Below are 144,179 nucleotides of genomic sequence, written 5' to 3' on the forward strand. Positions count from 1 at the left end.
AATAATTTATTGAAGTGAAATTCACATAGCATAAAATTAACAATTTTAAAATATACAATTCAGTGGCATTTAGTACCTTCACCATGTTGTGCAACCACCACCTCTATGTAGTTTCAAAACACTTCTGAACTTCAAAGTAAAACTCTATATCTATTAAGCAGTGTCTTATCTTCCCTCAGCCCCTGGCATTCACTCTTCTGCATTCTCTCTATGGATTTATCTATTCTGGATAGTTCATATACATGGAATCATACATTATGTGACTTTTTGTGTCTGGCCTTTTTCACTTGGCATGCTGCTTTTAAGGTTCATGTGGTAACCATATATTAGAATTTCATTCATTTTTATGGCCAAATAATATTCCATTGTGTGGTTATGCAACATTTTGTTTATCCTTTCATAAAATGATTGACCTTTGGGGTATTTCCAGTTTTTGGCTATTATGAATAATGTTACTTTGAACATGGGTTGTACATGTATTTATTTGATTATGTGTTTTCCATTATTTTGGTATATACCTAGGGGCGGAATTGCTGAATTATATGGTAATTCTAAGTTTAGCTTTTTGAGGAACTGCTGAATTGTTTTCCACAGCTGTATCATTTTGCATTCCCACTAACAATGTGAGAGGATTCCAATTTCTCCATATGCTTGTCAACACTTGTTATTTTCCTTTTTTAAAAACATAGCCTTCCTAGTGGATGTGAAGTGTTACTTTTATTGTGGTTTTGATTAACATTTCCCTAATGACTAATGATGCTGAGCATAGTTTCATGTGTTTATTGAACATTTTCAATGTAGGTTATTTCTGACATTAGAATATTTCTGAACTTTTACAGTTTCTTTGACATAGTAGAGAAGATAGAAAGATCAGAAGGTAAACAGGAATAAGAGAGCCAGTGTTATAAAATTATATTTGGCAGATGCCCCAAATGTCTTCCTGGCCTCAACCCTGAGAATGTCACATTTTCCGTAACACTGGAGAGTTCCTTTCTGATATCAGGTCTTACTGGCTTTGCATATTTGCTGATACAGTTAAATGAAATAGCAGGAATGTCATGAGAGTGGCAGACAGGAAATATGGAAGGCATATAGATGGGGCAAACTGACTATGAACACCATGTATCCATTAGGTAAAGAGAAGGTTGCAACCTGGATTTGACCTTTGTAGAGTAGATTGACCACATGCAGACAACTGACAAATATATTGGAAAAGTTTGTATTTTTTTCTTAACAAATTAACTAATGGAGAGGAAATCATCTTTCCCCCCAAAATTTCCTTTTGCTTTCTCAGACACATTCCATGTAAACTGAACAGACCATATTTTCCTTAGATATTTCTGATGCTTTTTATCTGAGCAATTCAGAGTTCTTTAATAAGTATGGTTATGATAATTTTACTTATGATTAGGATTGTCAAACTTCTGGGAAGTTGATATGATTTAGGCGATGTGGCAAAGTAGGATGAGCTTTGAGCTCAGTCAGGAGATCTGTGTTCCAGTTTCCAGTTCTGAAATAACTCATGCTGTAACCTTGGATAAATTACTTAACCTCTTGAAGCCCCAGTTTCCTCATTTGTAAATATATGAATGGTTGGACTCTAGATTATCCTTAAAGTTCATTACAGCTGTAAAATTCTACTGGAGAAGTTTGTGCATTATGCTAAATTTCAAAGGAAATGCAAACTCTTTCTTTGTTTGTGTATATAAGAATTAAAACTGTTGCCTCAGTTCAAACCTATGTCAACAGGATAAGTTAAAAAGGGGAAAAAATAAGGCCCAGGGACACAGACTTTCAAGTTTTGAAGCTATGCTCCTCTTTGTGTACTGGCTAAGTGCCTCGGTACTTTATACGTGAGATGATCTGTCCTCTGCCCTGAGGTTACTTAATCTACATTTTGCAATGTGTGTCATAGATGTTTGTTTATCAAACATCGTGTAACTGGCTCATGACAGGACATAGCACTATTTTCTAGTCAGTGGCTAAAGCATTTCTCATCTCCTGAACTTTTCCAGTCTTAAATTCCATCACTTTTGTGACCTCAAATGAGGATTCCTTGACTTTCACTTAGTCTGATGATATGTTTTACTTTCTGCAGGAAGATACTGGATTTTGAAACTTCCCCCTCCCTTTACTTGTAAGAAAAAGTTATACCAAAAGATTCACAGGGTGATTTTGCCCTGTCATCACAGGGGTATCCTTCTAACACAGGACCCAGGGAGCTCTGGGTCATCTCATTGCCAGGAGAGTACAACTAGCAACTTTAATCCTTGGCGAAGTCAAGAGCTTATGGTCTATCTGGGAAGGGTTATGTTACATTTAGATACAGTATAGCATGAGTGCGTTCCTAATCTTGGGATTAAAACATAAAGCCAATGGAAAGGGTGAAGCTGGTCATCTCAGATGAGAGAAGTTGACATGGTCTTTGTTTTAGTGTTTATTTCCAAGTTTAGAAATATTTGCACATTACAAACTGTAGTAGATAAGATAAAGGCTCTATTAAATTTATGACCAGAGAACTTTATTAGAAAACTGATCTGTTCTGCATTATCTTAAGACCCATTTTTGATTGATATATTTATTACCTCTTGGCTCTTTCTTCCTTACTTTTTCTCTTTCATCCTTTCTTTCTTCCTTCCTTCCTTCCTTCCTTTCTTTCTTTCTTTCTTTCTTTCTTTCTTTCTTTCTTTCTTTCTTTCTTTCTTTCTTTCTTTCTTTCTTTCTTTCTTTCTTTCTTTCTTTCCTTTCCTTCTTTCCTTCTTTCCTTCTTTCTTTCTTTCTTTCTTTCTTTCTTTCTTTCTTTCTTTCTTTCTTTCTTTCTTTCTTTCTTTCTTTCTTTCTTTCTTTCTTTCTCTCCTTTCTCTCTTTCCTCTTTCTTTCAATTTACAAGTGTTCATTGCATCAATCCTTTTTTTGGTTTCTGTATTTAGTCTTTCTCTCAGCCCCGGGTCAGCTTGTTTATTTCCCAAAAAGCATCAGCCTCTGTAAGATGCCAGGAAACAGGGTAGAGTATGGGGTGTGGGAGAGGGAAGTGTGACTGAAGCTGAAGGGACTTTTAAGGTTAGCATGTTCTTTCAATTAAGCTGTCACTCCCTTAACTTTTTTCCCCCAGTAGAATGTCAAAATATTGTACTTCTCCCCCCAAAAATCCCCCAAACTCAAATCCTATACAAAAGACACAACCTCTTTACCCTGAATCAAACACTATTTTGTGTTGGTGACTTATTTAAAGAATCATTATATTTAGTTTTATTTAACATTACCTTTGTGATTTCACAGCAGATCAGTACGAGCATTTGTTTTCTTCTTGTGGCCTATTTATAAATGGGTCTATTGCTACAAATTATTATTTTCAATTTCTTTTGAAAATCAGAGGAAAAGTGTTTTGGTGACATGAGTCAGTTACCATGAAATGTATCATTTGATTCAGTAAGTCTATACCTAGGAGTTATTATAAGAAAATAATTAGAGAGACACAAATTTGTTCAAGAATGTTCATAATGGCATCATTTATAGTACTGGAAAAACTTATGAGCCAGCCTAAATGTCCAGCAAACAACAGGTGACTAGTTAAATAAATTATGTAACATCTATATGCTAGAATATTATGCAGCCCTAAACAATGTTTTTAAAGAAGTTTTAGTAACATGGGGAGAGCTCATGTTAAATGTCAACTGAAAAAGCACACAAAATCCAATTTTGGAAGAAGTATGTAGCAGAAACTGATAAAAATACATCAAAATATTAACAGCGGTTCTCTCAGGGCAACAGAATTGTGGATTTAAAAAGCATTCTTTGTACATTTTTGGTGTTATTTTCCATGATGAATAGCTATTACTTTTATAGAAAAATATGAAAAGTTATCAAATATTTTAATGAAAGCAAATTAAACAAGATAGCATTATTTGCCTATCAGATTGGCAAGATTTTTATTAAAATTTTTTCCTTCCAGTTTTATTGAGATATAATTGACATACAGCACTATATACTTTTTTGGGGGGAGTGGAGGGAGAGGTAGTTAGATTTATTAACTTATTTATTTTTTAACTGTAGGTACTGGGGATGAACCCAGCACCTTGTGCTTGCTAAGCAGGCACTCTACCACTGAGCTAGACCTTACCCTCCACAAGATTTTTAAAGATTGATAATTTTCAATGTTTTCAAGAATAAAAGGAAAATGGTACTCTTACACACTGGATCTAGATTGCCATACCTAAATTTTGCCCAGTGGCAACAAAATCGGATTTGTTGAACTCTTTCATAATACCATTGAAATGAGCTTGCAAAAAGTTGAGGTTAGCCACCGACTCTGAAAGCTGCCTGTATAGACAGATTAGACATATATCACAGCTAAAAGTGACCCTCAAAATCTATGAGTTCACCTTCAAGGTATTTGCTTTAAAAGTCTTTTCATAGAAGGAGTTTTCCATGGGTCTAATATAGAAGTAGGATGTTCCAAAATGAGATGTGTTTATGTGATGATGAGATGGACCTGTGAAACGTTACTTATTCAGTCACATGTACATTTCCGCTAGAACCATAATAGTGTCTACCTTACATGCTCATTGGGAGGGTAAAATGAAATAACACTTGCTAAAGATTTTCCATTTGAATAACAATAACTTGGCCTGTACCAATATATTGTCCAAGTGAAGGAGACAGTTTTCTTACAGTATTTTAGTTTGAAGAATGATTGCTTTGAATGAATGTTGGAAGGTTTAAGCAGATGAATATTTAGGTGTAATGATGGGGTTTGTCCAATTCATAGAAGGCATTAGCAAAGGGTATATTTACAGGATTGAAAAGAGTAGGGGTTAGCTTGGAGGTTAGAGAGTGATTTAGTGAATGAAAGTGAAAGTGGTGGTTGTAGACCCCTTTGAAAGGAATTTGGCCCTTGGCTTTAAAGAAAGTTACTCAAAAGTAAGAGAATCCGGAGAAAGATTAGGTGTGGTGTAATGGAAGTTTTGGTTCTTGCTTCCTTTTTTCTCATCTGTAAAATGAGGAGGTCAAAGTTGGTAATTAATGGCCACCATTGTCTACATGCTTGCCATAAGCCAGGCATTTTATGAGCATGATTTCATTTAATCCTCCCTCAGAAGAGCCTTATGAATGAGATAACATTATTATCCCCAACTCACAGATGAGGAAGCTGAGGCACTGAAGACGTTATGTAACTTTGTCTAAGGTGGTCCAAGTCCAAAACCCATATACTTCCCCTCCTGCTGCTCTATCTCTGTGTGGCCTCTAAGCTCTAGTGGTCCATGATTCTGAGTAGAGGACATTAAATTTTTTTGTTACTTGATTTCTCTTTTAAGAATGGGTGATGAAATCAAATCTTCTTGTATGTGAAAAGGAAAGGAAAATAAAGAGAGATTTAAGGTGAGTTATGATATTGATGACCTTTCCCCCTAACATTACTGGGCTAGAATCAGTACAGAAAATTGGCCAAAATATTCAAAAAAATAACTTTCTTGCAGATTTGATGACTACTACCACCCATTTCATTTGCCTCTGGCCTTATGGATAATATGAATATTTTGTTCCTTTTTTTCCTTTGGGGGAAAGTTGCTAAAGCAGTTTGCAAGGATGCTGCGGAAGCTTTCATTTAGAGGGGATAGGAATTCGTTTTTAAAAAGACAAAGAATGAGTCAATGGGAGAACCTGAAGTCAAGACTCATTAAAATCCTGCTGGGATTTTGATTTGGACTGCACTGACTTTATAGATGAATTTGGGAAAAATCAAGTCTTCACTATCCTGTGTATTCCCATCCAGACACATTAGATGTCTTTCCATTTGTTTTCACTCTTCAATTAACTTAAAAGCCAGTGAAATGTACTGGAATGAAAAGAAATGGTTATTTGAAAAGATAAAACAACCATTTCTCAAAAAAATAACATTAAATCTAGCTACTATGTCTTTGACCAGTTTTGAAAGAAGTAGCTTAGGTTGTTTCAGACATGCTAGTGAAGACAATTATTTGACTTGGTTATTGGGTCTGAAAAAAAAATAAGATCTCATGAATGACAAAACATAACATCACCTGTTTATGCAAATATTATTATAAAGTCCTGCTGCTTGTAGTTGGACCAAGGAGGAAATTATTATTTTACAAACATGTGAATTATGTTTAACACGCAAAGCCTTATTACACAGTCAGTGAAGAACAGTTGTTTTCTGCCCTTCCATAAATAACTAATGCCAAAAGCAGCCTGGCTATCTGTTTCAGCTTCTTGTTACAGGAGAGTAAAATGGGCAAGATCTAAATATCAGTACCTGCTAACAGAGCTGTCCTGGTAAATTCCGCTTGCCTTCTGTTTAATTTCCACACTTTTAGTGCTTTTTATGTTGTATTTTTGAATCTATCAATTGCACTGTACATTTTCCTCTTTCCCATTTTCATAAGCTTATCTCTTCTGTTTCTACTTGGACTGGTAGTTCTGGGTGGGACTTATTACCTAGGAAGCCTGATGTAGTGGCAAGCCCACTGGTCTAGGAGCCACGAGAACTGTGGTAGGAAATCCAGGCTCTGCTACTAGTTAGTTGTACGACTAGACAAGTTGTGTAATCTGCATCTGTCTCTCCATCTGTAAAACAGGGATAATAACCCCCGTCTTCCTGACTAGTAAACAATAGTGCAAATGTTCTCCCTAAAATGCCAGACAGCTGGTTGGGGGAATGTTTTGCTCCTGGGTAGTAGTTCTGGAGGGTTTCTGACAAGAAATTAAACAAGGTTTGTTTTGGCCCTGAAAAAGTGAAAAAGGAGAAGCTAGAAATAGCATTGATACACTTGGTTTCCTTTTCAGAGATTTAGGTCTTCTTTCCTCATCATCCTGGTTATGGTTAACTGTGGAGGAAAAGGTGAGATATGGCAGATGATAAAGGTAGCCAGAACTTTCAGCATTAATGAATAGCAGAAGTGATAAAGATCTGGCAAATTCAAGTGGTTTTTTTGTCTGATAAATATCTCTGTATCTATATTTACATACATGCTTATGCATGGGTATGTATGTACACATATTCATACATACAAACAAAAACTAATAGCTTCAGGCTTTTTCCTTTATACTTTGTAAAGTTGGAGGAAAGTCAGTAACCTAGGACTGACTCAATGTTCAGAGGAAATTTCCTAATTGAAAAGGTCTAGGCTAAGTAACTGCTAGTAAAGGAAATTGACAAAAGTATTCTCATTACATGTTCTTTTTCATCTTGGTCTGATTTATGTGCTACACTGGGTCTGTACTGGGTCTGTGTTTGAATTCCACAATGAGACACTAAGTTTGTTGGGAGCAGGGATGATCATTTCTTTGATTTTGTTTGTATCAACCTTACTATACACAGCAGTGCTCTATACCCTATAGGTACCCAGTGAATTATATAGCTGATAAATGATTCCTTATTTTTGGTATTACAACAAAATGTCATAAAATAAACATGACAAACTTGTTGTTTGAATTCCTGAATTTTCTAGGTCAATCTCGATAAAGTTATATGACTGCCACAGAAATATTTATAGGTATATTATATATAAGTGGGTGGGCCTGTTGGAAATTGGATGAGCAATCCCACTTCAAAGAAGTAACATACAAAGCCTGTAGCTCTATGTTCCCCAGTTGTGGGCCTCCAACCACCTATAGTGTCACCTGAGAAGGTTATTAGACTCAATTTTCTCAGCTCCATTCAGATCCAAGGATCCATATTTTAACAAGCACCCCAGATGATACGGATACATACTAAAGTTTAAGAACGAGCCTAGCCTGTAATCTGAGATGGTCACACACACAGACACGTTGTTACCTCCAGTAATTCTATGAGAAAATGGAAAATAGCAAGTGAAATAACATGGCCATTTCTAGCAAGAAAAGGAAGGTAGGGGACTCCATTACGCATCGGGGAACTGGGAGAATATTGGTGCTTTCTCTCTTGGTGATATATTGCTGGCAGTTTGTCGTGGCTCATTTGCAGTTATGGTCTGTCCCTTTTGAAGTCCCGAGACGGTTCGTCAGCATTTTATTTTTAACAGCAATTTCTTGAAACTCTTGGGAACAGTGTTTGTAGGACTGGGCCAGTAAGATGTCACAGTGCTGTGGTGATTTTTCCTTATCAGTTGTGAGCTCTTTGGCTATTACACCGTCATGGAAATGCAAGGCATAAAGTGAAAACCCTGCATTCTTGTGATATTTCCTAAGGGGGGATGGCCCCTGGGGTCTTAACGCAAGGAGAGGCGAGATAAAGGGAAGAGAGGCGTTAGCTGGGGCTTGGAAGAGCAGGATGTCTTAGGCAAGGAACGTTAAGATCTCTCTCTAAAGAAAGAGCAGTGAAGTACGGATGATAAATATCTTGAAAGGGCAGCTGGAAGATGACCCGAGGGGAACTTTCATTCTGGGGTGGAGTCCTGCGAAGGGAGCACAGGTAGGGCGTGTGCCCGTTCCGCACCTCGCTGAAATCAGATAGGCGCCCGGACCGCCTGAAAACACGCTCCATCACTCAGCCTCGGGAACAGGAGCAGGACCCTTCGGCGAGCCTGCGGGGAGCCGTTACCCGCTCGGCTCCCCCACAGAGCCCCCCTTCGCCGTTAGCTGCCCGCTCAGCCCCTCCTTTTTGGCTGACGTCGGGGCGAGCGGAGGCGGGAGCGTGGGTGGGCCGAGCGGGCCGTCGCTCGCGATTCGGCCGGCTGTGCCACACCACCGCGCGCCCCCGCTCCGCCCGCCCCTCCGGGCTCGTCTTTTCCGGGCCCGCGCGGCACCGCGCCTCGCTCCGCCTCCGCCGGCCCTCCTGGTGCGCGCGCGCCGCTGCGGCTTTTTCTCCGGCCTCCGCGGCGCGCCCCTCCTCGTCCCAGCGCTAGCGGGCACGCGGCTCCTTTCCGCCAGCTTCTCGAGTGCCGAACGCCGGCCGGCTGCGAAGACTCCGTGGGCAGCGCCTCCGGTGAGTGACCCCCCCGCCCGCTAGGCTCCGGCCCCGGCATCCCTGCCCTGTCGCAGGGCTCCGGCCGCCCCACCGTCCCACACCTGAGCCTGGAGGAGGTTGAGGGGACGTTCCCGTCCCCGGAATCCGCTTGTTTTCTTCTTGAGCCCGGGCGATTTACGCGCCCACCATCCCCCAGGGCCGGGAAGAATCCCGAGGTCTTGATATCATCTCCTTTGCTGAGGTCTGGGGTCCTCGGGACACTGGCCTGCCCCTTCCTGCCGCTCACCGCCCTCTGAGGGCCAGAAGCATCTTCCCGATTGGGGTACTAGGCTTTACCGTGACCCTTTCCAAAGGAGCCCAATAAAAGGTCGCCAGACCTCCAAACGACCTTTAGGGCGCCCCTGGACCTCAACTCCATTTTGTCCCCTTCGAGTCACTCTATATCTGAGAGCTCGGGGCTCTAGCTCTCAAAGCATCCGCCCTTCGAATTTGAGAGATGCCCTAGCTTCCGATACCTTCTTAGCTTCCGTATCTTTACGTATGTTAGAAAACGGTTGGATTCTATAGGAAGCATGCCCTTAATTTTTCCTGTTCTACCTATCTACATCCCTGTCCTCCCTCGCTGCTATATATTTAGCATTAGCTCTATTCACTTCCTCTTCCTCTCATTCGAATACCCTACAGAAATAACTGTGGTTGATGTCTATAGCACAGAGAAAAATCGTGGATAATATGATTCATTGCCTAACCCCCATTAAGGGGTTACATATTTTAAATAAGACGTCATTTCTGCTCTTCACTCCAGTATCTCCTCCTCAAAGGCATTTTTTTTCACCCTCTTGAAATGACTTTGCTCTAATAGCTCTTTTCACCTTAAAAAAAATCGATCATCGCTCTAAGAAACAACCGGGAGATGCAGATTAAGGGCAAAATGGCATTTAAATGAATCTCTTTGAAAAAGTAAGCCGTCTGCTTTATGGGTTAATGATTTAATCAACGCCTCAGTTTCCTCATGTACAAAAATGAGGATGTTGAATGAAGGTTCCTTCTAGTGTTTTGATTCTAGGACCTCTAAATTCATGTTTAGTAACATGTTGCTGCATAACGGAGATTTAATCTGATGAAAGCCCGGTTTCCCGGTACTTGCCTGTCACTTTAGCTTTTTTATATTGCCTCCAACAGATAGTTTTATCTGTTCTTTAGACATAAGTGGAGATTCAATCACTGTACTGTCAATGAACATATCAATCAAGATTTTAATAGTGTAAGGCCTCTTCCTTGAATTGTAAAATAGCCCATCTTTTATGTAGAAGCCACTGAAGTGTAAGACATGTAAGACTCCTGTAAGAATTAACACTCTGTCTGCCATTTAGGTGGAGAGTGAAACATTAAACTGTTAGTATACTTGCACCATAAAGTACCTTATTGTTCTAATAGGAGAAGTAATTTGACACCTAAAAATCTACACAAGATGTAATGCAGCAATTGAAATCTTGATAAATTCAATCCCCCCCCTAAAAAAACCCCCTATTTTAAAAATAAGTGATTCAGGTGAAGATTTTTGTTTGACAGTTTTGGGTAGAGGTGAGATGGCTGGAGAAAGGAGAGGCTTGCCCAAGTTAGTGAGAAGAGAAATGATTGACTCTGGAGAGGCTCGGGTTCCAGCCCAGCGCTAGCTAATAGTCTAACCTTGAACAAGTCACTTTACCACTCTTCATTTTTGCGTCTGTAAAAGTGTCTTGATGTTGATGGAATGATCCTTAAGTCCTCCAATTTGAATTACATACATATATAGTTATATATGTGTATATATATGGCAATTTGCATTAAGGCTATGCCATAAATCCTTAGTTAAAATCAGCTAAGCTAAATCCTTAGTTGTTTAGAACATTTTTCTCCGTGTACTAGTTCCAATCTATATACGCATAATTCTTAATTCATCTTTATCAAATGAATTATTATATGTAGAAGCCTATACATTGAGAAGCACTTTACAAAAGTCAGTTATTGTTAACTTAGGCTTGCAAGTGAAATGTGTGAATACCACACTTTATTTCTTCTTATTTGTATATATATATATTTTTTTTTTTATTGAAGTATAGTCAGTTTACAATGTTGTGTCAATTTCTGGTGTACAGTACTTTAGTCATATATGATCATACATATATTCGTTTTCATATTCTTTTTCACCATAAGTTACTACAAGATATTGAATATAGTTCCCTGTGCTATACAGTATGAACTTGTTTATCTATTTTATATATTTCTTTTTAAACATTCAAGGCTTTTAAGAAATTGGTCCTGGAATATGTACATACTGCCTTGTACCTGTAATTGGCTAGGCACTTGAAAAGAATATGGAGGCATTCATTCATTCATTTGTTCGTTCATTCAACTTATCTCACTCCTCCATCTATCACTTATTTTGTGCCAGGCCACTAGGATATGATGGTTAAGAAAACAATCCTTACCCTGAAGGCTTTAGTTTTATAGTGTGGGATGGTGGTGATGGTTAAGGGTTGTGGAGAGACAGTATTATCAATTCTTATTAACAACAAGAATCAAATCAGGGACAGAGAAAATCGTGGGGAAGTTAAATCTCCACAGGGGAGGAGGAGGTGGTTTTATTAATTGTAGGCTGTAGACTCTCTTCTTGGCATTCCTTTTTTAATTCTTTCCTTGATGTTCTATTATTGAGACTTTAGCAAAAATAAAAGCTTTATTTTTTTCCACTCCTGCTATTGGCTGGTCTTATATACTCTTTTAACTATTTATTTTAAGATAGTTGTAGATTCTCATACAATTGTAAGAAATAATACCCTTTAATTTTCCCCAGTGGTAACATCTGGCATAGACTGTAGCATAATATCATAAGGAAATTGAAATAGATACAGTGCAGCCGCCTGATTCAGAGATCCACAGTTTTACATGCACTCATTTGCGTGTGTGTACTTAGTTCTATACAGTGTTATCACATGTGTAAATTTGTATAATCACCACCAGTCAAGATACAGAACAGTTCCATCACCCCAAAGATCACTAATGTTGCCCTTTTATAGCCACAGCCATCTCCCTCCCTCCCCGATCCCTGACAACCACTAATCTGTTTTCCTTGCTTATAATTTCATCATTTCAAGGACACAATATAAATGAAGTCATGCAATATGTAATCTTTTGAGATCAGCTTTTTTACTGCTCAGTGTTATTCCCTGGAGATTCATACAGGGAATGTATCTTGTAATGATAATTCCTTTTCATTCCTGAGTCGTATTCCATGGTGTGGATGTATTAGAACTTAATCATTCACCCACTGAAAGACATCAGGCTGTTTTCCATATTTTTTAAGTTTTGAGTAAAGCTTCTATTAATAATTGTGTACTGGTTTTTATATAAACAAATTTCCATTTCTCTGCGATAGATGCCCAAGAGAACAATTGCTCATTGTATGGTAATTGCATATTTAGTTTTATAAGGAACTGCTGAACTGTTTTCCAGCATGGTTGTGCCATTTTACATTCCCACCAGCAATGCACTAATAGTCCTCATTCTTGTCAGCACTTGGTGTTGTCGCTATTTTTTTATTTTAGCCATTCTGGTAGGTATGTATGTAGTGATATCTTGTCATAGTTTTAATTTGCATTTCCCTGATGGCTAATGATGTTGAACATCATTTCGTGTGCTTATCTGCCATCTCTGTATCCTCTTCAGTGAAATGTATGTTGTCTTTTGTCGATTTTCTAGTTGGATTTTTTTTTCACTGTTGATTTCTGAGCATTCTTTATATATTCTCAATACTAGTGCTTTGTTGGATACGTGGTTTGCAAATATATTCTCCCAGACTGGCATAGGGAAGTTTCATCCTCTTCACAGGGAAGTTTCACAGAACACTTTAATTTTGATGAAGTTTGGTTTACCAATTCTTCCTTTTATGAATCATACCTTTAGTGTCTAGGGATCTTATGTACTTTCATTGTTTAATTTTATTCCTTGCTGTTCTGTATAGCATCCAGTATTTCTGTAAGCAGTGTGAACATTTTTTTTCTTTGAACAATCTCAGAGCTTAGATGTTTTCTGAGAACAAGTGGTCTTAATGGCTTAGAGTGTGAATACATACTCATATGTGCTCTCCCCATATTAAAATGGCTGCCATCCTTTTGTGCCTTAAAAATATATTTCTGCCAAAAAAAATATTCCTGCCCTACCAGGCAATCAAGTGAAACATTACAATTAATATTTTAAAATTAAATAGACACGTCATATGCCAAGGAGATTTTTGGTTTCACTTTCTAAATTTAAAATATTTTGGCAAAACTGTGTAGTTTTTAATCAACATTTCTGGTAAGTAATCCAAAGAACAAGTTTGTGTTCTCATTTAAATGTACTTAGAAAGTCTACTTCTGCATTTTGTGTAGTGAAGTTGTGAATATAATGATGGATTTAGTAGGCTTTTTCTACTCAGAATAATGAGTAACAGACTGTTGAATTTGTCTGTCTAGATTGCATATTTTCCTTTTATAGTAGCTGCTTAATTTTCATCTTATCTTTTAAAATAAACATTAGTTTTAAGGTGACTTACAATGTTATACTTGGAAAAATATATGTGCTCATATTATGAGAAGAGCTTACAGGAAAAGCTTAGTGATTGATTTTGAGAGTATTCATTTCTGTAAGGTGGTAATGAAATGATTATTTGTCTCTTCAGTGTGACCATATTTGCTCAAATGCGTGTATAGCCAGGGTAGTGGGTTCCTATTTGAAAAAGATCAATCATTGGTATTAGGCAAGGGCCGATAAAATACTGCCAGTGGCCAAATCCTGCCCACCACCTGTTTTTGTAAATGAATTTCTGTTGGAATATAGCCACATTCATTCATTTATGTGTTGTCTGGCTGCATTCAGAATGCAGTATCAGAGTTGAAACAGAGAACTTAAGGCCCTGAAAACCAATTTACTCTCTGATCCTTTACACAGAAAGTATGCCCAGAGATAAAGCAACCTTATAAACTGTTGAGTCTCTGTGATATAAAGGAAATTTAACAAACTTTGCCTTGACTTTTAGTCCCTTTTAGGTATATTTCCATGAGAAGTTGTGGTTCTGAAGAATGTATTCATTTTCTTTACTAAGTCTACAAGGCACTGTGGTCTAGGAGCAGCATTAAGGAATGGATAGAAAGTCGGGAAGGTTGATTTTGTTGTTCTTGCTAAGTGTGGGCTATTTAAGTGTGAATGTAAATTTATAAGTAAGACAACGAGTGAGATTCAGAAAGAGGTCTATGCAGTCGCCATGTCCTTTGGAGATCCTGTTGTGAGCCAGAGTGATAATGGCAATGCCAGGTGTGGCAGCACTATTGCTTCTGCTCCCAAAACTACTGTGATCTCTAAAGACATGGCAGTTTGAGCCTATCAAGCTGAACTTAAGACCAATGGCTTATTATTTTGCTTGCACAGCTTTCTTTTGTAAGTTAGAAGTTGACACTTCAGTTCTTTTAAATGCCCTCCCTATGAGTGATGTTGAAAATGGAAATTGAGTTAGGACCATTGGCTGTACATTTGGAAAGAAATGGATCCCTGTCTCACATCATACACAAAAATAAATTAAGGATGTATTTAAAAAATCTAAGTATATATTTTAAAATCTTCTGTAAAACTGAAGACTCCATAATGAAATTAAAAAGGCATGTGATAGATTGGGGGAAAATAACTTCTACATATGCAGTGGAAGCTTTAATTGACTTCTACTTAACTGACTCACCATATTAAATGATGCTTTTTATTTCTTTTGTAAAATACACTGTGCACTGAACACTTGCTATCAGTAGGTTGGTCTCCAGTATGCTTGAGGACCCATCAGTAGAACAGATGTTTTTCTTACTGAACCTATATATGCTCATTGTTCTTATTTTTGTAAATATGTAATTTATTTTCATATTTTATTACTTGATACAATCTGAGTAGTGGAGAATTGAAGTTCTTTTTACTGAAGATTTATGGATGAAATGATATGATATCTGGGATTTGCTTCAAATTATATGCGGAGGTGGAGATGTGGCATGCATAGAGATGTAAAAGAAATAAAATTCACATATAGATAATTGTTGAAGCTGGGGGAATAGGGTCATTATAACAAAACAAATTGAATGTTTTGGAAAGAGTTGATGAAAGTAAGTTATAACTGTCCAGTTAGGTGTAAGACAATGATAAAATATTGATATAAAATAAATATAAAATTTACAGAGGTCTTCATTCATAGTTCGTTGCAAGTGTCTTTTAAGTCATGTGAAGTTCTACATTATCTAAGTATTTAGTGTAAATTTCTTTAAAATCAGTGGGCCTGGAGTTAAAGAAAGGTCTTGGCCTCTTGGCCCTATATTAAAAGTTTGATGAATGAGTGTACATTTACCACTGATAAAATGAAACGAAGATAAAATGAAGTGTTTGTCATGCACATTTTTTAATGATTGTTCACCTTACTTGACCTTTTCCATTAGTCAGTTAGCTGTTTCAAATACCATTAAATAAAATGCTTCTACTATATGATATCTATCATATATAAAGAGCTTCTAGAGATCAATAAGAAAAAGGCATCTATTAGAAAAAGTAGCAGAGGGTTGTGAATTGACTTTTCCCAGAAAAAGAAAGAAAAAAATGAATAAAAAAGAAAAGATGCTCAAATTCACTCTAGTAATTAGGGAAATGAAAACCATTTCTCACCAAATACAATGGCAAAAACTATACTATCCACCTGTAGAAAGAAATGGGCACTGTCAGGTACTGTTAATGAGAGTGCAGATTGTGGAGCTTTTTGATAAAGAATACCAAAATCCTCTCATCTAAAAATGTGCATCTATTTTGACCCAGCAATTCTGTAGGAAACTGTTCTAGGGAAATATCTGCACATTTGTATAGAGATACATACAACATTTCACTGTGTTGTAACTGGTCATGACTGTGAAAACTTGGCAGCAACCTAAATGTCCATCAGAAGGGGACTGTTTTAAATAATAACATGCTGCTCTATGGAACAACATGGGGCTATTAAAGGAAATAAACTCCTCAGACCTGTATAAAATGATGTAAGAATTCCAAAGTATGTTGTTAAAGGCAGGAGGGGCAGGGGAGGGAGTTATAGAACAGTCCATATACCGTTGACTCCACATATTTAAAAAAATAAAACCTTACCACGTGTATAGATTATACAAAATAGTTCCATTGATGCATACCACGAATAGTTATCTCTACAGGAAAAGGGAGTGGTGTTAGAGGAAGGCAGTATAGGGATACTTTTACTTTTTACCCTATACAGTTCTATAAGGCATTTTAAGTTATGATTATTATTTTGATAGTAATTATTCAGATTCATCATATGCAACATTTACACACTGGAGGATACTTACAATGTGATTCCTTCATTGTGCATTATCCAGTGACACTGTGCTAGAAATGCAGTGCCTTGTACTTAGCACTCAGGTTATTATTATTTTTTTAAATAATTGTCTCCCTTTGTTAAAGTACTATTTGTATTTTCTAAATTTTCTACACTGAAAATATAAGTATAAAAAAGAATGAAAGTATCATAATCCCATACCCAGAGAGATCTCTTGTCAACTTTTTGGTACATATGCTTGTGGACACGTTTGTGTACACACATGTATGGACGCTTGCACGCACACGTTTACATGCATATGCACAAGTACAAACATATGTATCTTCTTTCTACAAAAAAATGAGTTCTTACTGTTCGTACCGATTTGTAACTTGCTTCCTTTAACTTAACTCTGTACTGTGAACATCTTTCATGATCAGTAGCTCTGAATAAATGAAAAAGATGTCTTAGTGGGAAAAAGGACAACACTGTGTCATGTAAATGTAGTGTTCTAGTTAAAATAACTGGTTTCTAGGACAAACTATAACCTCAAAACACAGTCATGGTCACCAAAAGTAAATAAGCAAGGAATTTATAAATTCTCAATGTTAAGCTAGTTTAGTTCTGTTTTGAATTTAACTATGCACATGTCTTTAAAGTTGTAGTTACTAGTAGTGATGCATAAATGCAATATATTAAACTGTCATTAGGAATTTTTTGGGCAGAGTTTGGTTTTAATGAAGATTTGAAAGCTGAGCTTGAACAGTTATTTTGGTTCAAAGACTGACTAATTTTTGGTAAATATGTGGGTGCAGTTATGTTCTTTCACAACTTAGAAAAGTAAAGAAAATCTAGGTCTGTGTAACAGCATGCATCTTTATCTATGGTATCTCAGCCTGTAGTATATAAAATTGATCATTGGGGTAACTTGTTTGAGGACCAAGTTTGATTTGGGTAAGTCTGTATATATTCTGCTGGAATGTCATCTAGAAGCACTGAGTAAGCACATCTACTGAAGGCTGGTTATAACCACTTCTGGATTTATGCTGTGGGGCTTAGAGGTGAAAATATCTTACTTTACAATGAATTCAATAGAGTAACAAAAAAAGATTCTACCTTGTAGACAGTGGTGTTAATGTAACGGCCTATCGTAGCTCTCATATTTTTGTTACAGCGAATGGAACAGCATCTCTGTTCTCCAAGGCTGTGCATCTTGCGCATTTTGGCCTTTTTGGAATTGATTTTGCAGCAAGAGGATTTTTCTTTCTTAGGTGCTGTCAAGTTAGCAGATTTAATGGCAGAGTCAGGATGGATGTTTCCTATTTCTAACTTGATTAATGACAAGGGCGTGTGAGATTAGACTACTAACAGAGGAATTGAAAACATTTATGGTGGACTCTAGGAATTTAAGACAGTGGAAGACATGGTGAAATGCCTGTTTTCTCTTAAGATTTCTGTTTATTACCTTAATATGTGCCTAAAGCATTTCAATACTATAAAAATGTAATGATAGAGTTTCGAAGGATCACTTCCTGGGGGTACCCGAGTGATGAGTGATCGAAGAAAGCCTGGAGAAATGGGCAGAACTGCTCCCACTTAGATGGGATCATTATTCTCAGAATATGTTAGTCATTTCTGCTTCTCAAATGAACTGAAAGCTGAAAACTTCCCACAGACAGGAAACAGGAACTTGGTTGAATGAGCTTAAAGTTCAGTCTTGGCTTTGGAAACAGAAGAGGACAATCAGCAGCAGTATCTCATGGGATGAATCCAAGTAAAAGGTGCTTTGTTCCACATGACCACTGAAGATAGTAAGTTGAGAAGTAGCTTAAAAAAGTAGTTGAAAAATCATAACTTGACTGAGGGGTAGAACTGGGGAACTAGCTATAAACAATTGTCAGATGAATGTGTTTCAGACAAACAGAGCAAAAAAGAGGAAAGCAGGCCAGGGATAATGGTATTCTTATATTTGGAATGACAGAAACCTTCAGGATTTGGTCAATTGCAGGGTCGTCTAGGATGGTTTAAAGCCTTTGGGAAAAGATTGGGATTCCCTCTGTGCCCAGGCATTTCCTTACGGGAGTAGGTTAACATTTGTGTGAAGCAAGTGGTTTCCATACCTTGAAAACTACAAAAGGCAGCGTTCAGGCTCACTGTCGGTGAATTATAGCAACCTGCAGATGGAAAGTTGTGTTGTGTTTATTTCCCTAAATAGAAAGAAATGTCAGCATTACCATATTCATTCAAATATATTGCATATTACACATTTTTAAGCAAAATGACTGAACTTGTAAGGATGTTATGCAACTCAAATTTTCCACCAGAAAGTTTTGGATTCCTTTGCTTAGATTTTTAGTGTCAAGTATAAAGGCCATGATTTTTATGTGAAAGCAGGTTTTAAATTCGTACACATATTTACATTAATTTTAATACTCTCTTGATCACCAAGAGATTGTCGAGTGTTAAAATATTGGTAGGGGAGTAGCTTTCTTTAGGAAGTACCCTCCCCCCCCCCGCAAGAAATGATATCTTTACAAGTAGTTTTAGAAGAGACAACCGCAGAATGGAAACATCCCTGGTGAGTCTCCGCCTCCTTTTTCATTCCTATTTTAAAATGGGAGTTCCCCAACCTCATTTGTACAGCATTTTTTTTTTTAGGACTGGGTTGGTAGAACTGAATGAGGGATTATTCTCGACCCCAGAAGTACAAAGTATTCAGTGGGGTTCAAAAGACACTTGCACCAGCCCTGCGGGCTGACTTAAATCCTAGCTCTGTAAGGTCCCTCTGGAGCTGCTATAAGCATAAGGGTTCTGCAAAGGTGGCACCTCTGTCTCTTGGGACAATATTCCAGTGCTCAGATAGCTTCCCAATCTTATCTCCCCGGTACCCTGCATTTAAGCCATTGTTCTTTGGTTACATGAAATGTCTCTGTGAAGTGATTGGCCTATGATTGCAGTGATGTACATTTGGTGAAATGGGAGAGTTGTTCTTAACGTTCAGACAGCTGATCTTTTTATCAGAAAAAAAAAACCTAACGTAAAAGATTGAAGTTTTTTTAACCCTTTGGGGAGAAAGTGCTTGCTTGCAATCTTGTTTCTAATTGTCTTCAGCTGAGGAAGACTGTTGGCCACCTCCCTGCCTGCCTTTGATTTAAGGGCCATGCTGCTTAGGTCATGTTGCCACAGGAAAGAGGAGGTGGATGCTGTACTATGGCATAAGCAAAGGAGAAGGAGGTGGCAGTGAATATGTGGTGTATAGCCAGAGTGAACCGTGAATTTTGAAAACCAGGAAACTCAACTCCAGTTTGTAGTTTAGAGACATATTTTAAAAACAAGTTGTAGCTCATTGGGTCTCTAAGCTAAGAGTATATTTAGAAGCCCTTCAGTGTTTAATTTGATGATATCACAGTCTCCAGCAGAAATCTGCAGAATTTAGTCAAAACTCTATTTGTCTTTTTCAAAGGTGGTATTGTTGTTATAAAACACATAATATGTTATTTTATGACTTTGATGAGACGCAAGCAACTCATTTTAAGCAGCTAATTTGGGTTGAAAGAATTACTTTTCAACCTAGAGTTGATTTCTTTAATTTTGCATCCTTCCTAGCTAATGTGACACTAAGGTCATTTTATTTGCCTGGTCTCTTCTAGATGTCATAACGTTTTGTTGTGAGATCATGAGAAAATGTTTCTTCTGCTTTGAGAGGAGTAATTAGGAATTTGTTTAGGATGGAAAATCAGTTCTTAGATTTGCTGCCTCTGCTGCTGACCTCTACCTCTCGTGTGAAAGAAAATCAATGATATTTCAAAGTCACACAGCTACATATTTGGGTTGCATAAAATTGTTCTGTGGAATGATCTAAACTTTTAGAATTTGTGTTGAGCTTGGTACTTGGCCAGGTCTGGGGCCATGGGCCATGTCCTGCTATTGCTGGATGTTTTTTTAAAAAATTTTTTCTTGCTTTTACCGGCACTGCCCCACTGCCGATGAAAGATCAGGATGTTGCCTGGGTTTGGCACCAAGCACTGAACCTCAATGCGTTTCTCTTCTACTTTCAGGCATAGCAGCCCTGGGAACCATAAAATGTGCTTGAAGCATTTTGATAATACCTTTTCTTATTCATTAAACAGCTGACCTGTCACTGTCGCTTAACTAGCAGACCTCAAGATGTATGGTTAACAGAGAACGTTTGTTTCGAAACCTCGTCTGCGTTGACCTTAGTTTTGCTTTTGAAGAAGAGTAAGCAGCAGATTGCCTCATGTAGTCCATGAGAAAACAAACCACCTTCTTACCTTTTACTGCTGCTCACATTGGTTACAGATGCTTCACGGAAGCTTGAATTATAACATAATTTAAAGATGATATATTTTCGCTGAAATACAGAAAAAACTGCAAAGGGCTGCTTTAAAGGCAAATTACTTTGTAGAAGCAGCAGAAATTAAATGTTTTAGGGACAAATAGGAAATATTTACTAGTAGGAAATATCAACACTTGAAATTGTAGCAAATTTCTCGGCTGACGTTTATATGGGGACACATAACTCCCCTTCCTTAAACACAGTGTTTCACTGAGATGGGAAAAAGACTTTTGCTCTGCTTGGGAGTTTTTAGTATACTGGTGCTTCTCTTTAAACCCCTTTTTGAAATTCTTGCTTTGGATCTCATCTTATGTAAAAGTGCCCCCTTTTTGGGAAGCATTTTCAATCCTCAAGTCATGAAACCTCCAAACCTCCTTTGGGTATGTTCTGCAGCAGAACTAACCTATTCCAAATTTTACATTTACTGGAGTAGTATTATAACCAGAAGTTTATAACCTGTTTGGAACAGCTGGATAGTAGTCTGTAGATAAAATTGATCAAGACCTTTTGATTTTCTGTTTGCATTTTTTAGCTCTGCATTTTCCTTTCTTTTATTCCTTTTCAGAACCTCACTTTCATCCCTTGGCTTTGTGTAATTTTCCTTGCCCCAATATTTAAAGGAAGTTTGGGGGAAAAAATCCATTTTTGGGCAAGTCAGCTGGTACTTAAGCAGTAACAGGTATAACTGGATAATCCCAGAGGGTAGCTATTATTATTAGCTTTTTAAAAAGTATATAATCATCTGGTTGGGTTATTATTATAGGGTCGAGGGTTGACTCATGGGTGACCCTCCTCTCCTTTTGTACACATATGTCTGCTCTCTGTGTTAGTCTCATGTTAACTCACAGTATTAGCTATTGAACAGTGCATTCCACAAGGACAGGGCATAGTAAATGCTCACTGAATAGTCCTTGAACAGATGCATGTGCATGTGTCTGTAGTTGCCTAGGATTTGGGAAACTAGATTTTTAAAAATATTACAAAGGAAAAGGGCTGTTGCTTGCCATACTTATTTTTAATTCCTTCCCTCAAATGCTGTTATGACGGTTAGTCTTCAACAATGATGATTACAAAACCAAAGAAAATACAGACTTAACCATTTGTATCCTACTTCAGTGAGTCTGTACCCAACAGGGTAACATCACTTTCATATTATGAAAGTCTCTGAATATGTCATTAAGCCTTTACAACTTTCAGTTGTCATTCTATAAGGCATAGTGACTTTCTATCAAGGAAGTTTTATTCTAACATATTCTCGTTTAAATGTAGGGATCTCTTAACCAAATGGATTTTTTCTTCTAGATTTAAAAAATGTGATCTTAATATATGGCTTTAAAAAATGTTTCATTTAAGAATAATTTTAGATTTACAGCGAATTTGCAAAGATAGTTCAGAGGTCATATATATCTTTCCTTAGATCACCCTAATGTTAATAACATATTACATAACATGGCATTGGTGCAGTACTCTTAACTAAACTCTAGAATTTACTTGGATTTACCTAGTTTTTCTATAAGTCTTTTTTCCCCTGTTCCAGGATCCAAAATGGTTATATATGTTTATTTTAGAAAACACATATAGATAAAAAGTCAAAGCAAAGTACAGGCAAGCCCCCTACCGAGAGACAACTATTGAGATTTTTAGTATCTATCCTTGCATATTTTTTCCATGGATAATATAAATCCAATCCCCCAAAACTGTTTGGATTCCCCTAAAAAAAATGTGTTCTATATACTGCTTTGTAATTTGTTTTTTTTTAACATTTGATATAGCATTTACTTTGTTTTTGGTGAACATCTTCCCGTGTCTGCTATTTTTAGTGTAGTTTAATCTATTCCCTATCCTTAGATATTTTATTGTTTCCATTTTTTTTGCGCAGTTAATTCTTCATGATTCAAGGCCACACTGTGCTTGTTTCTCAAACCTTCCCCCCACAGCAAACCTGAGAAATGCAACACTCTTATCAGTAACAATGGCTCATTAAGCCATGATTCTAAATATGTGTATTGGGTTGAATCATTGGGAATTGCTGGGGCTTTTTTGGTATGTAACTGATTTTGACTATTGGTAATTTTATATGATTCAACCTAGTAGTTTGAAAAATCTAGGGTATTCTGATTCCTTTCCTCCCTTCTCACTCTACTGAGAATCTCTGCGTTTATAATGGTGAGCTGGCTCTGAAACATTTTGGCCAGGCAAAAATATTGACAAACTACCTTCCAGGTGTCTCTGATAAACACAGCATCCTGAAGACCTATGCCTGTGTTGATGACACATGCAGAGAACTTGAACTCCAGTGTTGAAAATGGACTTCTGAGCATTTTACCTAAGCTCTGTAAGATACAGCCTGATTGATGGCTGTGTTGGCTGGGTCCATTATCTGTATTGGATAGCCAGGGGCACTAGTGCCACCTAGTGGTACGTTGTAGACAAGCAGCTGATGTTGCTTTACCTCTGCTTTCACTTTTTTTCTTTCCTTCATGTTCCTCCACGTGGTCTCACCTTCCTTTTCTTCTCCCCACTTATTCCAGTGGTACTAATGGATTTCATTTAACCCAGCTGATAATAATCAGAGAGATGAACTAACCATGTAATTTTGCTGCAATATCCTTATTTAAGTAAAGGTTTGGGAATATGAGACATGAAATAAATGTAAACATACTGAACAGACTATTTGCTCTGTGTATGAAGTCATAATTCTTACCGAAAATGGGCATCAAATTTGTCCTCTGCCAGAATATGGCACTTCTTGTATTTAATTTCAAGATTCTCAGTATATAAGAGGAAACATCCCTAAAGATCTCAGTGGTGAAGAGGCATCAATTTCTGCCTAGAGTGAAAGATTTAACTTGTAAATCATTCTTTGGTTTCCTTTCTCTTTAGTATGACTTGTTACTTCACTCAAGAACTATTTAGTAAGCACCTACTGTGTGCTTGTACTGGGCTAGGTCCTAGGGATTATAGCTGTGATCGGGACAGACATGACCTCTGTCTGTAAGGAGCTTACAGCCCAGTAGAGCACCAGAAACTTGAAACTTGAACAAGTTTAGGTGCTGTGCTACATGGGAGCTTGGAGAGCAAATAGCAGAGGCACCTCACATAATGTGGGGAGGTCAGGGAAGGCTTTTTAGAAGTGTCATTTAAACTAAGACCTAAAGAAAGCCAGGAAAAGAGAGAAGAGAATGTTCTTGGCAGATGAAAAAACATGTGCTAGAGGCAGAGGTGAGAGATTAAGTGTGGTGCTTTTGAGAACCTAAGTGAAGTTTATGATGGCTGGAGCTGTGAGATCAACTCATTTAAGCTTCACAACAGTCCTGAGAGGTAGCAGTAGCATTCCCTCCATTTTAGAGATGCGGCAAATGAGGCAAGTTAAATAACTTGCCCGTGGTTGCCCAACCCTAGTAAGTGGCATCGCCAGGAACTGGACCCAGGCCGTCTGGCTCCAGCATATTTGCTCACAACTACCATAATAGTCTCCCCTTCTGCAGGGCACTGTGTTATACCCAAGTGTCTTTGGCCCCCTCCCCCACCCCACCCCCTTAGCCTTCGGTGGAGCATAGCACCTTATTCTGTCAATCTGCGATCTTTTTTTTTTTTCCCTGAGGGGCCAAGTTAAACAAAATCTTTCTTGGTAAATTGAACTTTAGGCTGTGCTAGGCACAGACTCTTCCAAGAACGGGAGCTTATAAATATGTGAAAAATTCCTTAAGCTTACAGCATCTGGGTTAGCCTGGAAACTCTCCGGTTTGCTTTAGTCTTCTATCATTGACTGGAAATCAAATACCTCATTTGATATGCAGCTCTACAGTTGCTATTTTCCAGAAAATCCATGTTTTCCAGAAAAATCATAGATGGGAAGTTATAATTGGTTGTATTTTAAAAATGAGCATAAGATATATATCCCCTGCAGGGCTAAAATTTTTGTTTGCTTACTAAAGTTCATTTGGCAATATCCTTTTCTCTGACTTAAGTTAAAGGGTAAACACAACTTCTTAAATAGGACTATAGCCTTTTAAAGTCATATAAAGGAGAAAACCTATCAATGGAGATATTTTCTTGTAGTGGATCTGATTTATCATTTATGTATTTAAAATACAAGTGTGTGTTTTGCAAGATGAGGAATTAACTTCAGTTTCATTTTAGGAGATGAATTTTAGAAGTCGGATGATAAATATTCAGTTGTACATAAACTATTTAAGATTGTTGTAAGTTGATATTGTTGAAACTCTTGGAATAGTCGTGTGTGTGTGTGTGTGTGTTTAACAGCACAAAACTGGTTCTTTCATTTACTTGCCCATTTGTATATGACTGTGGATTCAATCAGGAGTTAGTACTTGGAAGTGTTTTGCCATGTTCTCTGTGGGACCAGAGTTAGGGTTATTACTCGAGTCATCACTAGGAATGTTTTTACAAAAAGAAAAAACCAAACCAAAGAAGATCGGGGAGGGGGACTCTGATAAGAATTACTCTGGGACAACGTGTGTAAACCAGGGGACAGACATTGGCAAGGTGGGAAACGTGATCACCTTTGTTTTAACCAAATCACACAGGGATCAAATTTGTGAGCTTAGTTTCAGAAGCACTGGCTCAACCGAATTGAGTTAACCAGCAGCCACAGATAGCTTTCCCTTTACGTTGGAGTAGAAACATCAATTTTCAAGTAAATGTATTATTGTATATTGCAGTGGAATTGCATGTGAAGCAGCTGTGTTCTTTTTATAAATTTTGGTATTGTGACCTCGGTGCTGTTAGGCCCTGTCGAGGTTATTACAGGACACATTCAGAGCTGTGTGGGCCTGACAGGAAGTGAGGTTACTTACTGATACTTTACTTTTGCCTGAAACATTTTGAAATGAAAACTTTGAGGGACAGAGGTGAGTCAGCCTTTTCTGCCTCCTACTTCTTTTTGAAGTCAGCTAGTACGCATTTGTAACATGATATCACAGTTGACTGGAATGTCTGAAGCAAGACAGTCTTAGGTAAGGCGATATTCTCTTAAGTTCTGTGTAGTTAGTTGGTCCCGGAGTTCAGGTTGTAAACAAGTGGGTACTGATGGAGAGCTAGCTTCTGAAACCCCCTCCCTTCATCATCTCTCTCATCACCCGGGTGGAAAGCAAAGAAGTGATACATATTTGGTGGCTTTTGCTCGTGGTACCTTTTCCGGGGCAGGGGCAGGCCTCATTTCCTTCTAAGGGGCTGATTCTGATTAACAAAAAACATTTTCCTCATGAGACAGAGGAGTTTGAGTATTACTATTCTCGTACCTATTAAATCTTAGGCCAGTATCATCTGGCATTTGAGTCCCTGTTTGTTTTAATAGGGTAAGTGAGTGGAACTCTGGACTTTAAAGAAATTATAGGGCGGGAGTGGGAAGAGATAGACTGGGATTTCAAAATTGTAGAATAGATAAACAAGATTATACTGTATAGCACAGGGAAATATATGCAAGATCTTATGTTAGCTCACAGAGAAAAAAATGTGACAATGAATATATAAGTGAAAAATTGTGCTCTGCACTGGAATTTGACACAACATTGTAAAATATAAATCAATAAAAAATGTTAAAAAATAAAATAAAAGGTTAAAAAAAAGAAATTATATTTCCATCTGTTTTTCTGGCATGATTTTCTGGCTTTTTGATATTGGCTGTTCACTTGCTAGTAGTAGTGAATTTTTGTCACATTTTGACATAGGGGACCGCAGGGATGCTTAGCTTAAAGAAACATTTAATGTTGTAGTTATAGGAAGAAAAAGAAAGTTTGTTTTATTTCACTTCATAGGTTATATTACATGAGTGAAAAGAAGTTATTTTACTTTGATTCTAGTTTACAAACAGAAGTGTCTAATCTTCTTTCTGTAGTGTAGTTGAAGTCAACTTTGGGCTCCTTTTCCTAGTTACCCCTTGGCTATGTGAGTAGGGCCAAATGCCTTATGGGTCATAGTCGTCACTTACCAACACACACACACACACACACACACACACACACACACACATAGACACACACTAGCATTAATTGAAAGACAGGTGCTGTATTTTCTACTTATTTATTAAGTGACAAAAGTAGTATATTTACTGAAGAAGTTTCAGAAAATGTAGCAAAAAATAGCAGGACAAAACTAAAAATCACCTATAATTCTACAACCCAGAGATGAACATTCCCGCTTGTAGCCTGCATATATATGTTTAAGTTTCACCTTAAACCAGTTTTACTTCATATTATCTTGAACGTTTTTTCCTGTCCTTAAATATCTTTGACAATGCTGCATTTGATGACTGTGTAGTATTCAGTCATAAACCTACATCGTTATTTTACCAGTCTCCTTTTGGGCATTTGAGGTTATTCCTAGTTTTTCTGTTATCTATATCACAGTGGCGACTCTAGTCTACATTTTTGTGTGTGTCCATCTCTGACTTTTTCCTTTGGATATTCCTAGAAGAAGAGAGTGAAATTCCTAGGTCATGGGGTGTGTATGACTTACAGCCTCTTGATGCCTATTGCCAAATTGCTTTCTATAAAGCTTGGACCAATTTACACTTCTGTCAACAGGCTATAAAGTGCCCTTTTGTATACATTTGGCAACACTGAATAATTTCATTATTCTTATTTGGCATTACTCTCGATGAAACCCCAGTACATTGCTGTCTGTTTTAGTAAATAAAAATTATTCCTGGCAGAAATGACAATGGGCATGTAATATTATAAACAGTAGTACTGCAAGGAACTGGTGGCCCCAGATACTTTGAGAATCATCAAAACAGGCTGTATTTTAGCTCTGAGTCTGTGTTTCTAAAAAATGTATTTTTCCTTTCTCAAGTAATTTATCACTCTCATCTTTGATGTAGGAGAAAGTGCTAATGTTTTTCTCCTAAAATTATTGCTCCACAAGTGATTATTCATTATGTTAGTGCTTTCTGTGCCTGTATTTATTGACTCATGTCCTGAAAAACAAAATGTTACTTTTGGCAAAAAATGCCCAACTTTGCTCAATTGGAAAGTTTTGATTGTTACACAGCAGTACTTTCTGGTCAAGATCTCTTAAAGTAACACATACTTCTTTCAAATATTGTTCAGGTCCTTAGCATTTTAATGAAAGCCTTGTATCAACACACTTCTTGAGTAAACTTGAAAAGAAAAGATTTGGCAAGTCCAGTGTTTGATGTTATGCAATTTATTCGTCTTAAAAGTTTCTATTTTTTTATTTTTATTTAAAAAAGTTTTTAAAATCAGTATCATAAAATTGTTGGTCCTGAGTCAAGAATTACCAATGTGACGGCAATTTTCATTTGTTAGAACTTTTTCTCCCCAGTGAAACTGTCTTAGGTGGACCTTACAAGTAGGATTTATGGATGTTTGTGGCTTTACAAGTTTTTTACTTAAATGCAGTTGGTATATTGAGAGCTTTTCAAAGAACGTGCCTTTCCGTCTTGATACTGTTGTAAATTTTATTGTAGGTAACCAGAGGGATGAATCTTTCTACTTTTTTGTTATTTTCTAATATTCTTGCATTCATCTTAAGAGTAAAGCTAATTGATACTGATTAGAAAGAAATTCTTCATTTTGCTGTATAGGGAAGCACACAGGATGCTTTCCTAATGTTTTGGAAAGTAGACCCTATTTTAGCTCCTATGGTCATTTGGAGAGGAAGGGGAGAACACTTCCTTTTCAGAGACTAGTTCATTACTCTCATTTTGAAGCCTATTTCAGCTCTGAAAGTCTATAACTTTGTACATAAGGGGTGGAATTTATATGTGTGTAGTTTATCTTCTTTTCCCAGTACTGTACTGTCTGGGTTAGGTACTTGTCATTTTTATACACACACATGATTTACATATGTATGTGATATGTAAATTGTGTGTGTGTGTGTGTGTGTATAACCATACTAACGATAAAACTAAATGTGTGTGTATATATATTAATATATATGTATTATATATCACCATACTAATGTGTGTTTATATGTATAAATGTACTAATATATGTATGTAACATATGAATGTGTGTATACATGTGTGTGTGTATATAAAACCATACTAATGGTAAAACTAAATGTGTGTGCATATATAATTTACCATACTAATTATATAAAGAGAAGTTATGTAACAAAATGGGTGATAACAGAATTCTTAGCTAGAGTTGAAGTATTCCCCTTAGCATTCAAACTAGACCATGTCTTTGAGTTTGGGTAACGACAATGGGTGAAGCATAAATAAACATTGCTTCAAAACTGAGAAAGTGAAACAAAGAAATTACTGCAGAATATTGTAGATTTAACTATGTAAAAAGTATTCATTGTTGTCATAGATGTGTAATTTATATGTTCTTCCAGAACTAAAAAGAATAATTTCTGAGTTAGGAGTAAAGTGAAGGCTTTTCTGCTTGGCTAAAATTGATTATCAGCATTCTAAATATGATGGTAGGTTTTTTTGTTGTTGTTGTTGTTACAAGTACTTTCCTAAAATATCTGCTGAAGATGATAATTAAAAAAAAATCCTAGCTTAAAAATAGTTACAAGTGAAGTGAAAGCTGATATTAATTGTGAAGAAAAAATAATGACTGAAACCAGCTATATTCTCTGACAACTGTTAGTTTATTTCTCTTATCCATTCCAACAAATATTTGAAGCCAGAGTGGATACAAAGTTAAGACACAATCCTTGCCCTATATGAGCCTACTGTTTAGATAAGTGATTAAGATAAATTCATAAACAATACAAGGAAGTATAATACAAGTTTAGAGCTATTAGAGAAGAGCTGTAGAAGTTCAAATGAAGGCTAGAAATTTTTACTTGCGATATTAGTGAAGGTATCTTAGAAAAGGTGGCTTTTAAGCAGAATTCTGGGTAGAAAGAAGGACATGAATAAAGTTTCTGAAGCAAGAGAACTTCAGAGAATGTGGCTATGACACTTTTTTTTTAAGGTAATAAGTGGTTTCTTTCGGTTGGAAGACAAATAAGGTAAATTTTTTCCTTTAAGTTAATAAATTATTTTATAATAAAATATTTAATGCTGCTGATGGGAGTATAAGTAGGTATAGCCTTTCTAGACAGTAATTTTGTAGTATATATCAAGAACCTCCTTTCCCATCTCACCCTCCCACACACACCCGTAAAAGATCTATCTTTGGCTTGGTAATCACACTTTTAGGAACTATGAGGGAATAATTTTTATAGTCTTGAAGTGGAAAAATGACCCAGAAGCCACAAAAGAAGCTATTGATACATTTTATTACCTGAAAATTAAAAAACCCATATTTAGCCTAAAGAACTCAAATCAAAGAGAAAAATACTGGTAAAGATATTTGTAATATGAGAGACAAAGGTCTTATTTCCTTAATATACAAAGGGCTCTTCTGAATCACTAAGAAGAAAATGATCAGGTGAAAAAATGGGCAAAGGACTTGAGCAAGTCACTCATAAAAGAAATTCAGATATAGTGAAATTTTTATATGTTCATTGAAAAATACCAAAACAGAGTAGTTTTTTTGTACCTATCAAACAGTTCAATCCAGTACAGGGACTGTGGTAGGGAAATGGGCACATTAGTATAGTCCGGTGGGAATGTGAAATGGTATATTCTTTTTTTAGAGGGCATTAAAATTTTGTTTTGGAAATAAACTCAAGACTTTTCCAAAAGAGTTGTAAAACTAGAATACCATTTCCATGGGCTTTTTACCTAGCTCCCCCTAATGTTAACATCCTACATAATGTACAATACAATCATCAAAACTAAGACATTAATGTTGATACAGAACTATTAACTAAATTAGGCACGTTATTTAAATTTTATCAGTGTTTCTGCTAACATCTTTTTTTTCCTATTCCAGGATCCAATCCAGGATCCCACATTACATTTAAGTGTCATGTCTCCTTAGTCTCCTTCCAATCCATGACAGTTCCTCAGTCTTTGTCTTTTATGACCTTGATAACTGTGAAGAATACTAGTCGGTTACCTTGTATTATATTCCTAACTGGGGCTTATCTAATGTTTTTTCAATTAGGTTGAGATTATGCAATTTGAGAAAGAATACTACAGAGGCCACCTTGTGTCTTTCTCAGTGCATAGCGTCAGGGGGTACGTGATGTCCACATGCCCTATTACTGGTCATGGTAACCTTGAACACCTGGTTAAGGTGCTCAACTGTGTTTCTTCACAGCAAAGTTACAATTTTTCTTTTTACGATTTATAAATATTAATACTCATTCTATGTTATATTTTATTAATACAAATTTGGGGGAGATACTTTGAGACCATGTATATATCTGGTTTCAACTTTACATTTTCACTCACCAATGTTAGCATCCACTGATGGATTTTTGCCTGCAGCAATTATTACTGTGGTATTCTGATGGAGATTTGCTATTTCCTATATTCCTTCCACATTTATTAATTAGAATTCCTCTGTAAGGAAGATTTGTGCCTTCTCTCTCACTTATTCATTCAATCATTTACTTGTGTTAGTATGGACTCATGGATATTTATTTTATTCTTTGGAATATAATCTAATACTGCTGTTATTTATTTCGCTTAAGTTGCTCCAGCTTTGACCATTGGAAACTCTTTTGGGTTGGCCCCTGTGTCTTTTAAACATTTCTTCTTTGTTTTCTCCTCCCCTCCCCTCCCCCATCCTCCCCTCCTTCTTCCTCTTCCTCCCCCTCCTCCTCTTCTCCTTCTTCTTCTTCTTCCCCCTTTTCCATCCTCTTCCTCTTCCTTTTTCTCCTCCTCCTCTTCTCCTTCTCCTCCTTCTCATTCTTCTCCTTCCTCCTCCTCCTCCTCCTCTTCTTCTTCTTCCTCTTCCTCTCCTCCTCCTCCTCCTCCTACCCCCCCTCCTCCTGCACTTTCTGGCACCAGAAGATATCAGGCCCAACTTGCATTTTTCCTGCCCTGGCTGTGGGACCAGCTACTTCAAAGAGCTCTGGTTCTTTTTACTGGAGACGGGTAATTGGAAACACAAGATCTGGGTGCTGGATATGATCATTGCTATTGTGTCTCTGCTTCTAGACCTGGAGGACAATTTTAATAGACTAAAACCTAAAATGGTCATTCGCTTTTGACCCAGCAGTTCTGCTAGAAGTATATCCTATAGAAAAACTGGCATAAATATATTGTTAGGGTTTTCACTGGTGTATTTCTAATGATGAGAAATTAGAAAATCCAGAATGTCCATAAATAAGGATGATTGGTTGGACTTAATTTTGATATGGTCATACAATGGAATATCATGGATCTGTGTGTTCTGGCATGGAAGGACATGTAAGAGTCTTTTTTTTTTTCCCAAAAAAAGTTGCAAACCTGTGTCGGTAGTTTGATTCAATTTTTTAAAATTGAGTATGTGTATGTATTAGAGTATGCTTAGAAAAAAAAATCCCCAAGGGTAAATGCCAAACCATTAAAAGCTGTTATTTCTAGGGGATTGCATAAAAATGATCCTCTCACTTTGTATTTTATATTTTGTAATGTTTGAATTTTTAAAGCAGCTTTATTAAGATATCATGAATGTTTTCTAAGTACTTTTTGGTTATCTAACTTTTCCGTGAAGCAACATTCTAGTCTATGACTGATCTGTGGCTGGTCTAGGACTAGACTAGAGTCTTGAATTATCTCCATACTCTTTAAACTATACGCAACAGATTTTGGGTAGTTTTACTTAGGGTATAATATTTCTTTAATATGTTTTAATGTTTTCAAATCAAGTGATCTATAATCTTAGGAACATTTTGAGCTCCTGGACCATTCATATTCTAGCATGGCAGTTTTCATCCACTAGTACTTGCCAGTATATAAGTTATATATATATATTTATCTAAAATAAGAGCTGTGAAAATCCATTGCTTAGGGAACTGTTTTGTAAGGGACTTTCCAGAATTTACTTTTAGATTTGGACACAACGTGCTTAGGGCTTTGTTAACATTTTCCACTCTTTCCCAAATGTTCTCTTTTAAACTTTTTAAGATTGGTCCTTGAGACATTAAGGCTGGAGGAAGATTCATCATGCCTGAAACATTTCCAACTGATGTTATCACATTTGTAGGATTGACTTTACTTCTAGAAGAATGTTTCTAAAATATTGGTCAATAAACTAACTATTTGTGGAGAGGGCAGAAACTAAATACATTAATGGTTTGTTTTGAAGTTTGTCTCAAAACATGAGGTTGAACAACGCTGCCTTATATTTGTATTGCCTTTTCCTTAATGACTCTCTTGTTAGCTGCAGGGACACTGTTATGCTGGTATTTAGTAAGGCTTTCTCAGTACTGCTTCATGCCCTAACTGAAAGATGATAAACTTTAGATGCTGTATTACCTCTTTTTTCATGCTACCAGGTGATTTTTAAGTGTAAACAAATCATGTTATATGCTTCAATCAGTTTAAAAATTTGCTACGCTAAGGATTTCGAACTTCCTTTATGTTGCAAAAACTTGCATATCCGTAAAAGTGAAAAGTATGACTAAAATTTGCATTATAATTTTACCCAGATCATCCCTATTCCCGATCAGTCTGTAAATAGAAACTGCATGATGATAATCTGCTTAGTTCTTTTATATGAAATTATTTCTTCAATTTATTTTAATAGAATGACTTTAAGAGGAGGCTGCTATTTCATAGGGAGGAGGCTAGGAGAGAGGCAAGTGCAGGGTCAGTTTTCCTGTTGAGTAGCAAAACTTAATTAGGCTAGGTTAGAAAATATGATTTGGTTCCCTTTTATCTACTGGGCAGCCCTTGCTTGCTTTCTTTTTTATGATGGAAGAAATGTCCTTTAAAGTTATAGGTGCTGAGAAAAACCACATCTGTCCTTTGCATGAAAGAGCATCTGACCTAGAAGAAAATATAGGCAAAACATTATCTGACATACATCTCAAAAATGCTCTCCTAGGGCAGTCTACGCAAGCAATAGAAATAAAAGCAAGAATAAACAAACAAACAAAAAAAGCATCTGAGAGTTGAGCTGTCCTGCCCAATTAATTGAGGGCTGTGAGACTAGAAATTAGCAGGAGGTTGATGCTGGGGCTCTCATCCACCTGAGAGAGTTCTCTTACGCTTCTGATTATCCTCTCCAGCTTCTTCCTCCATAGTACCAAGGACCAAGTGTTAAGTGTTAAGTATCCTTTGCAGATATTCACTGATGGAACTTTTTTTTTTTCAAATTAAGCAGATACTGGATAGTTTTGTCTCCCCCCCTCACCACCACCTATAAGTCTTTAAATGATTTTATAGAAGGTTGGTTTTTGTTGTTTGTTAGTTATTTGAATTAATCTTTGGGGAAATGCAGGCACTTGTATAAGAAATATAAAGTTTTTCTTCTCCAGTATTCTCTTTTTGAGCTCTTTGGACTTTATTTTAATATGTACATACCAAGGTTTCCCCTCTTTTTTATCCATTCATCCCTTGGCAGACACTTAGGTTGTCTCTATGTCTTGGCTATTGTGAATAATGCTTTAATAAACTTGGGGGTGCATCAACAAGGTCCTTGATACCCTGTTTTCATTTCCTTTGCATATATAAGCAGAAGTGGGATTGCTGGATCATATGATAGTTGTATTTTTAGTTTTTTGAGGAATCTCCATACTGTTTTCCATAGTGGATGCATCACTTTCCATTCCTACCAACAATGCACAAGGCTTCCCTTTCCCCACATCCTCACCAACACTTGTTACCTCTTATCTTTTTGATGACAGCCATTTGAACAGGTGTGAGATGATATCTCACTATGGTTTTGATTTGCATTTCCCTGATGATTAGTGATTTTGAGCACCTTTCCATGTACATTTTTGGCCTTCCGTATGTCTTCTTTGGGAAAATGTCTATTCAGTTCTCTGCCTATTTTTCAATCTCGCTGTTTTCCTATAGAGTTTTGACTAGTGTTTCTTAGTGCCACGCTCAGTTACTTTTGAGAGATCCTAATAGCACTACTTCTCGTCCTTTCTTAATTTCCCTTTAGTACCTGGCTCATCATAAGCTAAGGTGCACGGGGAGGGTGAAACAACACTTCAGGTTTCTTTTTCAAAGCAATATTCTCTCATTTCACTGAACTCATAAATGTTGTCTCTTATTGCAGATTGAAATCACAAAAGATATACGGGTTCTTCTTAAGAGAAAAAGAGGAAATCTGTAAGTATTTGTCTTTTAAAAATTCTAAATTTGTAATTTTGTCAGCTTTTGGAGAAAATTAAGTGACCAAACTATCAGGCATCTCAACTCCTTCTATTGGAAAACCCTTGCTGATATTTATGTTTGTGTTAAAAACGCAATATTTGGAAAAATAAACTAGGAAGACTTTTTGCTCTCTGCAACTTCTAAAATGTATGCCATCTATCACTCATTTATGAAAGCATAAGTGATAACTACAATCTAAATAAATTTTTTTTCCTTTTGAGTCTTACCAAAAAATGGAGCCACAGATTAGAGTTCCATATCTGACTACTAAGGCGTAGAGGCCGTGTGTCTTTGGTGAGCTGTTTAGCTTCCCTTTGCCTCCATTTCCTCATCCGTAAAATGAGCTTTATAGTGAATGTCCAGTGAATGGTTCATTATTATTGATAAAGTTGAATCTCTAGTAGTGTATACTTTCTCCAGTAAACTCAAGCTTATTCTGGTTACTATTTCTCAAACTGACTTAAATATATTTCTGATTTTGGAAAATTTAAGTACTAGCACTGTCTTTCACTAAGACATCTACTCTAGACCGTAATACAGGGTAAAAGACATACAACAGAGCACCTAAACTTAGAATTATAGTGTTTGAGCCTTGGACTTTGAAAATTACCTGGTCTGGGGGTTCCTGAACATTGGCTTTTAGACCAGTGCCCTAGTCAGTGAGGAGACAACAGGACATGAGATTTTTAAAGCTGAGCTTTTTCCATTGAAAGGATTGCTTCTTTTTATAAGATACAGCCTTCTAACTTTGGAGAGTTAGACACATTCTGTATTTTCTGAAATGATGGTGATAGTAAATAATTAGTTTTGTTTTTTTTGTCTTTATGTCCTTACCTGACAAAGAATTGGCAGTTGTGTCACTCTCCTCAACTGTCTTTCTTTGTTTTTAAAACTGTTACTGATCTGTGATATCTTAAAATCTGAATCCAACTTTCTCATCTTACAGATGAAGAAACAAATGAGAGGTTAGTAATCTGTTCCAGGTTGTACAGCTCAGCAAGCTGCTGAGCCAGGACCAAAATCCTGTATACAATGCTGCTGCTCTTGCATTTCTGGTCTTCTGATAATTGCTTTCATTATAATATGTTATGAAATTGAAGCAAAAGGTCTAGTAGTTCTTATGTACTAATAACTATTTTTGAATTCCAAGTATAAAGAAATTCCAAAGACATTGTTCTTGTACAGCTAAGTGCTAAAGTCTACTGATTAGCCTGCATTAGGAAAATCTTAAACATGACCAAAGATTTTCATCAACAGAGCGGAATTAGCTGTCTCTGATTTCAGCTACACAGGCAGCATGCTATCCTATGGCTGAAAAGGAGGTAAGAGATAATAAGGTTAGCATTTGGGAAATGCTAGCCTATGGTGCAGTTGTGAGGGCTGTAGTATTCAGGCTTCTATAGTTAACTTATTTATTCACTGAGAGGTTGTTCTCATTCTTATTCTCTCTCTCTGTCTCTCACATACATACACACTTATACACAAACACAAACACATACACACCGTCTATACACATAGATAAACATTTATGGGAATTGGCCTGCAGCCCATCTAGATGTAAAAGAGAAAAGCCTACAAAGGTGAAGCCTACAAAGGTGAAGGTTAGGAGGTGCCAGAAGCATTAGCAAGGACATCTGGCCAGTTGTGTTCAAGAGTTTACAGGCACTCTGGGGACTCCTCTTCACTTGGCATAGCTTTGCCTTGGCGGTCCCAGAATACACTTCAAAACAGAAATACCTAGTTGCCTTATCTCCCTTGCCTCGCCCATGGTTGTGAAGCATGCATGGGCCAGAAAAAATGAACGTGAAGAGAGGACAGAATGGAAAGTACTCCCCATCCCTAACATGGAGATGTCAACTCTAGGAGTGCTTTCCCCTGGCTTCCTGTATTTGATTTCGTGTGGCTTCCTTCTTTAATTAAAAACTCTTTGATTTCTCAAATGTCAGGCACACCCAGAATGAACTGTTATGAACAAAAATCCATTCTGAATTGTCTGCTGTCTTTGGAGCATCTGTTCCCTTCTCTTCTTTACTATTGCTGATATTTAAGAGTTGACTGAGTAGCTGTAAGATTTCAAGCTTCAAAAGATTTATCAGTCTTTGAATTCTTTTATTAATCTGACTTATAAGGTATATTTAATACAGAAGAACAGGGTGAGGTGTTTGTTTTTTTTTCCCTACCGTGATACAATTTCACATTGTGGTGGCCAGATGGCTGCACTGTGGTGATTTATTTGACCATTTTGTAAGAAATGGTTTAAAACTACATTGTTGCATAGCTTTTTACCAGTATGAAGTACTGGGAAACAGCATTAGTAGAGAACTAACCTATTCACCTGGCTTCTCCTTTAGCAAATGCAGAGGGTAGGTCATGTGCCCCCAAGAAAGTATAGTTGCAAAATTCTCCCTGTAGCCCAAAGATATTCCTGTGGGAAGTATCATTACTGGTTACAGATTTTTTTTTTTAGCAGCAGGCTTTGTCTACAGGGACCTTTAACAGCAGCTGTAGAACACTGGAATTGCGGTTGTACTGTCTGCTCCCCTTCTACAGCACTGGACCCATTCTGTTTCTCCCCAAACACATAACTCCTCGAGCCTAGTTTTTCTCCCCTTTTCATGATGCCTGACAAAGTTGGATTGTAAGATCACGCTTTGCCAGTAGGTGCCACTTCTAGCACAATTTATCTTCAAAATTTCTTACATGTTAAGTTTTGGACTAAATTATATACAACCCACTCCTGACTTCAGAAAGTGACATAGATAAAAATCAAGTGTGTTGTGACCATTTAAAATGAAGGCTAGGTATGTAATCTTACACAGTGTGTATGAAGTATGTAGGCAGCAACAATGGCTCCTAAACCTCATTTCAACACTAGATCTCATCATTTCAACACATATAGACAGGATACCAATTATATTATCCTATGACCTAGAAAAAGCCTTATCTGATGCATGCTAGGGATGTTCTTAAGGCATTATGGGAGGGAGTACGTGCTAGAGCATGAGAGTATCTTCAACATGGCTGCTGAGGTGCTTTCTTTGCTGGGGAAAGCTGGGAAGAAGCTCATAGGATGGCGACTTCAGGAGTTAACACCTCTCCAGGTGATGAACTAAATAGGTTTGGTTAATCTAGTTAGAGACACACTCAAAGATCAGTCAGAGTTGTGAGACTCTCCTAGGCAAAATAGCTAGGTACAGGTGCAGCATGGTGGTATAGAACATCTGTATATTCACCCTATGGGTTTGTTTTTAGTTTGCTTTTTTTTTTCAGTTTTCAAATATATTTATTATAATTACTGTATACAGGTTTAAAGTTTGACTGTATAAGCTATTTCATATTGATTGGGTTGGTTTACCAACTTTGAGTCAGATGAGACTTACAAGGGGCAGATGGATGTATATTGCACATGATTATTCAGTCTTGCAGACTGAGAGCAAAAGATCCTACTAGCTTAGCTACTCTTGATGCTTTTTATTTTCTTAAAATACTAACATTTAAAAAGATTTAATATTAAAATATAAAATTAATTATATTGTAGTATAGCTCCTATAAAGTTTGATTTCATTAATCAAATGCAACCTTTTTTAAAAAAAATGTATATGAGCTTTCTCCTATTTAAAATACTTTGGAGATTTTAATAGTGTGTGAAAGAAAATAGAATTTTTAAAAAAGTACTCCACCCCTTTACAAAAGTCTTGATGATGCAATATGCATGTAGGAATATGATCTTTTAAAGTGTAACAGGTATGCTTATCTGCTTAATCTCTTGGATGTTTTATAATTGTTTTCTGATTTAATGTTAAGTGCATATGGCTTATCCTTTTCAGAAGGCAAATTATCTCTTTATTTGGTATTTAAATTACCTTTAAATAATGTATGATTTGAAAATGTGATTTCTTAATGTAGCACTGACATAGTTAATTATTGATTATCAAATTGATCTTTTTTACATTTTCATAAGGTATTATATCAAGGACAGATGAAGTTAATTTGTCCTTATACGTGTATCAACCTGGTAGATGCATTGATCCTTGCTTGGTTTAGTCTGTTTTCTAAAACTTTTGAGAAAAAGTCTTGGCATTAATTGACTTCAGTTTATTAGTTTTTCTCTTTAATTCTTAAATTGGTGTTGTTTCACATGCTTCTGGGGGAGATGATTTCTTCTTTTAAATTCAGACTTTAATCAATATATAGTGTGTGTTTACTTTGTGTACTAGAGCTTAATATATCACTAATGCTTCTTGTGTTTAACCTAACTATCTCAGAGCGTTTGAAGTAACTGGAATGAAATACTTCACATTAAACTTGACCTCAGAACAACAAAAAATAAAATTGCATCTGATTTCTCACTTAAACTTCTAAGACTTTAGACACCTAAAGGGCTTTTTATCCCTATAAAAATGCCTTAGGCTGTGGGACAGATTAGTGCTTAAAGTTGTTACCAGAATTTTTTCACTCACAAAGTTTATCACTCTCATCCATTTAGATTATGCCAGTATGATGAAGGTCACAGATAATATAGCTAGAAGCATGGACTTAAAATCAGATAGGCCTGGGTCAGAATCCCTATTTAGCTTTGTTACCTTGGGCAAAGTATCTGTCTGAGACTGTTACATCATCAGTTACATCATTAGGGTATTACCTCAGGAAACCTCAAAGGGGTTTCCTGAAGGGTTAAATGAGACAATGTATCTAGAGGACTGAGCACAGTGCCTAGCCTGTAGTCAATGCTCAATAAGTGGTTGTTAACCTGATTCCCACATGGAATGCTAAGCATCAGCAGGAACTATCAGCTATCCCCTGACTGCAGCTGATGGCCTGCCCTTTTCCAGCTGAAATACAAATGCATCAGTTGACTTCAAGGATATGCAGCTCAGAGTTCATGTCCTGCTGATGGTGGGACAGCAGTATTCCTTGTCATACATGGCAGGACAGCATACCTTTGTGAAAGGCATCCGTGAAAAAGCACAGAGTACAAATTATGTCTGCCTCCTGCTTTTAAAACACCAGGCTCTTCCCTCTGTGCAACAGGCAGTTTTTCCAGTTTCATATTTTCTATCAAGCAACTAAAAACATGTTCAAATGTAATTACCAGGGATTTGATGAGTATGCTGTTTCCTAGAGTGTTGGGATGGACAAATGACTTTTTAAAGAAAGATGACTAAGTTTGGTTGTCTTCGGGCTATTGCACTTACGTTCATTTTTACTTTACGGTTTTAGAGCAATTCTATGTCCATTCTTATATCAGTCAAAACATTTATCAGACAGCTAACACACGGAGGTACTGTTGTAGGAGAATTCAGCAGCAAACAGTAAACTCTGCCTTGTGGAGCTGATGTTCTAACGGGGACATCAATAATAAACGTGAAAAATAAAGCATATGACACACTAGTGATAAGTGCAAAGGAGGAAAATAAAGCGAGAAAGGAATTGGAGGTCTTGGGGTTCAGTTTTAGAGCTGCTGGAGAAGGCATCACTGAGGTGAGCTTTGAGTAAAGACAAAAAGGAAAGGAGAGAATAGGCTATGCAGGTGTCTCGGAAGAGCACTCCAGGCAGAGAGAATTGCATGTGCAAAGGCCCAGAGGCAGGATCATGCTTGGTGTGTTCCCCAAACAGTAAGGAACAAGTGGGACTGTAGCAGAAGGGAGGAGCCAGGGGAAAGTGTGGGAGATGAAGTCGGAAAGGTGAGATGGGGAACAGAGCCCATCTCACAGGTCAGAGTAAGGACTATTCTTCCAAGTGAGTCAAAGGCAGATTCTTTGACAGATTTTGAGCAGAGGAGTGGCATGATCTAACTTATATTTTAACTGGAACAACTCTGGTGGCTAAGTTTAGAATTTACTAGAAAGGTGGACACAGGGAGATCAGATTGGCTATTGCATTTATCCAGATGAGAGGGGATAGTGGCTTGAAGGTGAAAAGTAATGGAATCTGATCTTTATTTTGTAAGTAGAGTTGATAGGACTTGCTGAGGAATTGGGTGTGGAATGTGTGAGAAAGAGAGAGGAGGGAAAATGAATTTGATTGAAGGTTTTTGGTCAAAGTAATGGGCACTATGGAGACAGGCAGGACTGGGTGGGATAGGTTTGTGGAAGGATGATCAAGGCTCAGTTTTGAACATACGTATTTGACTGTGAGTACATAACTGATATCTAATGGATCTGTTGAGGACTCAATTGGATCTACAAACGTGGTATTTAAGGGAGACTTCCAGGCTAAGGGGAGAGATTTGGGGAATTATCACCACATATGTGCTGTTTAAAGCGATGAGACTAAATGATACCACCATGGGAGTGAGGATAGAGAAAGAAAAGTTTCAAGGACTGAGCACTATAGCATTTAGAGGTCAGGGAGATGAGGAAGAAGCAGCAAAGAAGACAAGGAATGGCTAGGGAAGTCAGAAGAAAACATGAAGAATGGGGTCTCCTGGAAGCCAAGTGAAGAACTTTCCAGCAGGAAAAGAGGGGTCAGCTGGGTTAAATGCTGGTGTGGGTCAATGGGGATGAGGACTGAGCTTTACCTGACCTTGGGATCTGCCAACATGGAAGTCATCAGTGACCTTGATCAGAGCAATTTTGTGGAGTGATAGGGGAAAAGCCCGAGTGTGATGGGTTCATGAAAAGATAGAGATCTGGGTTACAATGCGCAGGCAGCTCTTTTAGGGAGTCCTACAGAGAAGGAGAAGAAACGAGGCTGTAGTTGGAGAAGAAGGTACAAGAGAGGGAATGGTTTTGAAGACGAAATAAACAATAGACTGTGAGGATGCTGATGGACCGACTCAGTCGAGCCAGAAAAATGAATGAGGCAGGAGAGAGGGAAGAATCAGTGGAGTGGCACCACCAGGTCTTGTCTAGAAAGGGTGTCATGCACAGTGAAGGGGTCAGCATTCCCTGGGAGCATCACTAGTCCATCTCTAGTCACAGGAGAGAAAAGAGCATGTGGCCACAGATGTGAGTAGATGCGGAGACACTGGTGGGAGTCTGTGGAAGCTCTCTTCAGAATGTTGCGGTTTTCTCAGCCAGATGATAAGCTAGGTCAGCAGCTGAGAATGAGGATGGTGGAGGGATGAGTCTTGGTGATCTGAAGAGAGAGAACAAAATGTGACGTGCAGGAGAGCAAGCCTGTGAATGGCCAAGTGCAATGCAATGCGGTTTCTGGGCCCCATTGAGGGCCCACTTGAGTGAGGGACCATGGACCTAAAGGGTGATGTTCAGCACAGTCGGATGTTTCTCCAGCCAAATTCAGCTACGTGGGGACAGGTGCTGATTAGGTGGAGAACTGGATTTCACCAGGTTGTGGTTTAGCCAGTAAGTACAACAAAGTAGGAGAGACGATGAGGGTTGAAAGTGTATTCCAGGGACCGAATATTAACCACCCTGTAATTGAAGCTGGATAAGATGAAGGATTCTGCTGGCAGTGCCGTGAAGGAGATAACACAAGCAGTATTCCTGTTTTACATTTGATGCCACTGATACAGAGCTTTTAGGTGAAAGGCCATATATCTTGTTCAAGTCAAACTTAACAGCAGACATTGAGGTTAGAAGCTAGATCTCCTAACTTCATTTAGTTCGCTCACCACCCAGGATATTAGACTTTCTCTTCCTTAGAGAACAATTCATTTCCCCTAGCAGGGTGTTTCATCTTGAGTTGCCAAATCATCACTCGCCCATGTCTTTTGTGCTGTAGAGGCATTCTAGTAATCCTGACTAAGAAATAATTCCATTTTCCCGTTGACATAGATGATGAAAGAGGAATGGCACTTTACACAGAAAGCTGGAAAGAGTCTGCTACACTAATTGCTGTCTTCAGATACATCCTGCACTTCTGCCCCTACCCATTCACTCTCTTGACAGGACTGTCTTCATTTCCCAATTATTGTCCTCTCCTTCTGAAAATATACTCATCCTTCACACCACACCGACCCCCAATACTCTGTTTTTTGTGCAACCTTTCTGAATGGTTCTACTTCCTAATCTCTTCTTTTCCCCCAAACTTGATGCAGTCTCACCCTTCTTTTGAATACCTTTAGCATTTTATTCTTGCTTCTCTGATGAGATTTACCATCTTCTACCTTATATATACCTGTGGACTCATTTCCCTGCCCCCACCATACTTATGAACCCATGTGTACCTGCACACGTGCATATAAAGGATTGAGAGCAGCTGTTACTTATTTTTGTTCTAAATGCTCAAAACTTACACATAGTAGGTGTTCAAATCTTTTTTTGAAACAAATTTGTCAATAGACTAAGTGTAACCCTGGAAAATCTTTGACGAGGAAGGATTTTTAGATGACAGGCAAAAGTGGGCAGAGGCTGGCTGGGGACTTGAAAAAGCACCAGACTTGGGGACAGGCCTTGGTTACAATCTGCACTGTCACTCATTCACTGCTCTTTGAGATGAAGGATCAGACAATACCAGTGGCTCAAATATTCAGCTGAAATGGAGATTCCAGGGAGTCCCTTCATGGACTGTCACAGCCTCCCCCACCAAAGCAACTCTGCTTTTGGCTTTTATCTGTACTTGTGTTTTCATGCCCATATAAGGTTTTATTCAGATGAATGACCCATGCCCTTCTCAGCACCATCAGAGAGAATTAGAGAAGCCTCTGGACTGGATCTCTCTTTACCTGAATATTCTTAGAGTCTTGCATACTCTGTGTGTGTGCACCTCTGTAGTATGAGGAATCAGAGGATGTTTCCCTACCTACAAGGCTTAAGGCAAATATGTATAAAAGATTAAGTGTATATAACAACATGAATGTCCAAAAAACATACAGTGCAGTTTAAATCCAACTAGATGATAAGCCCTTCAAAAGCTGTCTTCTACTTACTTTTATATATCTTCAGACCCCATTCTGACAATGTCTCAAGCGAAGGTGAGGTGGTACTCCACCCTTGGGACATTTTTTCAATGTGAAGACTTTTGTTTGTCTTCTAGTATGGTCCCTGAGAATTTACGTATTGAAATAAATATTATTTTATTTTGAATTAGTTTCCTTTTGGTATTTCTTTATATTAGCAGTAAGGAATTATTTCCAAAACTGTGTGTGTAGGTAGAATGTCATCTGTGATTGTCCTTTAAGGTTTACAGAAGAGCATTATAAGGTATTTGTTATAAGAAAGAGATGTTGGGTTTGATAGGGTTGAGAACTACTGGTCTGTGCTCTATACTTAGGTGCTTAGAGGTTTAAAAATGATGGTATAATCAAGGATCAGCATGAGTGGTAGACATTGCAAGTGATGTGGGAAATTAGAAAAAGGAAAGATTGTTGTGGATTTGGATAGTCATGAAACGTATGATGGAGGAGAGGATTGTTAGAGGGGATCTTGCATATTGCGGATTAGGTACTATGATGAAAACTGACATACGTTATCTTGAAAAAAATGAATGACAAAATTTGTTAGAGCGAGAAAGCAATTTCTAGGTATAATAAATCATAAAATTTAAAGTCGGAAGGACTCCAGGAAATCACCTAGGTCAGAAATTCTTAGTTTAGGGGTGGAACACCTTTGGTGTTCAGGGATGGGTTCCAGGGAGCTCACAAATCCCCTGAATGTGTGTGTACCATTTTACATAGCTATCTGAGGGGAGCTGGGTTCATAGTTCTCATTGGATTTGCAAAGGGGCCCATCAGCTCTAGGAAGTTAAGGGCTACTGATCTAGTCAGATCTTAAGCTCAGACAGATGGTTTTGCTTAAGGTTACATAGCCAGTTAGTGACAGAGATAGGGTCTGAAACCCAGGTCTTTTCATATGTGATTTCTTACTCATTTCACCACACTCAATGGAAGGACATGAACAAAAACCAGAGGCGGGATTAAGCTACCATTTCACAGTCAGTGTAAAAACAAACAACTATCTTGGGGTCAGTAGTCTGTCAATTTCCACAAGAGTTGCAGAAGGTTGGATTCCAATTTGTCTCCTCAAAGTGAACTAGTAATTTAATTTTTATAGTTGAAATATACTGCCACTCAACAAAATACCTTTTGCAGCTGAAGGCAGGCTCCCTAAGAGAGGTTATTAGCCTTGAGGCTGTTTCTGCAGCTCCTTTCCGATTGGCACTGCTTTTCTGACTCGTGGTGGCCTCCAGTTTCCTTCCAAATCAAATCAAAATGACTCTGACTGATTTGTCAGATCCTGTGCTGCCATAGCCCATTCAGCCAGTGAGTGCTCTGTGCCCCAGTCAGGCAAGTGTCCTTACTACTGACACTCTCTACTCTCTCAAAGTCTTCTCATTCCTACCTCTATATCTTTCTTCATGTGGTTCCCTAGCCTGGAATGACCTCCATTCTTTCTCCTTTGTTTCCAGATCCCTGGCATAAGGTCCAGCTTAGGTCTAATCTCCACAAAGCCTCCCCTAGTTACTGTTGACCATTTTGCACTTGCTCAGAACTCATACCACATTTCTTGCTTGCACTGCACACCACAGCACTTATGTATTTCCGCAGGCTTTTCACCAGGAAGGCTTCAGTGGTCACCTTGGGAGTGGGGTTCCAGAAGTCCAGGGTGGGACTCTGGGCACCCGCCAGTCCCTGCTCCAGCCAGAGCAATTCTACTTTAGGGTTTATATATGGCAGGTCTACACAAGTGTTTATTTGAAGAAATGGTTTAGCTGCTCCTCTCTCCTGCAAAAAAGTTTGAAAAACACTGGATCTACCTTGTGTGCTGATGGCCTCTCAAGTGTTAACTCATAATGGGCAAGGGCCAAGACTTACACTACTTGGGACTTAGTACTACTCCTCCCAGGCAACTAGTGCAATTTTGAGCACAAAGTGGACACATAGGAAATGATTTTCTGATTGTGTTGCTCCAATTTGGGGGATAGTGAATAACATTACTGGGGAATTTACCTTAATGAAGAGCTCACAATAATATTTCTGGGTTGATCTTTGAGAAATAAACCTAAATTGGTGGAATTTTTTTCCTCTTTTGGATACAAAACCAAATCCTATTTAAAGCTGTCTGGTTTACATACACATATTTAAGAGAAACCTCATAATTGGCATTCTCTACTCTCCCAAAGTTTAGGCAAACTTAAATATCATATGCATGCACTCATATAAGCATTATAGTGTTACTTGACTGACTTCTAGAACAATGTGCAGATTACCAGTATACTTAAAAACCTACAAAAATTAAATTCAGGAGTTTATGTCAATAATAATTTAAATGGAAAATGCCAGTCTTTCAAACCAGTTATTTCCGCTTTCTTGTATCAAATCAATTATATAAACTAATAAAAACCTGAGTATTTAAATCAATGGTGCTATCAACTTGTTAATACTCTCTTGTTTTGTTTTTGTTTTGTTTTTTTTTTCCTGCTCTCTGCCTGGTTCATTGTCTTCACCTGCAGGTGTACTTTATTGTCGGCTTCCAAAGATTACTAACTCTTATCTTTATCATTAAAATTGAACTGCCTTGACTATTCTGCTACTCTTACTGCTGCTTCCATTATTGCCTTCTTCAGCAAAATCAGGCTTTCCGAAGCCAAAGAATAACAAGAAATAAAACACCATTTTAGAAGCCTTGCCACTATGAAACTTAAGCAGAATGTGCTCACCATTATTTTGCTGCCTATCCACTTGTTAATAACAATATACAGTGCCCTTATATTTGTTCCATGGTATTTTCTTACCAATGCCAAGAAGAAAAACGCTATGGCAAAGAGAATAAAAGCTAAGCCCACTTCAGACAAACCTGGAAGTCCATACCGCTCTGTCACTCACTTCGACTCGCTAGCTGTCATAGACATCCCTGGAGCAGACACCCTGGATAAATTATTCGATCATGCCGTAGCCAAGTTTGGGAAGAAGGACAGCCTTGGGACCAGGGAAATCCTAAGTGAAGAAAATGAAATGCAGCCAAATGGAAAGGTTTTTAAGAAGGTAAAGCATTTTTGTACTTTCTATTTTTTTTAAAAGGGGAAGGTACATTTTACTTTATGATGAATCAAGTGCATTTAAAACAGGCTGACATTCCATTACAATGCTGTATAAGTAATTCTCAGAAGATGCTCAGAGCTTCCATGTCTTCATTTCAGGGCATTTTTAGAGTTCTACACTTCGAATAGTATTTTAATGGCTTGTTTGAATACATATACTAACGTTACAGAATGTCTCACTTTAACAGTTAATTCTTGGAAATTATAAATGGATGAGCTATCTTGATGTGAACCGCAGAGTGAATAACTTTGGTAGTGGACTCACTGCATTGGGACTAAAACCAAAGAGCACTATTGCCATTTTCTGCGAGACCAGGGCTGAATGGATGATTGCAGCACAGACCTGCTTTAAGAACAACTTTCCTCGTAAGTGTTTTTGGAGGGGGAGAGAGCAGGTTTTGCTTATGTGTGAAATTGTCCTGACATCCTCTTGTTTTCAAAGCAAGTGTTCTTTAGCTGTTTTTCTGCATAAATTATGTCCACAAAACAGGATGTAATATAGTTAAAAGATATCTGATAGCTCCTGTTAAAGACAGTAACTTCTAAGAGCTAATATGGGAATTGCTAGCTTAATGGATAGACTTTAGAATTTTACTTTTCAATTGGAAATGAATTATACCTGAAATATTTGGGGCTTAGAGGTAGTTTTTAAGGAATGACACACAAAATTATGATTAAAACAAACAAAATCATTGCTTAGGATGATTCTAGTTCATAGCTTCACCTCAAGATCTCTTATTTGACTTATTCCATTTTACATGTGAAATAAACACATAACAACTTGAACTGGCATTAGATATGTTGGACAGAAGGTAAGATTGGGTTTATTTCTAATTTGTAAGCATTTGTTTTGGGCATTGTGCAAGAAATTATTTTTAAAAATTAAATGCCCAGAACAATGCCTGACCACATACCAAGCTATCAATTATGTGCTGAATGAAATAGAGCGCTGTAGGCCTAGTGTAGGAATCAAGAGTTTGCATTTCAAACAAACAAACATGGATAATATGAAAATGATCCCCAATAGACCCATTCATCCGACTTCTATAATCTACAGCTTAGGAGAAGTGGCCCTTCTTAACCATGTTCCTGGTTTGGTTACCAGCCTAGAGCTGAATTTCCAAGTCTGATCTAAATTTAGCAGATGTCCTTTGATTCTGACTGATCCTGGTGTCAGGGCATGTTTTCTTTGTCTGGTAGCTCCTAAAGAGTCGATCTCCTTGGCCCCTCCAGTTAAGGCTTGGAGGTCAGCAATCAGCTCTGACATTGGATCCACTGAAAGAGCTTCCTGGAAAGACTGAAGGACTGAGAACATGACTCATGGCTGATCTTCTGACTTGAGATCCTCAAAATTTGAGGATTCTCAAGGACTTATCCATTCTTTGGTGCTATGACCAATGAAAGTGTGTGTCACAGGAGAGCCCTAGCTGGGCTAGCTCTGACATGAATTAGGGGTTCAGCTGGAACCTACTGGCCTTCAGAATCTTAATTGACTGATTTTTGACCAGTTGTAGCACTTCCAGTATTTCTGGGTTTCTTTATGTTTAGAAAGTTAGCATCCTGAGAATTTTTAAGGAAAATTTGGAAGTTTGAGGCAAGGTTGAAGGATAATGGGTGACTGTGAGACCAAATTAGATTATAAAATGTCTTTGCATCTGTGAGTGTATCCATCATTAAAGGTTGACTTAAATAATATATCTAATAAATATTTATCATTTAACTTTTGTGTTTATTTTTTTATATGTAGTTGTGACTTTGTATGCCACACTTGGCAAAGAAGCTGTAGTTCATGGATTAAATGAATCTGAGGCTACCTATCTGATTACTAGTGTTGAACTTCTGGAAAGTAAACTTAAGGTAAATATGAAATTTTCTTTTAATTCATAGTAGTGTTTGACAGCATAGGAAAGTGTTCAGTACTTGAGTTTACTGCAGGCTCATATTTAATAATTGAATTTTCTTTCTGCTCAATAGACTGCATTGTTAGATATCACCTGTGTTAAACATATCATTTATGTGGACAATAAGCCTGTCAATAAAGCAGAATACCCTGAAGGATTTGAGATTCACAGCATGCAATCAGTAGAAGAGTTGGGATCCAAGCCAGAAAACTGTAAGTAAAGCAGTTAAAACAAATTTATTAATCCATTCAAGGCTTGTTACTCCAGTAGGTTAGGAAAAGAGGTAATGCAAGTAAAAACTGTAAAGTTCTCTGATTAAAAAAAAAGTTTTGTGTAACTCAATAAAAAATAACATTTAAAGTCTTAAAAAAACTATCAAGACCATATATGATTGAGGTTTTCTCTCCCTTTCTCCTCAAAAAGGTAACCGCTGTTTGAAAATGTACTAAATAGTTGAGAGGCAGTTAATAGTTCAGACTTCTGGCAGTTGCTGCCAAACTTTTCTTTTTCACAAAAACCTGCTATAACCTTCTAATCTGGACCTCACATAAGGAAAAGATCTGAGGCCTTCCATTCAGTAAACTTTCTTTTTTTTTTTAAATGCATAATGCTATTGATTTTAATCCTGTTAGTCATGGCTGCACAGCTGTTTGCCATGACAATACTTGAATTTGTTCTACCATTGATGTCATAGCTGGTATTTCATTTAAAACAAGTTAAATGTGTCTTTTAGCAAAATGTCAGTTTGTCATCAGGATAGAGGGTTGAGAAAATGAAATACTCCATTTAGATGTTTTTATTTCTCATGTTTAATGAGAAGATCGCAATACTCTAATAGATGAGGAACCTAAGTCTTTCGTAACAGGCAGTAAGTTTATGCCTGCCCTTTGCCATGGAGAAAGCTATTATCTTTATTGTACTGAACAGCGACAGCGAGCATGCTTGCCCTTTGCCAGAGACACTTTCTCTGTCTTCCAAGGCTGTTCACTGTGCAAGCATCCTTGGGAAGATAGTCCAGAACAAAGTCAGTGGCTCTGATCACAAGATGTGCAGAAACTCAAGAGACCCATGGAGAACTGTCTCTCCACACCAGGTTGACCCTGCAAGATTGGGGTAAACTTGGCTGGGAAGTCCTGATCTTTAGGGATCTGTTGCCAATACTGCTGATTCACCAAAAGATTCGCCAAACTATGGGGTATATTTATCCTCATAATTTTGTGTGAGCAATAGCATGATAGACCACATATCCCATCTAGTTCCACTCATCTCTCTGGTTAATAAGACACATTTTTTGTGATACTATACCTGAGTAGACAGTTGTTACGATGATGGCAAGAAGTGAAGTATCACATTGTATACTTAGCCTGAGAAGAGCATAACATATTTACTGCTGCTGCTTCCATTAGTCATCAGAAGAAGGGTGCAGTTCCTTTGTGCTTGTTTTATAAAGTACAACGGTAGCTATCTTTAAGGAGCATTAGCATTATCCAATTTAAGTATAACTTTATCTTTGGTTATTTCAGTGGTAAATCACACTGTTTGAAATTGTTATTTTAACTTGTATATAAAAATGTAATTCATTTTTCAAACTGATTTTTTTAAGTTTACTTCATAGAGCAGGTTTAGTTTCACAGCAAAAGTGAGGGGAAGGTATAGAGATTTCCCATATACCTCCTGCCCCTACAATGCACAGCCTCCCCTGTTACCAACTTTCCCCATCAGAGTGGTCTGTTTGTTACAATTGATGACTCTACATTGACTTGTCATTATCATTGCAAACCCATAGTTTACATTAGGGATCCCTCTTGGTGTTGTACATCCTGTGGGTCTGGACAAACGTATAATGGCATATATTATGGTTATAGTATCATACAGAATGTAAACTGATTTTTTTTAAAATCCAATAACCTTATTAAACTTTTTACTTAATTCTGATAACATAGTTGTGGATTCTTGGCATTTTGGTGTGTTCTGGGAAGGAAAAGACGTTGCTAGGTTAGCATGATACTCTATCTTGAAAGTGAAGGCCCCAATGTGCTGTTTAAAACTTAGCATGTTAGAATTTTAGAGTTGATGTCACCTTAAAGGTCAAATGAAAAACAACAACAACAACAAAGGAACACAAGGAAGCTTAGGGAGTTGATAGGTATGTCTATTCCCCTGATTGTGGTAGTGGTATCACGGATGTTTGTCTATGGTCAATCATCAAATTGTACACATTAATATATTAAGTTCTTTATATATCAATTATACCTCAGTAAAGCTATTTTTTTAAAAAAAAGTAAGAACAATTTAGATACACATTATCTCTTGTAAGTAGCAAAGCAGCACTGTTGTTCATCCAACCCAGATTAGATAAATTAACAGCTAGAAGCAAATTTATGTCACATTAAAATTTAAAATATTGATGTATACAGGGTTTGTTTAGAGTGTGCATGTAGGCACTTAATAAATGGGAAATTGCAATTTTACCCAACTTTTTGTTTAGTATTGTAGAATGACAAAAAATGTCTGTCTTGTAATAGTAATTCTCTTTATGAATAGGCTGGAAGGCACTTTCAGGGAACATTGACAGTTTTTCTAATGCTTTTTCCCTGTGACTATTCTAACTATATTTATTGAAATGTAATTTGTTACCTGTTTAAACTACAAATTTTAAGCTTGTATGTTATGTCTTTTTAAGTTTAGTTTTCCAGCAGTTCACTTTTATTGTATTTTACAAATGCATCCATCCATAAATTATTAGAGGGAAAAAGGTCCTCTTTGAAAAGCATAACTCTAGCACATAGGTTGACAAATTACAGCCTGCATCTATTTGTCTAAATAAAGGTGGATTGGAACACAGCCACATGTGTTTGTTTAACAGCTGTCTATGGTTCCTTTCACTCTACAACAGCAGAGATGGGTAGTTTTGGCAGAGACCATATGGCCCTTAAAGTCTCAAATATTTTACTATCTGGTCCTTTGCAAAAGAAAGCCTGCTGATCCTTGCTTAAGATGGCTGACTCTAATCTGTTGGGAAGACCTCTTTATTTCCCTCCCCCAATCATTCAGTAGGCAGATACAGCACTGGGGCTCAGGACCCTTAAGATGATTCCGCGTTCCTACCTGAGGACAGAGGGCTAGAAGAAATGAAGTTTGGTACTGTTTAGATATTACCTTTGGTAGGGAACGAAGGGCATGTAAACCCCTCCATACAGTCTCTGTCTCTTGGTGTCCTAAAGTTCCTGTCTGATTTGGATGATAAGTATGATCTGACCCTGATAGGGGAACAAGCTCTAAATCTGGAAGACCCAAATGAACCCCCAAGCCAGACACACATAGCAAGTATTCTAACTATAGGTGTGGGGGGGATGGTATGTATGTCTGTAGCAGAGAAACGATCTTCTATAATTTTTATCTAAATGCACTTCCAATACAAAAAATGATTTACTGCATAAATTTCAAGAAGCAACAATCAAAAGCGTAGAAAAGATAGGTTTGGTTTGCTGTCCTTTGGATTTTACTTGGTACTTGGAATCTAATCTTAAAAATAATATGTTAAACGTATCAGGACTGTATGTGAGTGTCAACCTGTGGAGCTTTTTATACATCCCGGACATACAGAATCAGAATTTTCAGGACTAGGGTCCAAAGATAATATTTTGTTTAAGTTCACAGGTGATTCTTATGCTCACTAGTGGTCAAAAACCATAATCTAGTCCAATCGTCCCATTTTAGAGATGAGAGAACTGAGACCTGAGAAAGTAACACACAATACTCTATCTTTTTGATTCTCAAAAGTCCTAGAAATCTTTCCACAACACTGTCCTGTGAACAATACTGTGGAGAGGAATGAGTAGACAGGGATTAGGCTAAACATCCAGAAAATGGGCCAAATTAAGTTTAGGTTCTCATTGAAGGTAACCAGAATTTGATAACCATTTTTGTGTTGATTATCAATCGAGAGTATTTGTTGTAAATAGTTTCTGATTACGCCAAACTCTAAACAAACTTATCTTCCTTTAGCAATTTAACTTTTAAACTAAGGAAAATGTGCTTTTTCATTCATTTAGTGAGCATTCCTCCAAATAGACCCACTCCTTCGGACATGGCTATCGTCATGTATACCAGTGGTTCTACTGGCCGACCTAAGGGGGTGATGATGCATCATAGCAATTTGATAGCTGGAATGACAGGCCAATGTGAGAGGATTCCTGGACTGGGGTAAGAGAGAATTAGTCAACTTTCTTCTTAGAAATCAGAGCTCATGTTTAGCATTCTCTAAACTCAATCTGTATTAAAATGATGAGGTTATTGACGTTTCTAATATGCAGTGTCTTTTTAAGAATGGCTAAAATGTTTTTCTCATTTTGTTTTAGACCAAAGGACACATACATTGGCTACCTGCCTTTGGCTCATGTACTAGAATTGACAGCAGAGATATCTTGCTTCACCTATGGCTGTAGGATTGGATATTCTTCTCCACTTACACTCTCTGACCAGGTGACAAGCTTTTCAGTATAATGGCATGATCATACTAAGTCACAGTGTTTGACTGAGAACATACTACTAAAACATGAGATATTTTAATTCAGCTGAAACTTTCACCTTGACTTCAAAAATAGTTCCCGTGAACACTATGCAGCTATAGTAAATAACCTTGTAGACTTGTTAGCATTGCTTTATCTACTTATTTTTGAATTATTTTGAGACTAATAATTACTTTCGTCTTATTTTTCTCTATTAGGTTTTATATTTTGGAGAGCTGGGATAAAGAATATAAATACATTGAGCCTTTTTGACATATTATCCATGAACAGTGGTGGGTTCTGGGGGAGATGCAGTGGTTGGACTTTGGCCCATTTTGGCTCTGAGTTTTCTCTAGAGCTGTGCTATCCAATACAGTAGCTACTAGCCCTGCATTGAGATACAGATTAATTAAAATTAGATTAGAAAAATTTAATTTCTCAGTTGTTCTAGCCACGTTTCAAGTTCTCAATAGTTTCGTGTGACTAGTGGCTGCCATATTGGACAGCGCAGACATTTCCATCATCGTGGAAAGTTCTGTTGGACAGCACTACAGCATGTCCAAAGGCAGCCTTCAGCTTTCTACCCTGAGTCACGGTTCTCCCTTTCTCCCTGTTGTTCATAGCGGGAAGCCCAACAATGGGTCAGGCTAACTCATGTATTTTAACCTCATTTGAAATCACACATTGAGCACCTGCTGTCCACAGTTCTGTTTAATTTCTTCTTTGAAATAGTTGATATAGAAAAGCTTCAATCAGACATTGGTGGAAAAAAGAGCTTCTATGGGAGCTGTGGGGTTCAGGATGTTGAAGGATAGACTGAGTATAGGTAGGAATGACTTGGCTTTCTGTGTGGCTTCTGCTACTTCCATCACTGGAAGCCCAGCTGTTAATTTTTCAGAACTCCAGGCAGTGTTGCCTTTTAATTGGGAGTCCCAATGGAGCATGCGTTTGCTAAGAAGATGTGCCCTTGGTGCTCACAGTTAGAAATTATAATACTTTTTATTTTTTGGTAGAAATACCATTTTTGGAAAAGATTGGTAAGTTATATAATATTAAGGCAAAAAATTTAAATAAATTGTGGGGAGATTAAGAGTCCAACCATCATTTTTTACTTGTTTTGTTTTTTGGATATATAACTTAAAGTGCATAAATTATAAGTGTACTGCTTGATTAAATGTAATAGGCACATACATACAGACCTCTGGATCATCAACCTCTAGATCAAGAACAAAAAGAACATTTTTAGCAACTCAGAATGTTCCTCCTAGTTATTAGACCCCCACCTCCGAGGATAATCCAACCACTTTTTAAGGGGCTTTTCTAGGAGAAAATGTTCTGTGTTCTTAGCAACTACCTACTTTGTACTTTAAGGAACACAACCTCTTTAAAAGATGGAGAGCTGCTGTGTTTAACCATACCACTCAGCTAAAAGTTCACATTTAAAACCCACTAGAATAGTAATGGAGAGAGTATGTAAACTATCAAGTAAGCTAGTAAACAGGACTTAATTCAGCAAGGTCAAAATAGATCTATGAGTAAGACTGGGGTTTGCATTGTAAAACAAAAGTTTTACAAAAACCTGTGATTATGTTTTGATGCATTGTAGTGGGTTTCTCTTATGTTCAGAGATATTTTCCAATGAGATCAAGCACGTTCAGGGTGGCATGGCCGTAGACAGGGAGACATTTTCAAAATGTGAAAAATATTTCCATAAGCTTTGAGTAAGACTTTTTTTTCCTGTTGGGAAAAGTCAGAAGCCGGAGACTAGCAATCCTTGTTTTCACTGCTTTTCTGAAAACAATAGCCTCAGTGTGGTGAAGGGGGGCAGCTGGAGTCTGTTGCTGGTCTGACTTCATTCTTGCTGTCTCTTAGGCCAAGCAGTACATTAGAGGCTTGTTAAGAAAATGTCAGGGGCATTCACACCTACCTTGTTAATGAACTTTATAATAAAATGTCTCAGTCTGACTAGGAATCTAAAACCCAGGAACCTCCCTCAGGTAGGAAATCAGAAAAAGGTGAGAGAACAGGCAGACTGTATTAGAAGCCGGCAGATGGTAGTTATATTGTCATAACTAGGGTTACTGTGATTATAAGGCAGGAGCACTGATAGCATTAATAAGACTAATTTACAAAAGCAAGGAAGGGCTCCTTGTGGCCACTGCTACCCTGGAACCATTCCCTATAGCAGAAACTGGTCAGCGGCATGTGGAGGGCAGCTCTGTCTTGAAGGACACCAGAGCCTGCCTTTCTCTCTACAGAGCAGCCCCTATGTGTGTCGTATGCATGTGCCCATGCTTGCGCCTACATAAAACACAAGGAGTTTTTATTTCCTGTATCCATCTTAAAGAAGAGTAGGATCAAAGCAGTTAGGTTCTACCAGCAGAACCTTCTATATGGCAAAGCTGGTGATACTGGTGGATCACACTGCTTCTTAAGAGCTGAGTTTGTTCTTGCCCGTGTTAACCATGGCTATCACGTGATAACATCTAAACTTACAGACTAATGAACTGCATTATAGCAGATTCTGATTTTTACCTACCTTTTTCAGTGGGTGACTTTATCAGTTTTTCTACCTACTCATCTGATATTTGAAATCCCAAATAGTATTTATGTGTATAAGAAAGAAAAAGAAAGAAGAAATATACACACATTTACGTATATATGTGCATATCCCCAGAAAATCACTGGCAATGTCTTCAGTATTCTATGAACCAAAATGTTATCAAATTAGTATTCCCATATGATATTAATTGATGTTCATAGTGATGACTTTGAGTTGTGGCTTTGCCTTTCGGCTAATCAAAGGAAGTTAAAATTATCTTCAGTTTTGTTTTAGTGTTTGATCTACCTTTGTTGAGTCTTTTTGGGTGGGGTTTCTTTTGGAAAATGGATGGTCTGTGCTATGTTTGACGATATGTTATTAATAAGAACGCCCAGTTTAACAAAATATCCCATTCTCCTTTATTCTGGATCAGAATTTCTCCTCTAAGGAAGGCTGAAATATGCTAGAAGAAATAATCCACAGGTTAAAGCACTGATACACTCACACCTCAGGTGTAGGTTCTGATAATTGGAACAGATAATTCACACAGCAGATCAAATTCCATGTGTATATGTCTGTCTGCACTCTTGTTCATACTTGAATTATAACCTTTTTTTGCTAAGGCTGGTTTCCCTAATCCTATGTACTTTGTCTTTACTGTAGTCCAGCAAAATTAAAAAGGGAAGCAAAGGAGACTGCACTGTACTGAAGCCCACACTCATGGCAGCTGTCCCGGTGAGTATAGAATGGCAATGTCAATTCTTTACCTGCACTTGGACTTTTAAAAAAGTAATGCTCTCAGGTGTATTTGTTTACATTTTAAAATAGTTTTGCCTTGTGGAAATTAGGTAAAATGTGTCCTTTAAAATCTTAGATAAGTGGTGGGGAAAGATGAAATGGCAAACTTCTGTGATGTATGCCTGTTAAGGTTTGCTGAGACTTGAAAATTAGGTGATGAAACTGACCTAGCTCAAATTACCTAGTCAAAGAATTGATCATATTTTAAAGGTAGAATACACTCTAAAGATCATCTTGTTTAATCACTTCATTTAAAAAATGAGGCAGCCTAGGCCATCCTAGAGAACTGGGACAGTGTATCCAAGGTTACAGAGCTGGCCTAGAACCCAAGCCTCCTGATACTTATGGTGACTAAGAAAGACTGAGAAAATAATCATTTGAGAGAGCTCCTAAAGAAAAAAAAAAGCTGAATTCTAGGTATTCAAAATCCTTATGTGAAATACTGCTTTTTACAAAAATAAGATATTACATTTTATAGTCTTATAATGATAAATTGTGAAATATTTAACACAGTGCTTCCAACTTGTATAATCAAATATATTCTAGCATCTATAGGCTTTGGAAACTCCAGTGGTAGTATTGATATTGTTTATATTACAGACTTGAAATCTTACTCCAATATCTTTCAAAGAATTATTTTTTGCACATGAAAAGTCTGAGATTAGATAATGAAGTGTTCAGTCAAAGTTTTTCCAAGAATTACAGATGAAAGATAATTTTTAAAGCTTCTAATTATAAAATTACCAAATAACCAAAGAATTAGAACAGATCAGAACAGTGTTTGCCTTTTTATTTAGGGGTGCTGTAGAATTTAGCAAGTTTACAAATGGAAAGGATAGGCTTCTGATTAAAAACATACGAAATGATGCTAATAATAGGTAGCATAGTACTTAACTATGCTCCAGACACTGTAGTAAGTGCTTTAGATGGATTATCTCACTTAATCCTACCTAAAACTCTGCTACGTAGGTCCTGTTATCCCCATTTTAAAACGAAAAAAAGAAACTTGCCTAAGGTCACAGAGCCCAGAGGTGGTGATTAAAGCTTGAACTCTATCAGTCTGATCCCAGAGTCTTCTTAACCACTATGGCTGTCCGTTAAGGACTGTTTTTTATCTTTTGTTTTGGGAAACAATACGTTAGCTTTATTACCCAGAAGTCCCTAGGAAACCATATCAGAGAACATAATTAGGGAGGGGAAGCAGCCAAGGAGTCTAGGAAGTAATGTCTGAATTTAGGCCCAAAAGAGAAACAGGAGTTAGCTGATACACTATGTATCCTTTAATTACCCCATTGTTCATTATTCCTTACTTTGTGTCTAGGGAGGGTAACCTCTGTGGGTGAATTACCAGGAGGAAGTGCTTGCCTTCTCATTTCCGGTTGGGCTTAGCCACTTGTTAGTACTCATGCGAGATCAGAGGGCAGGGAGAGAGAGAAGTCTGCATGCTTATTGCCTTTGCTTCTTCCCTGCTGGGCTGTGATTTTTGTCAGTTGCTGTCAGGCGCTCATTGGACAGTCTCTTTCCCATTGGCTCTAACCTGGTCTTTCCTGTGGCTACCACCCTTCACCAGGTCCAACAATGTTTCTCTCCTCTTACTTCTTCAGGCCTAGGGACAGTAAACGATCTCTCATGTTGCTAGTCCACTGATGCTTCACCAAACCTTACTGGCCCCCTTAGCTCCTCCCAATCCTCTATAAATAGACCTTTTAAAAATATTTTTATTGAGAATTGGTTTTGATAGATTCTATTTTCTAAGTTTGTTTCTTTCCTGAGTCAGAATAAAAGATTCATGTAGTATTGCAATAGTCACGTAGTCAGTGTGAGAATTCAATGTAAATCACTACTTACAAACAGGGAGTCAACTGAACATCATGTAAAATTAGGTTGCTGTAAAGGGTTGACTAAATGTGCTAACAATAAATCCTGCCAACTTGTTGCAGCTTCGTTGTGTTCCTTACTCAGTGAGGCCTTTCTGTGCCTCAGATTAGTATCTAGTATCAGGGATGGTTCTCACACATCTGTCTCACACCCATATGCTTTTTTTCTGCCCAACATCCCATATACTTTTTCTTAAACTATACCTGATTTATTGGTAGGCATCCACATGATGCAATTTACTTACTTCCCTTAGGAGGTGATTCTTTTCAGTTTAAAATATATTTGGCATACAATATTATGTTTGTTCCAGGTTTGCTACATAGTGATTTGATATTTGCATACCATATACCTTCTTAAGAGGGATAATTATGGGATGTTAAAGTCTCTTTAGGGAACCTTTGGGATTTCTCAATCACAGGTATAGATAAAGATTTCAGTTACACAGTAGTGATTCTTTTTGTGGAAATGGAGAAAACAACATTGTACCGTGCTTGAATGCTGTGCCCCCCAGCTTTGTTGACATATAATTGACATACAGCATTGTGTCAGTTTAAGGTATACAATGTGATAATTATACACACACACACACACACACACACACACACATATCAGAATGGTTACCACAATGTTAACATACTTATCACCTCACAGAGTTACCGTTTGTGTGTTTATGATAAGAACAGTTTAAGATCTATTCTTTTAACAAATTTCAAGTCTTGTTAACTATTTTTACAGTCTTATTAACTATAGTCACCATGCTATACATTAGATCTCTAGACTTATTCATCTTTAACTGGAAGTTTGTATCCTTTGAACAATATCCTCCCATTTCCCCCTTCCCCCTACATCCTGGAAACTACCAGTCTACTCTCTGTTGCTATGAGTTCAGCTTTTTTGATTCCACATGTAATTGAAACCATACAGTATTTGTCTTTTCCTGTCTGAGTTATTTCACTTAGCAAAATGCAAGGGATTTATGAATAGGTGTGCTTTAAGCAACAATTATTGTTAATTTTTGCTAAGTAATGCCAAGAAAACATCATTTAATGATAGAGTATGTTTGTTTGTTTTTAGTTTGTTTGGTTTTTTGTTTTGCATGTATTAGCTTGGGAGTTAGTATATCCCAAATGTAGTCCTACTTCTAATTTTCCAGGGAGCTGTGAGCAAGAATCCTATTTTCTTTTGTTATTTTAGCTTCTCTTAAAATGGAATACAAATGTCTAAATTATAGGGACATAGGAATTTTAAGAAACTGTAAAGCTCTTAGCTATGCTGTAAGAGTCCCAAGATAGTGGTAATAAAGAAAAAAATTAGCATTAGATTTTACATAGTTGAGTGTTTTGGTGCTATATGAGAATAACTGAATATATTTGAAAGACAAGAATTTTTTATAAATACTAGACAATGCAAGGCAGCAGAGGAATATCTTCTAGGCCAAGGCACAAGATAAAATCCCAGAAGAAATAAGTGATGAGGAGATAGGCAATTTATCTGAGAAAGAGTTTAAAGTAATGATGACGAAGATGTTCAGAGAACTCAAAAGGAGTGTAGATGTACAGAGCGATGTTTTTAGCAAAGAGTTAGAAAACATAAAGAATACCCAAACAGAATTGAAGAATAAAATCACTGAAATGAATATAACACACTAGAATGAACCAAGAATAGACTAAATGAGGCAGAAGAATGGATCAATGAGCTAGAAGACAGATTAGTGGAAATCACTACTACAGAACAGAAAAAGAAAAAAAAAGAATGAAAAAAATGAGAGTAGTTTTAAGAGCACTCTGGGACAACATGAATTGCACTAATATTCGCATTATAGGGGTCCCAGAAAGAGAAGAGAGAGAGAAAGGACCTGAGAAAATTTTTGGAGAGATAATCACTGAAAACTTCCCCAACTTGGGAAAGGAAACAGTCACCCAAGTCCAGGAAGCACAGAGTTCCACACAGGATCAACACAAAGAGGAACACACCAAGGCACGTAGTCATCAAATTGACAAAAATTAAAGATAAGGAGAAAATTTTAAAATTAGCAAGAGAAAAGCAACAAATAACATACAAGGGAACTCCCATGAGGTTATCAGCTGATTTTTCAGCAGAAACTCTACAGGCCAGAAGGGAGTGGCAAGATATATTTAAAGTGATGAAAGGGGAAAACCTATAACCAAGAATACTCTATGCAGCAAGGCTCTTGTTCAGATTTGAGGGAGAAATCAAAAGCTTCCCAGATAAACAAAAACTAAAAGATTTCAGCACCACCAAACCAGCTTTACAACAAATGTTTAAAGAACTTCTCTAGTCATCAAAACATAAGAAAAGAGAACAAAAAGAAGAAAGAGAAAAAAAAAAGACCTACAAAAGATTGCTTTAGCAGTTCAGGGTCTTTTATGATTCCATATAAATTTTGGAATTGTTTGTTCTAGTTCTGTGAAAAATATTGTGAGTATTTTGACAGGGGTTGCATTGGATCAGATTGCATTGGGTAGTATGGCCATTTTGATAATGTTGCTTCTTCCAATCCAAGAGCACAAGATACCTTTCCATTTCTTTGTATCATCTTCAATTTCCTTCGTCAGTGTTTTATAGTTTTCAGAGTATAGGTAACCTCCTTGGTTAAGTTTATTTCTAGGTGTTTTGTTGTTTTTGATGCCATGGAAATGTTTATGCCAGTTATAAAATTCTAGTTTTTAAAGTGGAAAAAAAAAGTGAATGAAGGGCCACAGATGGCAAAATATCCTCTTTTCTTATGGGTGAGTTGTATTCCATTGCATATATATGCTACATCTTCTTTATCCATTCATCTATTGATGTGCACTTAGGATGCTTCCATACCTTGGCAATTATAAATAATGTTGATGTTAATAGTAGGGTGTATGTATCTTTTTGAATTGATGTTTCTGTTTTTCTTAGATATATGCCCAGGAATGGAAGTACTGGGCCATATGGTGGTTCTGTTTTTAGGTTTTTGAGAAACCTCCATATTGTTTTTCATAGTGGCTGCACCAATTTACATTCCCACCAACAGTGTACAAGGATTCCCTTTTCTCCACATCCTTGCCAACATTTATTTGTGTTCTTTTTGATGATGGCCATTCTAACAGATGTGAGATGATATCTGATTGTGATTTGGACTTGCATTTCCCTGATATTAGTGATGTTGAGCAACTTTTCATGTTCCTATTGGTCACCTGCATTTCCTCTTTTGGAAAAACATCTGTTCAGTTCTTCTATCCATATTTTAAATGGGTTGTTTGTTTGTTTGCTTTTTAACTGAAGTACAGTTGATTTAAAATGTTGTATTAGTTTCTGGTGTACAGCATGGATGGACTTGGAGGGCATTATGCTAAGTGAAATAAGTCAGACAGAGAAAGACTAAATACTGAAGATATCACTTACATATGGAATCTAAAAAAAATAACAAACTAGTGAATATGACAGAAAAGAAACAGACTCACAGATGTAGAGAAGGAACTAGTGGTTACCAGTGGGGAGAGAGAAGGGGGAGGGGCAAGATGAAGGTGGAGGATTAAGAGGTGCAAACGATTTGGTATAAAATAAGCTACAAGGATGTATTGTACAACATGGGGAATATAGCCAATATTTTATGACAACTATAAATGGAGTATAACCTTGAAAATTTGCGAATCACTATATTGTATACCTGGAACATGTAATATTGTACATTAACTATACTTCAATTTAAAAAATATGATATTGTAAAATAAATATGTAAATAAAGTAAAAATGGTTAAAAAAAGAATTTTTAAAAAATTATCTTTATGTGACAGGTGAATGAATTATTTACACTCTATAACATTTAAATCTTTTAAGACAAACTTACTGTTATAGAACTGAAGAAACCCTATACTTGTCCTTCATATTTTGAAACAGTGAACAAGTCAGTGAAATTAATTATATAACTATTTCTATTACCTAAGATATTGTAAATAAGGTATTTTCAACTAAAGACTGTCTCAGTGTTGATGCAGTTCTTTTCCAATTATGGAATATGTTGCTTACCTTTTAGGAAATCATGGATAGAATTTATAAGAATGTTATGAGCAAAGTCCAAGAGATGAATTATATTCAGAAAACTCTGTTCAAGATAGGATATGATTACAAGTTGGAACAAATCAAGAAGGGATATGATGCACCACTTTGCAATCTGTAAGTATATCTCACAGACTGTTAGTTTGAGCCTTTAAATCTTTTCGTGTTTTTACATCTAGAAGATGAATAAGTAAATGGTAAGTTAATTTAGTTTGAGCATCACCACCATGGTCATGAGGTTGAATTTCTCTTTTATTCATTTCTAAGTCTCATTGCTTATACAGCTAGCAGAGGACTCTGAACTCTGATCTTGGCCATTTAACAAATTTTAATAATTGAGTACATATTTAAGATTAATTATAAAATTTGGCCTTAGGAAGGAAAACAGGAATAGACTTTTGTATCAAGACATTTGAGTTTAAAAAGTGCCATTTCTAACTAAAAAAAATGTGATTTTCAAGACTTATTCTGCATGAAATTTCCTGATTTATTCATAAAATAGTGTATTAAGTATATGAATGCAACAGTTATTTTAAATGTGGTGCTAAGGAGTCAAGGTGGGGAAATATTTTTCATTGGAAGGGAAATAAGATAGATGACTAAATGCCCCAAAGATAACTATAGTTTTACCCTTTGACATCATCATTTTCTTTCATTTCCTGACACTGCACATTTCTTTTGCATTTTAAAGAGTTTTTCTGGCATTTTTTCAAGGTGTTACTAGTTGTTGGGGGGCATTTCTCATTATCATCGTGGTTCTGAAATTTAGATGTTAGACCAAAGTTGAGAAATCTTTTCCAGAATGTACAAATTAGTGTGTCACCAAGATTAATCTATGCATGTATTAAAGTCATTGATTCCCCCTTTTATCAAGGATACTGTTTAAGAAGGTGAAGGCTCTGCTAGGAGGGAATGTTCGTATGATGCTGTCTGGTGGAGCCCCCCTATCCCCACAGACACACCGATTCATGAATGTCTGCTTCTGCTGCCCAATTGGTCAGGGTTATGGGTTGACAGAATCCTGTGGTGCTGGGACAGTTACTGAAGGTAAGCATTTTTAACATGGCGAATAATTCTCTATTAATCGCTACTAGTAAAGCCAATTTGCATTGTCTTTGGGAACCACGGTGACTTTATACCTTTTAAGTAATGTCAGATTCAGTGCAAATCTACATAGTTTGAGTTTTAGGAAATTTTAGCTGAATCATGTGTACCCTTTATTTGAAGCCTCATAAGTATTTCTGCTACATTGTTAGTCCTCAAAGCTCTGTCTCTGTGGTCTTTTAATCTTCTCCCTCTAAATGATCACTTCCTTGGAGAACAGCACTCTTGGAATAAGGTAGCACTTTTGTGCTCCCTCGTGAATCTATGTTCCTACCTTGACTTCTTGTTTGCTTTCTCTTCTGTTGTTTTCAATAGCCTATAGCAGGGTTTCTCAACTTTGGCACTATTGAAATTTTCAGCCAGATAATTCTGTAACATGTTTAGCCATTAGATAGCATCTAAATTACGTGACAGTGAAATTTATCTCCAGACATTGCTAAATATCCCCTAAAGGGCAAATTACCCCAGGTTGTGAAACAATGGGGTACAGTAATTTCTTTTATTAACTCAGTTTCACTTTAAACTCATTGTGGCAAAAGTAAATGCCATTATCCAAAACCATCTCTCCACTGCCAAATTGCTTGTGTTGTTACCATCCTAGCTTTGAAGTCCTCTGATTGTTTATTTTGGATATCTTTAACTTTCATCAGATCTTCCCATTTCTTTACTGGATTTCTTCCTCCCCTGCATGTCACCTTTGGCATCCAGCCTTTTATTATTTCACACTGCCCTGAGATGATAGCCTTTCAACTGACATGTCTGCCTCTATTATATCACTTCTGATTAATCCTGTCTTCTGTTAGACACATCCACCTCAAACACTGCTTCCTACCTGGTGAACCTGACTTTCAAGGCATCTTGAAGCAGGCACTGTTGTCCCTATTCATCATTATTTCCCATTATCTCCCATGTATGAACACACCTGGCTCTTGTCTCGAGACAAGCCCATCTTCTCACTCTCTCTTGTATTTTCTGTTCCTTTCTCTTGGAATGACCTTTTTGCTGTCTGATCATGGCCATCTTCTCATGTACAACTCTTCAATGAAGTCTTTCCCACCTATTTCATTTTACATTGATCTTTCTAGTCTCTAAGGTACTGTTGTGCTCACCATCAATACCCTGCAGTTTAGTGTTTAAATGTGTTCAAAATTATTTCATATGCTTTTCTCCCCAGGTAGTTTGTAAACTCATTGAGGGCTTACCTTTAATATGTTTTCCTCACAATGTTTAATATAATGCTAGGTATAAAATAGGTTGTCCATAAATACTTGATTATTGCTAGCAATAATCACAAATTACAAAAGGACACCACCCTCCTCCTCCTCATCATGTTTAATAATAACTGCCGACATTTATTTGAACACTTTGTTCTTGCCAGAAGTGTTGAGCCTTGTCCACGCATCATCTCATTTAATTCCCACGGCATATCCCTACGTGAAATGGGTTCCGATATTATCCCCATTTAGATAGATGAGGAAGTGGAGGCTCAGAGAAATTAAGTAACTTGTCCAAGATACACATCCAGTCAATGAGCTGCAGAGGAGGAATTCCAATGAAAATTTGTCCTACCAGAATCTTGGGTAGATAATGGTGATGCCAACTCTCTTCCTTTAACAGAGATTTATGTTCGTAATTATCTGAAATATAGCCATGAGAAGCAAAAATGGCGTAATGACATTGGGATCAATTGCACTGTTAAAATGAAGCTGAAATATTGAAAAATGGTCATACTGCAATCCTCTCACTGTGGCCTCTTCTTTTGTCATCTTTCAGAATCTGACTCTAGCTGCAGTATTCCTGTTATCTCATTGGTATGAATTTGAAATGTGTTACCCTAACTAACGTTTGTTGCTTTTTCTCTTATAGTTACTGACTATACTACTGGCAGAGTTGGAGCCCCTCTTATTTGCTGTGAAATTAAGCTAAAAGACTGGCAGGAAGGTAAACATTTTATGACAAGCTCTAGTGTTTCTAGATATGCTGAAAACTACCATGAGCCTCTAGACTTTTATTTTTTTTAAGTGTTAGGTTGTCTGCAGTAGCAAGTGAGTCTTTGCTGTTGCTTGCTCCCTGTGCTTTCTTTTTCCTCAGTAACATCTTTAGATTCTGAACTTAGGGATACTTGATAGTGAAGAAGAAAAATTCTCAGTAGGGCATTCCCTGGGTTTGGAGAAGGATGGATTTCCTATCCTTTGAAGCTCAACTTTGCTAGTAAGGAGGTTTGGGCTGGGAAATGAAATCCCAGATTTTCAGGGGATAGAGTGACTAATAATACACACACACACACACACACACACACAGTCCAATTTCCTAGCTCTTGACCCCAACAAACATTTTTAAGGTTGAGAATCAATTGTTCGGCTCTTTGTATAGTTTAATTTTTATAAGTAACTATAATACGTGAGCCACTTAGACGAAACCTGTGCTTTACAGACATTGATAATAATTCTTTTAGTAAATCAGCTGAAGGTAAAAGTAAACCAGTCTTCCCATGATGAAATTGTGAAAAATACTAAACATATTCGTTAACTGCAAAACAAGTAATTAATAGCCTAGCCATGTCAGATAAAGGAAGAGTAATTAAAAAGCCTAAGATTTTATTTTATTTTTAAATTTAATATCTTTAACATATAACATTGTATAAATTTAAGGTATACATTTTAATTTGATACATTTATGTATTGTAATATGATTGCTGCCTTAGTAATATTTAGCATCTCTATTACATAATTGCCTTTTCTTTTTAGTGGATGGGATAATTAAGTTTTAGCCTCTAAGCAAGTTTGATAAACATAGTACAATATGTTGTCTTTAAAAAAAAAAGCTTAAGATTTTGAAAGAAAATATTTACCTTGGGATGGAGCCATAGACTGAAACTTTTAAGGACCAGTTACCTTGTAGGACATATCCTTTAAGCTGTTCAAACCCAAGAAAATGAACAGGCTTTATCTGACATAGATGTGAAGTTTTGAAAAGTATTTCTCCTATGTCACTTTTTTATTCTGTGCATTATTGTTGGTGCTCTATGAGGAAATAACCATTCCTTTTGAAATACTACATTGAAAAGCCAACTTCATTCCCAAATGTTTTACACGTGAGAATAAGTCCTTCTCCTTTCTCCCATGGTAATTCCTATCCAATTTTAAAATGAAAATCTGAAAAATTATAGGGAGTATATGTCTGCATGTATTGGGCATCAGCATCAAAATTGTTTTATTAAGTTTGTTATTTATTAAGCATTGAAATCAGAGAAACAAGGTATATCATAAAACATGATAAGGAGAATTTTGCCCTTGATTTTTATTTTCTCATTTTCAGGTACTGTGTTTTAATGTCAGTTTTGGGGAGTTTTGGGGACCATATTTGGAGTTTTCCTTGCTATGAAAGAACCTTTGCTTTATATAATAAGAATGATCTTAATGTTTGGCACACAGTAGGTTTTGTCATATTGAAATGTTGAATAGCTTTACATTTATAAGAGTAGCTAACAGCTGAAAGGAACTCTGCTTTTAATTCTTTAATGACATAAAATGTAACCGATGTCTCCATTTATGAACTCATATTTTTTGCATATTTTCCTTAAAGTAAGCTTAATTCAGTAATAAACACATAATGGATATGATCAAATTTTTAGTAGTTATTGTCAATTATTTCAGTGCTTCTACTTTTAAAGCTATGAGTGGTCATATATAAGGGGAAGTAAAATTTGATCAGCAGAAAAATATTAGCAAAGGAGCTTTAAGAATTAATGCAAGTAAATCTTGTTTTATAGTGATAACTAATTTGCTTTTATGACTTCCAGGCGGTTATACAATTCATGACAAGCCAAACCCCAGAGGTGAAATCGTAATCGGTGGACAGAATATCTCCATGGGATATTTTAAAAACGAAGAGAAAACGGCTGAGGATTATTCTGTGGATGAAAATGGCCAAAGGTGGTTTTGCACTGGTGATATTGGAGAATTCCATCCTGATGGGTGTTTACAGATTATAGGTCAGTGGATTCTATTTTTGTGCTTTTCTTTAGCTTTTGCAACTTTAACATATATGAAAGGCAATATTGGTCAAGTCATGAATAGGGTTGATGATTCCACTGGTTTAACTTTTAGATAAGTTATTGAAATTTTGTCTGTGCTTTTCCATCTGTAAAGTAGGGACAACAATCCCATGGGTTTTGTTAGGATTAAATTAGTTGATAGATATTAAATGTTTAGAGCAGGGCAATCTCTGCACTTTAGTAAGTGGTAGCAGAAGCAGCGTTTGGCAGGGGGAAGGATAGACAGGGTAATGAGAAAACAAAAATTGCTCATAAATTTTTCTGTTTGTTTTGTTTTTGTCAACTACATGTGGTTCTGTATAACCATCTACTATAACATCCCCTATTCTAGGCCGCCTTCTCCATTTACCTCGCCACCCAAGAGGCATTGTGGACATGTTATTTGCCCTAGTGGTCATTTATATGGCTCTAACTAGCCTGGACTCTTAGAAAATTATAATGTCAGTCCTCAACATTAATCTGTTCTTCTGAGAATGCCAGTTGCTTTGGCACTGCTCTTATTGAGCCTACTGAAACAGACTTTTAAGTTCAAAGCTACTCCAAAATAGCCCTTACACTGTTTGCTTTAGTCAGACAAAGTTAAAAATTTGACTGCCTGATAAGGGCCACTCTGATGGGTCCTATTCAAGTTCTTTTTGAGCCATAAAATTTACTGTCATATCTCTAGTGGCCCATTTAAATCTGTCTCTGGACCCATATGTGACCTAAATATAGTTAGTGATTTCCTGGGAAAATTGATTCTTTGCCTAGAAGTTTGATCTGCCAGAGAACTTCCCAAGAAACATGGTTCAATTTAGACCCAATAACCTCCCCCCTCCCCTTTTTTTCACCCTTGATCCTTAATTGTACTGCAAGCAAAACTTGGCTCTGTTGGCATGTAAAGTCGGATCCCGGCCTAGGGGTAGGCAAGTCAGCACTCACACAAAGTATATAAGGCAACCTGATGATTATCCAAGCTGTGCCATCCTGTGCCAGCACGTTATTAGAGCACTGTCATTTTAACAAGATAGTGTCAAATCTAGCAAATAGGGAATTAACACTTATTGGCTGTCTTCCATATGCTGGACATTGTGCTACATGCCTGTATGAGGAAGGCATCATTATCCCTGATAAAATTGAGGGTTGGAGAGGTCAGCTGACGTGCCCAGGATCACATAGCTAGCAATGGACAGAACTACTATTCAGATCTAATGCTCCAAGGTCTTCGTTCCTTCTATTAAGTTCATTGTAGTATTAAAGATTATAATAAGATATTAAAGCTTTTGGTGTAGGATGTAACATTTTAGCCACTACTTCTTTAACTGGGCATTTTCTTTTTAACTGATGTGTATGGGCAAGCAGTATACATAACAGGATTTTAGAAGTGTCTTTCTAAATAAAGATTAAGGCAATGAGATTGAAAGAAAATCAGGACTGCACATACCTTAATAAACGTACTATGGATAACTTAACATGTTTCATGGTTTACAGATCGTAAGAAAGATCTGGTGAAATTACAAGCAGGAGAATATGTATCTCTTGGGAAAGTAGAAGCTGCACTGAAGAACTGTCCACTTATTGATAACATCTGTGCTTTTGCCAAAAGGTAATTTTAAAGTTGCATTTGTGTTTCATATACTTACAGTAAAAGAATAATTGGGAAAAATTGATATAAGGGAAACCCCAAACTTTCAGAGTTGAGGAATGTTACACATTTATGAAAGGTATTGAATTCAACAGCTTAAAGATCATTTGAGATAATCCAGGCATTTTAACTATTTATTAGACCACCTACTGTATCTTGCTAAATACTTAGCTATGCCATAGCAGTCATATAATTTAACATCCATGACAACTGAAACTTAGCATAAGTAATTGTCCCAAGAAGGTAACACAGCTAGTAAAAGTTATCTAAATCAATAACTTGATTGAACCATTTTCTTTTTTTAATATGTTAATACGGTTTATTTTTCTGGGCTTTATTACTCCCTTAAAATGTTTAATTGTAAAAACCACAAAACCTAAATTTACCATTTTAACCACTGCTAAGTGTACAGTTCACCAGTGTTAAGTATATTCAAATTGCTGTGCAGCCAATCTCTAGAATTTTTCATCTTGCAAAAGTGAAACTCTATATCCATTAAGCAACTCCCCATTTCCCCTTCCCTGCAGCCCCTGGCCACCACCATTCTATTTTCTGTTTCCATGAATTTGACTACTCAGAATCATACAGTTTTGGGGGTTTTTTTTGGTGACTGGCTTAATTCACATAGCAAAATGTTCCTCAGGGTTTATGTACATTGTAGCATGTGTCAAAAATTCCTTCCTTTTCAAGGCTGAAAAAATATCCCATTGTAATTATAGGCCACATTTTGTTTATTCATTCATCCGTCTATGGACAACTTGGCTTGCTTCCACCTCTTGACTATTGTGAATGATACCACTATTAACATGGATATTCAAATATCAGTTCAAGATCCTGCTTTCAGTTCTTTTGGATATATACCCAGATGTGGGATTGCTGGATCATATGGTAGTTCTATTTTTATTTTTTGAGGATCTGCCATACTCTTTTCCATAGTGGTAGCACTGTTTTCTTAATTCCCATCAACAGCTGTACAAGGGTTTTAATTTCTCCATATCCTCACCAACACTTGTTTCTATTTTTTGATAGTAGTCACTGTAATGGGTTTGAGGGGATATCTTGCCGCTAATGATTAGTGATGCTGAGCATCTTTTCATCTGCCTGTTGGCCAGTGGTATATCATCTCTGAAGAAATGTCTAGTCAAGTCTTTTGCCCATTAAAATATTTTTCTCTTATTTCAATTATACAATACAATGTTATCAACTATAGTCACCCTGTTGTACATTAGATCCTCAGACCCTATTTATCTTATAGCTGAAAATTGGTATCCTTTTGTCAACCTCTCCCTATTTTCCTCACCTTCAGCCCCTGGCAACCACTTTCATACTCTGTTTCTAAGAGTCTGACTTTTTTTTTTTAAAGTTTCCGTATTTAAGGAATACCATGCAGTATTTGCCTTTCTCTGTCTGGTTTATTTCACTTAGCACGATGCCCTCCAGGTTCATCCATGTTGTTGGAAAGGGCAAAATTTCATTTTTCTCATGGCTGAGTAATATTCCATTGTACACATACACTACATTTTCCTTATGCATTCATCCACGATGGGCACTTGGTTGTTTCTATATCTTGGCTATTATTGACTAATGCTGCAGTGAACATGGGAATGCATATATCTCTTTGATACCTTGTTTTCATTTCCTTTGGATTTATACCAAGAAGTTGGATTGCTGGATCACATGGTAGTTCTGTTTTTAATTTTTTGAGGAGCATCCATATTGTTTTCCATAGTGTCTGCACCAATTTCCATTCCTGCCAAAAGTGCACAAGGGTTCTCTCTTTTTTTTAACATCCTCATCAACACTTGTTATTTGTCTTCTTGATAATAGCCACTTTAACAGGTGTGAAGTTATATCTCATTGTTTTGATTTGCATTTCTCTGATGATTAGTGATATTGAGTACCTTTGCATGTACCTGTTGGCCATCTGTATGTCTTCTTTGGAGAAATGTCTTTTCAGTTCCCCTGCCTATATTTTAACTGATTTTGTGTTATCGTTTTTGCTATTGAGTTGTATAAGTTCTTTAGATATTTTGGATATTAACCCCTTATCAGATATGATTTTCAAATATTTTTTCCCATTCTATAGGTTGCCTTTTCATTTTGTTGATGACTTCCTTTACTGTGCAGGTCTTTAGCTTTATATACTCATACTTGTTTATTTTTGATTTTGTTGCTTTTGCTTTAGGTGTCAAATTCAAAAAATCATTGCCATGACCTATGTCAAGGAGCTTCCCCCTATGTTTTCTTCTAGGAGTTTTATGATTTCAGGTCTTTGCCCATTTTTTAATGGGGTTATTTTGTTGTTGTTGTTGATATTGAGTTGTAGGAGTTCTTAATACATTCTAGATATTAACACCTTATTAGATATATGATTTGCAAATATTTTGTCCAATTCAATAGATTGCCTTTTTATATTCTGTTGTGTCCTTTGATACACAGAAATTATTTTTTATTTTTGTTGTATTATTCATCTGTTTTTTTCTTTTGTTGCCTGTACTTTTGGTGTAATATCTAAAAAAGCATTGCCAAATTCAGTGTTGTGAATCTTTTCCTGTATGTTTTCTTTTAGGTGTTTCTTCTTTTTTTTTTTTTTTTAAATAATTTTAGCTCTTACATGTTTAGGTCTTTTGGTCTATTTTGAGTTAATTTTTCTATGTGCTGAAAGGTAAGGGTCCAACTTCATTCCTTTGTATGTGGACATCCAGTTCTCTCAATACTGTTTGTTGAAGAGACTGTCCTTTCCCCACTGAGTGGTCATGGCACCCTTGTTGAAGATCATCTAACCATATATGCAAGGGTTTATGTCTGGATTCTATTCTATTCCATTGGTCTATCTATATGTCTGTCTTTATGGTAGTATTATGGGTTTTATTACTTCTTAATGAAACTATAACAAATAAAAGAAATATATATTGGGGATTATTTATTGAATCATTTACGAGTAATTGTTCTTAATGTTTTAATTACTATTTTGTTTTATTTTCTAATTTTCTAGTGACCAATCCTATGTGATAAGTTTTGTGGTTCCTAATCAGCAAAGATTGACACTTTTGGCACAACAGAAAGGAGTGGAAGGAACTTGGGTTGATATCTGCAATAACCCTGCCATGGAAGCTGAAATACTGAAAGAAATTAGAGAAGCTGCAAATACCAGTAAGTAAGAAATTGCTTGTCTGTTGAAGTCCCTAAAAGTCATTTAGTGATGTCCTATGCATTAGGCTTTTCAAGATGTCTAACCTGTTGCTTTGCCTCCTGAAAAATGAAAATATCATATTTTCTAATTATAGGTTACATGTATTATTAGTATATTTGATTTGTTTTAATAATCAAATAAATTTAAATTCTGCCTCTTAAATATGTATAATGAGTTTCCATGTTGAAAGGATCTTTAAATGTCATATAGTAGAATAACCTAACTAATTCTTTATTGCATGTCACAGCATCCCTGCTAGGTGCTCATCTCCCCTGTGTTTGGAATGGTCCATCTTTGTTCTGATAGCTCATAATAATGTGCCCTGGTATGGATCTCTTATCATTTGCTATTGTGCATACGTACTTGATGTGGGCTCTTTCTGTCTAGAGGTCTTTGCCCTTCAGTTCTGGGAAATATCCATTAACCTTTTTTTGTTTGCTTGCTTTTCTTTCATAGTTTTTCCCCTTCAAGTTCTGTGTTCATGTTTTTATCTGGGACTATTTTTGTATGGCTGTTGGACCTTCTAATCTCATCCTCTAATTTTATTATCTTATTTTCTCTTTTGTATTCTATCTTGTCCTTTTTGTTTCATATTCTGGCAGAGTCTCTCAACTTTATATTTGCTTCCTTCTATTGAATTTCCAATTTCCAATGTCAGAATTTTAATTTGCAAGACCTCTTTCCTGCTTTCTTAGTGTCCTTTTAATAGTATCCTGTTGCTCTTTCATGGGTGCAGTTAATGTGTTGTCTCTTATTCCTCTGAGGTTGTTAAAGGGATCCCTTTTATGAAGTTTTCTTCTCTGTTACTATCTCTGCTTCCTCCAAGTTCCACTTTCTGCTTGCTTTGGTCATAGCCTCGCATGTATCTGCTGATCCATGTCTGTCCATTCATATGTGAGAATAAGGTACTGAAAAGCTGTTTGGAAAGCTTACTGGGCTTCACTGAGAAGTTATTCAAATGTTATTGTCTTATGTCATTCCATTTCTCCAAAGAAGATTTCTCTAGTCTCTTATCTGGGGGCCAGTATTCTGGTAGCCAAAGAAAGGACATTTAAAAGGGGCTGGAGGTGGGATGGGTAGGTCTTACTCTCACTGAATCCTTGTTTTCAGCTTTACTCCCTGCCTCTATTGTACCTAGTGTCTTTGAGTCCAGAATCTCTCTAGTTCACTTTTCCCAAAAGGTAAACCTGTCTCAAGCCTGGTTGAGGAGGAGCAGGATGAGGGAGAACTATCCTCTGGACAGGCTGGGGGCCAGCCTTCCTATTTTCAGAGTTCCCCTCATCTCTGCCCTCCACCCCTTGTCTTCTGGCTCAGGAGATCGGTTTGCCTCTTGTCGGCGTCCTTCTCTCTTGGCTCCCAGTCAGTTACTGCCAGTCCGTTTGTTTGCCTTTGGTCTTCTAAGATTTTGTTGATTCCTCTCATCCAGTGTTCTCTTTCTCTTGTTTTGTTATTTGCTTTTTTCTTATGGATAATACCTTTTTAATTTTAAAAATTATTTTCAACCATTCAAATTATTTTGCAGAGGAGCAGAGATCAACTGTGTACTCTTCATGTTTAATTGGATGCTTTTAACCTAGTTTTAACCTGTTGCTTTTCCTCCTAAAAAATGAAAATACCATTTTTTGGGATTATAGGTATATATGTTAGTTATATTATAAAATATTGGACAATCCAGAAAATTTAAAAGAGGAAGTAAAAACCACTTGATGGTAGTTACCTTTGGGTGGTGACATTACATTCTAGTGTGTATACTTAACCTGTCAACATCATCGACGTTTTTCTAAGTCAAGTCGATACAGAATTGCATGGTAATTTTTTTAGTTATTATTACAATTTGCACAATCATTTTTAATAGTCATCCAGTATAGGAGTGTCCATTTAAGTCCTTGTTCTTAGACTTTCTTCCTTCCACTGTAAACAATAGAATATGTATCTTTTATACACATTTATTTTCTTATATAATTATTTTCTTAGTATGGATCCTTAGAAATTGAATTTCTTAGTCAAAGAAAATGTGTGTTTTAAAGGCTTTTCCCTCTTATGTTGCCAAGTAACTCCTTTTCCCGGAAAAACTGGGCTAGTTTATATTCCTATCAGAGATTCATGAACACACCTATTTCCCTAATTAAGCTACTATTACTGATTTTTAAATTAACTGCTTAGATTGCATTTTGGTTAAAAAATATAGTTTGTAACATTTGTTAGCAAGTTGAAGTTGAAAAACTGTTTTCCCCAAGGAGAAGATTCTTATAGTTAACCCTGGACACTGTAAAGTTTTAAATAACAGTTGCCTATTTACATAACTGGAAAAGTAAGTTACTTTTTAAAGACAGCTTAATGTTTTTTTCTTAAAGTTGGTTTCATTAATTAGAATATTATTGGTATATCACACTTTCTATATTAATGTTGCCAGGCTACCAAAATTTTCGTTGATACGAACCCTGATGTTTTTCTTTGAATGTTGTATTTTACAAAGTATTTCAGCCAATAGGCTGTTATTCTTAGTCACTCTCTGAAATGTACTAATGGAGTAGAATGTGACTTGACTAATTTGTCTTTCATAGTTAACTCTGTAAAAGCAATAATTGGGAAAGTCAGGCTGGATCACAATCAGGTGGAAAATGGAATAAAATTCTAGGACCTGCTAGGCCCACATAGCTTTCCTGTGCTTGGATTGAGGCATGAAATTGAACAATTCATGATCTGGATAATGAACACTAATCATGAGCTAAATCTGTATAACTCATAAGCTTGTCTGTGCTATAGGATTAATTTTGCCAACCTTTTGGTTCAGTTTATAATTTCAGAGACTTAGGCGAAAAAGTATAAAATAGTTTTGATTGTATTCAGCTAAATCCATCTGAAATCATACGTCGTTCACAGCAGGCCTCTTCATGTTTTAAACATAAGTACAAGGTAGAGATAGTAGCATAAGAATGCAAAATAATTGACATTTGCAGGTCACATTTCATAATGTTCTAGGCAATTCTGATAAAATGCCATGTGTAAGATCATTTTTGGTTTTTTCTTCCCCTAATCTTTTTCACTTGTTGGCAGTTTAGCCTGTTTATCAGAAGCTATGTAATTGCCCGTTGCTCTCTAGAGCTTGTGGTGCTAGATAATGATTGAGAGTTCTCAAAATTATGACACCTCAAATGCAGTCTTTTTTAAAATAAATATGCTTAATTTGTGTGCAATTGAAATGATGTGCCAGCTTTGTCCCAATGTTGTCAGTGTTTCTGGAATAGGACCTATATAAGCAGGGAAAGTAATATGAAGTAAAAGGTTTTGGAGCCAGGTCAATGTTTGAGAATTTAACTGTTTCCTTGAGATCCAAATATGATGTTGGGAGCAGATGGATTATTTCAGGCACCTCTGTGTAGCTGAACTGTGCTCTATCATCAGAGTAGGTATGGTTAATTTGAACACATTCTAAGTTCCTTTACTACCTGTTCAGATATGACTTTTAGGAAGTTGGTTCTAAGTCATTTGAAAGATTATTTTTCACACGCAGCTTTCTATTTTTCTCTCATTTTAATGAGAACTTCACTAATTCAATGAAGCTTTCATAAAACTCAGACTAGGATTAGAACAGAAACTTCCATGAATTTGAGTTCTTTGTGCTTGTCACTGAAACAAAGTTGTTTCTGAAGTTACCTACACTGTTTAGCAGTAGTTTTCAAGCATGCAGGTGTCTGCTGCTTTGAAATTGCTATTTTAAATAATTGCATATAAAATAAAGCTCATCTGTAGACTAACATTACTATCAATGAGCCTTCAGAGATTTAAGGCTGACTTCGTATTAATAATAAGTAACTTGATGGAATATAACTTACTGAATTTAAAATGATTGAATACTGTATTGATTCCTTCTATGTCCGTATTTCTACCATTTTCTTATATCTTCCAACATGTGTTGAGTTGTCTAATTCAAGTACAGTATATACTGGATCAATTCTTATATCATTTAAAATAATGAAATTCACAACCCCCCTTTTGATTCTTATTTGAATTATAATAAAGCTTCTGAAGAACAGTTATCTGGAGGCTAATTTTCTGTAGCGTAAGTTAATAAATATGTACGTTTATTGAGGGCTCAATATATCCTATGGATGGCAGTGAACAGAACAAAGCCCCTGCTTCCATGGCACTTACGTTCTAGTACATGGGGCAAATGTATAATATATTGGGTGGTGAGAAGTATTTTGAAGAAAACGTAGCATAAGAGCATGCAGAGAGACACAGGGACTTCTATTTTGTTAGGAGTGGCTAGCAAAGTCCTCCCTGAGGAGGCGGTATTTGGGCAGACACCTGGACGAAGTAAGGAAATGAGCCATGCAGCTGCAAGGGGGAAGACCATCCCAAGCAGAGGGGGCACCAAATAGAAAGACAGAAATACTCTGAAGAGGAGGGTGTCTACATATACACTAGGAAAAAAAACTGCCTAGACCAAAACCACCCAACCAAAACAATTGCTGTGTACTTTGAGAAATATAAAATGAACTTGTCAAGTGGTGGTATCAGTAATGAACTAGAACATGCCATTAAGTCAGTGTGTCTCGTCACCTGCATCATCTAGGTAAATCTGGCAAAATTCAGGTTTTATTCACTGTTTCTCTCTCTCCCACTCTCCCCCACTTCCCCAACCCTCCTTGCTCTTCCCCCTCTTTTCCCCTCTCTCGCCCTCTCTCCTACCCACCCCTCCCTTCTCATTTCAGTGAAATTGGAGCGATTTGAAATTCCAATCAAGGTGCGCTTAAGCCCCGAGCCCTGGACCCCTGAAACTGGCTTGGTCACTGATGCTTTCAAACTGAAAAGGAAGGAACTGAAGAACCATTACCTCAAAGACATTGAGCGAATGTATGGGGGCAAATAAAACACTGCTCTCTTATTTACAGTCGTGCAGGAGGTGGCCTGATGGTTTTTCAGTTCTAGAGATTTAAGCCTTGTTGAGCTGTTAGAATGTAAAGTGTATCATTCTAAAGACATGGTAATAAAAACAAAAACCAAAAGTGATTAAAATAGTTGTTGAGTCTACTTTAACTTAGTTTTGCATAGTTCTAGTGAAGCCGAAATTGAAAAGTTATTTCCCTGTAGCTGTGTTATTAATTTTAGAGCAAAATTTCTGTTTTCAAAAATTAGCCTAAGAAGTACTTGTTTTGTTAAAGAAAAATATTTAATGTTGAACAAAATAAATTGGAGTTGGAGTAGAATGTAGTTTGAAGAAATTTGCAACTTCCAATGTCTGTTGTCTTCCTAGTTCAGAAGATGCTTAAATATTAAGCATGACAAAAAAATACATATTAACACTACTCAAAGCAGAAGTGCTACAGGGCTTTAAAATTCTCTTCCAACCATTTATTTTGAATCATAATGGAATATACAGAATGAAATAATACCTTGGAAACCATTTTAAGATTCATAATTGTTTTGTAGGTTAGACATAGAATCATTGTAATATTGTGAATAATTACAGTGCCTGAAGTAAGAATATAAATGCACCAAAAAAAATCTAGTAATGTATTTAAAATGAAATTGAACTGCTTTTTTGAAACTTGGAGGTCTGAAATCAGTAACTGTAATTATTGGAATGACTTAAGAGTAAAAGTACGTCTTTAAAAATGCTGAAAATTGCCTTTCTATGTTTGTTCAAAATACAACTGAAACCAAGAGTTAAAATGATAGAAAATTAATCCAATTTTAATAAGAAGCATTTTCTCTTTTAGAAAAGGGGATGAAATCATGAGTATTTAGAATTACCACCCTTGTACAGCACTGAACCTGGGAAAGGATTAGACTCTGAATTTATCTTTGATAACAGGGATTGATTTTAAAGTGTATTAAAGTACACTTGTAATTTAAGATCTGTTTGCTGTTGCTGATCTGATTCTTGGTCAGTAATTTATATTTCAGAAAGCCTTTTATTTTGCTTTAATTTTAGCAAAGCGGGTTATGATAAATGACTTCCCCAATATCTTGTGTGGAATATATGAATGAATTAATTAACTTGGATGAGTTTTGGGAAGTTAAAGGGAAAAACACACTGTTACGACTTTTTTTCCTGTTTGTAACAAGAGTTTAGAAACTGGAAATGCTGGATTTGGGAGAAGGGAAGTTACTCTATAAGGGACTGATACTTGTGCAGTAACTTGGCATGTAGGCTTTTTTTATTTGAATCTTTAAAATCTGGGATTATATATATCCCTGATGGATAGTCACACTTGAACCATAGTTACTGTAAAAAGCAAAAATTCTTAATACTGTTATTCTTTGCACTTTTTTCTTAATCATTTTATATATATACATACATATATATATATATATATATACACCTATATATATATATATATATATATATATGTTGCTTACATTGCTTTGTACAGATGTGGGCCACCACCGCAACAAAACACATTCTTTTTACTCTAGAATATTTATAAAGAAAATATTTAAATGTTATGTATATGGTGGTAAAAAGGAAAAAATCATCTGGTGTTATTATAAGCAAGGATGAAGGTTTTTTGTAAAGAATGTTCAGTGTTCTGCAATGTAAAAGTTGAAGCAGGTTCTCCCTGAAGTTACGTGTATGTGATTGTTCCCATTCTTCCCAACTTGCCTTCGGAGAATGAAAAACCATTCTTACCAAGTAGACTACTATTCAGCTCCTACTGTTCCTGGCCCACTGTTGATCCTTTACGGATGATGTCCTTAAACCTTTTCCATAGGTGACTTTCTCCCCCTTTTGGAATGGTGATTTTAAATGTGTGAGTGCATGCATACTCAGATATTTGCACCCTCACCCACTCCCATCTCCCCAAAGCTAGAACACTGCCAACTAATCTGTTGTAGAGGTCCTTTAGAAACGTGATTAACACTTAAGTTTGGGTGCTGCTATTTGTTTGCAAAAATCCAAATATTATCAAGGGACCAGGGAGATGCCACTACCCCGATTTTTCATCAAAAGATATACATGTTTCTGTAAACAGATCTTTCCATATTCATAGTGACTTTTCAAGTATTTGAGCCTAAAGATTTTGATCCTACATTTTTATACCTGTTTAAATCGTTCACTGTTACTATTACACATCAGCCATAAATACAGTTGTACTTAAAAATTCTGTACACTTAGGTACATTTCTAAGTCAAACACTTGTGACTTTTGTTTTAATTATATGAAAATATCTTGCCTCCTTGATATTTGTATTAATTCTTTTTTTTTCCCGGAGTGGAGGTATAATTGTATCACTTTTTGGAACTGAGAAACAGATGAATGATTCAGAAAGTCGGACGTTAAGGAGAATAATGTTTCTTTGGTCATAAAGGCTTTCCTGATTGCATGTGACAAGTGTTTCTGGAGTAACAAATGAGAAAAGATTGTGTGGTATTTGAGATTTGGAGAGAAGTATTTTAATTTCAAATGTAGTTACAAATGAAAATGTATTCATATTTGTACTTTCTGTTAAAATGCACGATTGCAGGATTGTTACTTAGATTTTTGTGTTTATTCTTGATGAAAAGCTTTGTTTTTTCTTGTTTTTAAGTTTGCACTCGAATCTTAAGAAATAAATCCACCCATGTTATCATACCAATTTGTGCTTAATTATGTGCCGAGATAAAATCTGCAAGGTCGAAGAATTTTAGCCAAACTTTTAAACACATATTTCAAAAGTACTCATCTTTAGGTTTATGGAATTGCATTAAGCAGTTAACCTGGTTTGTATAAATCCCATCCATTAGTTTGGAGGATTTGAACCCAAAGCTGTTACTTACATACAGTTAGTAGAGTAGAACCCCTTTGTAGAGAGCACTGATACTGTGGGACAAAACATAGTTGTGTTGTGTGGATTATTAATATGTGCTAATAAGTGATAACTGTTACCTTTGGGCTAATTAAAATTTAGGGAGAAATTAATTTATCTGAGTTATACAAAGGTGTATGTAAAATAGTGTTTGAGCTCTGGAACCATTGCCTCAATTTATTTCCTGGCTTTGTCACTCACTAGCTGTGTGACTCCGGACACATTCATTAACATCCCTCTGCTGCCTTTTCTCCTTCCGGAAAAATGAGGTTGATTAATAATAGGATCTACTTCATAGGATGGTTGCGAGGGTAAAAATGAGTTAATCCATGTGAAGTGTTTAAAACATAGTAAGCATATGTTAGCTATTATCATCATCATTATTCATGGCAACATTCATCAGTCAGGTTGTTTAACATATTGGCTAGCACACTCAGGGCCTTAAAGGATTGCTGTCCCTGAAGACTTCGTGGAAAGAGTTCTGGATTTAGAGGTGAGAAGACCTGGACTCATTCTATCACTAGTTTTTGTAGCCATGGACAACTCTCATAATATCTCCTTAGCTTTAGTTTCTTCTTCCTGTGAAAGGAAGGAAGGAAGGAAAGAAGGAAGGAAGGAAAGAAAGAAAAGACTGGGCTTCAAAAAAGATGCTCTTTGCAAAAACGGAAAGATGAATGACAGAAGAGATAGGGAATACTAATTGTCTGTAAGGTCCATCATATCTGGCTTTCATATTGTGCGTTTGCTGTCTCAAGGTGGTTTTTTGCTTGTTTTTTAATGATGCCCTCCATCTCAAGTTTCCTATAGGGATATGAGACTGTGAATGATGTTCAGTATAAGGAGCTACTGTCACTCTAATGTTCTCTCTCTCTCTCTCTTTTTAAAAATCAAGATTGTGCACACATAATTTAAAGCAGAGCTTTCAACTTTTTTTTAAAAACAATGATCCATAATGCTATGCATACACACTTAAGTGTATATGAAATGATATTTTATGACAAGGTTTATGTGAAAAAATACTCGTGCCCACTGACTTTCTATTTCATGTATTTAAATGCTGAAGTTGGAAATGTTCGGTATCTGTGCTCTCCATTACACTGCCAGTAGCCATGTGGGGCCATTGAGCATTTGAGATGTGGTTAGTGTGACTGAGGAACTGAATTTTTAATTTCATCTCCATGTTGGACAGCATGGTTCTAGAGAGTTTGCAAGCCACGATTTGGAAAGCACAGGTTGAAAGTCAGCTATCCTACAAAGTCCATGAAAGACAGCTGCCCCCTGCCCTCATCTTCCTGCCTCCTCTACCACAGTGGACATAACTGTCGGCTTCCCTGGCCTTCTCCTGTTTGTGTGGGATCAGTTTTTCTTTTGCTTTGGTAGATTAGCTATTTCCTTTGACACTTGAAAACCTGAGAGATTCTGAGAAAATGAGACGTAGAACCAAGTTGCTTCTTGGAAGACACACCTAAGGGTATCAAGAATCAGAAATGAGCTCTCGTGGTGGGACTACTTGCAAGTACTAAACATCAACTGTACCCAATTCATAGTTTAACCTTGGGGTTGTGAGAAATCAATCCAACAAAAAGAGTCAAGAGACTCCTGGGGACACAGGGAAAGGGAAAAGAAGAGAATATGTTGACCCATCCATGTGACTGACTTTTGGAGCAGAATTACGAGGATTCTTTTGAACTCAGGTCTTTATTCTTGTGCCCAGCTTTTGGCAACTCATGGAGTTATAAGAAGCTCAGAATCAGACATACGTATATGCATGTGTGTGTGTACACACACACACACACACACAGATATTACAGACATGTCCACATATATTTTCTTCTTTATGGACAACAGCTCTACCTTAGCTGTATCTTTGACATTCCTTAGGAATAGGGCACTCCAATACCTACATTTAATTTGGGATGATGAGTTGTATGCATCAAAGTAGCAAGGTAGTTCCCCAAGGGTGACAGGGAGAGGGACAGAGCTAGAGAGGAAAATAAGGATGCCTCCCTGTCTAGTGACTGTTTGAATCATAAATGTGAGTGAGCAATGCAGAGAGATGAGTTAAAATTTGTCAAATTTGATCCCCAGCCTTTCTCAAGGTTGCATCATTTCTAGTTAGTTCTGCATTTCATTAGCCATCAGGATTCATGACGGTGAGAGAATTAACCTTTCTCCGGGAGTCCAAGTGAAGGAAAGGATGTGGACCCTTCTGTTTCATTTCATCAGGAGTCTTTGTTTTCTCTGTAAGACGCCCCTTGGGCTCTCTTTGCTTGTGAATTCTTCCCCTTTGCTTATGATATAAACAGTCATTCTCTCGATCCCATGTCCTGGGGTTGTGGGATATCTTGGTTGGCCTTTAGTTGTGCTCAGAGAAGAAAAACTCCCAAGTGTCCTGGAGCGGTGGGTATTCAGCATCCAGTTTCCAGGAGGAAGGCTGGATGACTTTATTCTCTTACAGCTTTGGGATTTTCTCTCTGAAGTTTTTAAAGATGGGTTGGGCACTGGACTTTCCTTAGATAGCAAAGCCATTTTTATTTTCAGGCCTTCCTGAGTTCCAATAAGATTTGTTTTGTCTTGAAACATGACACTTAAAAAGTACTTCTGAGCCCTCTCTTGTTTAGTATTGCTAGGTGCTTTAGGAGAGACAAAAATGATCTTGTGCTGTCAGCACACAGCATCAGACTCGGGGTGAATTAGAAGCTGAACTGTGAGTTGAAGACTCGAAGTATGTAGGAATTTGGGAAAAGACTGAGATCCTTTTAGGCTTCAGTTGCCTGGGGAGACTTCCTTGGAGCTTGCAGTCTGAGCCTAACACTGAAGAGGCAAGAGTGACCCTGACCAACTTCTAGCTAATAACAAAGAATGCGTATTAATCGGCAGCAGCATCCCTTCCGTGCCCATCAACTCTCAAGGGCAAAGTGGGGTGAGAGCAACAGGAATATCACGGGTCATGGTTTGAGATTCTCGACTAGAGATCTCCCAGAGATTCCAGGTGGGCCTGAGATACTGATGCCCTCTGCCCTTGGGGTGGCCAGAGCTCCCTGGCAGGCTGCTTTCTTATCCATTATCCAAGGGGGTCGTATATGTTATCTATGTCTGCTATATGATGAAAACAATTGGAAAGCTCTGTTCTAGAGATACCTTCCTCTGGGAAGGCACTGCTAACTCATAGCCACACTGCTTTGTTTTCATCTCTGTAGTTCCAGGCAGACTGTCAGCTCTGGGAAGGTAGACAGGCTGTCTGTCTTGTTCACTGCTCTATCTCTCATGCCTGCCACTGTGTCTGGCACGTAGTACATCCTCAGCAAATATTTCTTGCAAGTCAAAACCACAACAAGCTATTAGCTCACAACTGTCAGAGTGGCTATTATCCAAAAGACAAGAACTAACAAGTGTCAGCAAGGATGTGGAGAAAAGGGAACATTTGTGTACTGTGGGTAGGAATGTAAATTGGTGCAGCCACTGTGGAAAACAGTATGGAGGTTCTCAAAAAACAGAACTACCATATGATCCAGTAATGAAGAAAATGAAAACACTAACTTGAAAGGATACATACATCCCCATGTTCACTGCAGCATTGTTTACGATACCCAAGATACTGAAACAACATTGATGGGTGAATAAATAAAATGTGATATATATATATGTATATACATATATATATATAATATATATATAATGTAGAATGGAATCTTATTCAGCCATTAAAAAAAGGAATCTTGCCACATGCAACAACATGGATGGACTTTGAAACCATTATGCTAAATGAAATAAGTCAGACAAAGACAAATACTGCATGATCTCACTTATATATGAAATCTAAAAAAAAGCTCGTAGATACAGAAAACATTGGTGTTTGTTGCGGGATGTGTAGGAGAAATGGGTGCAGGGGAGTCAAAGTACAAACTTCCAGTTATAAAATAAACAAGTCCTGGGGATGCAATGTACAGCATGGTGACTATAGTTAATAAGACTGTATTGCATACTTGTAAATTACTGAGGGAGTAGATCTTAAAAGTTCCGATAAGAAAAAAAATGTGTAAGTATGTATAGTGATGGATGTTACCTAGACTTATTGTGATGATCATTTCACAATGTATACAAATATCAAAGCATTACGTTGTCCTATAACTAATTAATGCTATATGTCAATTATACCTCAATTAAAAAAAGAAAATATTTCATGAAGGAATGAATGAATGATAAAGTCTAGACCTTGAAGGATGAGTAAAATTCAGATAACATGGAAGAGTTAAGGGTTTGCAAGGAAAAACAATATGAATTGAGTCAGTTGTGGTCATGGTGTGTGGCAGGCACAATTTGAAAGGCAGATGAGGGGCCCAGAACTGTTTATTTGAAGCAATGGGAAATTAGCAGGCTCCATCATGCCTAGTGAACATGGTATTGGATGAATAAAGAGCCACTGAAGCATTATTGCCCCCAAAACAAAGTCAAAATTAAAACAAATACGTGGTAGTTGACACAACTGGTCTTGATTTTTCTCTTAGCATCTAATTTCAAGTCAAGCTTTGCCTACCCACTGTGGGAACCAATTTCTCACTTGGACTGAGTCCTGATTCCAATAATTCCTAAATGTTCCCACATCGTCTTCCAGCTGAGAGGCCCTCACTGAAACCTCTGGCACCCCTGACGCAAGGATGCTGTGCCAGTCCTCAGGATGCAGGGGTGAAGAGAGGTGAACTCTGTGGTTTCCCTTACCCATATGTTGCAGATATTACTTTCCATGTGGAGAAAGGGTCCGAGTGGCTATTTCCTATTCAAAACATCTCAAGTGTCACATCCTCAGAGATGTCTGCTCTGAGTTCTCTGAGGTTGAGTTAAATGCCCCTCTTCTGGGCCCCCACAGCACCGTATACTCATTGTTAATCGTAAAATAACCACCGCTGACATCATCGGACATTTAATATGTTCAAGGCATCATGCTGAGTGCTTTCCAAGCATTATCTTATTCAACCCTTGCCACAAAATCCTTTAGTGAGCGCTTTTATTATTATCTCCATTTTACAGAAGAGGAAACAGGTGCACAGAGAAGTTAAGTGACTGGTCAAGGTAACACAGCTGGTAGGTGGCCAAGCAAGAATGAAAATGGAAGTTGGTCTCAGGCTGGAGCTGCTGCTCTAAGCACCATGCTCTACAATTTGCCTCTAATATGGCCTTTACCACACGGTGTTGTAATGGTTTGACTACTCCCCGCCCCCTATAGTGTCAGCTCCATCACTGCAGGAAGCAAGTCTCATCTGGATCCCCTGCTCCTAAGGCCAGGCCGGCACAGAAATGGGCAATACACCGTTTGAACTGAAAGACATTCTGAATGAAGAAAAATAAAAACCCCAGGCTTCCACCAGATGGCGCTGTGGGAGTCCAAGCGAAAAGTGCCCTCTGGCCTCTTTCATTCTCACTCACTCCTTTCCCACAGAATACCCTTAGTCTCCACATTGTTTTCTTTCCCTTTCCAGAGAAGACTAAGTGGGCGGGAGAAACATTTTTTAAGATAATGTTTAGGCATGAATTGGCTTCAGTTTGACAATTTATGACCTTATGTTTTGGCTCCAAAGGGAAAGTTGTCCTTCCTCCACCCTCCTAGATTCATGGACTTCTTTCAAAAATCTGAAAGTGGTTTTCAGACTCTTGTCATTGTTAGAAAAGCTAGAAATAAAGTCCAAATTGCCCAAAGCATTAAAGGAGGCTGTGTCTCCACTGGAGTGGAAAGGCTACTGGGAGACTTGGATTCTGATGGCTCTGCTATTAACTACTGGGGGACTTCAGGCAAGTCCCTTCTCCTCTCTGGACCTCTGTATACTCAGCTGACTAACAAGGGGATTAGATGAATGAAGGCAGTAGCTCTTTATTTTTTCTGCTAGCATCTGGACAAAGGACATTACACAGCAGCATGATTGCTTAGTGGTAATCGATTATGAAATCTGTTCAAGTCTCGCCTTGGCTACCTACAAGCTAGGTGACTTTGGGCAAGCTAACCTCTCTGGGCCTAAGTTTCCTCACCTGTATAAAGGTAATGATATTGTATGTAACTCACAGGGGTTTTATAATGATTGAGTTAATGCATATGAAGTGCTTAACACAGTGCTCGGCACACATAAGCTTTCAGTAAAAGCTATTATCACATAGAGTTGACTCTCACATTTTAGCTACCTCATCTAGAGTTTGGATATACATTTAGTAGTCAGCGAAATGTTGGGGGGGGCTTTAAATAATAAGCCACAGTCAGGCTTGGCCCTATTATAAGAGTAAATGCATGCCATGGTTACAAGACAAAGCTAAGTATGTGATTGAAGCAGAGAGCTGCAAAAGTAATCACAAAATTTTGGAATCCTCAGACATTACTGATGGTAGTGTAAAAAATATACAACTGCTTTGGGGAGAAAGTCTGGCAGTTTGTTACAAAACTAAGCTGCATCTTCCCTATGACCCTGCATTTCCACTCCTAGGGATTTACCCAAGGAAAAGGAAAACACATGTCCACAAAAGGACTTGTGTGAGAACATTCATAGCAACTTTACTTCTAATAGATAGAAACTGGAAACAACCCAAGTGTTCATCAGTAGGAGAATGGATAATGAATAGATAATCGATAAACACTCATACTGTCACACAATGGAGCACTACTCAGCGATAAAAAGGGACAAACTACAGGTCCCTGCAACAACATGGATGAGTCTTCAAAACATCAGGCTGAGTAAAAGAAGTCTTATACAAAAGAATTCATACTATATGATTCTATTTATATGAAAGTTCTGTAAAAAGCGAAACTAATCAATGATGGAGAAAAATTCAAAATAGTAGTTGCCTCTGGGGGTAAAGAGAGGGGATTGCCTGGGGAGGGGTGAGAGGAAACTTTCCTGAGTTGTGGTAATGTTCTATATCTTAGTAGGGGGCTGAGTTACAGTTACCTTTGTCAAAACCCAGCAAACAGGGCGGGGAGGGTATAGCTTGAGAGGTAGAGTGCGAGTTTAGCATGCACAACGTCCCGGGTACAATCCCCAGAGTACCTCCTCTAAAAACAAACAAGCCTCATTACCTCCCTCACACCCCCCAAAAAACCCTTAAAAAGCTCAGCGAATGTACAGTTACTGTCTGTGTATTTCATCGTACACATATTTTACCTCAAAAGGAAAACAAAAGAATAATAAGCAAATATTGAACTCGAGTTAAGGATAGGTATGTAGAAAGTGCTTAGGAGTGAAGTGTACTGATGTCTACAACTTCAAAAAGAAAAAAAAAGACACTGGATAGACAGATGGATAGGTGAGGGATGGAAAAAACCAGTACAGCAAAACATTAGTGGTAGCATCTGGCTTGTAAGTAGCAAGGCACTGTTGGAAAATTCTTTCAACTTTGTTATATATTTGCAACTTTGCATAATAATTTACTTTGGGGAAAAGTCTATCCACAGAGTTCCATACCCTGAATGGACTGAATTTTTTTTTTCAAACTTAAAAGTCTTAGTTGGAGGAAGCCTCAGACTTAGGTAAATATTTCCAGATCACCTACTATGTGCCAGTCACTGTGCCAAGCTAGGTGGGGAATATGAAGAGGAGGGATATAGCACTTGCCTTAAAAAGGATTGCTGGACCATCTGGCAAGCACACATATCACCGTTACTCTATGCTGTGGGGTTGCTGAGGACAAACAGTGGAATTTCATCTAGTTGAAAAAGTGTCTTAAATGTTCTCCCCACCAAAAAGAAATGATCATTAATGTGATGTGACAGAGGCATTGGCTAATGGTACGGTGATAATAACATTGCACTATAAGTGTATCAAATCAACATATTTGACACCTCAAACTTACACAATGTTATATATCAATTATATCTCAATAAAAATTAATTTGTAAAAAAAATAGGAAAGGTTTCTGGCACTGCAGACATGTTGGGATGTTGGGTAGTTATTGCTGCAAACATGACTAGAAGACAACTTCAAGCCAGAGCAGAGAGTCTTGAAGGCAACAGTGAAGTGATCATTTGTCAATCCAATGAGGCCCATTCAAGAATTCTGAGCCAAGTGGCATCCTTAGAAAACTATTGCAGTCAATATCCTTGCTTTAGAGGAGTTGGCAGGCAAGGAAGCTTTTTATGTACCTGCCATGAACACAGGAAGGAGTGGAGGTATCCATAGAGAGGAAGGAGGTTCAGAATGACCCAGGACAGCTCTGAAGCCCAAGAAGATAAGATCTTGGTTTCATCTTCTGGCAAACGGGAAGCTATTTAGTCTGTGCCCCTCTCCTACTTCTATGCCCCATGATGTTGTGGCTCTGGAAGGCTGTACTGGTTGTTTACAGCCCAGCATCTAATCTGATTGTTTGCTAGTCCATTCTGATTGGTCAGTGCCCAAGACATAGTGCTGTTAAATATTTTTGATATCAACTCTACTCACCTCATAGAGTTGCGGTAAGGTTCATTAATATAATGTATGTAATATGCCTAGCATGTGCTAGGCATTGGATAAATGAGATCAGGGGCCATATTGAATGCTCTAGTATGTGGCCTGGATATATGGTGACCTTGGCACAAGCCCACCAACATCCCCAAGAAATCCCTAAAGTAGGCACTGGAAGCCCCTGAGGTCCATTCCAACCCTCAAATATTGATCCTTATCAAATCTCGGTACCCATCCCTCCAAATATTGCACATATTCCCTTGGAACAACCGAGAAGCTCCAGTTGGACCCAGAAACTATTCCATTTAGTTACCTTCCTCTTTTGAGAATGGACCTACCATGGTACCTATGGCAGGCCACACCCTCAAGATGGCGCTGCTAGAAGCAGGTAGGGCAGGTTGCAACAACAGTGAGCTCAGACCACCAGGAACCTTCCTTTTTCAAACGAGGCTTGGAACTCTAGTGCTTAAAGCTTGGGTCCAGAGTCAAAATTCTCTCCAAACCAGAATTCTGGCTGGCTTTCATGCCCACTGCTCATCCCGCTCCAGATCCTGGCACACTCTGCTCTCCCCCAGCTCGCAAAGAAGTAGCCATAAGCATTCAAAGCCAGACAGTTCCCCAGTGTGACTTGTTCACGGATGTGTCTCTAGGACCCAGCACAGTGCCTTGCATGTCACATGCAATAAATAATTGTTGAATGAATGAATGAACAAATGATTCTTTTTTGGTCTATAGTTGGTGCTTCTCTCGTCGGTCCTTCTTTCCTCCCCTCCCTCAGAGCCCATTGTGGCTTTGCCAGCCTCCTGGACTCCAGCAGTGCTGACCATCTGTGCCTGTCCTTTGGCAACTGGCCAAATTCAACTCAGTTCAATTCAACCAACTTCCATGGAGCCGCACTATTGGCAGGAAGCACGCACAGTCTCAAGGAATGGCGAAAGCATTTCCTAGCCCATGGCGCCTCAATTGTACTTTTAAAACAACCTTGGCATGGAGGAGAACCTTTTCCAAGACTTTTTGAAACGTCTAAATACATGATTATAAATTACTTCCCTTTGTCCACACACTTGATTACCATTCAGGAAGTAAGTGAGTTCTGGGCAATAGATTAAACAGATGATTATGTGACAGGTATGGGGCAGGCATAGATGGGGGTGGAAAGCTGGGGAGGAATGAGACTCAATCCTTGTCTGATGGATTTGCAATTTCATTAAGTGCAGTGGGGAAAAGGGGGTTGGCATCTCAGCCATTCAGGGCTGGCCTGGGACGGGGATTTGAAGGGATGTCCAGCAGCCCCTTGAGTGAAAAGAAAGCTAGAATCCCCACACACACCTGTTGTTTTTTTCTGAGGGTTGGGCCTTTTTAAATTTTATGACTAGTCTCCATTCCTGTTTCCGCCCCCTTCTCCACATCTCCTGCTCTGTAAATTTGCAGTTTGCTGTCTCTCTGGTAATTATTTCTTTTAATAGAATTGGAATTCGCCTTGTATGTGTTCATTAAAACATTATTTTTAATAGCAAGGACCCGGAAATAATCAGCAATCTTTCAATAAGAGCTAATTTAAATATATAGTGGCAGCTCCATCATCTGGAATCCTGTCTAGACAATAAAACAAGGTTATAAAAATAGTAATTGACATGGGAAAAAATTCCCAATAGAGTGTTAAGTGAAAAACATAGGGTACAAAACAATGACAGATGGTGTGTGTGTGTGTGTCGGCATGCGTGGTCATTTTTTTCTTGGTGCTTTTCTGTGTTTTCCAAATTTTCTGCACTGAATCCTGCAGCCCGAGTCAGGGCAACAACAGGAGGGACAGATCGTAAGTACTCTGAGAGCATGGATAGGGGTATCAAGCAAGGCTTCCTTCTGCCAGTGTATTTTGAGGAAGGTGAAAGGCATGAAGAATTGGAGAGGGACTCTGGGAATATGCTGTTTTTCAAGTGCAAAGGGAAGGAGATGATGTCTTTTGGTAGGGAGGACATCAGGCCCACCAAATACGATTGGGCTCCATTAGGGAAGCCATGGGAGAGCATCTCCAGATTTCTAAACAAAGGGGTGAATGGCTAGAAGTGGTGTTGGTGGAGAATTAGTCTAGCCATGGCAGGGTGGACTGGATGTTAGGTAGGGAGACAGGAGACTCTCAGGTTGCATATTTGACCTGAAGTAATGAGAGCTTGGATTAAGCTCGTGGCAATAAAACCAGAAAGGAAGGAGCAGATGGACCTGAGAGACGTTCTTTCTTAAGAATCAGAGCTAGAGATTCAAATTTGGCTCAATATATGCCAGGTGGTAGGTGAAACCTTGTAAGGAGACACTTTCCAAGGAAATGGATGTTAAGAGAGAATAGTGGAGGATTGAGTCTTCAGGAATTCCAACAGTTAATGGGAGGAGGAATGAAGAGGAGCCAGCAAAGGAGACAGAGAATTATGGGTCAGAGAGATAAGAAGGGAAACTTGAGAATGCCATGCCATGAGCGCCAAGGGTAGGACAGTTACAGGAAGGAGTGGGTGGTTGATGGTATCAAATTCATCCTTGAGGTCAAAGATGAGATCAAACTGAGGAGAGACCCTTAAATTAGGCTGGGAGGTCGTTGGTGAACTTACTTACAGAGAGTGGTTTTGGCAGAAAGCGCTGATTCTAGAAGGTTCCAGGGAAGGGAGAAATGGAGGCAGCTCATGGATGCCACCCATGGGACAACAGTGACACGTTACAACTGAGAAGAACAAGGTCAAACTTTATTCTTCTTGTCCTGCGACTTAACCACTTGAATCGACTAGCTCAGAAATCTGTTGAAAGTACAAGTTTAAATGATGATTTTTGTGCTGCAGTGAAGAGATTTCTTCCTCCCACTCTCCAAAACAAAAAAAAAACCTAGAGATTTCTGGGAATCCTCTAACAGATCAGAGGAGTCTTTGAGCTTAACATTCCTGTCCTTAAGTTGGTACTGCTTTGAGAATTCCCTAGCTGTGTCCTCTGGCATTAGTCACACCAGGTCACTTTAACATTTCTTTCCTGAGCCCTTCTAAAGTGAGGACATAGAGGCAAGGTGATTAGGAGGGAGCCAGAGGACAGGGTCACGTGGAATGTCTCTAAAACTTATACAGAGGTTGTTAAGCAAGGCTCTGTTTGAGACCTGGATATAGTTTGGTACCAACCTCCCTCCAACGCACAGAAAGCTACAGACCCCGAGTGGATGGTGGGCTGGTGGGTGGCTGGGGCAGAGGCATCAGAAAACCTTCTTTTTTAACCCATGGTACCTGAAGATTGAATGGCCCCTGGACTGAATGGTCTTGAACAGGCAGCTTGATAGACTTTTCTTTCATTCCTTCTATTCTCACTTGGCAATCATATACAACCAGACCTGACCAGCACTACCTCATTTTCCCCCCTACTCACTGTCTACACATCATCCTTTGAGTACTTTCCCTTTGTGAATTTGACCTACTACAGATGATCTCTGTCTTAGTGCCTTGTTTTCCCCTAAAAGAAGATACCCTCTGAGAAAAAAATGGCTACCCTATGAGCCAACAGGGCCTAGATCTGTTACCAAGCCCTGGAGAGGCACAGAGTTGAGTATCTGCCTAATTTGATGTAGAAGTAAGCATATTCTCTAGAACTGGCACATTTCAGATCCTGAGACAGCTATAGAATGTAGCCAAAGGGCATTATAAACATCCCTGCTCCTTTTAATGGAAGAACTTGGTTGCATTTCTGGGAAGATGGCTTGCCCAAGGAAAACAGGGTCACATCATGGATGGTACACTCCCATGCTAAGATGTGTAGGCCCCCCTGAAAATGCGATAGGAGATCAAAGCAGGGGTACTTCCCAGGAGGCTGGGATATTATCAGAAACCATTTTGGAAGCCCAGGGCGTCCTACTCTGCTTCCGTCACCAAATTTGTCCTCAGCATCTTCTGAATAAGATGCTCACCTCGGTCCAGCGGAATCAATGAAGGCTGGAAAGATAGGCCAACGTCCTTGTCTATGGGAGTAATCACCCGCCCTCAGGATGTGGACCAGTGGTCTTGGCTGCCACGTTCCGTGAGAGCTGATGGAACCCCGGCTCAGGGACCGCCTTGGGGGGCCAGATGCTGTATCTGGGCCAAAGGCGGGCCTGCAGGGCAGGTGGCCAGAGCTTGGAAGGAATTCTCTTCCGCAGCCCGGGGTCCAGGCTTGGCCCCAGCGAGCCGCCCTGCCAGCCTCTGCCGCCCGGGGCCTCGCGCATTCCGCGCCCCCGCCCCCTCCACCCCTCTCCCGGCCTCGCCCCCTCCCTCGTCCCCTTCTCCTCCCCCCACCAGCTGTCCCCTTTCCCCAGGGCGGCGAGACAGCCGGAGCCTGGGAAGAGGCGGCCTCGGGCCGGAGGGGGCGTGGTGGGGAAGGGGAGGAGGCGCAGGGGTGAGGGGATAAGGAGGGCCGGGCGGGGAGGCCCCCCAGCCACTGTACCGCCCGCCCCGGAGCCTGGTGCTGCCGCCGCCGCCGCCGCCGCTTGCCCACACCCCCTCGGCCCGGCACGGGGGCAAGGTCAGCAGCGACCTGGAGCCGCCGTGTCACTCCCCGACAGCCATGAACTGCAGCGAGAGCCAGCGGCTGCGGACCCTGCTGAGCCGCCTGCTGCTCGAGCTGCACCATCGGGGCAACGCCAGCAGCCTGGGCGCCGGCCCCGGCCCTAGCATGGGCATGGGGGTCGTGCCCGATCCCTTCGTGGGCCGCGAGGTGACCAGCGCCAAGGGCGACGACGCCTATCTCTACATCCTGCTCATCATGATCTTCTACGCCTGCCTGGCCGGAGGCCTCATCCTGGCCTACACTCGCTCCCGCAAGCTCGTCGAGGCCAAGGACGAGCCGGCGCAGGCCTGCGCCCAGCACGAGTGGGTCCCGGGAGGCGCCCCGGCCGCCGCCGACGCCGAGACTGCGGCCGGCTCGCCCACCGCGGGCCGCCGTCAGCTCGCCCCCGCCGGGCTGCCGGCCCCGGCTCCCGTCCAGGGCACCGAAGGGGTCTAGAACCGCAGCCCCAGCTCGATGGCTCGCTCGCGCTCTCCTCATCTTCTCATCCCTAGGCGCGGCACCGCCTTGCCGCCTTTTCCTCTCCTCCCCTCCCCAGGCTCGCCTCACCTGAGGCCCAGACAGCGCTGAGAGGCCAGGAGACCTTGTCTTGAAGGCCTCTCAAGGAAGAAGCACCAGCCTACCCGCTCCCAGCCAGCCTCTCCCTCCTCTCCCTCCTCTGCCCCCGCCCCACCCTCGCACACCCCACTGCACTAAACTGCCTCTGCTCTCTTGTCTTCAGACAGCCCTGACACCACGCTCCAGCCCTCCGGGAACTGAATCCAACACGTCCAACACTTGGCATTGAACTGAAGCAATGAAGTCTATTCCAGCTCTGGGCCGTCTAACTGGCAGCTGCTCCGGGGTCTGCCAGGGACTGCTCACTCTGCAGAGCCAACGGGCTGGCTGTCAGTGCCAGGCCGACTGTGGCAGCTCCAGCTTCCTGTTGCCTTAGGGACAGAGACAAAGACAATGAAGAGACCTCAGACATCTTTTCCCTCCCTCCCTCCCTCTTTCAGCCGGGAGCTAACAGGACACTGGGACCAGTCTGTGGCATAGAATGGACTTAATGGGGACTGGAGGTGGAGGGGTTCTCAAAAGGGAGGGGAAGACCTGTGACCTCAACTGTATAGTTTTCTTGCATCCATTTGTCATCCCAAAGGTAACTTGCCTGATTTTAAGTAGCTCTGCCATCTTCTGCCGTGGGTAAACATTGCTAAGCATCTTACCCCAGTACTTCCAAATGCCTCTCCTGTATTGATTCAGTTGTTATGGCAGCTGTCTGTTTCATTCGTGAAACGTGAGGCTCAGACGTCTGTAACCTGGGGAATGACAGAGGCAGGTAATAAAGGTCGTTTCAACAATAACCTAAGACTCTTTTCTCAAAGATCGCAGCCTTGAGACCCAGCACTATTTAGAGGAGGAATCCCGTTTGCTTTTGGAATCAACGTTTAGATTTGGGAGGTGGATTGTTGTGATACCTCTATCTATAAATCTCGTTCCAATTCAATAGATGTCACTGTGGGTGAAGAAAAGCTTTACATATGGCTGAATGGGTTGTTTTTACAAGGCTTTCCAAGTTATAACTGCTTTATTACCTCTTCTCATTTTCCCCTTAATTCTGAAGCACTTTCAAATATCACAGTGCTAAATAAGGATCTCCCACTTTCCTTTTGCAGTTGTTCAGGATACACATAAAAAAAAAACTCTCATGCCCATCATATTGGCTTTTATCAAAGTAAATTTTTAGAAGCCATCTTTATAACTCTCTCAGAAAAGTGGCTTATTAAAAGAGAAAAGGCCACCAAACAGTGTATATCTTAAGTTAGAGAGAAGATGCTTGAACTAAGTTATCTTAACCAATGATGAGTAAGTGGTGTAGGTTTATTGATTTATTCTCCTTCCCTGAAGGTCATCAGAAACTTGTTTGCTTAGGGTTTAAATGCTTATACCTGATGATGGCTGTTTGGGCTTCATCAAACACACATAAAATCACTTCTTAGCATTGAGCTGACTTGCTTCAGTACAGCTGGTTTCTCTGTAATAGCAGGACAAAGATATTATGGGTTACTTAAATGCACTGATAATACACCAACCTCATTCAAGTCACTGGTTTTGACCTTATGGCCCATCTGGTATTTTACTGGAGCTATTAATAAGTTAAATGAACTTACTTTCATTCCCAGGATTCACTCTTTGAAGGTATACTGGCCTTGCCCCATAGGTTCCTCTCCAGCCCTAGTTACAACCCTAAAGTCACCGCCTCTCCTTGAAGGTGGGGGCTAGGATTGGGCAGCAGTCCAAGACAATGAGAGGAAGAAAGGTGATGCTGTGAGAGCCATGCTAGGGCCAGGCAAGGAAGCCTAAGTGGGATGCGAAGGGATGGCACAGATACCCAGCCATGCCAGGGGCGTGTAGGGCAGGGGACAGTCCCCAACATTGTATTTCAGGTACAACAATTCCCCTTATTTATCTGGCATAACTGGGGACACAAGGTTGTTTGATAATGAAGCATAATCACTGCTTTAGGTGTTGAAATTTCATAAACATTTGTCCTTTTTTCATAGATATTAAAAAATATATACTGCCCCCCACCAAAAATAAATGGCAGCTGGGAGCAGTTGGGACAAGGTGCGTAATAAGCATGAATGTGCCGGCTGTGGGAAACAAATCCCACCACCAAAATATTCCTACTTTTAAACACATTTTAACCTTCTGATGATGATGAGGGTCCTCATTAAGCACATGTAGGGAAGAGTAGCCACAGAGTTCTCCCAGTGGGAGAAGTGAGCTGGCGGGGGAGGGTGATTTGCTTTACTGTCCAGTCACTTTTCCCAAACGCTTTCAGTGTTGCAGCTGTGTCCCAGAATATGAAGTTTCCCAGAAGTCTGGACACTCCACTGTCTAGCTGCCAGTGGGGGTGTCAGCAGCATGAAAGCAATCACACTATGGTCAGCAAGAAATAGCAAGAAAAAAGGAAAACCAGCGGCCTGATCAGCCCCCCAGTTTTAATAATGTGTTCCTGAATAGCAGGAGCTGACTGTACAGACTGGGAAAATGTTAGCCTTCTCCTGAATGTGATTCTAATCAATTAGAGTGATTTTTTTCCCAAACCTTCCTCCCCGCCAGCAGTCTATTTCTCCCTTCTGTGTAAGCAGGTCCCATTCCAGTTCAGGTTCAGATCTTTGCTCCATAATAATAATGAAGAAGAAGAACCACACTTCCTTAATTGTCACTTGAGGCTTTCAATAAAGTGGGGCTAGGTGACGTTTTGAGTTCCAATGTCTGGAAGTGCTTATCAACAGCACAAAAATAAACAGAAGCTTTTTCCTATTACAGACATAATTTTGGGTTGTCCATTCAGTTTTCTAGAGGGATTTAAATGGGGTCTTTCATTTGTTTGTAGGTACAGTTTTCTCCTTTTTTTTAAAAACAAGGAGGAGGGTATAGCTCAAGTGGTAAAGTGCTTGCTTAGCATCCATGAGGTCCTGGGTTCAATCCCCAGTACTTCCTCCAAAAATAAATAAATAAAAACACCTTTATTGTGGTATGATCCTGTACAGTAAACTACACATATTTCAGAAGTACAATTTGATGAACTTTGATAGATGTATGCACCAGTGAAACCACCACCACGGTCAAGTAGCTAACATTTCCATCACTCCTCAAGAGATGCAAATTTCAAATTCCCAATTTATCCCTTCCCACCCTGTTTATCCTCTGTGTAGTTACCATCTTCTCCTTTTCAATTTGCCACCTCCTTTAGAAACCAAAGATCTGCACATGATTTGTATCAACAAGAGAAAAGGGACTGGGGCTGCTTTCCAAACAATGTCACCTGGACAGCCAAAGGCAATGCACTGTGGCGTTGCGAAGAGAGCCCAGGATGAGAAGTAGGAGAACTGGAGTTCAGCCCTGGCTTTGCCACTTAACGGGCTTTGTTTCTCTGGGTCGGCTGCTTAACCTCTCTGGGCCTATCTCCATAGCTGTGGGGATTTGAGGATCGAGTGAGATAATATATGGCAAAGAAGAAGCACAGCAGAAGTACAAGGTGCAATGTTTATGTTTTCCTTTTCCTTCCTTGGGGGAGTGCCCTTGGACAGTTGGGAGGGGCAAGAGGAGAAGAGAAATTCTCTACCGCATAGGTCTACTCTTTTGCTCAAAGAAGAGGATTGCAGAGACTTGGCCACTAGCTCCCAGATTTCTGAGCCTATTTCCCCCATTCTGAGGATCTTGGATGACTAGGAATCTGTGCATAACTGTCTCACCAACCTACTCTACTCCTTTTTACCTGTAGGCTTGCAAGTGCCCTTTTTAAAAAAAGACAATAAATACTGTATTTTCAGGGCTCCACCAGGACTGGTGTCTAGACCTTGAAGACTGAGGTCACAGATTGAGAGAGGGCATAAAAGAAGAGAAGGAAGGGAAAGAATCACAGGCTGTGGGCTTCATGAGGGAGGGAGGAAGAAGAGCAATCTAGAATGTTTTGTGAAGTTAAGGGAGCATGAACAAGGTGAATAGATTAGAGTGGTCAATAACCAAGCCTAGATGAACTTGGACCACCCATCAGAATGGCTTTGGGAGAAGAAGTTGGGTGGAAAATCACTTTTCAGCCTCCTTTGTTACTTAACCTATGCTACAGCTTATCCAGGAAGACAAATAATGTGATTAAAGCAATTCTTCTTTCTGCCTAGGGACCAGGTGACCCCACCAGAGCCTCAGCTGTGCTTTTTTAAATTGAGTGAAAGATTCTTTAAATTCTATAATGCTTTGCAATTTTCAAAAGTTTTACATACATGGATTTGTATAGTCCCATAATAACCCTCTTTCCCTCCAACCCCTGTATTCCCCCTCCCCGTCTCCCCACTGGTAACTGATAGTTTGTTCTCTATATCTGAGTCTCATCAGCTGTGTTTTCAGGGGGGCGAGGTCTTGGTAAAAGCTGCAGCCTGGTCCTCTTCCTCTGAAGAGAGTATAGTCAGAGCAACAGGGCAATAGTCCAGATACATTTCTTTAAAACTTGTGGTAAACCACAGATAACATAAAATTCACCATCTTAGTCATTTTTAAAAGTGTACAGTTCAGTAGTGTTAAGTACATCCATATTGTTTTTGTCACAGTGCCCTTTTAAGTCAGAGGAAAAGGCAAGCAGCTAAATTATATAGAAGCAGCAGGGGTTAATTGTTTGCTTCAGATGACTCCCCCTCTAGGTTATTCACATTTTATCCTGGACCCCTCAGAACAATGTAAAGGTGAAATCCAAGGAAAGAATCTCGAGTCGTGGACTTCAGTGGAATCTGGAAGGAGAGATATCTTGAAATGTCTATGCACATCAGGGAGGATGCTTGGGGGAGAGGTGTACTGGACTTCCCACAACTTCTCAAGTCACATCCTGCTCCTACTGCCAGATGCCCTTAGAACCCTGGGGAGGACCAGGGTGGTCATGAATGACCAGATTTCAGTACAAATTTGCTGAATTTCCACATACCTGACCCACAAGATGTCCATTTGTGAAAACCCTTCAGGTCTCTGGAAGGACAAGGGGCCTCCCCTTGGCCCTATTAGGATCTAGATGTGATCTAGTGAGGGCTGCAGCTCCACAGGCCTGGGGTAAAAAGAATGGAGACCAGGGAGCACATTAATTTTATTCCTCTTCTTGTGGGGCCACTCTTCTGGGGACACCATGGTCGGGACCAGCCCTTGGCAAAACTGTGGGATTGGTGTTTATCTCATTTCCCCCTTCCTGTTCCAAACTTCCCCTTGTCATTCCCAGTCCCAGTCTGCCAGAATTGTTTCTTCCTTACTGCCAGGGTCCAATGATCTTATTCACTTACATCTAATCTGCTATTCATCCCAGCAATGATCCAAGGAATGTATCTTTAATGGTGGATTCCAGATACCAGCTGAGGTACAGCAGTATAAGGGGGGCTTGTCCTAGGACCCTCAAATCTGATTTGGGTAAGGCAGTTCTGGCAGTCCCATCATTGTAGTAAGCTCAAAAAGAGAACTTTGGCTCTTTATTTATCAGCACTCCTTCTGGGGGATGTTCAGAAGACTGCACCCTCTAGCCATCTAGGAGCATACCTACATTTCCATGCCAGTCTCCTGGGGTAGAAGGTGGATGGGTGCAGGGATGGGAGTAACTGGGACAGGAAGAAGGGTGAGGAACCCTTGGCCTGCTCCCCAGTTATGTCTCTGTGCATTGGAAGACTAACTTAGTAAACAGGACACCAGAGAGGAATGGCTGAGGTAAGTGAGAAAAGAAATATTAATATGGATCCTTTGAGAACCGTAAGAATGAAGTTACTATCATTTTTTCTGCCATCACCCTATACATCTGTACCAAACCAAGGCCATAGCCAAATGACAAGTCCTGCTTGGTGGAAGCTGCTCTGGAATCAGCTGGGTTAGTCTGAATCCCAGTCCCAAGTAACTAGCACCATCCCTCAGAGGATTGGGCTTTTCCCTCTAGCAAGTCTCAGGGGCTGGAAGTTCAAGAGCCCCCATCTTTAGACTTTCTCCATCATCCAATAAAGTAGGATAGTGTAGTGCACAGGGTATGGGCTTTAGAGCCAGATTGCCTGGGTCCACTTCTGTGGTCTGCTTTTCATCAGTTGAGTAATGTCAAGAACGTGACTTGACTTTCTCTAAGCTTCCTTTCTTCATTTGTAAAATGGATTTAAGAACTAATACCTACTTTCCAGGGTTGTTGTGAAGATTGAATAGTTAACATGGTGCCTGGTTCAGAGAAAAGGTTCATCAGTGGTAGCTTCTAATCCTACCCCAATACATGTAAGGTTGTCACTTACACCCCACCAGCAAAACTACTTTGTCATGTTCACCAATAGCCTGCATGTTGCTGAATCAAATGCTCAACTCTCAGTCTTCATTTTCCATGACACTTAGCAGCAGTTAGTGCAATCCAATCACTCCTTCCTTGAAGCTTTTTTTCTTGACTTCCGAACACCTTAGTCTCTTGGGTTGCCTCCTTCTTCACCAATCCCTTTTCTTCTTAGTCTCCTTGACTGGTTCCTCCTCATCCCCTCAACCTCTCAATGTTGAGTTGCCCAAGGCTCCATTCTGGGACTTATTCTCTTCTCCATCTATTCTCTCTCCCTTGGTGTTGTCGACTAGTCTCATGCAAAAGAATCATCTTCATAAATACCATCTTTACAATGATGATTCCCAAATATACATTTTAAATCCCTGAAACTCCAATTCTGAGCTCCAGGCTTTCATGTCTGACTACCTACTTAATATCTCTACCTGAGTATCTGTACCTGTCTCAAAGTTTATGTGGCCAAATCAGAGTATTTGAGTCCCTTCCTCCAAAATTTACTCCTCCAGTTGAAAAAAAAATGTTTCCTGCCATCTGGGAACTGGTCTGACATTTACATCTAAGCCTCACTGTTGGTTAGAAGCTGGCCTGGTGTTCACAGGTAAGCTATGTTCTCCTGTGGGAGAGAAATAATCTCACAGAACAGCCACATCAGACTAGTCTAATGACAAGACAAAGCATGTTTCTGTGACCATAATGGAATGAGACCAAACAAGGTTATTTTATAATGTTATCTAAGTACAGACAAAAACAAGGTTACTGTGAAACTCACAAAGTACTAAACATCCTCTTTAACAGTCAATTTGAGTGACTACTACTTCTCTACCCATTACAGCTTTGGTCTTGTTCTAGCTTTTCTTCATTCTAGATAAGACTTATTAAGGCATCCAATCATAGAATTACCCTCACTTCCTAATAGCATCCAATCCACAGTGAACACTTGCTTCCTCGGACCTTCCTTAAAAATACCCAACATAAGCTCCAACCCAATAACCAGTCCTTTCTAACACTTCTTACACTTCTTACTTAGATACCCATGGTTCACCATGGTGTGCATTCTCCCTTCTGGACACGAGTAATACAGCCAATTTTTTCAACTACAGGTTTGTTCCTGGTGGTCTTTAGCTGGAGAGCATTAACACATTAATCCTCCTCCTTTTATTTTTGGGTAAATCATTAGGTCAAAACAGGAGTCATACTGACTCTGCTCTTTCTCTCACCCTTCCACATTCAATTTAAGAGTGAAGTGCTTTCAACTCTACTTCCAAAAGGGATTGTACATATGATAACTTCTTGTAATCCCCTCTTCTACCACCCTAGTCTATACCCCCATCGTTTCTTACCTGGACTAATGTAACACTTCCTATCTGGTCCTCTTGCCTTTACCCGTGCCCTCCTGCAGTCAGTTCTTTACACAACAGCCAGAGCAATATTAAAGCATAAAGCAGATCATGTTCCATCTCTACTTAAGGCCCTCCATTGGATTACACATCCAATTAGAATACAATCTCAACTCTTCACTGTGATCTACAAGACCCCATGCAATCTGACCCTTGCCGTCTCTAAAACTCATCTTCTGATACTTTTCACTCTTGCTCACTAAATTCAAGTTACACTAGTCTTCTTTCTGTTCCTTGAACACATCGAGCTCATTCCTGCCTCAGGGGCTTTGCACGTCCTGTTTCCTCTGCTTGGAATATTCTTCCTTTACATCTTCTCAAGACTATTTCCTTCTTATCATTCAGGTCTCAGCTCAAATGCCACTTCCTTAGAGACTTTCCTTGACCATCCTATCTAGGTTGCTCCTTTCTCCCTGCCCCCAACCTATTCTCTATTCCATTACCCTGTTTATTTTAACTTCACAGCACAAAGCGCTGTCTAAAAATATCGTTTTGTTTACTTACTAGTTTATTGTTGATCTTTGCCACGTAAACTGTAAGTTCCATAAAGGCAGGAATTTTTAGGTCAATTTTTTTAACATTTAAATTTATTTTTGTAACTTTTTGAGGTATAATTACAATAAAAAGTGCACACGTTTAAAATATATAACGTGGTTGATTTCGGCCTTTGTATACACACGTGTGCAATCATCACCAAAATCAAGTTAATGAACATATCCGTCACACAAAAAGTTTCCTTGTGATCCTTTCTGCCTTCTTCCTACTGGTCTAGACAATCAATGATCTGCTTTTTGTCGCTATTGATACATTTGCATTTTCTAGAATTCTATTTGAATGTAATCATGCAGTATGCACTTCTTTTACTCAGCATATTGATTTTGAGACTCACCCACGTTGTCGCATGTATCAAGAGTTTGTTTCTCCTTATTACTGAGTCATTATAGAAATGTATCACAGTTTATCCATTCACCTGTTGAAGGATATCTGGGTTGTTTCCAGCTTTTCACAATGATGAACAAAGCTTCAATTAACATCTGTGTACAAGTCTTTGTGTGGATATATGTTGAATGCAGGGATTTTGTGTGTCTGGTTCTTTGCAGCATCTCCCATGCCAGGCACCTGTATGATATTTATACAGCATGTGATGCTTAAATATCTTTTGAATGAATAAGTGAGCCTTCCTTTTTAGTCCAGGTTTGTGGATATTTCCACTGTTCCTGTGCCTACCCTAGAATCCTTCACCACCATAACTTTTGTCCTCTTCCTGCCTTTCCAATCTGCAGCCCTGGGTGACCCCTTGAAGGTGAGTGTTTCCACTCTTGGCTTGTTGGAGAAACCCTGCTTATTGGGTTCGCTGCCAACGCATGCTCTCTACCCTTAAGCTGGCCCCTCTGGCTGTTCAACAATCCGTTCATTCCTCGCTTGCTGACTCCCTATCACATTCCCTACAGCAGCTGCTCCAAACTTCCTGCCCTCTCCTCAAGCCCCCAGCCCCAGCCCTCCCCCTCATTCTCAGGAGATGACTTCACCTCCTTCATTACTGAGAAGATTGAGGCCAACTGACAGGAGCTTCTTTGACTTCCATTGGAGCCATCTCCACATAACCATCTAAAAAGCTTCCGGCTCTCAGGAAGACGTGCTCCTTCACCTTGCCAAGATTAAGCTCTCCACCAGTGTGCTTGATCCTAGCCCCAGCTTTAATGATATTCTTTTAATTATTTATTTTTATTTATTTATTTTTAGGGGGGAGGTAATTAGGTTCACTTATTTTATTTATTTTTGGAAGAGGTACTGGGGATTGGACCCAGGACCTTGTGTATGCTAAGCATGCGCTCTACCACTTGAGCTATACTCTCCCTGCTTAATGATATTAATAATAACAGCAGCAAAAATGTATTTAGATCTCAATATGGACCATACACTAGGATAAGTACTGATAAAACAACTCTGATTTTCAATGAAAAACTATGTTTTAATAGGTATCATTTGTTTTCTCTTTCTCTCTCTCTTTTTTTTTTTGGTAAGCTTAAAAACCCATTGTAAACAAACTTATGGTTACCAGGGATGTGAAGGGAGTGGGGAGGGATAAATTGGGAGTTCAGGATTTGTAGATACTAAGTACTATATATAAAATAGATAAGCAACAAGTCCCACTGTATCACACAGGAAGCTATATTTAATATCTTGTAATGGCCTATAATGAAAAAGAATATGAAAAGAAATATATATGTATAAATGAGTCACTATGCTGTGCACTAGAAATTAACACAACATTGTAAATTGACTATACTTCAATAAAAACGCATTAATTCATTTTACAAAATTATTGCTCTAGGCATGTGTTATCTAATTTAATCTTCATGGCCAGATTGTAGTGTCAAACCACTTTTTAAAAAACAGATAGAAGGACTGGGGATCAGAAAGGTTAAGCAACATAATCTTGAGTCATCGAGCTAGTAAGTGATGAAGCTAGGATTTAAGCTAAGATCTAAATCCAGAGCCCTCTCTTTCCTTTCCCTCCCCTTCTCCCTATTGCTTTTCCTCTCTTTCCTTGAAGTTCAGAGGGTTCTCCTAATCCTACTCCTCAGTTCATGGCCAGTTATCCTTGGTCAAAGTATAAAGCAGCTATAGGAAAAAGTAAATAAAGGTGAAGAGAGACACACTAAAGGAAGATATGAAGGATCTTGCCAGACTAAGGAGTCTGAACTTCATTCTGTAGGCAGTGATTCTCAAAATTTAGTCAGCCCTCTGTAGGGTGCTTGTTAATAGGGCAGATTTCTGGGCTCTACCCTCAGACCTACTATATCAGTAACTGTGGATAAGCTAAAATAGAAGACCAGCTAGGAGGCTATGATAAATATTCCAGAGGAGATGGCAGTGGCCGGGACTACAGTGGTGGCTGTGGAAGTGGAGAGACATAGTCAGATTTTCTTTTTATTGTGGCAAAATACACTTAACATAAATTTACCCTTTAAACCATTTTAAAGTGTATAATTCAATGGTATTTAATACCTTCATGTGGTGTGCAATCACTACTACTATCATGCTCAGAACATTTTTATCACTCAGATTGGAGAATTTGAAAATGTAGAACTCACAGGGCCATGTAATGGATGGAATAGCGATGATGAGTGAGAGGGATGGGTCAAGTTTGTTTGGTCTGGATGGCATACTGATCAGGATAATGGCAATCTCTAACAGAGGTGAATAAATAAAAAGCGAGACCTTGCATAGGTAGAAATGAAGGAAATATGAAGGCAATTATAGACATGTTGAGTTTCTTAGAAACCTTCAGAAGCAGATATGAAGCAACCAGTTGGGGTGGACCTGGAGTACAGGTAAAAGTTAGAGCCTGGGGATCCAGACTATATAATAGCAAACACATGAGGCTCATTACTTGCCAGACACTGGTCCAAGTGCTCTATATACATAATCTCAATTCACCCTCATGTTACAGATGAGCAAACAGAGGTACAGAGTAACTTGCCAAAGTGATACTCGCATGTGATAGGGACGGGGGGATTGGAACTCAAGCAGACTGGTTTTAGGGTCACTACTCATAGCCATTATGTTGTGCTGCCTCTCACAGAGGCCATTTCATCTGCATAGGGGTAATGCTTGAGTCTAGGGGAGTAGGGACAAGGCTGAGGGCAGAACCTTAAGGAAAATCTATGTCTATGTGGGGAGGAAGGCATATGAGGAATCCATGGAAGAAGACAAAGAAGAGATAGGAAAGTAACATGAAAATGGGGCCAAAGGAGAGGCCAAAGGAGAAAAGAGTTTCAAGAAGGAGGGAGTGTCTGATCTTGCAGATATGTTGCAACTGAAAGGCTGAGAAGAAGCCATTTGATCTGCTGGTGATTGTCACTGGTCACCTTCTGGATGGCTGGTTAGTAGGGGATGGGGAAAGCCAGAGGGAAAGGGTTAAGGAGTGAGTTGGTGGCCAGAACAGAAGGCAGCTAGTGTGGACTAATCTTTTGGAAATACTGGAAATGAAATGAAAGGGAATAATTGATTGATAAAGTTTTGGAAGGAATCACCATAGCATCTTTGATCATGCAGATAGATCAGACTTCTTGTTCTGCCACTTATTTGCTGAGTTTCCCTGGGTAAGTGATTTAAACTTCTTGGAGCCTCAGTTTCCTCATAATAACAGAGCCCACCCATTACAATATAGTTAGAAAGTGAGATAAGGCAGGTAAAATGTACACTGAAAGAGTTAATATGTGATTATTGTAATTAGTTGCTCAATAAATGTCAATGAATCTAGTTCAGTGATCTTGAGCATTCAGGAAACTCCTTGGGATTTTAGAGATCAGTGATGACCAGACTAGAGTTACCAATTGCTGTCAATAGGAACATCTTCATGGGGTCACCTCGGACTGGAGTTGTCATAGAGTTAAACTCAAACCACAGCAGCTGGCCCTTCAACACATTACCTTGATGTACAGTGAAATGAGTACAGTTTGTGTGAACTTCCACATATGAGTGACTAGATAGAGAACCAGAGTTTTGAAGAGGGAATGAGACAGACCATTCCCCGGCCTGGTTTCTCTAAGCATCTAAGGAAGCAAATGAAACCTAAAGCTTCTTGGCGTTAAGTATTTAAGGAGATTTGCCCACTTGTAACATGAGAAATTCCCCATTCCCCGCCCCCGTCTCTCTCTTTTTTTGTTTGAAAGCCTCCACAAACTCCATACAAATGTCTTTTAAAAAAATGAGAAAACAGTGGAATAAATGCAATGCCAAAACTCTCCTAAACATTTCTGAGTTTTTCTTTTAGGATTCTGAATGCACTTAAGGATCTTTCAAGATCTAAGAGGCCAGAAGCATCTGTTGTTCAGGTCTGTATATCTGTGAGCTGTAGAAAAATTTCCAGAATTTGCATTAACCTCAAGTCATTCTTTGAAATTTCTTTTATTAAAAAAAAATCTCTCCTGCTATCTTCTCTTCAAATGTTAGTGCATGATGACCCAAAGGCAGACTTGTGATTATTTGAGCTCTCCAAGTTCAAGATCAACAGGTGTTTACCTGAGACATACTTTCCCCAGGGAAAATTCTGCCAGTGCTCGAGGCATACAGTGCCACAAATAAAGTTCATCTCCTGGGACTGGCAACTAAATTCAGTGCCCACCTCACAGAGATACAGAGAGCAACTGCTGACTGACTGTTGTCTGAGCATCATGTAGGCTCTGGCTCCTAGAAGCGTCCACCTAAAAGCAACTAACATGAATAAGGATTTTATGCTTCTCCTTTGCATTTTCCCTCCCTACTCCATCCTTGTTTCGGTTCCTTCCTTCCTTCCTTCCTTCCTTCCTTCCTTCCTTCCTTCCTTCCTTCCTTCCTTCCTTCCTTCCTTCCTTCCTTTTCTTCTTTCTCTCTTTCTTTCTTTCTCCCTTTCTTTCTTTCTTTCTTTCTTTCTTTCTTTCTTTCTTTCTTTCTTTCTCTCTCTCTCTCTCTCTCTCTTTCTTTCTTTCTTTCTTTCTTTCTTTCTTTCTTTCTTTCTTTCTTTCTTTCTTTCTTTCTTTCTTTCTTTCTTTCTTTCTTTCTTTCCTTCTTTCTTTTCTTATTTTTTTGTAGTGAAGGAGAGTGCAGCATTTATTATAAAGTCACCAATATAAGGGGAATGGGTGGCTTTTGCTCTAAAATGTTGAACTCCCCAAAGCCCCATCCCAGTTTCTTTATCTCCCTTATCTTCGTTCTTCTGCTCTTTTCCATGGAATCTTTGAAGTGACCACCCACTATTACAACCCCTCCTTCTCTCTCACTTAGATCAGTCTCAGAGATATTTCCAGTTGGAAAGACCTCTTTCTTGTGGCTGAAGTTTCTGCCTGTGCCAATCTGGTGACACTGACTAGAGCTTTCCTAATTGGGAGTCTGTTTCGGCAGAGAACTGGAATTCAAGCAAAATGCCTGGAAGGGGAGATCTAAGGGTAAGAGATTTCTATAGCAGATTCAGGGAAGCCTGCCACTGAGCCCTGGCAACTGATCAGAAGGGAGTCCCAGGCTCTAGTGAAATAAGCTGGCTCTCAACTCTAGAAATCAGCATTTCTCCTCCAAGCCCAGGCCCAAACCAAATACAGTGTGCAGCATCTACTTCTCCTTTGGGGAGGAGAAAGGGCCATCCACAGTCTGCTGGGGTCCTGTCTTCAATGTGCACAGGTCACCTTCTGGGAAAGAAGAAAGGATGTCTTGGAGAGGTGGAGCCATAGACTCTGAATGTAATGTCAGTTCTGCATTTGGAGATTCTCTGAGTGATTGAACATGGTCCTGTGACTCAAAGGCCTCCCAGCCCCTCCAGCCTGTGACTCTGGGTCATGTTTAGTGTCATGCTGAAGTTTCTATACTTCCCCATCCATCAGCTGTTCCAGATAGTAGGTTGGATCCATGAGAAACTCCCCACTTATTTCTGAGAATCCCCTAAAGTGATGACTGTCTTGTGCCTATATTCAGCTTTGTCCGTTGTACTCACTACCCTGCTCTTTTTCTTCTACTCAAAACCCATTGCCCACATCAGCTGTTGCTGAGGGTGGCTGTCAGGAGCATGTGGGTGACTATGCCTAGAGACATGTCTGGTACCACCTGCTCCTCTGTGAGCCACTGGAGAGCTAGGTTATGGGCTGGACAAACCATCCATTTCTAATTCTCTTCTGTACTAGGTTAGTTGTGCCCAAAGCTTAGCCTGCATATGCCTAGAGTTTGGTCAAGTAGCTAGTGAATTGTTCCACTAGCCTTTGAGCCTCAGTGGTCACATAGTCACTTACAAAGTCCCTGTTGGTTTCTGGCCACTTTTCTCACCAGAGGGGCTTAAACCCAGCTCAGTGGACTGGAAGGGGAACAGGAGCTCAACCAGTCTCCCAAGTCAGTCTCCACTCTGCTCAGCTAAAAACCCATTATTCCCCACAAAGCAATCCTGCCTTCCCTACCACAAGCAATATTTTTCCCTGAACCTTCAAGGCAAGTTTGTAGCAAATTGGCACTAAGTACACACATTTCAGACATCTCTACTTTGAGGCTGGGTCTGTCTTCACTTTTACAGTTGCATGGATATAAGGAGCAAGCTGGAAGAAGATCTAGGGTTGAAAATGAGTTTCGTATTTGCTTCTATTAAGAAGGGAGAGGCTTGAGCGTGTTTCAGTGGAGAGAGAAGCCAGTATACAAGGCGAAGGTGAAGACACGGGAAAGAAAAGGGGATAATAGCTGGAGCCAGGTTTTGGACTGGAAGGCAAAGGGTAGGACCCCCCTCCCCTTTGTGACAGGAGGAGGGAGGGAGCACTAGACGAGGATTTAGCTAGTTAGACAGTTGAGGAGTGGTAGGCTAGGAGGTTGAGCATTCCAACCTAAGAACTTCTAGTCTCTCTTCTGTTCTCTTCATGAAATGCAGTGGGGTGGAGGGAGGTGAGAGCTGATGATCAGAGGTTTGATAAAAGTGAAGAGTGTTTAAAACTGTCATTGTGGAGGAGGTTTGACCAAGCTAATTAGGGAACCAGGGAACCAAAAAGATTGTGCAGCAGCAGGAAAGACCCAGATGAGATTGGTATGATTTCCTTTACTTGAGGAGATTGGTAGTCATGACTGGATGGTACGTAAAAGGCTGCCAGCAGCGCTTAGCAACAGGCATGGAGAAAAAAGTTTTCTCTTAAGTAGAAATAACTATTTTTGATCTTTCTTGGTCATGGAAAAAGTCCTGGACTAGGACCGAAGAGACCTGGGTCCAAGTGCAGTGTTTCATCATTATCATTTATGTGACCATGGGACAACGAAGACAATCTTTTTACATCTTTTATCTACCTCAAAGTGTTGTTATGTGAAAGAAAGGAGACGGAGAATGGTGAAAGCCACACATAAGTTGTGGAAAATGGTAAAACCAAATAAAAAGAAAAATCATTCCACCATAAACAGTTTGAAAGATAAATTGTGGGAAATTAAAAAATAACATTTGCAATGCATACTACAATGGGTTTACCATACAAAGAGCTCTTACAAATCAAAAAAAAAGTAGAAAAATGGGCAAAAAAAATGAGTAGGCAATTAATGGGAGAAGAGCTACAAAGAGCCATGAACATAGAAAAGATGTTCAGCCACACTAATAAAGAAATCGAAGTGAAAACAAACAACAATTTCTCATATTTTTTACCTATCAGATTTACAAAAATTAAAACAAAACATTAATAATTACTGTTGGCAGAGGTGTGGGGACCTGATCATTCTCATACACTGTTGCAGACTGGTATAATATTTCTAACCCAGAAATGACATTTTTAGCAATTTATTCTACAGATATACTCACACAAATACGCAAAGATATATATGTAATGATAGCCACTGCTTCAAAGTTTGTAACAGTAAAAACAAGCTAACAGACAAAAATCCTTGTATGCAACTAAAATTTCCTTCAAAGGAAAATTAATTATGTAACATATGATGGAATAGTAGCAGCCGCATTAAAAAGAATGCCATGGGAAAAGACCTAAGATAAATGATTAAATGAAAATAGTGAATGCAGAACTGTATATGTCTAGTTGTATCCCCTATAAAAAATATGTGTTTAATGGATGGAACTAAAGATCATCATTCCAAGTGAAGTAAGCCAGAAAGAGAAAGAAAAACACCATATGAGATTACTTATATGTGGAATCTAAAAAAAAAAAAAAAGACCCAAATGAACCTATTTACAAAACAGAAACCAACTCACAGACATAGAAAACAAACTTATGGTTACCAGAGGGGAAAGGATGTGGGAAGGACAAATTGGGAGTTCAAGATTTGCAGATACACACTACTATATATAAAATAGATAAACAAGTTTCTCCTGTATAGCACAGGGAGTTATATTCAATATCTTGTAGTAATGTATAATGAAAAAGAATATGAAAAGGAATATATATGTATGTATATGTATGTCTGAAGCATTATGCTGTATACAAGAAATTGACACAATATTGTAAACTGACTGTACTTCAGTAAAAAATATATATGTGTTTAGTACAAACATATGTGAAGGAATACACAACAAACTAAACAGTGGTTACTCCTGGGAGGAGGGATTATAAAGACTTCCTAGTTTATGTCTAGCTGCAATTTTCCACGAACATCCCATCATGAAAAAGTTTAAATGTACAGAAAATTAAAAAGACCTGTACAGTAAACACTTGTTTTCTCACTGCCTAGGTTCTGCCGTTAACATTTTACTTTACTTGCTTTATCATGTATATCTCTCCAACTACCTATCCTTGTACTCATTCCTTCAATTCATTACATATTTTAAATTCACTTTAAGTTTAAAGTAAGTTCCTGACATCAGTGCATTTTTCCCTAAACACTTCAGTATGCATATTATTTACTGGATTTATATTTATTTACAATTTTTTCCTTTTATGATTAAATTTATATGCAATGAATTGCACAAATCTTAAGTGAATTATTCAACAGGTGTTACGAATGAATAAACTTGGGTAACCCAAATCTCTGTCAAGACAGAGAATGTTATCATCATCCTAGAAAGTTCCCTCATGTCCACCCCAGTCAATCTCCAGCCCATCCACTTTGGTAACATTGAAAATATTTAAATAAACTTCTGATTTAAAAATATTTATGAATATTGCAAAGATAGTACAGAATTTTTGCATACCTCTATACCCAGTTTCCCCTACTGTTAACATCTTACATTGCTGTGGTATGTTCGTCATAACTAATGAACCAATATTGACACATTATTATTAACTAGAGCCCATACTTTATTCATATTTTACTAGTTTTTCCCTAATGCCCTATTTCTGTTCCAGGATGCCATCCAGGATACCACATTATTTTTAGCGATCACATCTCTTTTGGCTCCTCTGGGCTATGACAGTTTCGCAAGCTTTCCTGGTTTTTTACTACATTGATAGTTTTGAATAGTACTGGTCAACCATTTTACAGAATGTCCCTCAATTTAGGCTTGTCTGATGTGTTTTTCGCTGTTAGATTATGAGATTATGATTTTGTAACTTTTCCATATTTATAATAATCATGTTTAATTAGAATATATATATATATATATATATATATATATATATATATATATATATATATATATATATATATAATTCTAAAGGCCTGAAGGTGGGTGGTAATGGTGAGGAGTGAGGTGGTTGATGATAAGTAACTAAAAAGAAGCATGTAGACTTTGAGTAACTGGGAGAAAATACATGAGAATGTGGACCGTTATGGTTGCCCCGAGTGGTCCAGGCGGACCAAATGCAGGCACATCTTCTCAGTGGCTATAACCTGCCTGAGAAGAGGCTGGGAGTAGGGGTTGCAGATAGAAGATTCCCCAAAGGGGACTGAGATCTTTCCATAACAAATGTCTCCTAAATCAAGAAGCTTTTCTAATCTTGAAGGATTGACTATTCAGCACCACATCAAGTGAGAATTCCTCACCACCTTCTGCGCAGATAGCGACTTGAAGCTGGAGAGTGAAACCATTTCTGGGAATGCCCAGGCATGAGCACAGCCTCAGCACTGGGTCTATTTTGGGAGCATTTGGACATATTCTGCAGCATCATATTTATACTTTGGCAAAACACGTGAAGGTTCAAAGAAATCATCCTTGACTTCCTCCGTACACTCCACCTTTGCGTCTATAGAATGGCATATTCGGAGCAGAGGTGCGGAGCGCGGGATGGCTCCTTAACTATGATAACACTTGGCTATCTGCGGGGGTCGAGCTGGATTTGAAAGAACAAGTGCCCATTATATGGGGTTAATGGGGGCAAGAAGGATCAAGTCAGTGAAATGTGAGAAAATCAATACGCGGAATGCTTGACCAGAGCACATTCACACATTTCACAGAGGAAGGAGGCTAGGGTTACACCCAGCAACTGCAGATGCTTGATGAATAAAATCCAACCTTAGGCGTTTGCTTTTCGCTGGCTGCCTCGAGCACCCCGAAAGGCCTCACTGCAGGGCTGGGTATCCTTTCTCGGTTTTCTCTGGGAGTCTCTCCGCTGCTTAAGACTGTCTCCCTAAGCCCCTCCAGCTTCCCTCAGTTCTACAGGGGTTTGGAAGAGAGGCGGTTTGGGGTGCGTGTGTGTATGTTTCATTCTCCAAGTGAAGGTGTGCCCCAAGGGAATGTGTGTGTGTGTGTGGGGGGGCGGGGCACGGCGGGCTGGTGGAAAATGAGCAAACAGCTGGAGACACTCCAAGGCAAGAGAGAATTTTAGATCCGGCACTGGTGGGGGCAGGAAGAAGAGATGGGGAGGGGTGGAGATAGTGGAAGGAGATGGAATCTAGGAGCCTCCGCGGCTATTAAAACTCAGCACCTGGTCTAGGGCTCTGCCCACAAATGACACATTAATTAATGTTCTAATAATAACTAAGATTTATTGAGCCCTTCAATTTTCCCAGGGGCTATGCTTCATATGCGTTCTCATCTTTAATTTCTCTTTTCCTCTCTTTCCTTCTCTCCTTCCTGAATGCCCTGGGGGAGGGGTAATAATATTATTGTCTCCATTTTACAGAAAAGACACTGAATCCCAGAGGGATTACGTAACTTGCTCCAGGTCACAATTAGCAAGTGGCAGAGCTGGGATTTGAATTCAGGGCCTGCGTACTCAACTTCTTGCCTTGTGCGAAAAGTCATCGTGGGGAGGGTCGAGGTTGGCAGGAGGAGGGGGCTCGCTTCCTAAGTGATGTCTCCAGTTCGACGCTCTTCCTTCTCTGAGTCAGTTCTCCCGTCTGGCCGTAGTAGGCCTCCCATCCCTAGCCCCCGCGGCCTGCCCGTGCCCGGAGCGCGGAGAGAGAAGCCGTACACACCGCGTCGCCTCTAAAGGGCAGGGCGCAGGAAGGGGCGGAGTGGGAATCGCTGGTCTGTCTCTGTCCCGCTCCCGTCCTCTGTGATCCTCCTCGCTTCCTCACCTCTTCCTCCAGATTCTCACCCTCTTGTGACAAGAGGTACTTGCTGCATCCGTGCTTAATGGCTCAAGGGGGTGGGTTGTAGGATGTGGTGCAGCCTGTGTTTTCAAAGGGGCGTCTCCAGCGAGCCGGCTCCTGCGCGAGGGCGGCGGGGCTGCACCCGCATGTCTTTTTCGCTCTGCTTTCTGCGGCTGCCGCTTCCATCTGCCTGCATTCAGAGGCTCGCTCTCCTTCTCTTCAGTAAGGGACTCCGTGAGGTCCCGCTTCTTCCCACATTACTGGAGCGCCCGCCAGTCCAGGTCGCTGCAGGCAGCTGGCCGCAGACAACCGGGGATTAGCGGCTCCCAGGCTGAGGCGGGCCTCTAGCGCCGGCCCGAGCCGCGCACCGCGTTCTCCTCCCCGCCCGCCTCTGCTCGCCTTGCCCGCTTTCCTTTCCTTCTTTCCTCCCTCCCTTCTTTCCTCCTTCCCTCCCTTCCCGCCTCCCTCGCTCCCTCCTTTCTCTCTCTCTCTCTTTTTTTTGCTTCTCTCTCTTTCATCTTGGCTTCTTTCTTTCTCGTCTTCCTGAATTTCTTTTTGCTATCCCCGCCCCCCCCCATATTACACGCTTGTTATCAAGCAATTCAAAGATGTATTTGGAAGAAAGAGCCCCCTTCCTATACAATCTCTGGAGTACAGCCAACGTTAACAGTTTGTTGTGTGTCCTTTCACACGTTTCTCCATGAGTATACTAAACAGCACCCCCCACCTTAGTCTAAGTTTTGGTGCAGGCTTTCTTTCGATTTGAAGACTTTACCAAAATTGCAGATGTTCCCCGTTATTTGGAAACTTCTGGCTTATTACATATTCCTTTAATATAGTGAAATACCCACAATGGCACAATCATGTGACAGAAGTGAAGCATTTTGATTTGATAGACAAGGGCACATTTCCCATACAAATGTTCAATAGTAGCTTGAACTGCATTGAATAGAATTCAGAGGAGGATCTGGGATTATATGTGAGTGTAGACAGATCGTCCTCTGAGTTCGCCTCAATGCAGTTATATATGCCCACCGATATATGGCCCCTTCCTCCACCTACTGGAAAATAAAAATTGCATCATATTATATTCCATACTTTGCATCTTAAAAAAAACCGATAGCAACAATCCATCATGAACAACTCTCCTGGCTGACAGATCCAGAGCTAGCACTCGTTGTCAGCATTTCAGTATTCCTATAACTCACTCAACCATCAATCACCCTTTTGATGGACCTTCAGATTGTTTTCCTTTATTTATTTTGCCACCGCCAACTGTAGTGAATATCCTTGAGCATAGGTCTCTTCTCACTTGTAAAAATAACATATTGGGTTACATTTCTGTAAGAGGTGTTATCAGAGTAAAAGTTTGTACATTGAAAAACTTTGATCATTACTACCTCATTTCCCCATATTTTTGCCAGTACTGAATATTATCAATATTTTTAAATGGTGCTAGTCAGAAGGGTTAAAAAAAAAGTGCTATCCTATCATTTATAATATTTTACACCCTTGACAACATATGAGGTTGTAAACTTCTCATGCTTGTTACCTGTATTTTCACTTCTGTGATTTGCCTCTTCACAGTCTTTGCCATCATTTTGAGGGTTGGTTGGCTTTTTCATAGAAAATTTTAGGGTTTATTATATTATAAGGTTATAGATTTGTTTCTTATATATTATAGGGCTATGAGTCTGTTTTACTTAATTGCAGATATTTTCTCTCAGTGGAATTTTCACAGAGCCTTTTGCCCCACGACAAGTTTTAAATTACGTTATCAAAATCGTCAATTTTACGGCTTCTAAGTTCCTTATTTTGCAGAGGAAGGCCTCTCCAACTCTGCCGTTCTAAAAAAATTTTTTTTAAAACTTTCTTCTAAGGTTTTCATCTAAACTTTTAAATATTTATTCCATCTGGAATTTATTTTATGTGTGGCACAAGTTAACAGTCTAACAATTTGATCCCAGTTATCTGGGCAAAGTACACTGTTTCTCAGTGAAAAACATCTGCTTATCTCATATTTAGTTCTAGCCTTGTAAGTGTGAGGCAACTCCCAAATGGCCAAACCCGGGGGCAGTTCCATACAGCTACCATGACAGACACAATAATTTCCCATTTATTTTAACTCCTCTGTTTCAACACCATGGGAGACCAAGGTCATTCTCATGCAGGCCTGGAACAGCCTGGGACTGATGTTACCTCTTCTAATCAAAGTATTTCTTATAGTATTCATTGAATTTTGCTAACCAGTCTATCACATTGAGGTGGTTTCTTTCTAAGATTTTTTTTAAGGTTTTATTATTATCCACGCTTACTAAGTTATATCAAATAGTTCTTCATTACCTTTGGGTACAACTATATAACATTCATCTCCTTTAATTTGTGGATGTAGTGAATTATATTTATAGACTGCTTAATTTAACCATATTTGCATTCTTCAAATAAATCCTGTTTCATCAGAGTGAATTAGGTTATAACACTAGGATGCATCTGTTTGCTAATTTTTTATTAAAACCCTTTGCTTCTATATTCATAAGTAAAAGTGATCTGTAGTTTTTCTTTTCTGTATTCTTTCATCACATTTTTAAAAGCTTATGTGTAGAATGCATTAGGGTGTGCTATATAAATTTGGATCAGCTTGAGTAACACAGAATTTTTTTTTGAAGGAATTTCCTACATTTTTCCTATGATTACTGGTCTGTTCAAATCCCTTACCACTTCTTGAGTTAATTATGACATTCTGTGTCTTGCTAGAAATTTGTTCATTTGCTTTAGATTTTCATTGTTGACAAAGTCGCTTATAATTTAGTCTTATAATTATTTCAATGTTTTATTTAGGTGGTTATATCTCATTTTTCATTCCTGATAATGTTACATATTAATCTTTGCTCCTTTTTGAAAAATGAGGCTGCTGAAGGAATTGGTTTATTTTATAGATCTGTTGGTTTGGTTTTATTTATTCATTCTTCTTTGTGTCTGTGGGGGCTGGGGGGCTGCATGGTGGTAGTAATTCCTACTTCTTTGATTTTATCTTTTGCCTTTATTGATTCTCTCTTTCAATTTTAAGTTAATGGTTTTTGTTCTTTAAAGTTAAATTCTTAGTTCACCAATTTTTACTCCTTTTTTTTAAAAACAAAAGTATTTGAGGCTATACATTTTCCTTAGAGTTTAACTCTAGCCATATCTTATAGATTTTCTCTTATGAAGTGTTCTTCTTTAAATAATTTCTAGATAATTTGTGGCTTTTATTTTGAGTTCCAGTTTGATCCAGTGACTATTCAGGAGAGCATTTCTTTATTTCCAAATATTAAATTTTGGAGAGTTATCTTTTTAATGAATTTTTTGTTTTATTTTATTTTAATCAGAAAATGCAGCCTATAAATTTCTCCCTTTTGGAATTTATTAGGCTTTCTTTAGAGCCAAGTATCTGACTGATTTTTAGAAATATTCTATGGATATATGTTAAAAATATGTATTCTCTGTAAGGTTCAATTTTATATTAAACTGAACTGTTGATTGTATTACTCAGATTCCTTATATCTTTGCTTATTTTTGTCTTCTTTATTTGTTAAATATTTAAACAGGTATATAGATTTTCTCACTATAACTATTGCTTTCTATTAAGTTGTCCTTGTGTTTCTAGTTTTATTCCTTACGTATTCATCTGCTACATTGTTTAGTGCACAAAGTTTATGACTTGTAAATTCTCTGTGTGTCTTCCATTATTATAAGAACATATCCTTGTTCTGTTTAATTCCTTTGGCCTTGAATTTCACTTTATCTGATTTTAATATTGCTTAATTTTTGCTTGCACTCGTATGATACAGCCCTTCTGTTGCTTTATTTTTAGTCTTTCTTTGTAATTTTTTATGAGTATTCATTATAAATACCATATTATTGTTTTTTAAAATCAGAACTGAATCCTTTTTTTTTGAGGAAAGAATAATTTAAGCCATCCTCATTTATTGTGATAACAAATATATTTGACTTTATTCCTTCTCTCGTTTTGTTTGTTATACTTGTTGTTTCTCCTTTTCTTCTTTCCTTACTTTTGCTAGATTTATCAAGTTTTAAAAAATTCCTTATTTGCCCTTTCCCTTTCCCCAAGGAATTTAGAAATTCTCTAAATACAGCTTTATTTTGCTAGTGGTTACATGCCTAGTTTTAACAATCGTGTTTAAGTTATGTTTCCTTTAGACATGTCAGCATTTAGTAATAAGCATGTTCTCCTCACTCTGCCACACATTTTACAAAGATCAATGGCTGCTGCAAGGTAAACTGATTAGAGAGGTCTCAACAGGAGACTGGGAGACCAATTAGGCAGTAATCGTTGTAGTTCAGATAAGAAATTTTCCCTTGGAGTGTATGTGTGTATGTATACATATCTTTTGTTTCAAATACTCTTACTTAACGCATACTACACTGTCATATTATCATCATCGTTTTATATTTAGATGTAAATATTATAACCAATGTTTATTCAACCCTAACTCTTTACTTATCTTGACAGCTTTGTTTCAATTTTACTGTAATCTGATTGAGTCATTTCTTTAGTAATTTTTTAAGTCTTTGGGTATCTGAAAATGTCTTGCCCACACAAATGAATGATGCCTTGAATGAGTGTAAAATTATTGAATGATAGTCCTTTTTCTCAGTTGTCTATAGATACTATTCCATCAGTTTTTTGCTTTCACTGAGGAAGGTGAGAGTTCTGATTCTAGCATGCTTCTTTCCTTGGTAAATATAAAATCAAATAAAAAGAAAACTCTTTTTTGTCTGGAACCTTATAAGATTTTTCTCTTTATGGAATTTGTAAGTGCAAGGAAGTTTTATAATTTTCTTGATTATCATTTTTATACATGTTCTTTTTTTCTCATTCCTGAAATCTTATTTTTTGTATATCAGGTTTTCTGGATATGTCACCATCTCTATAGCTATTATATTTTCAGTCATAATTTCAATTTTCCTGTGCTTTTGCTCTAATATTGTGGGTTATTTCTCCAGTTCATCCCCTGGAAAAATAATTTAGTTTTCAGCAGAAATCATGTTTCTACTGAAATTTTAAAGTTGGCAATCATTTAATTCAAATCTCCAGTCACTTTTTAAAGTGCCCTCTAATTAGATCTAGTACACATTAATTGTATTTATCATTAAATTTATAATAAAATTCAATAAAGTTATTAAGACTATGAAGAAAAAATGAAGTGATATTTAGAGAGAGGGACAGAATGAAAAAAAAGATGCTGATCACTAAATGTAGACTGCAGGTAGAAAAGAACTTACAGAGGGAGAAGTCATTGTGGGCAGGAAAAGAAAAGAAGTCCTATGCCATAAACTGGAAGGCAAAAAGGAGGTGGAATTGGTATCTGTCTCAACCTTGAACCTTTAAGCCAACATGTCATCTTCATGCCTCTGCCATCCTATAAAATGAGCGATGAATGTCCAACATTTTTTCCTGGCAAATGTCTTGCCACTCCTCCTTTTCCAAGATTTTTTTTTCATTTTTTCTGACCTGCTATGTACTTACAACATGTAACAATCCAGTTAAGAAAATCAACGTCTTAATGAGCCTGATCTAGTCCTTGGAACTGAGTGTTTGCATCATGTCTCACTAGTTCTCAACCTTTTTTCTCCCTTTCAATGAATTGGGTTTGGACTGGACCTACTACTACTTCTTCCTCCTCCTCCCCCCCTTCTCCCCCCTCCTCCTCCCCACCTCCCCCTTCTCCTTCTCCTCCTCCCCCTCCTCCTTCTCCTCCTCCTCTTTCCCTGATTTGGGCAACCTGGAAGAGTATACTTGCCTTTGTGACCCCTGGGAATGCAACATCAGACTCTGATCTGCCAGCTAGTACCAAGCCAGTCTACCCTATTAGTGCAAGAATTCAGGCAGGCTGGACATGATGGGTCTTTAAAGATGGATAGGATATGAAAAGAACAGAAAGAGCAAAGAGCTCACCTTGAGGATGAGAGTTGTGTGTGCATGTGTGTTGGGTGCTCAGAGTAGCCAGCTTTACTGGAATAGGTTTAATATAGAGGCAATATCCAAGAAGGTCTTTTGATAGGGAGGGAGTGAGAAATGAAGGAAGAATCATATAGCTGGAAGGATTCCTTAGAACCAATGCTGGTGGAACAAACTTCTTTCTCTAAGCTGTAGGAGGGTGATTTTGAAGCCAGATCAGTATAGAGAACCAAAGATCAAGTAGGGAGCTGAGTCCAGTAAGGCAGAGAGAAGATTTGAACCAATTCATCAAAACCAAATGGCTAAAAGAAGACCCTGAGATAAAGGATCACGGATTGGAGATCCAGGGAGATGAAGCAGTTGATTAAGAAAAATCAGAAATAGCCCAGAAAGATTGCTTGCCACAGTCATGGCTAACATTTAAGTGCCTGCTACAATATGACACCTACAATAAGGACATGCTGACTAGATGAGGGAAGGGTGGGTGGGAAGAAAGACCCCAGATTGTGCTAGGTCTTAAAAACTATACCAAGCAATTTAGACTTGAAGCAGTGAATGATAGGAAGCTGTCAATTAAGTTTTGAATAGAAAGGTAATATGATGCAAACAGTGTTATTATGAACAGCACTTTGGAAGGATTAAAGGAGGTGAGACTGGAAATGATCTTGAAGATCTTTAGGAGGTTCAAGTGGGAGATGTTGAGAATTTAGACTTGGGTAGGGAAAAGGAATAGAGAGTGACATATCCAGGAGATGTTGTGAAGAACCCATGAAATAGGATGTTTGGATGGATTAGGTGAGAAAAGAGAAGAAGGAGCCATCAAAGGCAAACATGATTTTTTTTAGTTTGGAGAGGCTACCATAGAGAGTGGAGGAGGCTGGGCATGTTGAATTTGAAGCAATGACTAGATAATCCACTTGGTGGAAAATACTGTTTGGTATTAGACTTGTAGGTATTTTGTCATAGAGGGCTTAGATGTCAAGCTGCATCAACATAGAAATGATCATTGAAATCATGACTGTGGATGAAGGGAGAAGAATGGAGAAGGAGGAGTGTAGGGGCAGATGGCAGAGCATTGGGCATACATTCACATTTTGTGAAAGAGAAGAGGGAAAACAGACATTGAAGGAGAAATAAAAGACAGGAGCAGTCAGAAAAACTGAAGGATAAGATATTTAAGCAAAAGGAGGTGGTCTATGGTTTCAGTTATTACAGATGGGTATGGAGGTGGGTGGTCTGCCAAGGAGGGTGATAATTAAAGACTTTGGATTTTGCTGGAGAAGTGAGTCTCAAACTTGAGTGTGCATCAGAATTACCTGGAGGTTTTGTTAAACAGATTGCTGGGTCCTACCCCAGAGTTTCTGATTCAGTAAGGCCTGCAGTAGGGCCCAATAATTTGCATTTCTACCTAGTTTCCAAATGATGCCAATGCTGCTGGTCTGGGAATCGCACTTTGAGAAAAACAGTAGGGCTAGAGGAGTGATTCTCACCTTTTTGTTTGTTCATTTCTGTCCCGACACATCTGAGTGCTATGACACACTGCTCCTCATAGTAATGATTGACAAAGGCAAGGATTCTCACCTAGGGCTGGGGACAGTGTATCTCGTTTTTAAAAAGCACTACCCCCACCCTCAGATAATTCAGAACACCCTTCACCTGGGGAGAATTACTGAGCTGATACAGGGTATTAATAATTTTCAAAAACAAGAAACAACATTGGAATGATACCCAAACAGATTGTTCTTTCTTTGGTGATGTGGAAGGCCCTTAAGGATCTGATCTGCTTCAGGATGCAGCTGCATGTGGGTAGTGGTCCCTTCTATTTTCTGGCTCTCCAGGTGAGTCTCTAGCTACCACCAATGGGGGGAATAGAGGAAATGGACCTTACTGTCTCTCCAGTTGGATCGCCATCCACGGGTGGATAATTCTTGAAACCCTGTCGCCCACGGTCGTTTGCAGGTAGGTACTCCTTGCTACCCCATAGTCCACAGTGAGGGCGTTGTCGATATCCATGGAGGGAGTAAGCAGCTAGTTCCCTCTTTGGCTCCCTGTTCTACTGCCACATTTGCTTTTCTCTGAATTATACCATATACCTTGGACCCTGAAGAAGGTTTAAGCAGTTCTCAGAGCTCAGGTGATTGATCCAAAGCCAAACCAAGTTGAGGATGAGGGTAGGCACTGTGCCCTTAGACTAGCTACTTCATTCCTTTACAAAGGTACAAGGCCTCACTGCCTTGGTCCTTGGGGGCAACACATGAAGAGGCTCCCCAGGCCTCCAGAGGATGGCCATCCTTCACTGATTTGCCACCTTTCTTCATCTCTTCCTTAAGTTCTCTCACTTGTACCATTTTCTTCCCCCATGTCCCTGCCTCCCCTTTTCCAGGAACATGCCCCACCCCTTCCTACAGAAGTGATCATGTCCCATGTCTCTGCTGCCTCCGGTGTTTGTTGAATGTCAACGAATTTCCTTCCCTGCCCAATTTCTGCTGAATCTGCAGAGGCAAGGGGTAAACTCAAGTCCATTAGATTTAATTAAAAACTTTTTTTCACATGATACTTGAACAAGTCAAGTGTGATAGAGGTGTGTAAAGAAAAATATAGACCTCTTTATCCACCCGTATCACCAATCACACTCCTTAAAGTAGACAGTGTTAAGAGTTTGGTATTTGTCCTTTCATACCTTTCTCTACAATCTTATAAATGTATCTGTGTGCATGTGTTTGCTTCCCCCATAGTAGATGAAATATTTAAATCAGATTATACGCTATACCTTGCCCCTCCAAAGAGTATGTCAATTCATTGTCTTTTGCTTCTGTGAGTGGTGGGGCTGAATGAACTCTACTGTGTGGGGAGGATGCCATTCCATTCTAGATTGTTTTTTACAAGGATTAATTTCCTTTGTGACAACACTTCCCCTAATCTTGTTTGCAAGAGACATTTGTATTTATTCTTTTAACATAACTTATAACTTATTTCTTATGATCCAATAACCGTGGCCTCATAGTGTATTCACCTGACTTCTCCTTTCCAGTTGCCTAATGGTCAGATGATTATTACAATATATCACCTTGACAGCTGCTTCCCCCTATTCCTGGCTGCCCCCAGGCTGGACTTTGTATGTTGGCAGTCATCCTTGTTGTTCCCTACCACATACTGCGTGCCCTTCCAACTCTCAGCTATCTTAGACAGACTCAGGATGCCCAGTTTCCGCAACTGGACCCAATCTCCGGTCCTTGACTCCTGGCACCGCACCTGTATATCAAGTGCTTTATTTGTCTTGCTAGGTTATTCTGGGCCACCTTTTCCTTCAGCTCAATTGCATATCTGTTAAGCCTGTTTCCTTCTTCACCCTACCCCCTACCCCAAAGCTGAGGTCAGTGGACAGCTGGGGCTTGTGAGCAAATATTAGTAGAGGAAGAGTAAAGCTGGTGGAGTCCTTCCTCATGTCATCTGTGGGCATTGCCAGGAAAGATACACTTTGGCTTCATTGCCTTCCTAGCTCAGGGCACAACATCCCCACACGTTTAATAAAGTTTTGTAGCTGTGAGGTCCATTTTCCATGGATGCAGATTGAAGGACTCTCATGTTTTGGATCCAATTCCCCCCAACTCCAACTCAGGTACAGATTCTTCCCCTTTACTCCATTAGGTGCCCTAAGGTCCCCTTAGGTCTTAAAGTGGTCCTGGTATGTTGGAGGCTCATTCTACCGTGTTAGACTGAAGATTCACAGAGCACTCTCGAATAACTTTCCCAGTTTGGGGACCTGGCATTCAGTCTTCTCTTCTTTCTCTGCCTTCTTCTGCTCTGGCCCTTGCCCATTTTATCTTTCAAACTAAACACTATCACTTCACATCAATTCTCAACAGCCAGGTGTGGAAGCTTCTCTGGTGAGCTGATTAGTTTATTCAAGTAAAAGCCCATATCACAGAAAAGCTGGTGATTTCCCACCCTCACCCCCTTCCAAGAGGGCAGTAGTTCTGGTGATATTGCTTCTCCTAGGGGGCCATTGAGAGATCTGTAGGGGTATTTTTGGTTGTCACAATGATTGCAGTACCTTATTAGCATTAAGTGGATGAGGGGTGAGGATACTTAACTTTAGTATTGCTCAGTATATTCCCATACAACAAAGAATTGTCCTAGAAGACTTTCAAGTGTTCTGCTGGATAGTCAAGTGGGTACAAAACCTGATTATAATTATCGAGTCCAGAATTTAACATTATGTTAAATACAAACACAAAGAAGCTTTGAAAAGCTTTCAATATATATCGAATTTTCCAAGACTGTAACTACCACACAAATTGAGAGAAAACTGTGCTTCATTTTCTTTCGAACTTTACCAAGAATTATTTAAACCACAACACTGATCAGTCAGTGACTGATCAGTTGACAATACCACAAATCTGTATCAGTCTGCATTTGTGGCTGTTGTGGTCATTGTTGTTTTGACATAAAGGTGTAAACAACTGAATACTTCAATCTTTCCTTTGTGAAATCATGACCAAGTATGTACATATTGAAATGTGAATTATTTTATTCCTCACACTTAACTTTCCTTTATTTCTTTAAGTATACTATCTGATACATAAAAGTAAATAAGTAACACACATATATGTATTAAAATTCATGACAATATAATACTCATTAAATCACTACCCAACTCAAAAATGGAACATTATTAATAATTGATATCTCTCTATGAACATTATTAATAATTGATATCTCTCTATCTCATCCCATTTTCTCCCTAAACTCAGCGATAACGAGTATCCTGAATTCTGTTTTTCATATTCTTGCTTTATAGTTTTATTACACATTTATGCATGCCTAAAGAACTTTTTTAGGTATATAAATGACATCCTACTGTATGTAGTCTTTTTCTTGGACTTTCTTTTGTCTTGAACATAATGTTATTAAAATCCATCCATATTGTTTCTTTATTGGTGAACATTTGAGTTGCTACCAAATATTTCATATTATGAACTGTACTTATGGACATTTCTGTTTTTGACTCCTGGTACATATGTGCAAGAGAACAGACAAGGAGTGAAACTGCTAGATTGTAGAGTATGCAAATACAAAATAATGCCAAATTGTTTCCCAAAGTGGTTGTACCCATTTGCAATCATACCAAAAATGTGTAAGAAGTCCTAGTGATCCATATCCTCCTCAGCATTTGGTAATATCAAGCATCTTATATTTTGCCATGAGCATAAAATATTATTTCATTGTGGTTTTAATTTGCATTTCCCTGAATACTAATGAAGTTTATCATCTTTTCATAGGCTTATTGGCTATTTGTGTTTCTTCTGTCAAGTGACTGTTCATGGCCTTTGACCATTTTTACATTTATTTTCTTTTTAATTTGTAAGAATTTTTTCTATTTTTGGTTAGGAATATTTTTTTAGTTGTATGTATTATAAATATTTCCTCCAAGTTTGTAACTTATCTTTTCATTTTCTTTATGGTCTCTTTGACAAAGTAAGTTCTCAGTGTTAATGTAGTCTAATTTCTTAGACTTTTTTAATGGTTAGTGTTTTTTTTGTGTTTTGTTCAAGAAATTCATTACTACCTTAAAGTCAGTGAGATATCCTTTTATGGTTTCTTCTAAAAGTTTAACTTTTTGCATCTAAGTCTTCAATCTACCTGGACTGGACTTTATTTTGTGTATGGTGTATAATAGAGATCTTTTTCTGGCATATGGGTAACTACTTGTCCCAGGTCAATTATTAAACAATCACTCCTTCCTCAATAATTTGTAGTGCCACCTCTCTGATAGATCACAGTTCCATGTATGTGTGGGTCTATTTCTGAACCCCCATTTAGTTCCATTGGTCAGTTATTCAATCCCTTCGTGAGTAGCATATTGTCTTAATTACTGTAGCTTTATAGTAAGTCTCAATATCCATTCAAGAAAATATTCCCACCTTATTCTACTTCTCTAGGAGTAGTCTTGGCTATTCTTGGTACTTTGTTATATAAATTTTAGAATCAGTTGCCAAGTCCAATGAAAAATCCTTTTGGGATGTTGATTGGAATTTTATTGAATCTAAAAACTAATTAGGGAGAAATTGGTATCTTTATGATGATTGAGTGTGACTAGTTGTGAACATGGTACATCTCTGTTAATTTAGAGCTTCTTTCATGTCTTTTTATAAAGTTGTATAATTTTCTTGATTAGGTCTTGCAATCTTGTTAAACTTAGTCCTAGTTGCCTTATAGTTTTCATGCTCTTGTAAACAGTGTTTTTTTATTACAAAAATTTCTAACACTTTGTTGCTAATATAGTGATGCAAATGATTTTTGAATATTGATCTTATAGGAGGTCAATTTGCTAAATCTCTTATAATTTATAATCACTTGTAGATTTTTAAGGGTTGTTTTAATGAAGATGGCTGTATTATCTACAAATAATGATGTCTTAGTTTCTTCCTTTTTAGAAAGGAAGAAAATAGACTATTAATTTCCATACACTGTAATTCTATACTCTGTTAATTTCCCTTTCTTGCTTTACTTCACTGAATTAGTCCTCCAGCACAATATTGAATAGAAGCAGCGATAGGGACATCCACGTCGTGCCTCTGATTTTAACAAAATGCTTCCAACATTTACCTATCAAAAATTACACTTACTGTTGGTCTGGTTTTTGTTTTGTCTTTAGTAGTTGACCTTTATTAGAGTAAGGAAGTTCTCTTCTCAGTTTTCTAAGAATTTTTGTCTATTAATTAAATTTTCATTTAAGTTGGAATCCACCATGAGGGCTATCCTTAGTGGGAAGTCCAGAGCTTCTGTCCAAACTATTCATCTTGCAGCATTGGAAGAGCAGAGGGACAGCATGCATCCCTGCAGTGAGAGCAAGTGTCATTAACCTGTGAGAACTCAGGGTTTAATAATTACTGAATCTGAATCTGTTGGTCCTAAATATAATTTAGTACACATAATAGTGAATTTTACATACATACAAATTAGGTAATCCTAATAGGCTGATCTTCACAGATATATTGAAAGAGTCCTGTGCTGGATATAACAAGCAACTCTTTATAGGTTGGTTCTGATAAGGTACTGTGGCCCAAAACTTAGAGTCATAACTTTATTCTTTTTAATGGATGAATAATATTCCACTGTATGGATATGCAGTGTTTTATTTATCCATTCATCAGTTAATGGACATCAGTATTTTCAAATCTTTGGCTGTTATGAATAATGCTGCTATTAACATTTGTGTACAAATTTTTATTTGATCATGTTTTCAATTCTCTTGGGTATGTAGCTAGGAATGGCATTGCTGAATCATATAATAACTCTATGTTGACATTTTGAGGAACTGCCAAACTGTTTTCCAAAGTGGCTATACCAACAGCAATATATGAGGATTCTAATTTCTCCACATCCTCTGTAACACTTGTTACTGTCAGTTATTTTGATTATAACTGTCCTAGTGGTATGGAGCAGTATCTCACTGTGGTTTTGTTATGTATTTCCTTAATATCTAATAATTTTTCTTTGATCTAGAACTATTTTGAAGTTTAAAAACATTAAGTGCATGGTCAAATAATGTGACCTGTATGATACTTATTTGGGGGGTTGGTAAAAATGTCTAGCACGTGATCATTTAAAAAAACATTCCAAATGTTTAATACATGTTCATGATATTAACCTTAATTGTATTCTTCAAATCTTCTATATCTTTACTGATTCTTTGCCTTCTTGACATCAGTAACTGAGAGAGGTAGAATGAAATTTTTCACTTTGATTGTGGATCTGTCCATTCCTTCTTGTAATTTTATCTTTTTTATTTCATATATTTCAAGGCTACTTATTTTGGTATATACAAGTTTGGGGTTGCTATGTCTTCCTAGGGAATTTAATCTTTTATAATTATGTAGTGACCCTTTATATCCCTAATAATGCTTCTTGCCCTAATGTCCAATTTGTCTGATATTACGGTAACAATTCCACTTTTCTTTTTGTTAGTATTTGTTTGGTGTATATTTTCCTAACATTTTGTTTTCAGCTTTTCTGTGTTTGTTTTAGATAGCATATAGATGCATTTTAAAAATTAAATTCAATCTGATAATCTTCTTTACCTACTCAGTTAAGTCCATTTATATTTATTGTGATCAAGCATTGAGCTTATTTCTATCATCTTAATTTTGTTTATGTTTATCTTACCTTTTCTCCTCTCACCTTTATTTGGGGGGACATTGACCTTATTGCTATTATTGTTCATGTAAAAATGATTATTCTTTCTGAAAATTTGAGAAATTCAAATTTCTAAGAAATTGAGAAAATTAAAGAGAAAATCTTAAAAGCAGCCAGAGGGAAAAAAGACATTATGTTCAAAGAAGGAATAATAAGTTATTAGCTGACTTCTCAACAGAAATTATGAAAGCCAGAATACAGTATGCTGGCTAAATTTAGTGTTGAAATAAAATATCTGCCAATCTTGAATTCTATGCATGGTAAAAATGTCTTAAAAATTGAAGGCAAAATAAAGACTTTCCAAACAAACAAAACCTGAGAGAATTCACTGCAAGCAGACCAACACTCAAAGAAATAAAGGTCATTCTTTGGTGGAAGCAAAATAATCCCAAATGAAAACATAAGAATGCAGATTGTATATTTTAAATTTTTAAAAATTTGCCAAACTCATGAGTGAAAGATCAATATTTTGTTTTAGTTTGTATTTCTTTAATTGTTAGATAATTTGATAACTCCTGAATTTATGCCTGCTTGTGATCTGCCCACAATTTGGAATCTTTACACCTCTGCATATTGGTTGTACATGGCCCTTAATATGGCAGAAAGAGAAAGTTGTCTGCCAATATATACTCTTCACTTCTTCTTTTAATAATAGAAACCCCAAATTTTAGCTAGGTACTTGGCTTTCCAGCTGAAAACTACATTTCTCAACTTTCCTTGCAACTAAGTTGAGATCATGTGACTGGAATAAAAGCAGAGGTGGTAAGTGCAAACTTCTGAGAAATTCCTTTAAACAAAGGAACATAAGGATACGATGGTAAGAGCTGGAGAAGCCATCTTAGGTCATGAGATGGAAGCTGCATATTGGAACAATTTACCTCCATTTCCCCTTCTTCTGACTTTTGTTATTGTCATCATGTGCCTTAATTATTTGTATCTATTATTTTGAACTCTATAAGATACTATTTTATTGTTTTATAAGTTGCCATTCACTTAGATTTACCCTTTCCACTATTCATTCTTCTGTGGCTAAGGAAAAATAGCACTGTTGTATACATTTTGTGAGAGTATGAATCTGTAGAGCCTTTTGGAGGGAAATTTGATAGTTTTAACCAAGCTTAAAATGTGCATATCCTTTAACCCACCAATTGCACTCCTAAAATTCTATCTTCTAGGTATGCTCACACGTGTGTGCAAAAATATGTGTATAGGATGTTCAATGTTGTATTGTTTGTAATAGAAAATAAATGGAGACAACTGGTATAACCAATGACAGAAACTCGTTAAATACCTTACTGTTCAGTCAGCTTGGAGTACTAGATGCTTGTTCAAAAGACTGACCATGTGATGATGATGATGATAATAATATTTTTTACTGAATGTTCACTGTATGATAAGTACCATGCTAGGTGTCTTAAATCCTATCTCATTTAAATTAATTTCTGCTATCCATGTTAATTTCTTTTTTTCTAGTCATTCATTCATGTAACAATTAGTTTGGGGCACCTACTATGTGCTAGTTCTGCCTACTAAATCCATAAAAATAGACTCCCTTTCCCCGGACCAATAGTTCCTAATCTCTATAGCATGACAGTCATCTTTGAGATGCTGATGAAAGCTATAGCCTCTGATAAATAGTCACAGTTTCCTTGGGGGATCACAGACCACCCTTCTGAAGCTCCAGCAGGTCTGTGGACCCCAGACTAGGTTCATAACCTCTACTCTGGAGCAGTGGTGTGAGAACACACAAAGGCAAGTGGAGTGGAGGAGGGAAGAGGCCAAGGCATACAGAAACCTTTGGCAGGCTGGTTTCTGTAAGGAAAGTCCTGGTTAAGTGCAGATTTTGCTGCCAGGATACTAAGACACCAGGATGCTAGGGTTCCTTGTTGAATACTAGTGGTGCCAGTTGGACCATACACTCCAATTCCCCAGAATTCCCCTCCCCACCCTCCATCTCCCACCCCTGCCTTCTGGGCCTGGACATCCTAAGCATCCATCCCCTCTTCAATTCCAAATCTCACAAGGTCAAATACAATTGGCCAGGACCTCAAGCCTTCTGCCCAAGTGGTTGGGGAGCCTCTCCCATAGACTAGGTGTGGGACTTTATAATCAGGCCTTATCTCCTTTTTCTCCCCTACCTGTGGAAGTTTCTATGGCAATGGCCAAGCAGGCTGTGAGGATATCTGCCTGAGAAGCCACCAGACACTCACTTTCAAGATTTATCAGTGCTTTAGTTCAGCAAAGGAAGCCAACAAAACCTCCTGGGTCAGTTTGGGTTCTCTTATAAGCATACTGAGATGGAGTTAGGAATAAAGGAGGTTTATTGGTTAACACCTATGAAAGGTAAAGAGGGAGGAAACAGGGTTGGGCAGGGAAGTCTCCAGACATTGATGTACATCTGTGAAAGGAAAGCAGGACAAAAGCAGAGTTAGGCAGGCCTGTGCTGTGGAACTGAAAGTCTCGGCCAATCCAGGGGAGAGCTGCAGTGCAAAGATCGTCCGTCAGAGAAGTTCAGCAAAGGATTGAAATGGTCAGGCTTTAGCATCCTCGCTGTGTTCAGTCATTGGCTACAAGATGCTCCAGAAGAGCATGGCCTTGGCTCAACTACTGCAGTGGATCCTGCAGGCACTGCTACTTGTAGGCCATCAGTTAACTGTCCTCCTCACAGGTGAAGGGTAAATTCTTTTCTGAAGGGCTAATTGAGCCATGTCCCTAGGTGCTATAACCTCCAAACCTTTCTAACCACCAAGAAAACACCCAGTGTGGTCATATCTAGGCTATCAGCCTACATAATTTGAGGTCTCACCTTGTGGCACTTCCAAGACAGGGTTTGCAACCTGGACTGGTTTCCTCTGCCTTACAAGGAGTGGGGGTGAAAGGGGCCCCCATCCTATGCTGCTCTATTTTTCCCTCCAGATATTAGCCCAAGTTTCAGCCTCAGTTGTGATGTATATACTGAATATGCTTCTCCGTGTTTACCCTTGGCTCTAGAAGCCTTCCAGCCAGGAAAGTAAGGAAATGAGATGCTGACAAGACATACAATGAATAGGCACATATATACACTGAGTGTAGGAGCAGCTAAGTCTCCCTCAGGCTCTAAGAATGTACAACACATCAATTATAGTAATCAACTTAAATTAGAAATGATTTTAAAATACCACTTGTTGAAGAGATTGTCTTTTCTCCACTGTATATTCTTGCTTCCTTTGTCATAGATTGTATATATAAGTTACAGTTCTCATTCGAAGATGCAAAGTCTTCTTTAACCATCATGTCTTCCCTTCCAGAGTGATTATAAATTTCCTGTCCAAGGGAGGCTAAATTTTCTAGTTTCTCTCCCCTACTTCCTCTCCTTTTATTTTCAGTTGTTTGGAAGGGAACATTTCTCCAGCAGTCCCTCTGTCTCCCCTCAGCTCATTTTTCCTCTGGTCCCTTCTCCTGGGATTTGCCTTTTCTCACCAGCAACATTCAGAGCCAATGAATTATCTCTGAGATTGGACCTGGACCATAGGGAATCCTGGGTGCCACCAACGGACAGATGAAATTATTAGAGAAATCGTTCCCAAAGGCTCTTTCAGAAATGAGACAGAAGGTTCAGGGGAACAGAGAGCAGGTTGGCCACCTCAGGCAGCTCAGGGCTTCAAGGTGGACCACAGAACCTGCACCTGATAGGTGTTGCAGACTCCTGTTGCTTATTTTCTGCCCATAAGAGACTTGAAATCGACAATGTTCCAGTCCATTTTTTCTCCCTTTATGGAAAGGCCTGTCAGAACTACATTTGTGAACTGCTATCCTTTCTTTTCTTTAAGGCCCTGAATCTCCTTTTACGGTTAAAAAAAAAAGCCATCTCTATCTGTATTGATCTAATCTTAGGATTTTTGTGGAGCCAGGTAAGTTTTGCAGTGGCAGTGGTAAAGTTTACAATGACTGTCTAGTTGTGGACGGAAGTCTCAATCAATTAATTTTAACCTAAAAGAAACAGAATTTGGAGAGATGGAGAAGCCAATCACCAAGCCCCAAAATAGAACTATTGTATTTGTGCAGCACTTAGCACATTTCAAAATATTTTCACATTTGTTTTCTTATTTGATCCCCACAACCACCAGGTGAGCCAGATAGGGCAAATCTCCATTCAACAGCTGAAGACAGAGGCCCAGGTGAAGTGACTCGCCTAAGGTCACAAAGCAACATCAGGGGCACAGTAGCCTTAGAATAAGGGTCTCCTTTGGGTTTGGGACCAGGATTTACACCTTAAAGGCCACCACTGCCTTTGTTAAACCAGGGGGGATTGAATGCAGATGTTTGGGGTGCCCAAGGATGGAGGGAAAGGAAAAAAACACGGGAAATCGACTTGAAGTGGGCCGAAATAGTTTATGTGGTAGTTAGACATGTTCAAAAGTTGTTCTGCTGGAATGCCTTCTCAAATCTCTGCCTGGACTTCTGAAACAGGGCAGCCTCCTCCCTGTTTCAACTCCTTTTCATTGCCACACATCCTATTCTCAGATTCTGCCTAAAGACTAACCTAAATAGTTGCTTTCCTAGCTTTGAACCTTGGGTGCAAAAAAAGCAATGGGAGGAAAACAGGGCTGCCCTTCATAAATATGACACGTCTAAGAGGAAGTTTTTGATCATTTCTCAGCCAGGGTAACATCACTGACCCGACACCACTTTTTGGAAGTCAACTCTACCCTCCCACTCCCCCACTAGAAAGTGATGGTGAAAATATCATGCTTCCTCTATTTTCATGTTTTCCAAACTGCTGGTACAATCTATTAGGAAGTTGTAAATCAATTCAGCAGGCTATGATCAGCATTTTAAAAAGTTAATAAAATGAAATTGAAAATACCAGGAACACATCGCAAGTAGTAAGCATAAGTTTTATTTTGGATATATAATTTTTATTAATAGTTTATTATATATATATATTTATATATACATGTATATATATAAATATATATATTTGTACACTAGGTTGTGACATTTTATACTTCTTACTGTGGGTCAGAGCAAAACTTTGAAACCACTGGTCTATAGGGTGCATATACTCTATTCTAAGACCCTCCATCTAACACATTATTCCAACAATATTTCTATAGTTTTTTATCTTTCAGTGCTTCTCTAGGAAGCAAGAATGATGTATATAGCCCACTGATAGTCACCAAGAAATCTTCCATATAGAAAGATGCATTTGACAAAGAAGGGCAAATATTTATCAATAGAATACAGCAGAGTTTGGTAGTAAGTGCTTTGATGAAATATTTTTATTGTACAGGGCCAACTATTAAATTAAAAAGCAAATTATGCCCTACCATTTCCCCCTAAATATGTAAAGTTATGTTAAAGCTCATCCATGCTTATCCTTTCTAACCTATATTGTCAAATTATAACAAAAATCAGCAAATGAAGTCCCCTGCTATCAAATTCCGTGTGTCACTAACTTCAGGCAAGTCAATCCAGCAACATTCCAGAATAAGAGATCATGGTACCTTCTTGGCTTTTATTTGACTTCTTGCTCCTTTCCCAAACACCACACTTATCCTTTAACCTCACTGGGACACACCCATAGACACACCATACATTACTAGGTAATTTCCAAAAACTAGGAAAATGCTGATTCCAATTCACCATGGCACTTACATGCTTAAATAAGGTCTATAACTCTTCCAGCCTCATAAGCTCGTCATGAAATACAAATAACTTGGTCACAGAGTTTGGGTTGTTAGCCTCTTAAACTTAAGTCTTTTATTTCCACAAATGCCTACAAATTTGCACCAAAGTAGACTCCTAACCATTTTTATCTAGGCAAAATTCATTACTGTATTTCATCAATCTAAGATGCCATCGATTGTAAGACTCACCAGTATTTTACATACCCCAGAGGAAATAAAAAAAGCTGATCAAAGTATGATTTAACATCAATTTATGATCCATACCAATTTCAGGGATATTCAGTTGTAAAAAATACATTCTTCTTTGAAGAGATGAAATATAGTGGTTGATTTCAAGGGCTGTTGCCTCCTCTCACTCTTCTTCAAGTATCTGCTGACATACTTTTAATATAGAATTAAAGTTAATGGGACCTTTTTTTCCCCTGGCAATGAACTGTCTTTTGGTTTCACTGCCTACTTAATATAGCAGTTTGGCTAGTTTTTTAAGGTTAAAATTTCCAACGTCTCACCAGAAACTTCACTGCTACTTCAAACAGGTGATCTCAAGAATGTGAATATTTGGTAGGAAAAGAGGAAGAACAAGATAGGCTAGAGAAAGGACAAAGTCTGAGCTGTCAACCATTGTTTCCAACATTCTAACTACAAATTTTTTTAAGAAAAACCTTATATTGTAAAGAAACAACCACCTGTTCTGGAGCCTTAAAAAAAATCAAAAGACCTTAAACCAAGCTTGAGAAAACTTGTCACAAGGCAAATTTTATTTTTTCAACTTACAAAAATATCTGCATGTCAAAAATACAGTCTAGTCCATGTAAGCATAGTTCCAGCCATTTAAAAGTTATACAGAGTTTGGAAACAGCAATTCATATATAAGTCTTAAAACATTCAATTCATGAATAGTATAGAACCACTCAATTCAATTATTGCTAGTTATATGCAGCTTTTACTTGAGACTGTTCTCCTTAAGGGAAAGGGCAGTATTTGGGCAATCTGATCGTTGCTGCTAAAACTGGTTTTGAAAAGCCAATCCAAAATTAGAATAAGCTAATTTTGAGTAGAATACAATGTGTAAGTTTTAATCAGTACAAGAAGGTGTTGTCTAAATTTCAGTTCTGTCCCTTTCGCCTATTTAATTCTATTCTGTTAATATATCAGAAATGCAATGAATAGTTTGAGACAAGAGTAAATGAATTACTGATTTTCAAATTAAATGGTAAGAAACATTAACTCTGGGCTGTAATGCATAAACAAAGCTGCCACATCTAATGTAAAAAGATGAAAACAATAAATTCAAGAATGGAAAAATGTTTAAAGTTTAACCACAAACCAAAGCTAGATTTCTTTCTCTTTAAACGCTGAGACATAAAATGGATCAATTTGTTCTTTTGAAGTTTATGGGCTTATAAAGATCTGCTGTTCTCTATTTTCTCTAAAACAGTTATTAGCCACATAACAGGAACATGTTTTATAACAGATCTATTTGCTCAATGCCATATAGAAGAACAAATCATAAGATTAAATAATTTTAAGGTTAAGGAGGAAAACGATTGTGCAGTTGACAGTGTAAACACAGGGAACAGGTCACTTACTTTGGGGGTGGGTAATACATAGGAGACTTTTGGCCTGAAGTCACATGGAAGACTTAGAAGTTAAGGTTGCAAAGAGAGAGCAATGGCTTTGTTTCCCACTTTCCTGTCAAACCCCGCTGCAGGGTCAGGCTTATTGCTGACATTTTACCCCCATAAGTTCTTGAATAAATTGAGACATATATTGGTGGTAAGTATGAGGTGAACTGGAAAAACGTTTAAAATAATTTTTAGAACAAAAGTGACACCATGACCATCTGGCAAATATATTTATTACCTTAATGACTTAAATCCTAAAAACTGGCTACACTTTTTGGAGGTAGAAAACAAGTACCAAAAATTTACCATTTGACCACCCCTCCTTGCTTCTGGCCAACCTCGGATCCCTACATTTCTCACTCCTCATTCTCCCATTAAAGCTATTAGTCCTACTACCATTCGTTACCTAAAATTATAGACCTGGAGCTGCCAAGAAAAAGCTTTTTAAGAAGTTTTACTTTTAAGCCACTGAGTATGTCCAACACTCAGGCATCAACCAAGAACATTTCACACCTCTCTAGTAGATTGATTCACTTCATAAGAAAACATGCCAACATAAAAATACCACATTACTTAATATAAAAAGACTACTGAACATCTCTACATGTGATTCTAGGATGTCAGGGTAGTTATGCAAACCTCGATCAGTAATGTGTTCATTGAACTGATCTGAAAAAGCCTTAGAATGAAAACTACATTACCAGTGTTTACCGAAAATAGGTACTTGTTGTACTACAAAATTAACCTAATAACAACAACAAAAAAACCCCACTCCACTTCCTCCTAGAGAGTTATGCTGTGCTGATATCCCACAGACAGGACTGTAAAGGGATTTCATTTTTGCGATATGCTGGGCTCACAGTGAGTACATTAGCACAGAGATCATGGGTTTAATGTTACTATTAGAATGTCATTAGTCAAACATATATAAGGCATGTAGAAAACTGGCATTTAGGCTCGCAAGGGCAATGATCCAAACTGCAGCTGCTACTAAAGGTGCTGCTAGGAAGAAAAAAAATATTAAAGAAATTTAGTTTCGGCACATACTAGTTTACAGTGCTTCCACAATGAAGTGAATTAATTCACATAAATTTCTGTTGCTGGAACTAATGGACTAAAAGAGAATGGACTTCTGCCCCCTTTAACTACTAGCCCAATCTTGAAAACGGAAGCAGTCACTTGCGATCTTCCACACGGTATTGGTAGGACTAGACTGAGCAGTCAGCAGGAAGTTCTGGTTGAAGTAGTGCTGTTTGTTGCCATCAAACTTCACTGTGCCACTGGTCACAACAAGAACTGTAGTCTGCGCCTGAGTAGCTTGCTCTTCACCCACACAGAAAAAGAGAACAGGGTGGATTCCATCACTAAGTGAGCAGATTTTCGGACTTAAACCACACTTCCTATAACTTAACACTAAAAAAAGTTTCTTTGAGCATAATCCTGAGAAGGCATTCCCACAGTGAGAAAATGAAATAATCATTTCAAAGATCTTAGCATTATTTTCCGTCCAGAAAGATTTGGACTGCTCTAAAGTTTCAAAATAAAAAGCTTACATCTAGCATAGGACTATTTGGTTCCTGTATTTATTAATATTTCATTGAGTTTCTAACAAAGCTTTGTCATATTTTGCTTCTTAAGCTATAGTTCATTTCAAGAATTCTGAAGGAAAAAAAAAAAAAACCCTGAACTACTACGTAAGATACTTAGGACCCCACCTAGAGGTTAATCATACAAACTGCATCAATTTACCTTGAATCAAACTCTGTCTTGCCAAAAGTCATCCTTTCATATAACAGACTAAATTTCTGTGAAATTTTTAATAGGTTGTAAGATAACAAGACACATTAATCAGAGACATAGTACAATTTTTCTCTGGGGACATTTCAAGGCCTAGAAGGTAACTATTTATTTAGGGAAAATAGATAATCATTCCTCAACAAAATCACAATCAACAAAAATCATATAAGGTTCAATTTGTCACATAACTTTTAATAAGCCATAATCACTCAAGCCACCAAAACCTACAAGTGGTCCTCTGTGAGCTGCACCTAAAGGAAGACCAAAAGTTTGATTCAAATTTTTCATATTTAACTTGCTCGAAAAAGTAATTCTACTTCTGAAAGTTGCTAGCTGCTTTTGGTGTTAAAGTTCAGTGCTCACTAAAGGAAAACAAAGGAAGTACCTTGAAAGACCATGATCTTACCATGAACTGGCTGGCAATCTAACATATTGACCTGGAACTCACTAGAAGGCAACATCTCAAAAAAATTAGTTAGGGCTTCCAGCCCTGTAACAACATTTCCATTCCATATTAAAGTGGCCTTGTCTAGATACAGCCTGGTTAGTGCCTAAAAAGAAAGAAAAAGGAAAAAAAGGAAAGATTTTTGTTTCTGGATAAGCATTTTACAGAAATGGATTGAAACATAACAGGTAGTATCTAAACACTTTCATAGTTCTTCTTCCATCTCTACTTCCTTTGCCCCCTCCCACAGGAAGACAACGTGAACAAGGTGTCTGCCTTATGATGTTGGCCTTAAATAGATATTATCCTACCTTTAGTAAACTAGGCAGCTAGCTAAATGCTTTTTTTTTCATATTTCACTTTAACCACAATGAGAAAACTTTGTACCAAACTGGAAGAGAGTTTTTTGGGAAAGTTTTGCTTTCTATATTAAAATGAATTAAATGATCACAAATTTCAATTTCACGCAACCCCAAACCAGTTTTAATCTCCCTCCCTTTTCTAATTCTGTGAATTAATAAAGCTGTCAATCAGGCCCTACCCGTACGCTTCAATCCTGTAAGTCAAATAAGCTAAGTGAGTTAAATCTCAAATAAAGCAGAATTCATCAGTTACTCTTTAGTCAGGGGAGTCGGTCACAGGATTTCAGTGTGTCAGAGGACATGTTATTTGCTTAGCTCTAAATTTAACTTGGATTAAAGGGCCAACACATACATATCTTAACTCTGCAAAAGAACTATGTTGCTTTTTTTGCTAATTTATCTTTGAAAGCACCAAGGCACAATAAATGTCCATTGTCACATCCCTTGCCCCTGTTCCCATGTTATCAAACATCAATATAAAGAACTTCTTTTTAATCCTCTGCCTTAAAAATAGGTTTTTAGAGATAAGATGCTAACTTCTGTACCTGCAGTATAGAGAATGTTCTGTACAACACAGTCCTATGAGGATAAAAGACCTATACAAGACTCTGAAATACTGAAATAGTTACTTAAAAAATATGGCTCAGGGATAAATCACAATGAAAAGAGCTTATGATGTGAGAACTTGCTCTGGTGAAGACTGAAAAAGTATCCAAGTAATGTGGATTCTGTCTGTGAGTGCCAGTTATAGCTGTGAACTTTATTAAAAAAACACTTATTAATAAATGAAATTAAAGGGGCAAGTCAGGGAACACATGGCAGCCCCTCCACTAACACTAACACTATTTTAACCATATTGGTTAATGACGGGACTGAGAAAATGTAACACATTTAAGGAAATATATTTGGGTGCCATGTTAAGTGTAGTATTTGAAATTAACTCCCTCTTACCACCTTAAAAATCAAATGACGTTAAGAGAGGTTAGCAACTTGCCCAAAATCATAGAGCTAGGCAAACACAAAGCTGGGATACGAGATTCCAGAGGCCACAATTCCACAATGACATTCCACTCCTTCCCTATATAATGTGCTTTTAAAGAACAAGTCTACAGCTATTACTTTTGCAAGTCAGATGAGTGGCAGGCTCAAAAAAAAGTGGTATTTAATACAGAGTAGTAGTGTACAACACTCACCCGTCTCCTTTTGTCCATTGTCTCATAGTAAATATTGACAAATTCCTCAGCAGCTCTGCATGCCTGATCTACATAAGTTTTAAAATCCTACAAGAAAAATTTCATTAAAGTGTACATTACCACCCCTCCAAGCCCTCACAAACACAAAACCACCCACAGAAAATGATGGTTTATTTCAATCACTTTGTAGCTCCATACATAGTCCACATTCTTCCATATACAGTTGAACATTTAAAGGTTAGGGCTCAAGTATCCAATTTTAAAAATTTTCACTACTTTTAAGAATGTATCTTTAGGACATATTTATCCTTCATTAGTGGACTTGATTTTTTTCTCACTTCAAATATAAATTTATAATCTTTGCTTGGCAACTGGTATTTTAGGCTTCTAATATTTTACAAAACAGTCACTTTAATAGAAATGATGTGGTCTGAACCTTAAAAAAGAAAAAAAGAAAGAAAAACAAGGAGTAGGGGGTGGCCAGATTACCATTAAATAAACTGGGAAAGTGTTCTCTTTTCAAGAGACCAGTTATTCAAACGTTGTTGAATCGGGAAAAAAACAGACTAAGAATAAAGCGCAATGAACTGCTTGAAAAACTAGGTATTCAGAAAACTTCTCCACATTACATAAAAATTCACCGGCATCTGTAAACAATTTTAAAAACCGAGGAAAAGAAATGCTGTTGCGGTTTTCTCTTGCAGGAAGATTAAGCTCCTTCTTCCCCAGCCACTTACCAGCCCAAGCTTTTATTTGAATTAAGAATCAGTTTCATTTCGTTCTTGGGTAACTCAAAGTTATTTAGGGAGGGAGATGATCAAAAGGAGATTACAAGCCATAAACAACAGACCCCAACATTCCCGACTCTCGCTAGTTCCCAAGTCAGGGAACCTTCCACGATCTCGGGAAGCGACCGCACAGCCTTGGGAATGGGGGGGGGGGGTCGCGGGAGGGCGAAGGGTGGTTGTGGGGTGCTGGCAGAGAGCGGGCCCCTCCTCGGAGCATGGCGGGCCAGGCCCTGATTCGTTGCTTGATCACGTGACTGGCAGTCATCCCGCCCCGGCGCCCATCCCCTCAGCCGCCCGCGCCCGGGAACCCTACAGTGGCTGCGACACTCACCACGGAGAAGGCCATCGGGGAGTACGAAGCAGCCTGTTCCTGCAGTGGCGGCGTCACTCCGTTCTTTCCTGTCCAGCTCCCTGGGCTGCGAGAGGATCAAGTACTTAGGGACACAGCGAAACCCGCCAAACGCACAGAATTCTCTGCCCGCCCATTCTCTCCCGGAAGTAGCTCGGTCCGTTGTTAAAAGCGCCCCGATGTACCAACCTTGAGGCCACTTCTCTTCAGTTCCGACCGTGCCCTCCCATCCGCCTTACATATGCACTTGTTTGATATTTATTAACTTAGTTTGGAAGAAAAAAAATCGCTTTGCTTTTGTAACTGGTTAATCTCAGAAAAAGTATCCGTTTCTCCAAAGTGCCGTGGGACAGCAAAAAAAAAAAAAAAAAAAAGAAACAAAACTATTTAAGGTTTCCAATGGGAGGACTTCACTGGTCCAGGAAGCAGGGCCAGGGTTAGCTTAACACCAATGACAAACGCGAGAGACCTTTGAAATCTGTAGCCAATAGGAAAAGTGGGCGGAGCTTGGGGAAAGCACCTAATCATACTGCGCATGACTGGTAGGCAACAGTTTAGAGTTCTGGAACATTCTGGAAGAATCGAGCTCACTGAATTAAACCCCAATGTTTCAGTAGTATTCCTAAAATTATTAAGTATTTGATTTTGCACTATTCAGTGGAAAAGTAACTCGCTTAGGGTCACAAACTACTTAGAATTCGGGCTCAACCAATTTAACTACCACTGCAACCCGACTTCACTAAGCAGCATCCTTCAAACCGTTCACCTCAAAGCCCCCTCAAACTTTTGGGTGCTCAAATGAATAAATCTGTTAGATGTTTCTATAGTCTTACCGTGCCTGGCTTATTTGTGGTTCGTCATAAAAATTGTCATTCCTTCCTTGGTGTCTTTCACTGTCTCTCTGAGATCGGTCTCCTTCGAATTTTCTCATATTTTAATCTTATTTTCCTCACCGGCTCTCTTCCCTTCTGTCGAGCTCTAACTGTAGCTACTTCTCAGCGTACTCTCTGCCCTCCTCAGTGTCCCTCTTTCTGGCGTCACTTCCGGCGGCGGCAGCGGGGTGGGGGTGGGGCGGATGGTGTCTCCTTGAAAACCTCCCTCCTCCCACGTGACAGCAATTGCTACTTGTATGCTAATGAAGTTCAACAACACGTCTGCAGCGCCCCCCTCTTCTCTGAGCTTCAATTCCACATATGGAATTTTGCTAAATATGAACAGGGGAATGCACTACAAGCTTCTCAAACTTCTAGAGTTCAAAATTTAAACTCATTATTTCCTTTGTACTTTCAATCTGCTGTATTCTTTCTGTTATCTATGCTTGAGTTTTTGGAATTTTTAAAATTTTTTGGTGTCCCCTAACATCATCATTCATTTGTTCATTCAAGAGATATTTATTGAACACATGCTATGGGCCAGGCATTATGCAAGGTTCTGGATATATAGCAGTGAACAAGATAAACATGATTCCTAATTTCATGAAGCTCACAATGTAATGGGAGTGGTAGACAATAAACAAAACATTAATGAATTACAGAGAAATTCCAAGTAACTTGTCTAATTCTGCCCATTCTTTAAAGAAATTCTCTCCCTCATTCTCTTTCTCTCTCTCTTACAAACTTTGACTTTGATTGCTATATTCTCATTTTCCCAAAATTCTAATCTTTAAAGGGCTACCTTGGTCTGGTCTCAGTTTACCTTTCCAGACTTCTCTCCCATTATTCACCAACATTAGTAAAGTTAACTACTACTGTTTCCAAAAAATGGTTCATGTTTACTGCTTTATATAGGTGATTGCTTTTCTTAACAGAGCTTAGTATGATTTTATTATGATTTCATTCAATCCTCACAATCCCTGGAGGAGCAAATATTATTATCTAGATTTTTAAGAATCTAAATTGAAGTTCAAAGAGGTTAAGTAAGTTGGCCAAGAAGACACAGCTAGTGGAACTAGTATTTTAACCCACAACTGTCTGATCCCAAAATACTTTTTCTTAGACACTCTACTAGTCATACATTTGCTTATCCTATGTTTATTTTGGAATATTTATTCTCTCCTTCTACAACTGCCCTTCGGGGACCAGAGCAGGTACAGCCTCCTTCATGAAGCCTTCCCTCATTTCATGTCCCTAGAACCCCAAAGGATGTGACTTGTCCTTTGGCTATAAGAGGTGACTATTGGAGTGGGGCAATAGTGTTGGGGACTAGAGAAGTATTGGGAGTACTGAAAAGGGACAGCTGAGCTAAGGTGGTGGCAAGGCTCAGAGTTTTGCACCAAATGTTTGTACTTTTTGAATTTGTGCACTTTTAGTGATATACTGTAAAGATGGGAGGCTGTGTAAACTGATAACATGAAACTGAGCAGGACCCTGAGGGGCCTTCCTGGGGACAGAACACCCTCTGTTCCCTGCCTCTTGTTTGTAGCAAAGCTTTAGCATCCTAGGCCTTCCTTGAGTTCCAAAGAAAAAATTTAATCAGAGAAATACAGAAACAAAGGGAAAGCAGTCAAGCAAGATAAAATAATTATAATGATAGTTTAGTTATAAAACAGAGTCAAAAATTTTATTTCTTCCATAAGGGTTATACATAATATCCTGAGCCATATCCTTGAGTTGTTTTACAGATACTAACACCCCCACCTATGTGCTGACCACCAGCACATAGACCCCCAAACTGGTTGAAACCAGAAACTTGATGATGTTGACCCCCTGAAATACCACCCAGTTAGTTACCTTACCACTAACCAATCAGAAGAATGCTCATGAACTGATCAGGCACCCTGCGACCCTCTCCCTCACCTTGCTTTTAAAAACCCTTCACCATTGGGGAGTTCAGGACTTCTGAGCATGAGCAGCCCATTCTTTTTGCTTGGCCTTGTAATAAACACTGTCTTTCACCACAACCTTGTGTCAGTAGATTGACTTTGCTGTACATAAGGTGAGTGAACCCAAGTTTGGTTTGTTAACGAACATAGAAAGCAATTGTTGGGCTCTGGTTCATCAGAGGACAGCATTTAAACCATATGAAAACTATGTTTGGGGTGACAAATGGGAACCAGGTGAATATGACACAGAATTAGCCTTCACTAAATAACTTCACATGTGCAAAAAGTGGGGCAAGTGACTAGAATGGTGCAAAAGGGCTTTTCTTGGAACACAGAATGGCATCTTGGTTAAGCACATTGTTATTGGCACCAGCTGGATTTAAATACTGGCCATACCAGTGAGCAGCTTTGTGACCTTGGCCAAATTATCTAACCATTACATACCTCAGTCTCTCAATCTGTAAAATGGAAATAATAATATTAATATACATTTTGTAACATTGTTGTGAGAATTAGATGAGCCAGTGCCTAACATACAGTCCCTGCTTTAGGAATTTTATTTTCCTACTGATGGCAGTGGCTATTATGCAGCCATCTATTTGAGACTGTGAAGCTGGGACAGATTAGAAAATTTTGGTGTATTGAATGGCATCAGTACAGTTCAGGAAATGGTTAGGGTTCCTGGGATAGCAGACTGTAGGAGCAATAAATTGGGTTGATCAGGATTTCTCGTGGCTGTTCTGTGTAGCCATTTCTCCTGGTCAAGTGTAGACCTACTGGAATCGAGCCTGTTTGGGGTTATCAACATCCCTATCTGAAACTTTGCCTTGCTTTTGACTTTAGAAGGACTAGTCTAGACCAATAAGGGAAGTGATCTGAGTAGTCAGCCCCTTCCTCTCAGGTCTCTAATTGGCAACCAGCCTGTTCACATTAAGTCTCATGCTCTACCAACTAAGTTAGCCAGAAACCTTTGGCCTGTTCACATTAGGCAGCACTTTTAAAAACAGCTTTATTGAGATACAGTTCACATACCATGCAATTCACCCATTTATGGTGTAGAATTTAATGGTTTTTAGTATATTCACAGAACTATACAAGCATCGCCATGAAATTTTAGAATATTTTCAATGCCCTGGAAAGAAATCCCTTACCCATTAGCACTCATTTCCCATTCCTCTTTCACCCCAGCTCCTGGCAGCACCAATGTCCTTCCTACGTCTATGGATTTGCCTATTCTGAGAATTTCTTGTAAATGGAATCATACAGTATGTAGTCCTTTGTGTCTTAGCATAACATTTTCAAAGTTCATTCATGTGGGAGCATGTACCATTACTCCATTCCTTTAAATTGCAGAATAATATTCCACTGTATGGATATAAGGGATTTTATTTATTCACTAGTCTGTTGCTGGACATTTGGGGGGTTCCATTTTTTGGATATTATGAATAATGCTTCTGTAAACATTTGTGTATGAGTTTTTGTGTGGGCATGTTTTCAGTTCTTTTCAGTAGATACCTAGGAGTGGAACTGCTGGGTTATATAGTAATTTATGTATTAAAAAACTAAATTCAACTGAGTAAATTTTGAAGATCTTACTGCCTTATTCAATGATTTATGTATTGGGCAGCATTTAATCTAGCAGATAGAAAGGAGTTCTGAGGAGCTGTACAAAATGACAGATTTTTATGGAC

General features: G+C 38.5%; 3 protein-coding genes across 9 annotated transcripts; 2 read left to right on the plus strand and 1 right to left on the minus strand.

Moving 5' to 3' along the window:
* The first annotated feature begins 8,767 nt into the window (after positions 1-8,767).
* ACSL4 (acyl-CoA synthetase long chain family member 4) lies at positions 8,768-79,960 on the plus strand. Of its 5 annotated transcripts, none has more exons than XM_015248652.3 (16): positions 8,768-8,923; positions 34,680-34,732; positions 46,133-46,664; positions 46,909-47,086; positions 48,468-48,577; positions 48,695-48,833; positions 52,677-52,827; positions 52,983-53,106; positions 56,338-56,409; positions 62,378-62,517; positions 63,275-63,447; positions 65,371-65,445; positions 67,307-67,498; positions 69,032-69,146; positions 72,181-72,338; positions 77,097-79,960. In XM_015248652.3, exons 3-16 carry the CDS (start codon positions 46,314-46,316, stop codon positions 77,252-77,254), a joined length of 2,136 nt encoding a protein of 711 aa, XP_015104138.1. In that variant the 5' UTR covers positions 8,768-8,923; positions 34,680-34,732; positions 46,133-46,313; the 3' UTR covers positions 77,255-79,960. The 5 variants fall into 5 exon arrangements, with proteins under 5 accessions (XP_015104138.1, XP_006215255.1, XP_015104140.1 ...); XM_006215193.3 differs by having other exon boundaries at positions 46,425-46,664; XM_015248654.3 differs by having other exon boundaries at positions 46,428-46,664.
* A 13,041-nt stretch (positions 79,961-93,001) lies between these two features.
* KCNE5 (potassium voltage-gated channel subfamily E regulatory subunit 5) lies at positions 93,002-94,497 on the plus strand. Its single transcript, XM_072956576.1, has one exon. It carries the CDS (start codon positions 93,152-93,154, stop codon positions 93,587-93,589), a length of 438 nt encoding a protein of 145 aa, XP_072812677.1. The 5' UTR covers positions 93,002-93,151; the 3' UTR covers positions 93,590-94,497.
* Positions 94,498-133,838: 39,341 nt separating this feature from the next.
* NXT2 (nuclear transport factor 2 like export factor 2) lies at positions 133,839-140,672 on the minus strand. Of its 3 annotated transcripts, none has more exons than XM_031675500.2 (5): positions 140,501-140,672; positions 139,650-139,734; positions 138,531-138,617; positions 136,937-137,081; positions 133,839-136,056 (listed from the first exon to the last, which is right to left on the minus strand). In XM_031675500.2, exons 1-5 carry the CDS (start codon positions 140,596-140,598, stop codon positions 135,875-135,877), a joined length of 597 nt encoding a protein of 198 aa, XP_031531360.1. In that variant the 5' UTR covers positions 140,599-140,672; the 3' UTR covers positions 133,839-135,874. The 3 variants fall into 3 exon arrangements, with proteins under 3 accessions (XP_031531360.1, XP_006215256.1, XP_015104152.1); XM_006215194.4 differs by lacking the exon at positions 140,501-140,672 and adding an exon at positions 139,857-139,878; XM_015248666.3 differs by lacking the exons at positions 139,650-139,734; positions 140,501-140,672 and adding an exon at positions 139,268-139,611.
* Between the last annotated feature and the right edge of the window lie 3,507 nt (positions 140,673-144,179).

This window comes from Vicugna pacos, chromosome X, assembly GCF_048564905.1.
Source record: "Vicugna pacos chromosome X, VicPac4, whole genome shotgun sequence".
In the NCBI taxonomy this organism is placed as follows: Eukaryota; Metazoa; Chordata; class Mammalia; order Artiodactyla; family Camelidae; genus Vicugna; species Vicugna pacos.

Excerpts from the sequence above, each read along its gene's own strand:
- KCNE5 (XM_072956576.1), top strand. The coding sequence starts at position 93,152 with ATGAACTGCAGCGAGAGCCAGCGGCTGCGGACCCTGCTGAGCCGCCTG.
- NXT2 (XM_031675500.2), bottom strand. The coding sequence starts at position 140,598 with ATGAGAAAATTCGAAGGAGACCGATCTCAGAGAGACAGTGAAAGACAC. Across the intron at positions 138,618-139,649 it reads CCCCGATGGCCTTCTCCGTG|GATTTTAAAACTTATGTAGA; the intron begins GTGAGTGTCGCA and ends TTTTTCTTGTAG. Across the intron at positions 136,057-136,936 it reads AGATTGCCAGCCAGTTCATG|AGCAAGCTACTCAGGCGCAG; the intron begins GTAAGATCATGG and ends GTGTGGGTGAAG.
- ACSL4 (XM_015248652.3), top strand. The coding sequence starts at position 46,314 with ATGAAACTTAAGCAGAATGTGCTCACCATTATTTTGCTGCCTATCCAC. Across the intron at positions 53,107-56,337 it reads CACTTACACTCTCTGACCAG|TCCAGCAAAATTAAAAAGGG; the intron begins GTGACAAGCTTT and ends TCTTTACTGTAG. Across the intron at positions 63,448-65,370 it reads TGCTGGGACAGTTACTGAAG|TTACTGACTATACTACTGGC; the intron begins GTAAGCATTTTT and ends TTTCTCTTATAG.